The following is a 118,992-nucleotide window of genomic DNA, read 5'->3' as shown; positions in this document are numbered from 1 at the left end:
AAATTAATCTGATTTTTCGGACCAACCTCATCTCAGATCCCTTCTTACACAAAGAGAGACTGGCCTGGTTTGATTTAATTTGCAGGCTTTCCCACAAGGACAAAGTAATCACTCATTTATGACTATCACAATGTCAAAATATATTTCTACACATCAGTGTGTCACATGTTTGTCTGTTTCACTTGTAGTTTTCCCCTCATCTGCCACAGGCAAAAATTCCTATTTGGGGAATTTTTACTTATTTAATTTCTTGCCAATTAACATAAACTGATACAGGGATTAAGAAAAAAAGAAAACATAAACAATTACACAAACACTTAAGTAAACACTTTTCGTTACCTCTCTCCCTTAAGCCAAACACAACAGTCTTGACCTCCCTGTTTTCCCCTGGGTAACACTCAGACCACCCCAATTCCTTGCTTCTCTTCCTTAAACACATCTGAGCAAGGGCACCACGTGCTCCTTTGGTGGGCTGTTTTTTTGCCATGCAGTGGGGTGTTGTGTGGGTGTCAGAGCTGCCGGTGATAGGCCCATGGCACTTCACTGTCTTCTCCCTCATGGGTCGCCTCTGCAGTCCCAGGCATGCACTAACTGGGTGCTTACACATCAATGCCATAAACTCTACAATTTATACCCAACACAGTCCTCCCAAGTAGCAAAGGTAAGGACACCCCCCTCCCCAAATGATGGCAGTAACACAAAGAGATTTGGTAGATCAGACTGCTGCTGAGAATAGTGAATTCTGCATCTTCCCACCAAATGATAACAAACCTCTGAAGGAAATCAGCTGACAAATCCTCTTGCTCAACACCACTGGCCCCTAAACTGCATGAAAAAAACAAACTCCTTTCATGGCAGGAAATCCTCAGGACAGTTTGTCACCAGGATTCAGAAAGATTTAAATAACAGAGCTGCTAACAGTAGATTTTGAGTGGTGAATGATACAGCCAGAAAAGCTGGTCAGTGAGCATTTCTGTGGGCTGATAGATGCAAACCCTATTTTAAGGTTATCAGGCAAACGTGGGTTCTAATGCTTTCAGGCTAAAGATGCAGGCTCTTCCAAGGAGGAGGACTCTAGAACTCTTTTTAGGAGTTCTACATTAAAACAATTTCTTATGATTTAGGAAAAGGTCAAACTCCTGCCCACAGTTCCAAACATTTAATTTCTAAAATTGGCCACATGAAAATTCCCTAGGTCAGACCTGCCAGTTTTCAGCATGCTGTTTCAGCCTTCAAACTGAACTAAAAGATCCTAATTTAAGTCTCTCTTTTAATGCTAATATATGTATTTTGGAACATCCTTTGTGGGACACTACCAGTTCCTCTAGTCCCATACCTTCACACTCCCTGCCCATCAGGCATGTTTTCCTGCTAGTGCAAGACATACTGTAATCTAAGGGACCAAAAACCTTGTAGGGTGTTGCTCAGGTTGTCCCACCCCCATGCTTCAGTTCCAATAAAATTTAAATGATACTTCCTTCCTTTGTAAAGTGTTTTGAGATTTATTGATTAAAACTCCTAAGTGTAAGCCAGGTGTCATACTGTTTTCAAATTCTATTGCTGCTCCCTTCTGTGGAGAAGAGCTGACGGTTTGTTATTAATAGAGCAGGAAGTGGGGATTAAACTTTGCTCTCTAATTACAAACAAAAGCTACAAGAGCTCTGTAGCTTCTGGGTAAACCTAGGAATGAACAACTGTTTCTAAGGAAAGTGAATCCCAGAAGTAGAAACCCAGATTGATGTCTCACAGGGAGCTGAATTAAAACAAGGTCAGGCTTGGCAGCCTGCCTCCTCTTCACCTTGTGAGTATTCTCCAAGGGATGGATCTGGAACATAACTGTTTTGACACAGGGTTTCCTGTTGCAAATGCTCTGTGCAGGCTCCACATCAAGCAACTGGGATTTTTTTTTATATGTGCCTAAGCCACATCTCCAAGTGGCGTAAATTGCCACAGCACTATGAGAGTCTTCTGGATCAAAAGAAATCCAGCTGTCAGTTTTTATTAGCTGAGGATTCAACCCTGCCTAAAAATCACTCAGAGCAGAAACCATTTCTGAGGCTAGGAAGGTAGTTTCACATATGCAGACAAAATAGGACAGCCGTCTTTTCAAAGCCCAGATTACCTCTGCAATTGCACAGAAAGCTTTGCAGAGGTAGCCTTTGTGTCTACTGGTTGTCTCCATGAAGTCACATGGAAAAAGTTTTGAGTTGTGTAAACAAAAGCTCTGCATGTTTAGTGGCCCTCTGATTTGCTTTAAACTCCTCATAGAAATTTTGCATTCATTTTCCAGAATAGCCCAGTGAGATTCATCCTGGCACAAGGGTTCCTAGTGGCTAGGATTGATGTCATTAGGGTCAGCTACCCAGTTGTGCAGCATCAAGGCATGCGGGAGTCCTGATCCACCTGTGAGCTACCAGACTATCATAAACCAAATATGATATTACAGCAACAACCAAATAGATTAATTATAGATGCACCAGTGCCTTCTAGCATGGTACAGAAGGTCATGAGCTACCACTGGCCATGCTGGTACATCCAGATAGCACGGCAATCGCCTCCCCTGCCATGAAAGACCCAGGCCTGAAAGCAGCGTAACTGTTCACACAGAGCTGCATTCTAGCTAATAATCCCTGCTTAACTACAAAAATGTAGCACTATGCTAACACAGCTCTGCTGCTTCCAGTTTTGGAGCTGGTTTCGTTGGCATTATCTGAGGACTCACTGCCCCACACACTATTGTGTGATGTGAACAAGCCTTTAGAGTTATACAGCTGGGTATTTGTTCTGGAAATGCTTGTACGCTCACCCACTCGGCACACAAACAATGCAATGTGATTTTTTTCTAAGTGGTCATAATTAACAAAGAATAACCCATATAATCATACAGCACTGCTCAACATCATTGGAGAAATACACAGGAAAAGAATTACCGCTCTACTGCTTTTGAATAGCACAAAAAAGTAAATAATCTTACCACAAGAATTCAGTGAACAAAACAAAGCCTAAATTCATCAACAGCATCACCTCCCTGCCTTTAAAGTTCAAGTACTGTTTAAGAAATGCTTTATGGTATGAGCAGCCTTTTCAATTGCTGCACGCTCACTGTGCTGTGAATTGGAGATGTGACAGACACAGTGTTCTGTAAAGGTCTAAACTCACCAAAGCATGTTCATTTATTGTAACATCAGTGGTGGCAGTAGCTATGCCACTGTGGTGCAGGCCCAGAAATCCAGGTCTAAGAAAGAGCTACCGCATAAAAATAAACAGGACTTTCATCTAGTTATTTAGCAGGGAATAAAAGCAATTAAAGAGATACTGAGGAAACCAGTCATGGAAAATTTAGGTCATGCTATTTAAATTCAGTTTTATGGTTATGTTCCTTCTTTAGTGTGTTTCTTGCCCTATGCTTTACTGTTGTTTCCAATGGTGATGGCAGCTACACAAGCATCAAGGTCTTGTGAGTGCTCTTCTGAATGTCAATGCCCAATTTACCTTTCAATGTTCCAGTAAATCCAGATGCCCCAATAAAGATATCATCACTACCTGTAAAGTAAGCAGCAAGAAATAAAATGAACTATAAGGAGCCACTCAGCCTAGGTCCATTACACGAGTTCTATAAAGTCCAAAAATTTAAAAAACAAAACATAAATTTAGTGCCAGCATATTTCAAACAAATATAAAACAAAAAAAAGAGCCTTGCCATTGCAAACCTGTTTTTCTATTACTAGTACATCTGTGTGCATAAGATTTTTTGTTTGATTTCAGTGGATCAGCTTGTTGGATAACTTTTTTTGCCTTGAAATTCTAGACTCTTTTAAGGAAGATACTTTAACCTCAATTCTAAGAAGCAGGGAAAAGGAGCTTAAGCACTGTCTAGCACTATAGCTGTGGTTCCTGGATCACTATTGGTTTGCAAAGCCATTAAAGACCTGCAGCTGCCCTGCAGAACCACATTGTCTTTCTCAAATTTTCAGCTGAAAATGCATGGCATTCTGCAGCCATTTCTTCATGGCTGACAGCGCTCTATTGCCCCACAAGCCTGGGAACTGGTAGTCTAGGCTAGATAAGATTTTAAAGGAAAGATAATGACAATTTATTTTTGCATTCTACTAAGCCAGTTAATATACTATATAATAAATTATTAATTTTGGTTATTCATTTGTACCTCATTTCTTTAACATCCTCTCTACATACTCTATGAAGGCAGTTATGTGTGACTGAAAAGTCAGTTTTATATTGTGCTGCTTTTGAGTGACAGAAGGGCTGTGTGAAGGGGTATGCTTTACACCAGACTTTAGGGCCAACATTTTCCACTGCTGAAGTCCCAGACTATGTGCTTTAGCTGCCCCCACTCAGGCATCCAAACAAGCATCTGGGGATTTAATGAAAGAGGGTGGCTGCTCACCAGATGTCCATGGACATATAATTGACCTAGGCTATATGGATATCATTGTAGAATTTGGCAAAACATCAACTGGGAAATTAGTAGTTAAACCGCAGAAAATGAGGCTTGGTATAAGGATTTCTCTGTAGATAGAAAACTATTTAAAAGAGAAATTATAACAGAATGGACTGAAAAGGATTAGACTGGTAAAGCCCAAATACTAGAATTTCTGAAGAATCAGACTTGGAACCAATCTTGTTAAATATTTCTATGAATGACTCTGGCACGAACTGTAAGAACATGCAAGTAAAACTTGCTGATAATGTAAAGCTGGGAGGCACCATCAATATACAGGAGGAACCGAGTGCCCTACAGGAGGAATGGCATTCCTCTGGGGACTTGAATCATAGTAATAGGATGCAAGAGCAAGTGCCTAGGGACCGAGAACAAGAATTTCTCCTCTAATCAGTTAGAAGAAACACAGGAAGAGAAAGGCCAAAGTATATTACAGTAGCATGTATGGATATCAATGTGTTGCAGCTACGAAACAGGAAATGTGAGCTCAGGATGTGTTGGGCAAAAGAATTACAGCAAAGGCTGGGTGTATGAGTGGCACTCTACACGGCTGCCTGAGACCCTCCCCTGGGTACTGCATGCAGCCCTGGTCACCCATATTCATTATAGATCAGGTGCAGGCAGAGGAATTACTGAGGGTAGGAAACCTGTCATAGCAGAGGAGGCTGAAGCTGTGGTTATATTTTTATACCTTTGACCTCCAAAGATCCTGGAGCAGGCTACAAATGTGTTTTTATGCCCACATGGCATAGCACACTGCACACAGAAATATTAGTTCAGATATGATTGGTAGTAGGGCTACACACAGAGTTCCTGTCCACCCTCTGGAGCCTCCACCTTCTTGTTCTTCCCCCCAGGCTGCTTCTCTCCATCACGCTGACACAAACATTTCTGCAGTCACCTGGGAACCTGGGAACAGAGTCAGAAAATAGATCCACCAGAAGAGCAATGCAGCAAACAATAAAAAGGTCATTTTTCAAGATCAAGTCTCTAGACAGAGAAATACAACTGGACTTCTTCAAAATCTGAGATTTACTTAGTCAATGGGGACTTTGGAATCTTGGTGAAATTGCATGTTCATTGTAGAGGCCAGCCTTCACAAAGGTGCCCTCAACGGGGTTGCAGGAAGAATGCTGAGAAGAGACAAAGTTACTCACTACACACCGTTAGTGCTGTGAAGAAAAATTTGTTACCTAAGGAGCAAGACTGAGCAGGAATTAATGAAAATAGTGGCCATGGATTCCCAGCAGTCAGGGAATTAGAAGCTGGTTTCTATCTGTGGAGGCAGGCGAAGTTCTGGAAGAGCCTTCCAGTGGGGAACAATTTAACTGGTTTTAAAAGGAGGTTTGCCCCTTAGGGACTGTACAAGACAGATTTGCAATCATTGGAAGTGTCCAGGAAGGTCCCTTCCAGTGACCTGGCACATGCTGAACCAAAAGTTAAATATCCTCCTACAACAATCTCTGTCACAGAATACAGTAAATGTGTGGCAAAGCACACCGTATTTCTCTACACAAATAAAAAATTTTGGCCATTTCTCTCCACTTTCTATCTTTGCAATACAGAAATTTTTGCCACTGTCCTTTATCAGCACTTTTCATTCAAATATCTCAAGACAGATGAACCATACAATGTGCAAGACAAGAGAACAAGGCTTGAGAGATTTCCTTTCTTCTTGGAAGGAACAAGTCCTAAAGTAAGGGGGAGAAGGGCATATCCTAAGCTTTCATGCTGAACTGTTGCACTGCATTAATTCCCATAGCATTCTTCACTTTAATATTAAAGTTTTCCATCCTGGGCGGATTGACTGCAAGGGTTTTAAATACACAGAAAAGAGGGGCTGGCCATTATGGCTAAAAAGAAATGGTTGTAATAAGGATGGCTGATCCTAAACAGAGCAAAAATCAACTCAAAATTATAAATGAGGAATAAAACAAGCTTTTCTTCTGCACCACCCTGAAGCTGCAGCATAAAGTTGGGATGATGGAGAGGTTTCCTTTAGTGCGTGCCTATCTAAGAAGCACAGCATGGCCTGGGTGCATGTCACAAGTACGGGGGTCCCACTGTCTGCAAACCTGCAATGACACCTACTGGTAACCAGTCAAAGATGTTCCTGCTCACAAACCGTGAACCTGCTTGCTTCCAAACTTAGGAGACATTTATTTTTTTATCCCAGCTTTCCATCATTAAGGTTCCCCACAGTGGTTTTGTACATCCTAGCGCAGGAAGCAGGGCTCTGTTCATCCTGGCTTATTTGCAAACGACTCATTTACCATGTCTGCCTTCTGTTGTGAGCTGAGCAACCCATGCTGGAACACATCACTGTGTGCGCCTAACGTGTGCGGGCATTGGGACTGCCTGTCACCTCGGGCCAGGTCAGCCAGGTATGTATGGCATAGACCTCTCATGGGCCACTCCTATACTTCCACACTAGCAATTCTCTTAGTCTACAGGACAGAGGTTGCCCTTAAAGTGCAGTCCTTGGCACCCAGCACCTAATTAACCGCTCTCTGAAGGCCTTAGAAGGCGACCCTCTTTATCTGCAGTTGTCAGCGATAACACCTAGAAGATCACCCACGAACTTGTGACAGGAAGCAAGCACCACTTCAAATAAAACAGTCCCACTGCAGACAGCAAGGGAAACCAACAGCATTTGGTTTAGTCTTGTTTTAGAACCTCACACTGGAAAGTTTCAGAGCCAGTGATAGTACATTTCCTTTAAAAACCTTTGCTTCTTCACCTTAAAATGAAGACTTTGACAAAATACATCCAACAAATCCGTAGAGGACTGAGGGTATGCTGAGCACTTCACAAACCAAAGGAGGGCAGGAGATGTGACCAAACTGTGGAAAGTCTCAATCCTCAGCTCAGAGCTAGCATTAGGCTTTCTAAGTTTGAAGAAATAACATGGAGAGAAAGGCAACAGTGGGGAGGGAGAAACTGCATATATTCTGAAAGCTGGATGGGTTTTAATATGTATTCTGTCAGTTTACTGGAGTACCGCAGAATGATTAATGCTTGTACAGGGTGCCATAAATTTCAGGAAAAATACAAGCAAAGTAATTAGACTCAGGAATCCCGTATGAGATTTTCTTACTGAATTCCTCGGATTTGTCCCAAATTTTAATTTGTCTACTTTGTCTTTTTCTAACATATTTCCGGGTGACACTACAGCCATGCATAAATAGTGAAAGTACCCTAAATTATTCTGAGACTGTAACAGTTGATTGAAATTATTCATTTGCATTAAAGAAAATCCACAGTGAGAATGTTCTGTATTTGTAAATAGGTAAAGTGTTGGACAGACAGACTATCTGTTGGCATCCCTGAAGTGTACACAGCCTACATTAATCTCATTAACTTTGGATATCTACAGACTAGACAAAAATATCTGAGGGTTAGTTTTCCAACTTCTCTCTACAACTAAGAAAAATGAGTGCTTTGAAGGGCGCATTTCATCTCACCCTAGACATCTGGAAATATCTTTGCCAGGGTGAGATGAATTGTGCCTCAGAGAAGAACCTATTTTTCCCTTATATGGAGACATCATATATATCAACCTTATAAAATACATATTAAAACCTTGTATAAAAGATCCTATAAGGAGAGTCTGGACAACTATCTGGTGTGGCAAATACCTGGCAAGTATCTAGTGTGGAGAGATGAAATATTTCCCCTCATGTTAAAAGAGAGACATTCCTGAACAGCCTTTGCTGTACATAGCATGAATTTCTGCTGCGAAGGTATAATAAGAGGCCTTGTTAATTCCTTTTATGAAGGGGTACAATTTTTTAGTTAAATTTTCAATGGAAGTGGGTATTACATTGTGGTATCTTATGTTCACATTAGCACACATATTTTAAGGCTTACCCTTACCTCTTTGATTAACACAAGTGGGACAAATAGCACCCATAGTAACAGATGATTCAAGACTGTGCACCCAAAGCCCCCAGTATCTCTTACGGTGGCACAAAACTGCTCAGCCAACGGTGTACCGTACCAATGAGTTGTCGGTGGCAGTGCCAGTGCCTGATGAGGGAAACAACTACTGGAGCCCATTTTATTTACATCCTATTTGTCTTTTTTTTTTCTTCTATCAAATCACCCCATAGTTAAGGGTCTCTCTGGTTTGAGACATCAGGAGCAAAGTCAGCTGCAGGTGTAACTTCCTACAGCAGCTCCTACAGATTTTCCCTTGCATTAAGCATAGTGCTCCTGGGGGCTATGTAACTGCAGTCACTCAGAGGCAATTCCTACTCAGCACAGAAAGCCATCTCAGACTGCAAAGCATCAATTGAGTCCTTAATTTGGGCATAAGTAGCATTTTTCTCATCCAAAACTTTCTATGGAAAAATAACATGCAGAACACACTATCTTTTTATGTGTCTCCAGGAAACAATTTAGCTTCCAAGTGACTTGTTTGTCCATGGTTATATCAGAGACCTAATATAGTATTTACTTAATTTAGCAAATTTTGAAATCTTCCTTTAATTAGAGCTAAATACAGTCTGTTCTTGAAATTCATTTATTTATACTACTTGGTGTCCCCACTGAAATAATCAAATGAGAACTCTGCCTGCAAATATGTTTTTCCTCCTGCATTTAGAGCTCATGGCATTCCACAACACTTTGAGGCCAAAGCCTGCAACTTAAGAGAACCAGTTCTTTGGCAGGAGTCACTTCTTGTGAAAATATTTTTGGCTCAGAATGACAAGGCTTATGTAGCTCCCCACAGTTCCCTATCACTAAAAAACCCCAAGCTATTATGGAATGAAAAGGAGTCACGAGGCTAAGCCAATGTCCTCTGGATCATTGAAAATCCGAGAAGCCGATCCAATTTAAGAGCCTGTCCTAAGAAAAGATGCATTTTTTTCCCCAAAATCACATTATCATTAGAACTTGCCTAGCCACATAAGACAATAGCCTGATGGGTGAAAAAAATAAAGCTACCTGTTACCTCACCTGCATGAATTGCCAGAATTCAAATGCTTGTTTTCACAGCAACAGTTAGCTTGAAAATGAGCGGTCACCATCAAAAAACACTCAAGATACACAGCGTGATTTGATTAGCTGTACATAAAGACTGGATTAGCAGCCCTACTGAATTAGCAGCTGATGAGCTATTACAGCTGGGGCTGTTGCATCCCCACCGTGTGTAGCACTCGAGCTTGAATTCCCCTCTCCAATAGCCTAGCAGGTGCGAGCTTAAAGGACCAGCCAATTCGGACTACAGCTTAATGTGGGGACAGGGTGTGGGTTAGTATTACAGCCAACTCAGGTACCTGCACAAGCCACTACTGTCACTTCAGGGATTGCTGGATAAATGTGCATGACAGCAGAGCATGACAGGGAGCTAGCTGTGTCAGGGGGCTGAAAAGATAGTCAGTTTAGTCCTCATGCCATTTCAATGAGAGTTGAAGATCTTGAAAGGGTTTTTCCAGAGATCTCCTAGATGTGAATTTAGTGTTCTTGGGGTTTAGGAGACAAATATCTTTCACACAAAACTCATCAGGACAAATGCTGTCAAAGAGTGAAAGCAACTGGGTGAGGAAGAAGCTTGATTATTTATAAAACTGCTGCAGAGGTGTTTCTCTTTGGATCGGTTCCTGAAGCATGTAAGCTGGGGGATGCCCAGTTACCATCCCTGTGCATGACTGGGATAACCAGGAGATGCAATCTCATGAATTTACACACGGTACCAGCATTCTTACACATACACAAAGGCTGCAGAGAAAATGAGTATGTTTCTTATTGCACAATGCCCTGGAATGTGCCCTGGAACATCCAAAGAAACTCTGCAGAAGTCTTATTAGAGGCAATACAGCAAAGCATCCTGAGGCACACCATGAGAACAAACAAGGAAAGCCTGGGAAGTGATTCAGGACAATTGGACATTACTTGGCAAAGGCCAGTACTTCACAGATGGCAGCATGTGCCTCCAACTTTTTCCAGGTATTTTGTCCCCTGAAGTCCCAAACCCAAGCATTATTCTTTTCTTTTGTTATAGACAGAAGGACGATGCTCCTGGATGCTGCCATATACAAAGATATACAGTTTCTGGACTTTTGCAGAGTGCAAGACTTGACGCAGAGAAACCTAACATGCAAAAGTCCCCTTTCCTCCACCTTTTGTAATTATTTATACCTCTATAAAGAAAGGCAAAACAAAGGAAAATTCACCAATACAGCACTGTGGCATTTTACAGCCTTTTAGTGATGTAAGTAGCAACACAAAGATTGGGAAAACAGAATCAAAGCTGCTGGATGCCAATATGCAACTAATATGTTTTCATTTGCTACTTCTGGTTTTATTAATATAACAGAAGAAGTTCAGGGGATCAGACCTGAATCAAACACTTCACACCAAGAAGATTCAGATTTTTTTTCTAAAATCTTGTTATTTTCAGGCATACAATAGAAACCAAATGTCTCCATCAGGATTAGGCCATAAGCCACCCACAAAAATAAGCATTGCCAAATATAAACTGTCCCAACTCTTTCTTCTGTCAGCAAACAAAACACCATCAGCTTTTTTATACAGACAGTAACCAGCTTTGCAATTAACTAAAGCAAAAATTCAACAACCAATTTGCATTATGTTCCATGCACATGGAGTGTTTATCAAGCCAGCAGAAAGGTAGGAACAGTGAATTCTCTCCAAGGAACAATGCATGGCAGGTTGAATTGCATTGCTTGTTGATATATAAAGAAGAACCACAATAAAAGAGCAATGCAGTCCGAAGGGCTAACCATTTCCATTTTACTCTGAGAAGCTATTAGTATGAATTAGAAATTGTTAGTCACCCCAATGTGTGGGTGCAGGACACAGCGAATAATCAAGATCACTGTCAGTGAGAGCTTTTCTAAATCCATAAACAAATTTATTAAAAAGTTTGCTCCTTACCCAACACTGGAACTACAGTGCAAAGAATAACTGCTTTGTGTGTAATTGACTGATACCACCCCTGGGCAAGACACGGTGATTTATTCTCCTTTTAAGCTGCTACCTGCTGAAGCCAGGATTTGTCTTGATCCCTGTCTCAGGACACATCAAACAGTGTTGGTGTTCATATAATAGAAAATGATGGTTAAAATCCCAGAAAACAACTATAAATATGGAGGAAACCCCATCTGATATCGTCACAACTGGCTACTCTGTCAAAGGTAGGTCAGCCAATACAGGAAATGACAGCTCAGGGTCAAAATCTCTTTACTTTTGAACATTTCCAAATGTGATGCATTAGGACTTAGCTTATTATGGACAGATTTAAACTGCAGGCTAAGACTGAAGCACAGTTTTACGTTTGGAACAAACTGTTGGATTAGAAGTGTTTCAATTATTTCTAGCCATCTGTTCTGTGGGTATTTTTGCTGTGTATTTTTATGTGGAATCAGGACCAATTTAAGATTATGACACATAGCTAGCTTTGTGGATCTGCATATTAAGGACATATTGCTATTGCTTGGAGAATTCCTTGTTCACCCAATTTAAAAAAAATCCAACATGAAGTAAATCAACATAGAGTTCAGAAAATTTTAATTCCAAAGGATAAGATCATGTAACCTTAACTTTTCTGTCTGTTATTTACAGTGGGTAGGCAGAATTCTTGCAGTTGTGCTTTTTGACAGCCTTCATATATTTAGTCAGAAATCTTTGTTTCTGGAATCTTTCTGGGTTGTCATGGAAATTATCACCATGTCCCTAAGACTAGGATAACAATTTTATGACAAATTACAGGAGATAGGGAAGGAGAATATTTTGGCATAAGACAATACTTACAAGGAAAAAAAATTCACACAACATTTTTGCACCCTTAAAAGGCATCCAATTAAAGATTACTCTCTAATCCCTGCCCATTCTTTAAAACTAGGCAAGTACAAAATCTAGCAATCTCCAGAAGATATTTTTTTGTATTCAATACAGAGCAGCCCATGCAGTCCAGGGAAGACTGGCCACGCCATCTGAGACTGCTTCCAACCATTCATCCTAAGCATCACACCAAAATCTAAGAACAAAGCAGATCAGAACATAAAAATCTCATTAATGGTTTGTGATATTTTAATGTCTGAATCTTGCAGACTATGTCTGCAATAGATACCCTGTGCATTCACCAGGTCTCTAAACCTTTATAAAATTGTTCCTACATGAAAATCATCTGAATGGTACCCAACACAGATTTTTAACAACGGGGGAAACCCTTGCTACCTAAGGGAAGGGATGTAGAAACTGATTTTAGCAGAGGAGAGAAAAATGCTTTCCCCCCTGTTGCTGTAACATAAACTTTGCAGGGGTGTCCAAGGCATTTGGTAAACAAGAAGAAAGGTCTTCTAGAAGGCAGAGACCTGTTGTTCCATGCTATATTCTAGGCTGTATATGCTGCCCTGCTAGCTCTAAAGAGCCAAATGCAGGAGGATTCATTAAAGGGGCATTTTCTCAAAGAGAGTGATTCCACTTCTGTGAAGGAACTGTGTTCACATGCAACTTCCAAAGCAGAGGAATTCTGCCAGGCATGAAAATTTTTGTCTTGCCGCAGTAACTTAGATCAATACATCGTTTGGGCTGAGAATAGCTTTCAGGGGGTCATTTTGAGTTGCCAGATCTAAAGCAAATTTCTGCTACTCCACAAATCAGGCAAGCTCCAGAAGTCAGAGGACAAAGAGAGCTGAAACCAGCTTTGCCTTCACAGGCCTATCAGATATAAGAATCAAAAGGCTGATCACAGTACGATTAAAGCACAGAGGCTAAAAAGTCTATCTCTTCCTAAGACTTCAACCTAGCTGCCTTTCATGGTTACCTGGATGCACTGACTAGTACTAAAGAATGCAAAATTTCTGCTGCTTTCCATTTAGGGCATAACTAATTGACCTACAAACAAAAATAGAAGTTCTGCAGCTGTCTAGAAAACAAACATACCTAAGATGATTCCTATAAACTGAATTGATATTTGTGATATTTTTAAAGTGAAAAACAAATGGAGGAAAATAAAACTTAGAAAAATGTTGTTGATTATTTTGGCTTTCAGACTATTTTTAAAAATTCCTTTAAGCTTTTTTTTTCCTGTTTTGCAGATAGCACAACACAGCAGTACATGGAATCAAAGTAAAGGTATTTCCACCTTTTGCTGGTTCCATATAGCCAGAGCATAACTTAGCTTTGTGTTACATGCACTGGCACAGGCCACCCAGGGAAGTGGTAGAATCACCATTCCTGAAGATATTTAAAAGATGTGTAATTTGGCACTTAGGGGCACAGTTTAGTGGTGGGCTTAGCAGTGCTGACTTAACAGTTGGACTTGATGATCTTAAGAGTCTTTTCCAACCTAAAAGATTCCATGACTCTATGTCTGAGCTGCTTTTAGCCCAGTTCTTGGAAAACCTATAAACAGACTAGATGAATGAAATGCTGGATTTTTTTTTAAAAAAGCTCTTAGTAATGAGTTGAAGATATTTTTACCATTGTTTTTTCTAATATTGATACACGCAACTATAACTACTTCAAGAATTTGGACTTTCAAAATTTGATTTTCCTTGCTACTTTCTAATTAGAAAAAAACACGTCTTTAGTTTATAAAAGGAAAGATTTTTTACCTTAAAAGAGATTTGGCAAAGTGAGATGGTCCTAAAATAAAACACAAAAAATCCCAGGTGTTTGGAGTTTCTCCTTTCAACACGATTCAATGTGTTCAGGTGGCAATTCCAAACTGTTACCAGTAGAGGGCAGACGCTGACAATAATTTGAGGACACAGCCCTGGAGGCACGGAGAGCTTTTGGCTAATTAAAGTGCTAAAGCTGAGAAAAGGAGTAGGGTGCGTTCTAAGACCATCACTCACTCATGTGTGGGTATGATAAAAGCTCTCCAAACGGCAATCGTTGCAGCTGACATAAAAGAAGGAAGCTCACTGCTGAGGGACAAAACTTCCTACTTGAAAAAGTAAACAAATCCCTTATTTTCTTCCTGTCAGACAGTAACTAATTTCAGTCCAATGATTTATTTCAAAAGAATAAAGAAACTTCCATGTCCAAAAACCACATAGAAAAGTGGCTCAACACAAAACGCCCTAGCCCTGGTAATGGTGCCAGCTCCAGAGAAGCTGCACCGTTGGGGTTAGGGCGGCTTTGAAGATTCGAATGGCTGGTTAAAGGCCCGCACAGAAGGACCAGGGAAAGACAAACAAGCCTCAAAGGCACAACACACACCCCCAGACCCGATAGCATCCTTCAGCCACTTCAAAAGACTGCAGGTCTGTTTGATATTCACTTTTCCTCCTTGAATTTGGAAACATGTAAACAGAGAGCTGGGCCAGCAGCCTTGAGCTGAATGCAGGATCTGCAGAGGGAAGTGGGAGGGGTCCGGGGCACAGCTGGCCCGGCCTGGCTGTTGTCAAACGGGAAGGCCTGTCTGGTGCTGGCCCCTGTAGATCAAACAAAAGATACAGGTCCTTTGAGAATATATGACTATATACATTGGGGAACTTCCTGGCCTCGCACAAGGTTACTGTATAGGATTTCATGCCAGACCTCCTCTGCTAGCTGTCAGGATTTTGTTGCAATTCTTGAGAGTCACCCAGCTTCTCTGAATGACCCCACTCCTGGAATCTGCTGTGCTTGTATACAGTCCTCAGCCTTCATAATACGGAGTATGCTTTAAACAGCCAAAGAAGGAAAACCAAAACCTGTAACCCTAAAGGATGCAAATCCAGGAAGAAAGAAAAAATAACCTGGTGTTTATTATTTTTATATTAGCAAGAATTTTATGAACCATCTCATAGTTGGGTGCCTGACTCACGATACTTAAAAGCCTGAGGATGTCAAACGTATAATTATTTACTACTGGAAAATCAAAGAGAAACACCAATTTCCATAAACCTCAAGCTTCAGAACAAAAGCCAATCTCTGCTTGCACCAAGAGCCTCTTTTTGAAGTAGGTTATTTTAGAAAGGCTCTTTATGGAAATTCCTCTGAAACACCCTATCCTGACGTCTGCTGGACATGGCAAACAGGAATAGATGAGCCACCAGTCAGATGGGTTAGCAGTTCCTCGAGCAGTAAGGTGCCTGCTGAACAAAACGTGGTCAGAAAAACATGTGAATAATTCCTCAAGAGGCTCACTGAAGCCACCCCTGTCAATCCTGTGGTGTCACCACTTTTGCTGTTACTCTGTTAGAAAATAAGGGGGGGGGGGAAACCACTTTGCCTGAGCTTCTGTGAGTTGATATTTCTCCCTGGAGCCCTTCACCAAGAGAAATGTCTTATCATGCCACCGACTCTCTCTGCAGCCCTCACTCAGCCTGACAACCTGCCTTTAAAGTACTTTTTTACAGGTCCCACAGAACTTTTGCAACAGTTCTTGCTCCGCAAAACCATTCCTGTTGCCCTCCCGCCCTTGCTCTGCTCTCCAATCAGATCCCACCTCCTTCCTTCTTACTTAAAATTGAGGTCGCTTTTTGCCCATTTCCTGATACTGACATTGCAGAGCAGGGCAGGGTTTGTAACACCCATCACTGCTACTAGAAAGACTCCAGGGACCAAAAAGCTAAGGAAAAAGCATCTTTGGTTAGTAAAGTTTTTCCACAAATCTTTGAAATTCAGGCAGGATGAGTTTCCAGGCTCATCTCTGAATGCAGCTCTTGTGCAAACAGGGCTCTACTGCGAAAGCAAAGGACAGAAGCAAGAGATCTAAAGGCTCCTGTCTGTATGCTCTCAGGCTTCTTCCCTTTGCTTTACCAGGGCGCCTTACATTAAAAGGAATCTCGCAATTTAAAGGTCGTGTCAGTCTGCAGCTGGCTACGAAAGGCTCACCATGAAAATACTTCAGCAGTGAGTGAGTGACTGGGTGGAGATGGCCTATGCACAGCCCCGCTGCAGCTATTGTTTGGCATTTTGTCTGAATAGGTTGGGAAGCCACTTCCATGAAGAGCTGATCTTTTCTCCTCCTCTGCTACTTACTTCTCCCACTTTCATGTTTTGTACTTCAGAGCTGTGCTGCTTTGCTAGCCAGGGTCAGCACAAGGTCATGACTTGTGACATGAGGTTAATGTAGTTGTTAAGTAACAACATGAGTCTTTTCAATGGCATGAATATTCCACCCCACCTATTCCAGACACACACACGCTTTCTGTCTCCTGGCTGAAGCTTGAACACTTGAACAAGTTGAACACTTGTTTAATGTAAGGGTGATCACGCGAATATCTTGGACAATATGCAGCACAGTTTTTCAGTGATCACATACCCAGCAAAATAAGCTGTTTAATACATAGCATTGAAAGATTTCCAGTCACTTTAAAAAGTTGGGCAAATATTGTGACTGCCTTTTGATAGCTGAAAATGAATTATGAGTATTGCATGTAGTGCTGACACTACATTGTGAACAAGAACAGGAAAGTGCAGGTCGATCCTTATCTCTAAATTTGCTGAAGATCTGCAGTGTTCGTTTACTTTAAGAGAGGCTGCATATGCTTAGGAAACAGCTAAGTGATCTGGGTGAGACTTCTGGAGATGGAGATGTGAAAAACATGGAACTGTATTTCAAGTCTGCAAATTTTTGCAGTCAAAGCACTTCGATGTGAGGGTTATCTTTGGGAGGCTGAGAACAAAGAGGGAGATGAAAGAAGGCTTTAGAAAGCATCAAACCAAGATGCACCAATTTTTTTTTTCTACCCTCTTCTGACAAACCACTAACAAATGCATTATTGGACCCATACCTTAACAGATGTTTCCCATTTCTATTTTCTGTATTTCAGATGAACATACTCCATGTAGTCTGCAATTGTCCAACATAAATGACAGCAGGATACTGGATCAGATATTAGCATCATAATATGGTACAAGGCCCCTGTTTGATAACCACAAGCAAGTGTGAAAGGGGCAATAGGGCTGGAGAAGAGAAATCCTACCAACTGTCTGCTTTGCTAATGACACAGCTTTGTCTGTGTCTCTGAATTTTGAAAGGGGTTTCAGAATAGCTCTTTACCTACCTCCCTTAATCTGATGGGAACCTTTTGATCTCAGCTGGCTCTGACCACTCAGTTTACAAAGTACAATTAAAGACAGATAAAGCCTCTTGAAAACAAATCACTCAAATCAGAAGACCCTAGAAAAGAAGCCAAATGATCTTAAGTCAAAAGCCTGCAATTTTAATGACTAGGATTTTGAATCCAAGATCACCCCAGAAAGAAGAAAGGGATTGAGGCAAGCTATACTTGATGTCTAGCTCTAAATATGAATCAGAGCAGCAAGGCAAAGCAAACCAAACAGTACAACTTCCATCCAAGAAAGAGAAATGAAAATACAAATCTATTAGGTTAACAGACTTCTTTATCTGCAATAATCACACAGCTGCAGACTTGCAAACTCTTACTACTGTGTCAGATTTGTAAACCACCAGGTGTTTCACAACTACATTTCACGCTTTGAAAAACCTATCAAGAAAAGAAAGCAGAACTCATTTCTCCAGAAAAGTGGTTGTCAAAGCATTTCGAAATGGTTATTATTCTCAGAATTGGGAATACAATGGAATTTTGAGCTGCAGTGTAAGTTGCAAAGCTATGGCTTAGTGTTCGTAGCCAACAGTAGCCAGCAGAAATACAGACATTCAGAACTGCATTCCTCTTTGATGCAAGTCCCTCTGGAGGGTGCTGTAGTTAAGAACTGCTGTCTCATAAGGTGACACATCCAAGCAGGGCCATGCTAGGCATTAGAGATCCCCCGGGTGGCAAGGACAGGAAAGGAAATCAAGTTGTGTTGTTTTTTTCCTCACTTCAGTTGTTACCTAATTGATGGGTGCAGTGGTGAAGCTATGGAATGAGTCCCAGAGGACTGGCACCTATCAAGCACCGCCTTACTTTTTTTTCAGCCTTCCAAAGGACTATTCGAGATAAACACAGAAAATAAATACATTAATTTACTATTATGTGTCCAGCCAAAATTGTTATTTCAGAATTTCTTCTGTGTTGCTTGCTCAGTGATAGCTTTATTGTTCTAGATGGGTCTGATGTCTTACAGAAACCAGATGTACCAGGTTTTGCTTTAGACAATTGTCACTAAAGTAGCTTTCAAAGCAACTGTCATGGTTTTATGTGGGTTTCCATGAACCTACAGCAGTTGTCCAGTTATAAACCAGCCTACAAAACATCTGTGAGAGGCCCCAGAGAAGGCAGTTTGGTTCCTATATACCAGAGGTGCGTACACGGCAGCCAAGTTAAACACAGCAGGACAATTAGGGGTCCAAGGGAACAGGGGCTTTTCTTTCCTAAAGATGTAGTGAACCGTTTCTGAGATGGAACGGTCAGAACCAGATATGAGGCAAACTACAGTCAGCACAACGTCTCCTTCTCATTTGCTCTGCAGGAGATTTCCACTTGTCACTTGCAGCTACTCCTTTCTTCCAGCTATGCTAGCTTTCCCCTGTATCCAAGACTCACCAAAGGGCTCAGAGCCCAGGGTGTCTTTCCTCTGAATTCCAGCTTAGAGTGACTAAATAGGGCCTGTATCCACCAGACAAATATTACCTCTAGCCCATGAAATTTTTTTCTTCTCAGTCTTTTCTCCAGTACAGCAATTCTTCTTCACTATTTACATTCTTGATAGAAAGTATGACAGTGCTTATCCCCCCTGCTAATATTTCTGTTGCCAGAGTCTTCCTAAAGACTCACATTGTTGATCTATGATCCCTGCAGATTATCAGCATTGCATGTAACCTGCATGGTATCAAGTGTATCAGTACTTAAAAACAAATGTTAATATGTTTTTCTCAAGTGCTGATTGCTGGGGAAAATATTTATGTCAAGGATCTAAACACCAAGCAAGAAAAGAAATTATTTGCAATGGCCTATATGCATCACACTATGATGAAAAAAATATATAATTAGGTAGAATAGTAAAACTTTAAGAACATAAATGCCTCTGAAGGGACATCTATCCCTAACAGTGCTCTTTGTCTGAACACTGGTGTTACTTTGAACAGCATCTTTCATGTCACCAAACTTTGGAACTAATGCAAAAAAACACTTTTTTTAAAAATAATGAGGAGAAATGAAGAAAGTAAGTAGATTTTCCTCATGTATACTCTTAAGTAAAGACAAAATTTTGTTACTGAAATACATTTCCAAAAGTAATATATGGAGATAAGGGTAACTGGGTAATGTACTGTGCATTGATAGAACCAGACTGAAGAGCTACGGGACAGAGCCCAGTACAAAAACATGCCAGCAGAGGGAACTCACACTTCGAACATCCCAGCGCCGGTGTGCACTGTAATGCTCCTGCGGGCTGGTTAGATAGCACTGAACAGCAGGGGACCTTCAAGAATAAGCGAAGTACTGAAATGAATGAAAAAATGCCCGTAGCTGCTTACCACTCTCTTGTTGCTTCATTAGGAGCAGCTGTGAGTAATGCACCAAGAAAAAGAACATAAATCAAACTTTGAAAAAGTTGCCACAGACAGTGATTTATAGGTTGTGTCCAAAAAGCTGCTCTTTAACCCTTGGTCTTCTAGGACAAGCAGAAGGTCATAACTATTACAAAACAGCTAGACTGAAGAAACTATCATAAAAGTATTTGTTAGGCTTCTGTAGTTAAAATGTTACCGCTAAGGGAGTACAAGACCAAGAATAACCAATATCAGTATATGTGCTCATACCAATACAGGCTTGGAAAATAAATAACAGAATATAAGCATGCTTTACCTGCATATGCTTGCATGCATTAACTGGTATGAAAAACCCAAAAAATCCCTTTGCTGAAGCAGTGACACCACTATGAAACCTGGGGTTTGAGTAGGGCTCATTCTCCGTGAGACCATAGCTTCCACTACAAGGGCAGACACTGAGCTAAGAGTAGCCAGGATATTCAGCAAAAAGACAGCCAAAAAAAGACAGCCATTCTGCAGGGAAAAGGGAAATAAAGCACTGAGAATTTTTTTTCTTTGTTATTATGCAGGCAGCTTGAGAGCAGAGAACAAAAAGAAAAGATCATGCTTCAACCATCAGACGATCTACACATTTAAGACCAAATTTGACTTTAGTTACCTCATCTAGAGTAATCTCACCTTAATTTCTGTAGTCTGACCATACATGGTAAGAGCTTGAGGACTCTTTTTCTAACTTAGCTTGCTGTTATATAAGAACAGGTATCTAACCTGCTCCTTAACTTACTACCCTGACTTCCTCGCAATGTTGTTTTAGTCAAGCAGAGAACATACCAGTTGCAGATGTACTGCTGTACTGAACAGTTTAGCAAATTCTAATATAAAAATAGCAGAACCTTGCTGAACATCCAGTACTGGAAAGAAGAGCAGGAAAGTACATTGGTATCAGCATTTTTGATTGTGTATAGACAACTAAGCATAATTAATACAGCTGTCCCTTCTTTTTATTTTATTATTATCTTATTTGAACCAAAATACTACTTAGATTCCTCCTCTCCAACATTGCTTTCCCTTTGGATTGTAAATCATGATAGGTGCACACTGCTCTGTGCTTAGATACACAGAAGCAACATCTTGACACCAAAAATCCCCAGAAAAATGAGTTTCCTTAAGATGTGTTCACAAGATAGCCTTTTAAGAAGTGCAATTTCATAATCAATATTTAATAATACAAAATCACTGAATACCAAGTTGCCTTTTACGTAGTGTTGAACCCTAAGCACCAAATTAACTTCTACTGTAACATCACTACTGCAACTTAGAATCGTATCAGAGATAAATATAGCATGCCTGCCTTTGACTTGGGGCCTTATCTGGCAAACTCTAAGAAATTCCACACATAAGCCTTCCTCTCCCCAGCAGCAAATTAAATGATTCAGAAAACTTCCTTTTTTGTAGAAAGCAAGAAAACTGCTGGACCAATTTTCACAATTATCAAAAGAATAAGGAAATATACAATCTGATGTAAGTAAGAATAAAGGCAGCACCATGAGTTCTATTGAACACAAACTTCCTTTGTAGTGCTATAGTGACTAAATTTCTAAGCGCCTCAGTTTCTAAACTGGCAATATGAATTGTAAACTGGGGGACTGTCAGGAGGCAAATCTGCAAATTAATATCTGCAAACTACTTTTTGATGATTAGGTAGAAAGAAATTAAGAAGGACCAAGTATTATGAGTAAAGAAGGCAAACTTGCTAGTGGACTCATCCGCAGAGGGGAACTTCCATGGCAGATGAAGAATGCAGTAAGACCAGAAAACAAAAAATGTCATGCGAGCTGCAAAACTGAAAGGAAGGCATCTTCAACCACGGGATGGAATTGCTGTATCAGTGAGGTGGAACAGCCAGTTGAAAATATTGTTCCTGGTAATCTGATTTTTGAGATATATTTCAGGCCTACAGTTGAAGAAATTCTTCTTAACTAGCTAAACTCTAGTATACAGATAAATAATTTGGATGTTTCTCACTCAAGCAGGGATGCAGCACTTATGGGTTTGGCCTTTTTGGGGGGGGGGGGGTATACAAGGATCATTACTGTGACCATTGAATTTCTGAAAAATGTAAAAAGGATAGTACTAGAAATGAGCACTGACTTCTGGTCTTGATAGTTGAATAGATTTAATATCAGTTCCCTATATGTCAGAAAACACACTAGAACATATATTAGATGGTATTCTCAGAGCAGGTGGTTCTTAAATACACCTCTGAGGAGAACCAACAGTGTAGCTATCGCATGTCTTATGAATTCAGAGCAGGGCTCCAGATTTCAAACAAGTGGCAAGTCTGCAGAATTACATTTTGCCAGAAAAATTCCTAAAGTACACATTACAGAAGCATGTAGATCTTAACAACTAGGTCTGCCAAAACCAGCCTGGTAACAGCTGCAAGTTGTGGCAGAATTATTTTTAAAAATAAAGTATTCCTAGGAAAGGTTTATTCTATTTTCACAGCTGTATTATTGTTTTGTGACATCTTAGGTTTCTACTCTAGAGTTCATCTAAAAAGGAGAAGTGATCTACAAGTACAAAGATTATGGAAAGCTCCACAGTCAGGGTTGCAGTGGCTTTCCCAAGCTAGCATCTGGGACATAACCACTGAAACTGTGTGTGCTGACCATAAGCTCTCCTTCTCACATTACCTCCAGTGGCACTGCAACAAGCAGAAAAAAACAGCTAGAGTTGCAGGTCCCCTGGGATGGTCTGCAGAGTTCCTAACTGTCAGCTAAAAAAATGTAACCTCATGATTTGGGTACAGAGTAGCTTGGTCTAGGAATGTGAGAAATAATTCATACCAGATGCCACAATGGTATTTTCAGAAAAGTCCGATTAATGGTATAATTGTACTTTAAGCAGCTATGTTGCTTATTTCTCTGATCTTTTTCTCAGTGCTGTAGCAGAATGAATTCTTGTGGATTAGCTTGTTAACAGGTAATCCTATTTAGTGGGTATCTTTGCTGCAAGGCAGTCTTGGCTTCCCACCCATTCAGTTAGGAATGTTTATATTTAGCTATTTTCTGGAAACTGAGCTCCAGCTGCAGCACGTAGCAATTACTTTGGATGGATCTTGTTTTTCCTCAGGACATGTCTTTTTCTTGGTGTAGACTGAACAGTCTCACTAGAAATATGTCACTTTGCCTGAACAGAGTTTTGAAGAACAAGCGTGTTTAACTATATGGGTCCAGATCTGTGTTAGATCTTGATGAGACTTGCAGCCATCCCACATTCTTCTTTGCAGTCTTTTTGGGTGTATATTGCTGTTATTAAAAATTGATTGCTGTAAATATCAAAGGTATTCTAGGGCAATTTTAGTAACTAAAAGCTCCAGGGGGAAAAGAAATTCCAAGGTGTCTCGGTACATTTTGCTTTGCTAACATTCTGATGTTGAGATGCCTCTTCACTCTCTTGTAGGATGGTGCTATAGGCTATCAAATAAATTGACACTGAATCTTTTCTTCCATTCCAGAAGTGGGTGCAAATCAGGCAACAATACAGGAATCCCTATGGAGATATTTTCTACGTGCATATTTAAATTGCTTTGGCACCTGCCGTACTGAACGGCTTGCAGCAAGCTCTTGGTAGAGAACTAATGAATGTAACCTGCCAGTTTTTATGAGCTTTAGGATCTTCATTTTTATTCTTTAACATTCTTTGCATAGCTATCGAAGTATATTGTCCCACTGATGATGGCTAGTTTGACACATAGAATTTGATGCAGTAATTTCTTGAATCCAGGTGTAGGTTGCACCTGTACAGCTGGATGAAATACAAATGAAAATAGACACTTTGAAAGACAGTGCTCTTGAGAAGTATTTGAAAGATGCTGTGGTGTCATGAACCGAGGGGATCTCTGGTATAGTTCTCCAAATGTAGATGTCTCCTAGCAAAGAACATTGTATGGCCAAGCAGAATACAAACAGCCTTTGTCCTACAAGTAATTTACTGAAGCAGACAGTACACCTTAGAAGGCTGAGAGGGGACTGGCCTTATAGTTACCCAAAGAGCACTCGCTAGCAGACAGTTCAAAATGCAAGGTGATTAAAATCCCCAAATTCATATCTACTGAGTATTTTACATTTATGCTGGAGAAATAAAGGTGCTCTGTCTATTACCTTGAAATAATGAACAAGACCTGAATGTACTCCAGCAATACCACACTGTGCTGTATATTCCATAACCCAGACATACTCATTGCTGCTGCTACTAAACCCTTGTGGCAGGGAGTTTATGTACACAAGAAATAGTGCTGCAGACTTCCTGTGACTCCTGCTTCTCCAGGAAGACTGTGGCAAGCTGCTGCAGTCTCACTTGGGATTTTAAGGGGAAGAGTTTCCTGTTAGGGACAGGATAATACCCCTTGACATACGCAGCCTTTTCCTCTGACCCAACCGTCCAAGAAGCAGTGTTCATAAACAGAGACAGCAGAAAGTCAGCATTTGCTTTTCAACGGTCAACAGAACAAAAGTGGCTAGAGGTTAAGTTCTAAGCCCTGCAGAAACACATTATTTAGTTAATACTCTGTATCAGAGAGCAGCAGTACCTCCAAGGCACAAAATTATACAGGTAGTATTCCTGAACTGGATCAAGTCTACTTAGTATCTGCTATCAGTTTTAACTAAGAGAACAGTGTTGCAATTATGGGCTATAAAGTAAATTGACCATCATACTTTATAAAAATAGTTGCTAGAAACTTGATGGTACCTTACCTCTTTTCTTCAAGAAGTTAACAAGGGAGTCAAGGCATCTGGGCTAAGGATCACAAAAGATCAAATCCAATCCTGTAAAATAATAATGGAAAATTCATTGGGACCTGAAATTGACCTGATTAAATGTTATTTTATCTATTGCTACAATATCTTTCTTGATAGGTGTTATATTTCTGATGTCTCATTTAAAATACTGCAACAGAAGCATTATGATAAAAAGAAATCTGTGCTGGTTACAAAGCAAAGGCAGCATTTCAACAGTACAATTTCAAAATTATTAAATAACCATCAATATTATTCACAACAGTAAATCAGGAAAGCAATTTGTTTCATGTACCTTGGGGTTTTTATCTTGTATTATCACATCTGTTCCACTGTAAAAAGCCAGACGGGTTGTTGCCCTCCTAAGAAAAGCCAGATGCCCTCTTTGTATCTGCCAATACACACTTTTCTATAAGCAGAGAATCAATCTGTTTACCTCTAATGAAAATGTTCTACAGATCCATCAAATAAAGTACTGCAACTTTGTTAATAACTGACCGTTGTTAACAAAACACCACAAGGAAAGATAATGTAAAATAGTCTTAAATCTGTACTAACACATACAAGATTCTTATGCTATATTTCTTAATATTATGTTTGCTCCCATTTATAAATTTCAAACAGTGGGACTCTGACTACTTCCTAAAAATATACAGTATGCAATGCCTATGTAGCAATAATTTGCAGCAAACATAACGAACAAAAGTACTATAAAATCTGGCAGAATGAACACAAAAAAAGTGCATAGGGCCTTGGCTTTACCAGAATCCACTGTCTTCATGCATGCGGACTTCCATTGCTCTGCTTTGCACAAAAGGGAGATTCCAGGCCATTTAATCATAAATTCCTGGGATGACTCTCTCTCCTTGTTTGTGGGATTTGTTTTTTAATTGTGTTTACATTCTTGTGTGTGGGTTGGGAATTTAGGTTTGTTTGTGATGAAACATCAAAGTTGAGTCCCAAATTAATACTGTGCAGTCATATATTCTTTGCACCTTCCCACAAGAGGATGATAGAAACACACACAGTTACCAAGTTTTATGTAACATTAATGGGATTAAATTAATCTGTAAACCTTTGTGTGATGTTTTGCTTCTCCATTCAATTTTCCTGGTGTTATTTTCCCTGTCATTTGCTTATTGATTTTCTATTTTCTTTTCCAGATTATATATAAAAAAAAGCTTTCTAAAATATTCATGTGAAATAAAAAAATATATACTCATATTCTGTAAACATGCAAGTATATTTAGTTGATATACCTAATTCTGTTTGTCAGAAAGTGGCACTTTAATCCTGACATGCCTTGCACAGGTTCTCCACATAGCATCACAGCAATTACTGTATTTACAATTATAATTTATACAATGTGTATAAATTACACCATCACATGCAGGAAATTATCAGCAGTTTGAGCAGATAAAAGCTTGAACTGAGATTGCCATATTTTGTCAGAGTCTTCTCAGTTATCAAAAGCTAGACAAGTAAGTTAGCAGAACCGCTAGTAAATAAAAAGTCCTTGATTTCTGCAGAACTTGTATGTTTCAAAATCAATAGAGTGAAGACCAACAGACTGTGGGCTTTGCAAGACGTGCCAGTGGAGACAGCAGACTGAGATTCTCATCAACATAAGGTTAACTGAAGTTATAATTTGAGTGTTACTCAAGAAACTGTTTCTCTCATAAATGTTGCAATGTTTTTCAGGCAAAAAGTTTACATCTGAAACTGCATAAGCTGCTATTCAGATTTACACAGCACATTTACTGGTAGCACAACAATCCAGTGGAGCAATCCATTTATGCTTTGCAGACTGAACATTCAGCTGTGGTTTGGGATCCTTCTTTACCAGAATCAGTTTCATATTTAGCCACTTTGCTCTTTTAACTGTTTGCTTCTGTACTAGTAAGGAAGAATATAATCAGCCATAACATCCAAAGTATAAACTAGATTGGGGAACTGATCTATCTGACTTAAAAAATACATGCATCTATTCTAAATGAGTTTATATATTTTAAATAAAATATATTTGTAGAGATTTTCACCTGTTTTATTTTCCAGATGGATCAGTATCCTGATCTGGTTCACAGGTCAGCCACACAAACAGCTGCAGACACAGCTAAGGGTTGGTGTACTGCATTGCAAGGGCACAAACAAGGAGCAGGTAGGAACCAGTAATACAGCAAAGGCTTCATGTCATCAAGCCACAGCTTTGTTTATGATGTGGCTGCTTTTGCCTGGACTAGGAAAGAAATGAATTTCAATTCCTCACATTTGTGTTTGCTCTGCAGAAAAGACCTATATCCACAAAGTCCATTTAGTAACCATGACTCAATGTGATTCCTTTATTGCAAAGCCAAACCAAAATTCCAGCACACTTATACAATAAACTTTCACCATATCTTAATTATATATGGGCACACTGTCCACTCAGAAAAACAGGTCATCGTACATGATAAAAATCTCCAGCGAGTGCTAACTAGACAGAATTCCTAAAGATTTGCATCCATTTGAAATTTCCCTGGGGGTTGTCTTCCTAATACCCCAAGTTCACCCACACATTTCCTGTCCTCACCGACTGAGCTGCAGGCTGTGCAAAGGAGAGATTGCTTCTGTGCTAAGGTGTAAACCTCTCCTCTCAGGAGTGCTCCAGCTCCATAGAGCTTAGCTTAAGCCTTTGCCTGTTTATATATAAACCAGTGTTCAATATAAATGAGCTCTGGCTTAATGAGTACAGGCTCTGGTGTGAGGTTGGCTGACAGTGCAGACACTAGCGTTCATGTCTGAGCTGGCAATGCACTTCCAGCCATTGCACAGCTCCGGCCTGCTGCTAACTGCTGTTCCTTCCCTAAATGCGAGCTTAATTGCACAGAATCTCAGACCAGTCAACCGCTTTATTGCTAAAATATTTTCTGTTCATAACAATGTGAGGATGCTATCCATCCTTCTCAGCCATCTCAGCCTTGGTGCTTCATAGGAAATCCTATGAAACAGTTAATTTAGTCTAACAAAAATAGATGGTTTTGTAAATCTAGATCTCATCCAAGCCCTACAAAAATACCTTACACTTCATATCCTCTGCTAACACGGATCTCGTTGAGCAAAGATGCATCGCTGGCGTGCCTTGGTTCCATTACATTTCCAACAATGATCTAAATGAAAGGAAGAAAGGGCCTTGTTGCATTTTCTGTGCATGATGCATCTCCTATGGTCTCACCTTGACAACACAAAGGTCTTCTCACACACTTATATAGCTCACAGCCCCTCACTGAAAGACTTCAATAGACAAAAATAGGAAACAGAAAGATTTAGTGAAGTAGCAAAAACCCAAAAAGATTACATAGGAAATTTAACACAGGATTGGTAAATTGAGCCAAATCAGTCCACGTCTGAAATAAAAGATGATCTCTTCTCTCCATACCAACATTTCTTGAATAGTCTTACTTGAATAACACAGAACCCTAGCCCTGCTAAAGCAGAGAAGGTGTTTTCAGGGCATTGAAAGCACTTACTCCTCTCTCCACTGAGGTCTACTTCAGCAACTATGGGACATGCCTAAATGGTCAAATGCAGACAGGTGTGTGCTAGTTCCACCTGCACTGCATATTACCTGTGTTAATGTACAAAGATCCTTCCTAACAGATCCTCCTGTAAAACTATGGTGTAATGGGGTTTATTTTCGTTGTTGGCAGAACTGTCATTTATTACTTCATGACCCTCTTGACTGCAGTAAGAGTATTTCCAAGGCTGCATGATGAACCAGAGACAGAAATTATAACCCAGAAAATACTATGGGCTGAGTTTTGGGGAGTTAGGTTTTGTGGCCTGAAACAGTTCTAGTTCACTTCACGGACCAGAACATGATCTGGCACAAAGAAAGGCACAATTGAGGAAAGTCTCTGTTCCTTCGGGAGGAATTCCTAGCTTGGATGTAGTGCTAACATAGCTTGACAACTTTTAGACCCCACCTGGTTTGAAGCACTAGAGTTACAGGGAGCTGCCTAAATACCAACAGTGGAAGCTGGACCTGCTTCCAGGTCATAGTAACAGCACAGAGATGAAACTAGAGCTCTGCTGCTTCCAGCGCCATCCCTCCCTGGCTCCTACCAGCCATGGGGCAGCACCAAGTGCCCCGCAGCACCAGGGCTTCCACCCTGCCACGGCACCTCACAGCCCGCTCACTCATTTCCTAGGCTTTTACGATTTGCCTTGCCAACAAATTAAATGCAAGTTGAATACTTTTGAATTGCAGTATTTCTGTTTATTGCTCAGAAGAGCGGGCAGAATGCAAATGCAAAAAAATAATTTCCCCTCAAATTCTCTTTTTTTTCAGCTGGGTAAAGCACGGTTTGCTGTTTGCACTCAGGACAGCAACAGGTTTTGCTCTTTATTCTATTTTACAGGGGTTTTTTTGGTAAGGCAGATGCTTAAGGACACTGGTAGGAGAGGAAACATCCCCGGGGGTGAGCCGAATCACCTCAGAAAGCCACCGGGGATCGCCCTTGAAAGGGGAGACCGCTCCCCACAGGGCCGAGGTACCCGGGATGAGCTGCCGGGGCCTTTCCCGGAGGTGACCCCCAGCACCACCCGCCCTCCGCGGCTGCCTCACCCGCGCACCGCGACCCCGGCAGCGGGGCACAGCCGCCCCGGCCGCCCGCCGCTCGCTGAGGGTACCCCGCCAGCGCTCCGCCGGCCTCGGGGGCGGGCAGGCCCCTGGGGCGAGCGGGAGGCCCCGGCGCAGGCGGCCGAGGACGGGGACGTGCCCCGGGCCGCCGCGGCGCCCTCTGGCAGGGCGGGAGCAGAGCTGCTGGGCGTGTGGGCGGCCCGGGGAGGAGGAGGGGAACGCGGCGGCGGTGAGGGGAGGGCAGGGCCGAGCCGAGCCGGGCGGGCGGGCGACACCTGGGCGGCTGCGCTGCCTCCTCCTCTCACGTAGGTTTCGACTTTCTTCCCCGCCCGGAAACTTGGTGGAGGAGCCGCGCTTGCCGCCGTCGCAGGCCGAGTTGGTGCTGGGCTTCCCTCGGTCCCTCCCTCCCCTTCTCGGGGGCGAGCGAGCCCTCTTCCCGCCCTCCAGGTGAGCGGCGCGGGGGGCGCGGGGGGCGCCGGGTTCCCGCCGCCAGGTTCCCGCCGCGGCTGAGGCGCCCGCCGCCGGGCTGAGGGGCGGGAGGCCGCGGGGGGTCGCGGATCAGCTGTGGCAGCGGCCGAGGGCGGCAGCTGCTGCTGCCCCGGCGCCCGGCTCCCTCAGCTGAGGGTTGCTCAGCCATAACCGAGCGGGGCCGGGGAGCGTTTCGTTCGCGCTGGGCAGCCGGCTGGGCTGGGGCTGGGCAGCGCAGGTGATGGCTGCCTGCCCGCCCGCCCCACGGGTTTCACTCCTCAAAGGTCGGTCTGGCGGGCGAGCAGCGCTCGGCCTGGGCAAGACACCCCCAACTCGGCGTTTTGGCCACTGGCGTGGGTCGGAGGGAGCTTGCAGGGCACGGTTTCTTTGCTAGGAGATGGGAGAGGTACTAAGCAGGCAAGTTTCTGGTGCTGCGCTGGTCATTAATGCAGGAAAAGCCTATAAATAGCAGTTGAGATAACAGGCAAAGGAGAGCAACATGACAGCGTGGACGTTTTGGAAATGCCTTAAAGGTAAGAAATACAGGTGACGTTAAATAGGAGGTAATGCTCTGGAGACGTCTGTGAGAGGCTTGGAAAGACTTGTTTAAGGGATACTATATAACCAGAATACTTTTTATTTAATTTAGAAGTTTTTCTTGAGGGGTTTGAAGTAGGATGAAGCTGCGTGCTGGTAAAGGGACAATCCCACTGTTTGCGGCTTGGTTGCGTGCACTTGACATCTCCCTGCTTCTGACGTTGGCCTCGTTATCTGATTGAGAGCGACCAGAACGGGTAGCAGCCAGCTGATGCCAGCATAGGAGGTGGCAGGGAGAGCGGGACTGCCCCTTTCGGTGGCAGTGCAGGCTTAGTTTGCTTTAAGCCATGCTTGAAACAACACTTTTCCATCCCTTGAGCGATTTCTTTGGTCCTACGTTACCTTGGTAAAGTAAGAAAAGCAGAATGAGTATTTCTCTGTTGCTTACCAAACCAAAAAGGGTCATGTTTTCACTTTCTGCTCCAATTTTTTAACCAAGGTGAAAGGACCAGGACTCTGTAAAGGCTCCATAGAAAAAGCTATTCCAGCTCAAGTGCAGATAGTAAGGGGTAGGGAAGGTCTCTGCTGTGTGAAGGTTATGTTGGGGCAGGGTCATAGCATACAAGCCTATGGAGATAATAGGCAGCCCAGGGAAGTTTCTGTCACTGTCACACAGCTCCAGAGATGTCCTGTCTAATCCTTTAGCCTCCAGAGACTCTAGAGCAGCCCTAGGTTTGGGTGGTGTGGTGTAGTTTAAAGGACTGTAGTTATCCTCCTGCAGCAATGCCAGTTGTGTACTGTGCCTTTGAGGGACGGCGCTGACGTTTGTCCTTGATGCCTGAACCCTAGAGCTCTTTTGGCAGTTCTCCAGCAAAGAGAAAGCAGACTGTGCACATGGCTCCTTCAGAACAAAACTTCTTTCTCATAAGTTACACACTCAAACTCTTCTCTTACATTTGTAACTAAGCAGATGTAGTGTGTCTGCTGCTGAAAAGGACTAAGGCCCCTCCCCCAAAGAGATTTGCTCCCTAAACCAGCTCATGAAGTCAGAACAGCACCAGTGCTTGTGCAGGGAAGAACAAAGGGGTCATATGGCTGAGGATGGAGCAGAAAAATGATAAACAGGAGGCCAACCTTTTCTGGAGTTCACTAGCTGTTGGAAAACTCCACTGTGCTGTAAATCCACACCCTCCTTCACCTTATTTATCTGCTCTAGTAGGCAAGCTTTATGTATATGTATATACATATACATATGTATATGTAACTCATTTAAATAACGGAGATGCACTAGCATAAAACCCCGGTGAAAAGGAGAGAAGGACCTGCGGTGTGCAGCAAAAAGCAACCTCGTCTGTTGAAAGACAAGTTTCTTTTAAAGTTTCTAACCAAATGAATAGTGAGGGAAATGAGTAAGAGTTAAGAAACAAACCCAGCCATATGGCCTGGGGAATGAGAGCTGTAAAAGTTGGAAGAAACAGCACCAGCCAGAAGGGACCTGACAGCTAAATGACCTCCAAAAAAAAGCCGTGAGGTTCAAAGATACCTGATGAAACCAGCTGAAGATTATTCTGGGTGATGTTAGTGCTACCTGAATGGTGATTCCAGTAACTTCCATTAGAAATTGTAATTAATGGTTTTGTAAACCGTGGTAATGCTGTACTTCCCTAAGTATGGTTAATAGACAAATTTACACATGTTTATGAGAATGTCAAGTCTTAGACTTAATAGTATAATAACAGTAAACTTAAAAGAATAAATATAACTGCAGAATAAAATATCTGTAGTTCACAAAGCACCCCTGCCGTATTTTGTTACTCTTCCTTATGCATTACCATATATTTCTTGTTTTCTGCATTAAAAAAATAATCCTGCTGCAACTGCTGCATTGATTACACTTTGAAAATTAAGCTGCATCATTTCATTCTGATCGCGTATATCTTACCAGAGTAGTTGCAGCTGTTGTCTTACTCACAGGCCTGAGTATGTTTTCCTGGTTTAATACAAAACCCTCTTGTTTGTCTTTTTCTTCTCAGCTTACTTTAGTGGTGCTGTTCATACAGTTGTTAGGAATTGTATTTGACAGTCCTTCATCAGTTTATGCTCCCTGCTTTATAACACATAAAATGTTGCTCTTGGCTTAGAAATTTCTTGACACGAATTGAGTTAGAAGATATAAAAGTATTTGGCAATTTTTTTGATACTTTGGATAAGACATTGCCCATAAGCCAGTATCTCAGGAACCATCTAAAGCGTTAGAGGGGATTTAGATGAACACAAGTAGTAGGAATTACCATGCTGGTCCAGGAAAAAGCACTCAAGGCTGGAAGGCGGGAAATGGAATAAAGCTGGAGGAATTTAGAGAGAAAATCAGCAGCTTACAGGCAAAGACTGGTTTTATGTATATACCATGGTTCCCTGAGTTTAGAGGGTCTCTGTGCAAATTTTATTTGCAGACTATAGTGTTCCTTATTTGGAATATTCTGGAAGGGATTATGCATTTTAAAAAAACAGTGTTGTCTAGCTTTGACTACTCTTTGCCTGGGCCGTAACTCATGCAAGTTTTGTAGACAGCTGCAGCACACTCTTTAAAAGCTGATTTTCTGACAGTTAAAAAGGGGTTGAGATAAAACTTGACCTGCTGCTCGGAGAGTTCAAGGGGCTCACCTGTGACACTAGTTGTGCTGCAGTTGTTGAAAGTCCAGTAAGTCATGATCAGCCCTATTTGTAAAGTTCTCAGACTTAACCTTCCATGCCTAGACTAATAAATAATAGATAAATTCTTCTCACCTTGTAAGTGCTATTGCAGGACTCTAAATAGAAAATACATAGATAAAGCAGTCCCTGCCCTGTGAGCCTTAGATCTGAGGATATCCTCTTTTACGTGATCTCAATTGGTAATGAACAAAAATTGCTGCATGATTATTTCAAGTAGGATATATAAAAATAAACATAATGGGTCTTCTGGGCCTTTTTGTACTTGGGATAAAAAAAAAAGTTCCCTGTGAGGTTAACACCTGGGGCTACTTGACTACTTTACTTGTAATCTCAACAGGCTGAAAACTGAACGGAGGAAGGAGATTGCCTCCCCATTCCCACCTGTTCTGGGACTTAAACTCGTTCACGGGTGGCCAAGGAAGAATGTGGCTGCTGCAGTGATTTGTGATAGTGGAAGGACTTTGGTCTGTTGTTACAGCTCTTTTAACTGGTGAGACAGCCACGCCTATTTTAAAACTATTTTTAGAACAAGGGAAAATATAATTATCAATTTATGTACACTTTAAATATGTGTCCAATAAGATAACAATGATTCTAAAAAATGTGTTTCTGATACCAGCTTGGACACAGCTTTAGATCAGGGTAAGGGGTGGAGGGGGAAGCCTTTTCTTTCTACCTAGCTGTAAAGGTGGTTTAAAGTCAACAAGATACACCAGCAGAAATTGGAGGATGAAAAGGCATCTTAAATTAATTACACGTGCAACTGTATTTAAGCTTATGAACCAGGAGTACAGATGTCCTAAGCAGCAGAATGTGTCTCAAGTTTTTTTAAAAATTGAACCATAATACTGTTCTGCAAATCTCTAGGGGAATGTAATTCTTAATCTGGAGTTTAAAAAAAAAATAAAATATTTTTAATTCTACTGTAGTGCTTATTTACTTACAAGCTGCCATTTGTGGTAAAAGGCATTTCAGCTACTGGTTGCAGCAGCAGCTCTGCCTGCCCACAGGCACTGGCGGGAGTTTAAGCTGTCTTCAAACTTTGCTGCATGCCACCCTAAGGAGCTGCAGTTTGAGAAGATGTGGTCTAGGGAATTAAGTGTTTTTTCAGTTTAAATTAAGATAACCTGTTTTCTTTCTTTCCCCTTTACCATGATCTGATGGTAGGATGGAATGTAAAGGGGAATTTTCTTAATTATCTTTTGATTCAGCCTTTTTAGTTTGTGGGAACAAGCTTGGGCTAGAAAATAACTTTGCACTGGTTTTAATAAAATGCCCTCTTACCCCATGAAAGGAAGTCTGGGGTGTTGTGTGCCGAGCAGGGCAATGTGCCCTGCTGTTGCTGATGGCATAAAGCTCAGGCAGGGGCAGTTGGAACTGTTGAGAAAAAAGAACCAGGACTGGGGGGAATTTGGTGGTCCCACTAGAATAGTACTTTCAGCAATGTCACCTTTGTTGCTGATCATTGGGTTTATTTTGCAGAGTTTAGATTGCATGTGCTTATTGATACAAAGGGATGCTGTCATAGATTGTGCCAAATTATTTAACTTAACAGAGCAGCATAAAGAAAAAGAGAGTGCTACTGTACCTGAGACCAAAATTTGACTTGGTGTGCATGCTAAAAAGTTCTGTGCTACTTTATCCTGCAGTAAAGCCCTAATCTGATGTTTCTGATGTTAACAACTGTAACGGTCTGTTGACAGGAAATATTTCATCACCACATGCAAAATTCTGTTTTCATGCTGCTGGATTGCTTATGGTAAAGTTATGTAGAAAACAGTATTTGCAGAAACATTGTTTGGTTTGTTGGGTGGTTTTTTTTTTAACTAACCAGGAAAACAAAGATTTCATTCTTAAGGTTGAGAATAGCCAAAATTAATTTCTTTAAACTGAAATGCGTTTCATTTAAAGTAACACTTGATAGAGTGTGATAGAGATTAAAGCTTTGTAGGACATTTTTCATGATACAGGCAAGGCTTAGAGCTGTAGAAATACCATACGTCTACCAAAAAGTGTCTCTTTCTTTCCCCCTTTTTACTTTACTTTTAAATGTATATGATGATGGCTGCCATGGTAAGGATATTCAAACAATAACTTTTAAAAACATACAGTTATATAATGCACAGTCTACTTCTTCCCTTGTATGCTTCAGAAATTCAGAAATTTTCAGATAAGAAATCATCTGCTTTTTTCTGACCTGTATCGCAAATATAACACCTAGATCACAAATGGACAATGATGTACAGGTTTTCTTTTGTCAGGCTACTGCAAGAGTAATAACCGTCAGGGCTGGCTGGTTGTGAAGGCTTATATCCAAGACAAGCCTCTGCACATTATATGCTTATTTCAGATTCTGTAAACCATGGTGCTGTTTTCTTTCTGTAAACAAGGAATTTACAGGCAGACACACAGAAAAAGATGTGGTAAGAGCTCGTGATATTCATATATAGTCAATAGATAGATGATCTTTACCTCCTGTCCTCAAAAGCAAACCCAAGTTACTTTGTAAAGTAAGTGCGCTACCAGATATTTAGATGAACCTAAATCTTAACATCAAATCTCCTAATCCCTCTTTGTTTTCATTTTTGGCTTTTTGTTTTAATTGCAAGAGAAGCTTTGGTTATTAATTATAGATTAGGCCTTTTATCCTTAAATTATAGCATTGGATTCCTTCTTTCTTTGTCTATAGAAAACTTGTCCCACAAACTTCAAACTGATTTTTAGGCATGGAATTGCAGATAGCTGCTGAATTAAAAATGTAGGTGAGGTAAGGGTGGAGGTAGGGGTATTTAATTTCCTAGAGAGTGATGATTAGACACAATAGAAAAAAATAAAGAACACACAAAGAAAATCCACACGTGCTGCCAGTGGTGGAACTTCCATAGGAGTCTTTGAGTCAAATTCTGCAAAGCAGCAGATTGAGTGGTACAACAGAAGAATTCATGCAAGTGTAAAGCAAGTAGCTTGCATGTTTATACGGAAGGCAGGTTGTAGAAAGGATGGTGGATATAGCGAAAGCATCTAGCAGAGGTGAGAAAGCAGGAAGCAATGTAAATAAAACATCTTTTTCTGCAGTACTTGTCTTCACTTCTATTTGATGGCATTTCATTTATCCATTTTTCAGAGCAGTATGTTAAAATAGTGACTGTTTAATCCCCTTGGAAGAAATGTGTAGGTGGAAAACATTTTATACCACTACTTAATTCCTGAAGAAGAATGGAGGAAATTTATTGGTTCTTGTTACCCAGATAATATTAATTGCATGATAACACCAGAATCTCCTGCTCTGTAGAAAGAATTGGGATTGTTGAAATTAGATTTGTGTAGTCCTGCTACTTTAGCATGCTGTGTCCCTGGTGAGACAGTTACTGTTCTGTGGTGTCATTAACTGAGCTGAGAAGCAAATGTTAAGAGCATATGGTAGTGAGAGAAATTAATTGGAAGTGCCAGCTTCTTAATTTTTCATGTCATTTTTGCTTCCTCCTAAAATTAGGTGTATGTTTGCAATTTAAGCTGTTGATTGCCAGTAAGATTTTTAAAATAAGTAACAGAAAGCTAAGAGGTCTTTTCTTATGTTGAACTTGCAAATATACCAACAAAACGTTTTTTTTTTTAAAAAAGTCTATCTTGAAGTGTGTTATGCTAAAAATGGAAATCGGTTTACCATACTGGAGAGCTGATATTGCAAATGTTGCTCAGGAGAAAACTCCTTGGGATAGTCTTGTTCCAGTGAACCCAACCTTTTAGTACATCTCTCAGAATTTAGTTTCCTGGAATAATAAGTCTTTTCTAGTTTACAGGTTAATGATTCTGATTATAATTAATGAAAATACAATTGGTTTTCTGTTTTCTGGCTTGGAAAACAGATACTTGCCCTGAAGTTCAAGCAGATTAAATAAAAAATTGTCCAATGAGCACAGAAACACCAGGGAGTTAGAATACAATTTAATTTCGAATTTATGGTTAAAGAATGGGCATAAATGATGGGGACAATAGAAACTTTTTAAATTGTTTATCTTCCTTTATATTGAGTACAGTAAATCAGCTTTGCTTTAGAATTTCTCAGTTGAGGTGTTCATATATGGGCTTTTGCAGGTGGCTTTTTAAAAACCCTTTGGCTTGAAGGCTAGGTTAATTAGTGAAAGGGTTACTTCTTATTTACCTGTATAAATATACCATTTACAGAAGCTTTGACTTCTTACTTTCACGTTCAGTGGCCTGATCTTCAGCAATATCAGAAAATAATAGAGATAGGTAATAGGACATTGTATCACCACCTGAAACTATTCTTGGGTTTGGTATTGTGGTTTTTGTAAAAGTTGACCTACTTTAAGTATTGCTTATAAAAATCCCCTGATATTTCAACACTATTTTCTGTGGCACTAGTGTAAACTAAGGATAGTTTACTCATGGTTGTGAAACACTGCAGCAGCGCACACTGGCAGTGTTCAACCAGGACAGTAGTGCATTTCGTATAAAACCTGTGCCATTTCATGTACCTGAAATCCTCAGTCAAAGTGGTGATGAAATTCAGAAAAAAAACATGTTACAGAACACTTCTCTCTGTCACTGGAATGAAAAAGAAATTGCCATTCTATGAAACACAAAACTTCTTAACTGAGTGAAAACTATTTGAAGAAAGTTTAGCAAAAGTTCTGCCACTTTTTCATAACTTTATTACTAGAGCACCAGCTTTGCTGTGTTAGAATCCATCTGGGACCTGCTTTTCTGTAAGCAGATGGCTTTGGGGTTAGTAGCCTGCTGGTGTGTGCCCTCAGTCATCTTAATCCAGAATGTGCTGGCTTTGTTTTGTCCACCCCAAAAAAATTAATTAATTGTTTAGCCTTTAGTTGGAATGTTGCATTTCCAGTCTCCCAGGGAAATGTAGTTATAAATATAATAACTGGCTTAATTATTGCAGTGAACTATTACATAGCAGTATATGTGGGGCACGCGCTCTGCCATCTCAAAGCCAACTTTCATATTGGGGTTTTGGGTAACACAGTCTATATCAACATATAAGTGCTAACCTACAGGTGCATAAAAGCATAAACCTGTTGTATTTCCAAAATATTTTCCAAAGTACAAGTATTTTTTTATTATTAAGAACTAATTATTCGGCAGATATTTTTTTGTTAATTATCTTTTAACTAAAGCAGTATGAAACATTCCTCTAGTCAACCTAATCTGTTAGAAAAAAATTTACCCTTCTGTTTTGTGTTCTTACTGCAGACTGGCTGCATGTTTCTTTATTTTGCAATATGGAATGTGCTCTGGCTCACTTGCCATATTTGTGGTTTTATAAATCAGTTAGTTAATAGTAACAGTCTTGATTTTCGGTTTGGTTTGGGTTTGATTTTTTTTTTTTTCTTCCTTTTTTTTTTTTCCCCAGGATCTTCCTATGTGATCTTAGGTAGGCCACTTGAGATCATATTCAGAGACATACTAAAGTGGTAAATTCCCAGACCCAGCCTTTGTGGGTCTGTGTTTTAGCCTCTGGTGATGTAATTTCTCAGCCTTTAAATGGGAGTAGCAACAATTTTATATACCTCAAAGAGATGCCATTAAGGTAAATATGTGCATGACTGAAAGTGACTTGTATCAAATGTTAGAAATGTATAAGCACAGGCCTGGACTGAATTGTGCCATAAATTGTGCTCCACACTAACAGTGGCAGAGTGAAATGCCTTAAAAACAAGGAGCAAGCATTGTGTTTAGAAATGCTGAGACTTCACAAGGTAAGATTGGAAGGAGGGATGTTGCTCCTGGGGTAGCCAGGTACCACAGCTACAGTTCCTTTTCAGTTGCTGTAGTGCAAGTGGAGGCACAGTGTTGAAAAGATTTCTTAGATAATAATTATGCTTTTTTTTTAAAGGAATTTTTAAAAAAGCTATAGAAGTATCTCATCAGCTCTGTTTATGAGTCTATGGTGCTTTAGAGAACTGAACAGAGTTTGTCCATCAGGAATGGTGTTGGGTGGTTTGCTGTCGGTATGTTTCTTGGCATACTCCCTACTAGAGCTATTAACAGTGTTGTAGGTGTGCAGGGTGGGTGTATATCTGAGGCTCTGTGCCCTAGCAGAGTTAAAACAAGAATAGGCAATGTGCTAATATTGTCAGGAATAGTCTTGCTTTGGCAGGAAAATAGATTAGACTACCTGATAAGTCTTCCTTTAAAAATAAAAAGTCTATTCTTTGAGTCGGTGTTACAGTACGACAAATCCTACTTTAAAAAAAAGCCAAGAGTATTTTTATTTTTATTTTTAGATACAGTAAAGATAAAGGTGATCCCAATGAATTTTTTTCTCTAGCCCACACAGGGTACGAAATGGGGAGATATAAAGATATTTTTGCTAGTTTATTTTTTTCAGTTCTTTGTCATGTATAGGAATGGGGTGTATTACTTTCTAAATAATTCAGACTCCAGAGGCATTCCTTGCATTGTACTTTTAGAACAGCAGAGTTCATTAGAGCAGCAACATATGTATACATCAGTCTTTAATATTTTGATGTAGTCAGTAAGTAGTACCTTGGGACCAAGCTAGATCCTTATTTTATGATTCCCTCCTATCATGTGTATTATGTGGAAGCTAAGACACTTATGAGGCCTAGGGAGAGATCCCAGTGCTATGGAGAAGGGCAGGAGCAGGGAACGTGCCACTTAGCTGGAAGGAGGCTAGAGAGGAGGATCGCTATGACAAGAGCAACACAAGAACGAAAGGGGTGGTTGTGCTTGCTCAGACCTTCAGAGGTTAGAACGAGTAACAGATTTGATAGAAACTGCAAAAGATTGAGTATAGGTCAAACTTCACCTCCAAAGCCAGAATCCTAGGGTCTCTAAATGGACTCTGTGAAATTGGTCTAAGCAAGCTGAGAGGAACCATGCCTGTTTTGTTGAAACAGTGCATTTTCTAGACACTTAAAATCCATCTTGTTGCACTGAAGTAGTAGTCTTTGCTGAATAAGATGTTAGCAATTTTCCTCTTACAGAACATCTGCTTTCTGACTGAATCACTGAAGAAGCGGCAGGCTTGTTGGAGCCTGCTGTCCTCCCTGCTGCTCACGAACTCCTGCCTTGCCTCAGGGTGTGGGCTGGGTTTCATCTCGGAGGTGTCAGGCTTAGGTTCCCTGGTGTCTGCAGGAGCGTCATCCTTATTGAAAGGACAGCAGCGTAAAAGTAAACTTTACCTTGGCACTTTTGAATGAAATCTTCTCCCTTGTTTTCGAGGATCTAGAAGTGAGGGGGCATAACAGCTTTGAGTTACAGGAAAGAAAAAAGCAGCAAGATTGTAGTGATACTTTTATCTTCCACAAGTTTAGAAATTACTCATAAATGGGATTCATCTTGTATAACCTTTAATCACAGAGAGCAGAGAATGAATTTGGTAAATAATCTGAAAAACCCCCATATAAGAGCCATTTATCAGCAAAATTACCGTGGGGTTTGTTTTTGCTGAGAAAGTAGATTTGTTTAATCACCTGCCAAAGTTTTATGCAAATACAACCTGAAGCACAAGTATCGCTTATTTGTAGATGTTTGCCTTGGAAGCTTGATGCTTTGTTAACTGCTGGTGCTGAGCTGATTGATTAGAATTGGTAGGTGACGTCAAGTGATTGTCTGATGTTGAAATGTTTGCTTTTTGCTGGTAAGATAATTCAAGATCAAATGAAGACTTTTTGTGAGGCAAACAGTAGGGATGCCTGTTTCAGATGGAGGTAAGCACCAAAGAATAGGGGTATTTCTAAGAAAGCAGGCATGAATAAATCTGGTTTGCTTGTCTGCTGTCTGTGAACTGTGCTTCTCGCTTTTGGGGAGCTCCAAGTCAGTCACGCAAGAGTTAAGAAGTAAATGCAAACAGAAGAGCTAGGTATATACATCCAACCTAAGTGCTTTCCTCAAGGGTAAGATGCTTTCTGGCACTGCAGCAGCAGGAGAAGCAAACAACTCATGCCCTGTACCCACCTGGAACTGTGACAGTAATATTTTAGTCTTTTTGAAGTTTCTATGGCTAGGTAAAAATTCGCCTGTAAAATGGCTTGATTCTGTTTGTGATATGTTATCCTTTTAATTAAATAGCTGACTTACGCTTGACAATTAATTGGAGTGATGTATGATTTTTATTAGAAACCCATGACTAATTTTTTCTTGCCTTTCTTGCTATCTTATTGTTCTTGCCTACCCTCCTCCAAAGTTGCTGCTGTGTGCCAGCCATGTCCTCCAGGCACTGGTGCAGACCAGTGTTCACTCTTGCTTAGGCTTTTACCTGTTCCAGATAAAGCAATTGTTTTCAGATGTTTTCCAAGCCGTCTCTCAGAAATTTTCCATTTCATCATAGTTCTGCAATTTTTTTATTGTAAAAGATTCTGGGATTTTTACATAAACTTTTTAAAATAAACCCCAAAATTCCCCAAGAAAGCCTCACCACCACCACAACAACCTCTCCCCCACTGCATAATACAGCATGAACTTCATCTAGTACCACATTTCCTTCTTCATTAAAATAACTGCCAGATTAAAAAATCCTTCCTGCAGTAGTCTCTGTACCTGTGGAGTAATGTGCTAGCAAACTCAAGTGAATTTTATATTTAATTACAAAAGGCAAGATTAAAAATGGAATGACTGAAGATATCTGTATTAAAATCAGTAGAGTGGCAGCTGCAAAGAACTCAAGTTTGTCCCTTATCTTATTCTCCCTAACTGTAAGAAGCTCAAGATTTCCTGTAATGTTACAACGAAATGTGACAATTCTTTACCTTTTTTTCTACTTAGGAAGCTTTAGTCTTTTTATAGGAAATTTGTTTCCATGGGTGAACTTAGGCATGGATGAGTGGGGAGCAAGGCATTGTTCGTTAAAACAAACTTTTTTGAAGGGATTGGGCTTAAAAGGAAGGAAATGTGGTTTAGACTTAAGTTTCTTTTGAAATTTCTTCCTCTTCTTTTTCCTCATCCCTCCTCAAAACAAACTAAAAATCCAAACAACCAGAAGTCCCCAAACTGATGTTTCACCATACGTATCATTCAAGTATTCGGTATAACCTGGAAAGCCAGAGAGAAAAATTGTCAGTTTAAAAATCACTGTCGTGGTTATCTTTTCTTTTCCTTCCCTTCCCTCTCTGGATTATTCTCCCTCAAGAGCACACAGCTTTTGTCTAAGCTTTTCTAGTTCATATATTTGGCAGGGTTTTATTCAGTCTGTGTCACTGCTGTGTGTAAAGTAATGTAAGCTTCAGTACATCCATGTGCTTAAAAGGTTTTGCTGAATGAGGTCCTTGCATTCTCTGATCCCCGGGTTGATCATTCACAGGGTTTCTCTGGAAGGAAGAGCCCTAAGGGCGGGGTAGGTGGGGGTGAAGATTTGTGGGGGAGGACTTAAGGCAGGAATACAATTTAATTTTTAATTGGCTATATCTAGAGTGGACATTTGGCTGAAAATCTCTTTTTCTCCCTTTCGTTAGAGGTTCTCAGGCAGACAGTGACTACGTGACAAGTTCCCTTGCACTGGGCTGAAAGTGCCTGATGCTGGCTATCATGGCTGATCCCGTAGGAGAGGAACATGTGTCCCAAGTCAGTGAACTCTGCTGTGAGTGTGGTCAGTTCCACCTCTTGTTGGACAATCATCTCTACAACTTCCAGGATGAAGTGGACGATGAACTCATCTGCCATATCTGCCTTCAGCCTCTGCTCCAACCTATGGACACTCCCTGTGGACATACATACTGTTTCAAGTGCCTTGAAAACTTCATGCAGGAGTATAACTTTTGTCCCATGGATCGGAAAAAGCTCTCTTTCCAGCAGTGCCACAAGTCCAGCCTTCTAGTTCGAAACCTGTTGGATAAGCTGATTGTCTTCTGTCCTTTCAAGGCAGAGTGTCAGCAGACAATGCAGCGCTGTGAACTAGAAGCTCATCTGCAGAACAGGTGCATTTCCTTTTACATGCTATTATTGCTGCTTGTATAATGACATCTGTCTGTTGTGCTTCTGACCAGAAAGATCCATTCTGAGAACAGTTCTTAAACTGGGGCAAGATGGGACACCAGAAATGACAGAGGGTGAGGCCAGCAAGGTGGGTGGGTGAAGACAGTTTAATTGTGTGTGTGTTAGGGAAGCCAGCTCACATGTGTCACAGAGGCGAAGGGTGAGGTGCTTGCCTGCTTGCATGCAAGTTGTCCACAGACACAAAACCTATTGAATATATATAAATTTGTGTGCTGTGATCTGGGGCACCTGACTCTGAAAATTATTACAAACATGCTTATTCTTGTTTCACTTGTGCAGCGAAAACAGACGGGCACAAAGTCAACACTCTGGAAGCAAGGGATTGTGCAGGGTTGCCAGTTTAATTGGTCCAATTAAGATGAGCAATACCTAAGTCTTTGATCCAAATAATGTAAGTCCCTCCAAGCTGCACATTATGCAGTTGCTGAATCACCTACTTATAATTCCATTATCTTCTCTCAGTCTCCTGCTGAGAAGGAGAAGCAATTGAAAAATACTATTTTTTTTCCTTTTTTTCCCCCTTGTGCAGAGGAAGGGAGACTTTTTTTTTTCCCTTGCACTTGTCAGCAGAGATTTGTTTTGGTGCCTCCACTGCTGGTTGTGTTGTTGGCAGGCAGAATATTGTAGCTTCAAAAGAAATGCAGGTGACAAAGAGCTCTTGCCATGGCGCTTGAAAAACACTTGTTCCTACCTAGTTAATGATTGCAGGAAAGGGAGCTAAGTACAAGTCCTACTGCAGGCAGAAGTAGACCTTCGTTGGCAGTGTGTATTTTGTCAGTGGGCAATGAGAAATGCAACAGACTTGTTTCCCTTCAGCCATGTTGTAGCTTTTTATGGCAATGACATGTTTTAAAAATAGGTCAGCCAGCGTGCAGGGAACGGTTCCATTTAGGATACCTTTGCAGTTCCAGCCAGGGGTGTATCCATGCAGTTCTTGCGTGTCTTTGGTACTCATGAGCTGAGAGCTTGTTTTAGAGACGGGGGAAGCGATGGAAGATGCTTGTGTGCCCCTTAAACTGTGAAAGTTTATAATCTTGTTTTTCTTCATCTAGTTCTTTGTACTGCTTGCTTGTTCCCAGGCAGGGTTGAACGCTTAGACTGCAGGGAGAGGGCTGCACAGCTGTGGGGCTGGTGTGTAGCTGGGGCCATGGCCCATAGCAGGGCTGGGCCTTCCTCTCTGCTCTGTGACAAATCTACTCTGGTATCAGTAAACTTATGTCACTTGCTAATCCCTCTGGCACAGGAGTTAAACACAACAGAGGGAGGCACCCTTGAATGTTTATGTTAGAGGCATTCTGGAAATGGTATCGTTCTCTTATATATTTCATAGTTCTTTGTATCTTTCTTGGAGAAGGTGTGTTCTAAAAATTGAGGCTATTTTACCTCGGCTCTGAGCACAGTTAGACAGAAAAATGGAAAATAAAAAGAAAAAATTTACACTGGGATTTGAGTGTTCCTGTTTTTTAGTTTTAACTGAGATTAACTGAGAGCAGGAGACTTAAGGAAATAAGAAGCATCTAGAAACTTGTTTTCTTGGAGGACTTCTCTGCCCTCTGCAAAATGAATTTGTTTCTTGACATCTTAAGAGGGACATGTGCATTGGTGGATCAGTCAGCTTCTGTCTTTAAGTTTCAGGGTCATCTTACTGACTAGGAGTAAACCACAGGAAGTAATACTGCGATGAGACTTGTTCAGCCAGAATGTAAATAGTTGAGTTTAATTTGAAAAGTGACTCTGGTAAACACCCAATACTACTTATGTCTCTGCAAGTGATGCTTTTGCATGCATGACCCTTCTCACCTGCCACCTTTTTTATAAGTGCTCTGGGTAAAAGAGCTTGGTTTTCCTCACTCGTTTTTGCTGAGATAGGCTGGCTGTGGTGTAGCTGCATACAGAGCGCATTTTGTTGAATACAGGATTACTTCCTGAACCTTCCTGTGAGGAGCAGTCACTGGGATTATAACCTCCATATTGCTCCTGACTTGGTAGAGCCCTCACCTGTGTGGAGTGCTGTCTGAGGATCAGGTCTCATTTAGCAACAAAAACAACAAAAAAGCTCAAGCCTGGCTTGCTGCTCTTGCTGTTACTCGTTTGTTAAAAACAAAGCCTAATTCAAGGCTGAGTTTGAAACTTGAGACGCTTGCTTTGCATAAAGATAAGTTCATAGTCATCCCTAAAAGGTCAGAGCTAAGTATTTGCTTATATTTCAAGAGGTATTGTTTTCTTCATTGTTTGCCAAGTAAATATTTAGCAAGGGAGACTCCCATTCCTATTACATTCTCCTTTTTAAAATAATTTGCTTAATAATTTTGAAAGTAATAAAGTAACAAGCCCATTCTTAAGTTGATACTAGTAGAAACTGAAGGTCAAATGAGAATAAATTTTAGCATCTGTGATACGAGCTTTGCAGCTGGTAACATCTTGAATATGCTTCTTCACATACTTTTGTCAGTCAGAGCTTGCATGTGCTGAGTTAACTGCGCAGGCAGAGACAAGCCACTTACAGTGACTGACAATCTCTTGCTAGGTGTCCTGGTTTCAAGAAATACAAATCTGAACTACAGCAGAAAAAGAATTCCATTTCCAAAGGAAAGGAAGATCTCTCTACCAAGGTGGAGACAAACACGCCCAAGGATCCAGAGGTACCAAGTGGAGGATCGTCACTTGTGGCAGAAAGCTCTGCAGCTGCCGTGGTATCACTAGGGACTGCAGAGCCTGGACTGGTTAATCCAGCTTTTGAGGAGACTGAAGAAGGTGAGAGTTTGATACAGAAATGTAATTATGTAATTACTTTTTATAATATAAAAATGAGGTAATTATCTTGGACAGTTCCATTTTTAAAGTGTCCCCAACATTCTTAGATATCCTCAACCCTATTCAGCCATTAGCAGCCATCAGAGCAATCTCTTTCCTCAGCTTGTCCTTGAGCAGAAGCGAGATGCGTTAATGTGCATCAGGTGTGGCAGGGTCTGCTCACAAACGCAAAATTGTCTGTACAGACAATTCAGAGAATCTGTTAGACTGCAGTGAATATCTGCAGTATTCTTTGCAGAAACAAAAGCAGTCCCTGTCAATGTGAACATGGAGCACGTAAAGCACTTGCAGAAGCCAAATAATTAGTAATTAGGAAATGTTCCAGCTTCTTCTTAATCTTGTTAAGAAGTTAAAGTTAAATATGCAGTCAGTTTCCTGGAGTGGTCAGTACCTCCCTAATGATGTGCTGCAAGTGTGTTTTTATAGCATAACTTAGTTTTTGGATTAATAGTCAGTTATGAAAGCCTTGCAGATAAAAGCCTAGCCATCTCCACTTCAGCAGAGGACTGCTTGTCTCAACCCCTGTTAGAAGGCAGTGGCATGGAAATCTCTGTGCCTTGTTTCAAAGTGAGTCTCAGTTTCCAGTGTGCAGGTGCTGGAGCTGGCAACTGCTGCTCCTGTGCCAGAGTTAATACACGGGTCAGTTTACTTCTCTGCTGACTTTTTCCTGAAGTACAGTTGGGGCTGGTTTTGCATCTCTTGTGTGACAATTGCCTTTCACCCTAACATGCAGTGTGCTTGGCTTCATTAGTGTTGGCCTGCCTAAATGTTGCAGTGCTGGTAGATTTAATATGACTTGCTAAGAACTTTCATCTTCAAAGTGTCTGAGAAGCGTTGCTTAGTCTTCAGGATGCTGTGAAATAGGTAAACATTACTCCTGTTTACAGGGGGGATGGGAAAAAAGGAGGAAAGGAAATTAGAGGAGGGAAGTTGCAGTGAGCTGCCTGTGGTAAAGTCACCCCAGTGGCAGACCAGTAATTACAGCTCAGTAGTCCCCTTCTCTAATGAGCATTGTGGAAATTGGCATTTGTTATGTGTGTGCTTCTAGTAGGCCAGCTGTCACAGTAGAAAAAGAAATCTCTAAAAGGTAAGTGAAACATACCGAGTGCCCTTTAATAAAACTCCAGACATAATAATGCAAGAGTTTAAATCTGCTATAAGCTAGGAGAAGATGGGAAACGTTCTGAAGAAACTATAAAGAAACAGAGACTTTAAAAGCTTTAAATCTGACCTATTCTTTCCTCTCCTGATAGCTGCTTTCCCTCCAGATGCTACTTTGAACACAACCTGCCAGCATTACAAATCTTGTGGTGCTATGTAAAGGAAAATTATATTAATGTGTTGTTTTTCCTCTTCAATTTCCACAATCAGACCTCCCCCAGAGAACTAGTCTTGTGGCTGAAACAACCACAATTGAAATTCACCGAGAAGACCCGGAGGAAGAGCTGGGGATGAGGATAGTTGGAGGTAAAGACACCCCACTAGGAAACATTGTTGTTCAGGAAGTCTTGCGGGATTCTGTTGTTGCTGCAGATGGAAGAATAGCACCTGGGGACCATATACTCGAGGTACGTAAAACCCCACTGGTAGTCCCATTGCTTCTCTTGACTTGAGGTGAGGGCTGGGGGGGCAGAGTTGCCTAGAAAAACTGAAATCTCTACAGCTGGGGGTTTTAAAGCACTGATCAGACATTGTGTGTCTGCTGGGTCTGAGAAGCAGACTTTTGAGGTTCCTTCCAGTCATACTCATCGTTACTTCGTATATTTGGTAGCTTTTTGAAATTTAGACCATTTTGGGCAAAGTAAAAAGATTTCAATCTGATAAATTTCACCCAGTAGCACCATTTCTCTCCAAAGGACTCTGCTCTAGTTAGGAAGTCTTATAATTGCTTGCTCTACTGTGTTGCTTAAGCTGCATGTTCTCAATGGGCAGGTCCAAAGTTTAAGACCTTACGACTTGAAGTAAGCATCAGATATGTAATGTGAGTAAGAAAGAGTACCAACCTCATGCTGTGCTGACCCACGGCCAGATGTAGTTTCCAGGTTAAGCATACTGGATAGCAGTGGGATACTCAAGGCGACAAGCTTGTATGCAGCAGTAAAGCCTACATGCAGCGAGAACTGTTAGCACCTCCCGGCTATAGCTTCCCAATCATTTGACAAGCCATAGAGACCTAATTATCCGTTGGACTGTGGACTTCAGTAAGGACTGGCAGCCCCACGTGCACAAGCAGCTGATACAATCCCCACGTTGGTTTCTTAGACCAATAGAGTAACTTCTGTTTTATCCAGTTGAATTGTACATATCTCAGTCTTGGCTGGGCTGTAAATAGGACAGGCCCCACACTTACTAGCCCTATTAACATCCAAAAAAAGACTGCTCAGAGTCTTAAGTGACAGCAGACAAAGTGAAAAGTAGTTTCTCCGTTATCCTGGTAAAAGCATGATTAGACTGATGATTCCAGGAGCTTGTAGACTATGGACCACTCTTCAACTTAAAAGTGAGGATGGGTAGTCTCAGTCTGAGTCTTCTTCTCCAAGTGTGTATTGAATGCTGGAGGTTAAGGGAAAGCAGTTCTGCATTGCCACGGGATGGATGTAATGATTTAATATTTTGCAGTTTCAGATTTGTTAGTTATGTGAGTTGTCCTGCGTTTTCCCTGTCCTCACCTATTCACCGTCAATTATGATCTGATTTAATCTACTTTCTTCTGCATTCCTTAGGAAACTCTGCTCTCTTACATGCATCAGAAGCAGCTGCTTCAGTCACAGCATTGCACAGGGAGTTGTACATCCTGTATCCAAGTTTGTGATGATCCGCATTGTGGACAGTGCCTAAATTATGTAGGTTCTGATTAGTGACTCTGTTTTGTTTGTCTCTCTAGGTGAATGGCGTCAACATCAGCAGTGTGACTCACTGTCAAGCTGTCTCCTTCCTGCGCCACCCAGGTCCTGTTCTTCACCTCATGGTCCTGCAGGAGAAGGGTTTTTCCAATAAGACTGTGCAGCAGGATTCTACTTCTGCTGCAAATAGGGAAGTGATCCACGTTACCTTGATAAAGAGAGACCGATCTGAACCTTTGGGAATCAAACTGATCAGGAAGACGGATGAGGCAGGGATTTTTATTCTAGATCTGTTAGAGGGAGGTTTGGCTGCCAAAAATGGAAAGCTGAGTCGGAATGACAGAGTCCTGTCAATAAATGGCCAGGATTTGAGGCAAGGAACACCTGAGGCTGCTGCGCAGATAATCCAGGTAATTTATGATGTGTTGAGGTTGTATGGTTAATGACTCCGCAGCTGTCTGTGTTGATGGCAGGGCTCCTGTTCTGACCCAAGGACTAACAGAATGCGCTAGAGCAAACTGCATTCCCTGAAATACCTCTTTGGGAAAGTGACTTCCCTGCAGATGTGTGGGAAGCACTGCTTCCAAATGAAGACAGACATGAAGAGTTGGAACCCACTGTGGGTCTTTTCTGACAAATATAAAGCGAGTCGGTTGCTTATGGCACTTTAGATCAGTTAAGGCACTTGGATCTCCTTTGTGGTGTGGTGTGTGGAGATTTTCTTGCAGAGTGAATATTTGCATGCACTGTGTAGATGCACGTAACAGAGACAAGGAGAGATTAGAACAGCCTCTCATGCTTCAGACAGTCAAACTGGTGGTGTTTGTTGGGAGATGTGATAGGCTGGCAGCACAGAACGGAACCCTTTTGACTAATTTGAAGCCCTCTCCCCATTTTACCTGTGTTTGGGAAAGGAGTCTAGAAAACAACATGAGGCACCTCAGGCTAAAAATATTTTAAACATTAAATGGGTAGATGAGAGGTGGTCTTTTCCTGCGCAATAGGAATGCACTCCTGTTGCAGCATGCCAAATGTTTTGGTGAAAGGAGCGGGCAAGGAATTTTGGTTAAGGATTACTACATGTGCAGCAGATATCATGTAGATCAGTTTCAATTCTTTATCTCTCTAGGCAATGACCTTCAGTTTCTGTTTTTATCTAAAGATCATGACACAATAAATCTCATCACATACTGTTTATATCCTGGAAAGGATCTGAGGTCAGCAGTGGGGGAGAGCCAGTTCTTTTCCTGGTAATCAGCAGAGGAGTAGAGTAGCATGGGAGAAAAGAGCGAAATTTCCAGTAGCAAGATCCTTTTTTATGTTATAGATGTGATTCCATTCTGTGGCCTCTTAGAATCTTGTTTGCATTCCACAAATGCAAATACAACTCCCATAGGAGGAACTCTTTCTTGATCCCACTGCAACCAGTAACCAAAGTCTCAGAACTGGCTTCATTAGGTTTGGTATTGAATTCCTTTTGAAGCGACATTTGTGTAAAACTCTGAGAGCCTTCCAAACATTATCTCATCTGAGGACTAATTAAAATTGTTGCTTAAATGTAATTTTAATTTTGCTTGCAAACCATTTGCAGAAAAAGAGTCCTTCTACCTGTTAAATACCACTTACAGTACATGTGGCTGTGCATATATATATATATCTATATCTATATCTGTATGTAGTCTGGTACTCCTGGCTGAAGTAAAGAGCAAATCCCCATCTTAGGACGTGATATTTACAATGTATTTTCTGAAGACATGGATGCGTGCTGACATGTCTGGAAAAAAATTGCTCTATCTGAAGTGACTTTGGAGGCAAGAGGCTTTCTGTTTCAGAAAACAAAACTCTCCTGTACTAGGAGAGAAAAGAGAAAAAAGAAAAGAAACTAACTGCAAAACAGTTGATGCAGTCCCTCTTCTGAGGACAGGGAATTCACTGCTGCCAGGGTGCTGTGGCGCCAGGGTGCTGTGGCACCAGGGAAACAGGATCCCATGTTGAGAAGTGAGAGTGGCAACTATACTTCTCTCATCTACTGCAGGAAATGTCCCAAGTAAGCACATACGCCTTACCCCAGTGGAGTCCTTCACAATAAGGTTTTGTCCAATTATCTGGAAGAACAAACCAAATTAGAAGAGCAGTAACAATAGTGACTACTTTCCCTGTAGTTCTGCCAAGGCCAAACATACAGCTGGTTAAGTGTTTAATTGGCAGCAGTCTTAGACAAAAGGTCATGCCTTCAGGTATTCTGGGAAAAAAATGGGTGGGAGATGTTGAACAATAGACGTGGTACATAAGCTAGGAGGGGAAGAGCTTTAACAAGTTTCTTTATGATAAAAGAAAAAGCATCCAGTGCTTGGTATCATGGTCATCCATTGTGTGGACCAGTCAGTGTTCTAGTTCTGTTGTATCACAACACAATATGCTATTTTAGTTTTTTCTACTGAAGTGGAGGAATTAATCATCCCTTTCCACTTTCTCTTGTTTGGCATTTGTGGAGGAGAGAGGCATGAGTGAAGCCTGCCTCTGCTCCTGTTCTTTCTGACATTTGCTAATTCCTTTTTTCTTTTTACCATGGGATTCTGTGGCTCTTCACAAAAAACCATTCCATCGCATTGCGTAGCCCTGTTTCAGACCCTTTGCAGACAGCGATGCCAACCCTTCTGTCTCCCTAAGAAAATGGCAGGGGCCTTCTGTAATTTCTAATTTATTTTTCTATCTGTTTTATTTACACTCTTCTTGTTTCTCCTGGAAGACCACTGAATCAAGAGTGAACTTTGTGATCTTGAGGCAGCCAGGTGTACAGCTGTCAGACCCAGTAGAAGATGGCAGCACATCAAATAATAGCAGCAGCAGCAGTAGCAATGGAGGAAGCCCGGTGCACCACCGAAGACGACTAGAACAGAATCACTATAGACGAAAATCTAACTACCAGAAGGTAAGTTTTGTAATTAATGGCAAAAGTACTCGTTATTCTTGGTCTAGCAGATTTATTCTGTTTGTTCTGTGATGGTAATTTATCATGTAAGATGGATCAGTAGCCCCATTTCTTCTTGGGCTATCGAAAAGCAGCAGGTTTGTGGCTTTTGTCACTGGAGAATGGAACATTACTGGGAAACACAGTTTTTAGGGAAAAAACATGTCAAAATGTCTCTAATGTTTATGCAGAACCAGTGTTTAATCCCTTCTTGTCTGGAAAGTGCAATGGGAAATTTACCATCCATGAGACTCTTGGGACTTGCCTCTTGACGTCCTTCAAGCACAACAGGTTCAGGGTATTGCACAAGGACACTAAGTTATGCTTCTGGTTTGGAGCTAGAGGGCTTTATGGGGCAGAAGTAGAAACTACACAAATTACACAGTAATGCTTCTGTGACTTTCAGTGTTCATCTGCCATCCGTTTGCATATTATAAGAAACAGTATGAACAAGAGGAGAATCACCAGCTTGTTGTACCAAGAGAGACTTGCTCTGTGTTTAGAACTTCTGTTTGAGTGAGAAAACTTGCTACAACTGTTTAGACCTCTGTGTTTAAATGTCTCTGGAGTTTACTAAGTAGCTGTCAGAAATGGCTGGAGTGTGGTCCCTTGATTTAAATGCTTGAATATCATTGATGTATTGTTTCTACAGCACGCACTATAACATGTGCTTTCACTGCAACCTAAACATTTAGTAGTAGTCAGAGAGAGGTTGATTGCTTGATATGAATGGCTTTGGAATGCGTTTGTAGCTTGTTCTTCAGTGCAAAATTGTTCTCCTCGGAGTAAGCATCTCTCTACAGCAAAAGAATGTGGGATCATTAGCCGAGCAGTGCCTTGGTTGTGGTTGTTGGAAATACAGGGTAGTATTTCTACCCAGAGCAAGTACGTGAGAAGCTGACTTCGCCATCTGGCAACACTGCTGAAATGTTCTGGATTAAAGATACAATATGTTCTGTTATTTTCTTCCAGATCTGGACTTCTCATTTAATTGCATTAATGAAGATGCATTTTATACTGTGATTCCTTTGTAGGATTTACCTCAGGGATATGTAAGTCATGAAAAGACAGTTGCAATAAAAAAAGAACCAAAGGAATCCTTAGGAATAACGATTGGAGGTGGAAGGGATAACAAAAACAAACTCCCTATATATGTAACAAGTGTGCAGCCCATTGGATGCCTCTTCAGGGATGGGAGAATCAAGCGAGGTAAGGAGGATCTCAGACCCTTTATCCTTGAAGAACTGGGTTGGGTTTTTTGGTGTTTTTTTTTGGGGGGCGGGGTATGTGTTGGTGATTCAGTGAAAGTTGGACTTGGGCACTAAAGTGAGACTGGAAGCTTGGTTCCATATGAGACCTTGAGTCAGAAATGGGCTTCATAGCGAAAGGTCTGTAATAATCCTGTCTTTAATCAACAGGAGATGTACTTTTGAGCATAAATGGCATTGATTTGACTCATTTGAACTACTATGAAGCTGTCTCGGCACTGAAATCTAATGCAGCTTCCCACTCAGTTGTACTGAAAGCCTTGGAAGTCCTCTCACTGAACTCGTCAGAGCCACCTCTGGACATCAAGGAGCAAGGATTCAGTTGGTCTCCCCTCTGGATCACATGGCTTGGATTGCCTAGGTATGTTAGGTGACTGTACAGAGATTTGTTCAATCACAGAGTTGACTTTCACTAAAATACTAGAAATTAATTGCTTTGTTGGTTGACTTAGAAGCATTACTGGTATTTTCATTTAGCACTAAGGCAGCAGAAAGCCTTATTTGTCAACAAGCTCACAGTATAATGAATGCATAAGAAATTTCCACTGCTTTTTATGGTGTGACCCATCGTCCCCCCGCTTCTGTTGGACAGTAACTGTATATCAGAAGTTCCTGAAAGCCTTTTTTTCCTAAGAGAACTAACACAAAAAATCAGAAGTATAGGTTCTAGCATTTGAGGCACTAAATTGACATATAATCAACACAGATATAGTCCCTGCTAAAATATCATTAATGAAATCGCTCTGTGGCTCTTTCTGGGTGGCATTACAGAAACCAACAGATACTTGTGCTGTTTTGTTTCTAATCTGATCACCTCAGCTGTGGGCAGGCATTCTTTCAGTCTAAGGCTTTTTGGTTGTCATAATTGTATTATCTTTAGCATGAAGCAGAAATGATTCTGAATAGTTGAGTTTTCTCACTGTGGAGCTTTGGACCATAGACTTAGCACAGATTTTAGAAGCAACACGGTAAGTTCCAGGTAACGGGGTTTTCTTTCTCCTTCCTGGAGAGGTGAACCTCTGGTTTGCTCATTTCTGCAGTTTCATCAAAATACATTCAGCTGTGAAAGGTCGAGCCTGTTGTAGTTCCAGCTGACTGGAGGAGGATCATGTAGGAAATGCATGTGGAACAGTAAAGCCAAACCCTTCTGTGGGAAGCCCAGATTATTTACAGCCTTGTTTCTTGAGGCAGCTAAAAGAAGAAATACTAGCAAAGCCTCTGTTACGTTACCCTTGTGTTACTTAGCAGCCTGTAAATGCTAAACAAAACAGCCCAAGGAAGGTAGCTTTTGTGTCTTGGGTGACTAACTTGGCTTGTATTCAGCACCATCCTGCTGGTTTCCTCTGCTCTCCCAGGGAAGCAGCCTGTTTGTTCTGTGCAGGCCTAGTATGAACTAGCCCTGAGCTGCCCCTGGATAGCCCAAACCTGAGTGCAAACCCTTCAGTCTTTCTTGCTCCAGCCTGAATTCCGGCATTTGAATTTGTCTGCCATTCTTCTGTGGGTGTGAGGGTGGTTAGGAGGCACAAAGCAAGGTTATTTCATTTCAGGATCTGACAAAATCTCCCTTCTTGTTTCCAGTAATAAAAATGGCTGTAATTGTTGTGCTTCCTCACTCGTTTTCCCATCCGCTCACAGTAAGACCTGGTACCAGCTAGCTGGTTGTCCGTAGGATGAACAATTTCCCTAAAGCCACTAAGAATCTGCCTTGCGGCTAGGCAAGGTATTTCTATTTGACATTGTGGCTGGCACAATCAAGTTATTCTTAATTATTGCTTGAGAATCTGAGAATCTGTAAATTGAAGTGGCAGCCTTGTTTGTCACCTGTTTAGGTTGCCTCTGCGCTAGCATTTTCGTTTGGCTTGGGAATGCGCACTTGAAGCGAGGATCCCAGTTGTCCTCCTCTCCTGTATTTTGGCTGACATTGCTGAGGGGTTTTTGGCCCCCCGCAAACTGCGTTCTGTTTGGATGGGACTCAACCAGAAGTGCTGCAGAGGAATGTCTGTTGTGCTCTGGCACGAACAGACCCTGTGTGTACCACGCTAGCAATAGGTTACAGAAAATCCCCTGAAATGTACCAAAACTAGACCTTGTCTCCTCAGCACCAGGTCGGTTTCTTTTGGGCTGCCCTGCTAAAGTAGATGTACTCTCAGTATGCTAAAACATTTTGCAGTACGGTGTGGAAGTTTAAAGATTATTGCTGATAGCTTGTGCGATTTTGGTTTATTCAGCTTTTTTTCCCAGTTACTACTCTATCCAACAGAAACGTCCTTTCCTCCTTAGAGGAAACCCAAATATTCCTTTCTAGTTTGAAGCCCAGCTTTAATTTCAAGTCCTAGCTTTCAGCATAAAGCTCAAGGCTAGGGAAATGTATTCAGTCGTTGCAACACTTGAGCCCACAGTGTTTTAATTCTGGCCGTGATTCTTGTATCTGTGGTTTTCTGTTTATGTCAAATACTGTCTGTCATCACTGCTCCCTTGGTGATGTGCTCTTTCTGAAATGTGGAGCCCCTGTAGCCCACCCTGCAGAACATGGGTTATATGCCAGGCTACTGTTGCAGAAGCATTTTAGGAGAGGTGACAGCCCTGGTCCTGTGTCTTTCTTGGGGCCCTGGGTAACAGAGGGAATAACATGAGCACCTTGGTCACATTCTTCCTAAGAGAAAACCACTCTGTGCTCCTAAGGCTACCTGCACACTGCAGCGCTTGGTGTGTAAGCTTGGAGCATCTTCCACTTGTGACCACGGCCAGTGCTGCACACTCCCAGTGAAGATACAAACACCTCCCTAAGGGGGATGGTGGTGTAATATTTTTCCATCTAACCTCAGGCAACTAGTACTGGCTGTACTGAACCAGGTGGCTGCTATATTTCTTGCATTTTTTGGTTTGTAATACAACTGCGGGTAGCTCTGCTGTCCTTGTAAACTTACTCCGTCTCTGTTCTTTGCTGTGTTATTAATTGGTGGCAAGTGAGTGTTCCAAGTTAATTGTATGCTACTACTCATTGCTACTGAATGTTTATCATCATCACTGTCTATGTCATAGGAGACAGAACAGGAACTTTACTTGATTTCTTTATAGCATTATGTTAAACCAAGACCAGCTACTGATAGTATGAAATACCATCTCAATGCTGGTTTGGAGGGGGTGTGTCCCCTAATTCATTGCATGCTGAATCCTAAAGATACTAGAAATACCAAAATTACAGATTACTTTATCTTTTCTCTGGTAAAGCTATGACTCTTGAAAACAGTAACCGTGCACTATGTGGCTTAGAGATAATTCTCAGAGGGTGGCAAAGCAGTTTTCCTCCTGCCCTTTTCCTTGAGGTGTATCTGAACTCAAGTCTCCATGACGTCTGAGCTCTCTCTGCAGCAACTGTTAGGTGTTCCCTGCCATGGCCCCGCTGGAGCGGCACGCTCCACAAACTCTGAAAGGGATGCAGAACTGCAAACTCAGCAGGGTGTTTGTCAGAATAAAACTTGCACCTTTACTTTCTGTAAAATCTAAAATTCTTTTTTCACAGTCATTTTCCATTACAGTAAATTACTGTTTCTCTTCCTAAAAACCCTTTTTCATATGGAAAACTGATTTCTAGCCTTTTTAAACTCTTGGAGAATGTCTAATGCTTTTGTTTATGTTCTATGCTGACATAGTGCTGCTTACCACTCTTGCTTTCTGTGCTGTTTATTTACGCTAGTTGTCACATACCTTTCTCATGGTGTGTTTTTTACACTTGTGTGGTATCAGTAGAAAAAAAACATGGAGGCATCAGTAAGCTGGAGCTGGGTCTGCCCACATTTATGTATGAAGAACTTGTACAAAAGTAAAGTAAATTACAGTTTGAAAGTAGATAATTGGATCTTTCTCCTAGTAAGAAGTTAACTGAGGCTTTTGAAATCTGAAACTCATCTGCAAACTGCTCCAGTAAAGCCCTTACGGCAAAAACGTTTATTAGGAAAAGTTTAGCTGCTGGAATACCTCAGTGGGGTGATGATCGGCGGCAGTTTCACACAGTGTAGCTCTGGCAGTGCCTCTGTGCCAGAATGTAACCTGACTGTGAGCCAGAGTACACGAGATGCTTGCCTGCGCTCCTGCCACACCTTTTCAGACGCCTCGCAAAGGCTTTGCATGCCTTTTGTGCTACAAACTCAAGGAGCAAGTGCTCTTAGCACTTACAGGCCCCGTTCTCCACGGCAGCCCTCGCGCTGCAGCATACCCCAGGCTGACTTGGAAGACATACCTCAGTGACCAGCATTCAAAACCAGTGGTCTGTGAACTCGCTCTGAGGTATCCAGTATCTTGCCTGTGCATAGCAATCCTGGGTGTAGGTCCTGCAGGAAAAACCTTCCATATTCTGATTTGGTAGTCAGTAGAAGAAGGGCTGCCATACCTCGTGCGTTTGCTTTCCATCAGTGATACGCAGCTGCTGAATGCCTTCATTGTATCAAGCATGTAGTATACAGATGGAATAAAAATAGCTCGATTCTCATTAATTGCATGGGTGTAGCTGCTGTTGATGATTAATTTGGCTTTGTCACCGGTACTGTGCATGTTCATTAGTAGAATTCATGAAGTTACTCACGAATCTTTCGGGTCACAAACTCCTTTAGAGAACAGTAATTTTCTGTTAACTCTTAAACTAGCACTGACAATGCCAAGAGAAGATTTCTAAAGGACTGGTACCTTCACCTTTGAGAATTATCCCTGTAATGTGCCCTGCGAAGAGGTTGCCTCAGATCCTTAAAAAGAAGATACAAGGCTGTTACACAGCTGTGCTTTTCACAAGAGAAAACATAAATTTCTGGTCAGGCAGTTTTCCTTGAAACGTACTCGTAAGCTTCCTCTGGTTTTGACTGTGCCTGTCTCCACAGCTATCTTCACTGCTGTCAAGATATTGTCCTTAGTAAAGGTAACCTGGAAAGCTGGGGCTTCAGCATTGTTGGAGGCTTTGAGGAAAGCAAAGGAAACCAGCCATTCTTCATCAAAACCATCGTGCCTGGGACTCCAGCCTTCCGAGACAGGAAACTGAAGTACGTGTGAGCTACCCTGCCGGTCACTGGTGTTTGTATCAGAAATGCTATCAGTACAAGGGACTGACGGTCTCTTACCCTTTTAACTAGCTGGGCTAAGTTAATGACTTCTTACACACTCATTTGTGTAGTTAACACTGTTACCAAAGCTGTAACAAGCTAAGTCCTGTATTAATGAGTGTTTTGGTTTCTCTATAAAGGTGCAGCTAAAAGGAATTAACAGTTAAATTTTAAAAGGCTGTAAAGCTTTTAATTGAGTGATTAGATAAAAGCAGAAAGGGGATATTTGAGATGAATCTTGGAGGTGCCAGAGTATAAAATTAGGATTAGGAAAAGTATGTCAATGAAAGCAACAAAAGCCCTCCTGTGCAGGAAACTTAAATCCAGTTTTGCTGACCTGTTGGTTGGTAATCACAGCAAGTGGAGGAGTGACAGTAAACAGCGGGCCTGGATAATCCCACAGAGCTCTCTTACAGTGTTATCTCTGGGAACCAAGAGAGCTGTACAGCAAGGCTGCTGTCCTAGTAGGGGGCATAGTTTGGGCATCGGGAGCTGGGCTTTGCTCCCCTGATAATGGTGTGTAGGCCTCTAGCTGGGGCAGAGCCTGGGTGGGAGGACTGGGGCCAGCCGGGTTCCTGTGCGGGTGCCAGGACGGCAGTGTGCTTTCCCCATCGGATGTGAGGAAGGTAGCTGCCTGGTTTCACACCTCACAGCAGAACAGGACAACCACTCAGAAGATGGCTTGGTGGGCCATAGAGGTAGGCAGATCAAGCGGGACTTTAAAACCTTTATGTGTTGAACTACAACGTGACAGCATGCTTTGGCCTCGTGAGCACTCACCTTAGTGGCTGCTAGCTGTAGGAGTGACCTTGATGACAAGTACGTTTATCAGTGCAAATTTGTTTCCTGTAACTTTTCCCTCTGCTGACTGGCCAGCTGGTCACGCTGCTGGTGACCTTCACTGCCACCGCTCGAAGCACCAGCAGTGTCCTCCCTTTCCCTTGCCCTCTGACTCAGGACGGAAAAAGTTGCTTCAACAAGGAGCTGACGATCTTGGCTCAGGGTGGGCTAGACCTTAGGGGTCCTAGGGTGTGTGTTAACGATGATCAAGTCCTGACAAGCGTGTTTCCTGCTTTCTGATTAGGTGTGGAGATGAAATAGTGGCAGTAAATGGAGTGCCAGCGATCGGAATGAGCAACTCGGAACTAATCCCAATGCTGAAGGAGCAAAGGAACAAAGTCACGCTGACTGTGGTGTCCTGGCCGGGAAGCCTCGTGTGAAAGCTCAAGCAAAGCCCACGCCCGTTTCAGGTATCAGAGGGCCACCACACAAAGCTGAGCACGTGACAGACAAACCGAGGGAATGCTGAGCTCTTGCTACATAGCGTATTGCCATGGAAGACTTCTAGCTTCCTTTCCTCCAGAAAACATTTCTTCACTGTGCTGAGGTTATCAACAAATCTGATTCTTGGATTTAAAGTAACAGTTGATCCGAACAGTTGTTGTAACTTCCTGGGCTCATTAAAGCTCTCGAGGACTGGTGTTGCAGAGTAAGCTCTTTTCCCAGTGGTGTTTCTCTACAAATTGTGTTTGAGGCACTTCCCTCAATTTCAGAGCTCTGCTTTCCATTTAATATTTTGAACAGATTAAACCACATATGACTGTCTGGTTTTCCCTGCTAGTTTAATACAGTTCTGCTGCTGATCTCTGCCTGCCATTCTTGGACACGAGTTATTTTATACATGCTTTTAAAAAGCCACTAATAAAACTGTAAGGATGGGGACCCAATTAAGCAGTTCCTATAGCCCCCAGTCTTGCTATTTATAGGTTACTGAAATGTAATAAATGTATTTATACATCAAAACCCCAAAGGTAACTCCCCTAGCAGGCAGCTGAAGAGCCGCGAGGTTAGTGGCTAGTGTGGTGGAGCTGTGTTTACCTGTATGAAGGTCCCGTCGCCAGGCAGGTGTGAGTCCTGATGGAGGATCCTGCCAACTAGTCACGAGCGGGCGATTCGGCTGGCTTAAAGAAACCAGTCAAAGGTAGCGGCAGGAGTGATTTCACTGAAATACGATGTTGTAAAAGTGCAACTTTAACAAAGTTCCAAGGGCAAGGTTCACTCTTACTGCACAAAGGATATAAGCTTCCCTGGTTTTATGACTTGATGAAATGACCAGCTTTTCCCACAGAAAGTAGATGATTAAGTAAACAGGCCATTACAAGAAACCTCAGTAAGCTCAGAGGGTGGTTGGCTGCCTCAGCCGCATTGTACCAACTGTATGAAACAAGCTCCCTCCTGAAGGACAGCGTGCCCCATTGGCTTCAGTTCAAATCTGCTGTGTAGTTAAACTTTAGAATAAAAAAACCTGAAGCCAAGGCAGGTTGGTCTGACCTGTGGCATCTTGCTGTTTCCACCTGCACCCTCTACATAAAGCAATTCCCTCCTGTTACAGAAAGTGGTTAACCAGCAGTAGAAACAACAGATCTTTCTCAAACCAGGTTGCATTGAGAGATCTTTCCTCTCTTGCTGGTTCCGCTGCACCTTTTCTGGGGCCAGCTCAGATCTTAAGAATCAAAGGAGCTTCTCTCCCCTGTAAAAATGCTACCTGGAATGAACGTTTAATTCCCTGTTGCAGTCAACTGACTGCAGGTAAGTGCCCATCGTTGTCTTAAGCAGTGCTTTTCTTAGGGCTGGCTACATTGTAATTAGCAGTTACTGCAGAGCAGAATTGTTCCTTGCTAGATGACTTTGCTGTTTACACACAGCGTGACTTCACTTCCTTTGGCTGCTCGATTAAGGCCGTGTATAGCAGGGGCTGTTATCGGAGCCTGCTCCACAGAAACAGCTCAGGATCCAGTTGTCACAAAAGCGTCCCTGGTGCCCGGGGTGGCCTTTGTTTGGCTGATACATACTGCTGTGGACTTTGACAGCAGCAGCAGTGCTGGGCTCTGGGGCCTTTTTTCCCCTCGTTGTTCCTACTGAATGCAGAGAGCAAAATGATTCAAAAGTCAGAAGAGCACCTGTGGAAAACTCATCACTTGACCTCTGTCCAACACAAAGGAAGAGAAAAATCTGAAGCTGTTTTTGTCTCTTTTGAACTGATGTGCAGAATCTGTGCCTGGTATGGAACAGTAAATATTTATGTAGATAGGCATCGCCCTCTCTCTACCGAGTAGTGCCAAATGCCACTTGTATAAAGTGCAGCAGGAAAAAGCCATGCAGTGGGTGGGCAGACGGTTTCAGTGAGGAGGATACTGCAGGAAGCAGCATAATTGACTCCATCTCCTTTCAAGGTGCCTTCAAACTTTACCGATGTCCTCGTAATTTAAGTACTGTTTCCAAGATCAGCTTGTTAATAGAAGTTGAATTTGTTTTGATGCCTTTATAAATTATTGTAATATTGCTGAAAAACATGTGTTATAGGTGGTGGTTTTTTTTCAACCCTTCTCTCCGGTGTATCAGCTGACACCCCCAGAACAGGTTGCTTCAACAACAGACACTTCTCCAAGAAACTGAGCTTGGGAGGCAGGAAATAATATAACGGTCTTCTGCTTCTCTCGGAAAGGAGCTGGATTACCCTGACGTATACTATGGCTGTGACTGGGAAAAAACCTGAACAGAAGTCCATCTGACGTACCCTTCCCCATCTGCAAGGCTGGCCGCAGCCCACTAGTGCCTGTGGGGCTCAGAAGTGCCTGGGCTGAAAAGCTAACCCAGGGACTAAATAAAGCTTTATTTAATGAGGCTTAACTCCCTGGTTCGGCGTGCTGCACAGCTCAGCAACTGCGAGGCAATGCTGGGGCTGCTGCTGTTGCTCCCAGAGGAGCCAGGGTGGGGGCTGGGTTAGGTTTTGTTGTGATTTCTCCTACTGTAGCGCCAAACATCCCTGACTGGAAAGGCAGCGTCTCATGGTCTGGGAGAAAGACATCACTACCATTAACTCTATGCTGCACAACTGTAACGAAGTTAGTCAGTTAGCCTCCCTTCTCCTTAATGCTGTGCCTATTTTATACTGTCAGGAGCTGAACCGCCTGCCAGCGGTTCCCCGGGACACCTCACACCTCCTCTTCGTGTTAAGCTGGCTGGCACTTGTGTAATAAGAGTTGTGCAAGTGTTTGGCTGTGAAGTTCACCCTCCCGGCAATCCTCAGGCGTTCTGCGCTCAGGAACACACAGGCCCATTTCTCATCTCATTTTGCTCCAGTACAAGGACTGATGCTACCGGCCCAAGAACTGACCTCTTTTCTGAGAATTATTAGAGCCACCACGCAGTATCCCCGTGGAACACAACCACGAAGCCTGCAGTTGTTACGCGATGCAAGTGACGATTATTTCCAAAGCCCCACCTTTAGACTAATACATTAAAGGCAAACATTTCTATTTCATTAAACTAAACCCATTTCAAACCATTTCCCTTAAATTCACAGCTGCTTCTGGCAGCGTAGGCTTGCTAACACCAGTGAAGGCCTGCAGTCCCTGCCTCTGTAAAAACATTCAGCACACAAGAGGAAGTCGCAGCACCGACTCATCCACCCAGGAGTCTCTGTCCCCTCCCCCACACTGCCATCGGTAAGCCCCGGTGCAGAGGGGTGCAGACTGGATGTGGTCATCATTAATTATGCCAACTCACAGGTCGAGTCGCTTCTGTCACTGCCACAAACAGCACGAGACTGGGGGACTGGACACGGAACAGCTCTGCCCACCCCTGGAGAAGCAGCACGTACCCCTTACCGTGCAAAAATGGCAGAAATGCTGCTGACTGGGGCCAAACCCTGGCCTTACCTTAGCGTAAAACTACTGCCAGCATTTTCCCCAGATTCAAGATGGGTGAAAACCAGCTCAGACTGGTCTGGGGGGCACTGCCTGGCCTTCCCTTTGGTGCTAGCTGCCCTAGCAATTTCAGAGTTCATGTTCTGGGGGGGAGAAAAAAAATTACCAGATTGCATCATTACAGAACAGACGCTCTTCACAGAGGCACAGGCAAGGATACCTGCCCCCCCCCCCCCCCCCCCCCCCGCCGGACACTCCCGCGTTGTGCAAGGGAGCCTGCGCTCCAGAGGGCATGTGGGCACATCTGCAACGCACCGCAGGCACGTGTACTTCCAGGGGCACGTACCAAGCACTCTTGATTCCTTCCCACCGGTTTTGGTCTCTCCTCCGCCCGTGCCATGCCACAACGAGATAAAACTTGAGTTCAACCCAAGTTCCTGAAAGCCAGCAGGCAATCCGAGCCGAGACCCACCACCCTGACCCCAGGAAAAACACGCCAGGTTTCCCCTCCCTCCACCCGCTCCATGCCAGGAGCTGGGATTCCTGCAGCTCTTCCCGCAGCGAGGCACCACTGCCCCCGTCTGATGGCCCGACAGGGGCTCTACCGGAGCTCTGGCCCGGCTGCAGCGGGAGGGATACTTTGAAGCCTGATTCCAGGCCCTGTCAAAGAACTGTGGTTCCATGCACACACCTCCCCTCTGCACACACATTTCCCACAATCTCAAAGCACGTTGAAAAAGCTACATGAAAAACAAATAAAACAAACTAAAAATGCCGCTCTTCTTTCTTCTCCCCATAGGTGTTGCAGTTAATGACTCATCAAGTGCACTGTCACAGCATATTAACTGTTATCATAGTGCTATACTGGCTCAAGTCTCTAAGGTTGTAAAGCTTCACATGACAGACTTGCAAGATTACAATACAAAAAAATACGTAACATTTCAGAATTGTATTATTTTAGAGCAAAGATTTAAGACAGTTTTAAATAACAAGTCAAAGTAGTAGAAGATACTTAAAAATGAGACACTTGTGGACTCACACAAACAGAAGTGCAGTATCCTAAGTACTAGACATAACAAAACCCCTCAACATTATTTCCCCTGTTCTTCCTGCCCAGAAACATCTCTGTTGCCACCCTCCCCAAACAACACTTACTTCAAACAAACTTTGGAACCTGACTGAATTTATTTTGAGAACTAAGGGGAAGGAATGCATTGCACAGGAGTGTTGGTGATAACCAAATAGAAGTAAGCCAACCCTACGAGGGCAAACTGCTGGATGGGATTTCACGTTATCTACTGTGCTAAGATTATTCAGCTCAACTCTTAGTTAAAAAAAAAAAAAAGTATTTAAATCAAAACTTAATTAAACTCATGCTCTTACTATGGGTCTTCTGTTGATTTCCCATTTACAGGTGTACTATATGATAGAACTATTTTTGCAATGGATAAAAAAAAGAAGCAGCGCCGTGTTTGAAGTCTTTTCACACCCTATGTAAACACACAACAGCCTCTCAAAGCTGTCAGACCAAAGCAGACCTTGCGACCCACCAGTAAAAGCAGTTCTTCCTCACATGCTGCCCGGCTGGCCACAGAAAAATCGGTAGATATTTTTGTAGCTATAAAGAAATTTATTTGGGGGATGAGACTTTTCACTACTAGAAGCCAGACTCTAAGCTGGCTCTGAGGATCTAAATCACACTTTTCTTTGGACAATAAATTTCAAGTCGCACTTACTGTCCTATTTTTCAAAAAGGAATGATCATGACAAAAAATAAACGCTACTACCTAAATGAGTTAGTTTCAGCTGAAGCCATCTTCCATCAGAAACCATAGGATCTGATATGACAAAGTTCTCCCTAGGGATGTTTATGAGTCGAATAGCTCAGTGCTTTGTGTACTAGTACTGCTGTATTTTGTCTCGTATCAAAAAAAAAAAAAAAAAGTTTTAACTCTGTGTGCAGCCTCAGCTTTCAAACCACTGCAACGTGCTTCACTGCTCACCCAGAGTCAGCCTCCCTTGGAAATAAAAAATAATAATAATAATAAAAAAAAAAAATCAAACCCTCAAAACAAAACATCACCAATGCCACGCTGGTTCAAAAGGAGTGAGTTCCCCCTGAGGGCTGACGGTGGGGCCTGGGTTACTCCTTGGCATCCTGCTCCTCTCCCTCCTGGGCACCATCTTCACTGGTCTCCTTCTCCTCTTTGCTACGCTTGTTCTTTTTGTGCTTGTGACGCCGATGACTCTCCCCCTCCTCGCTCTCATGTTGCTTGCTGTGGTGGGGAAGCAAGAGGAGAAGGACGTTACCCCAGAGCTGCACCAGCACAGCTCTGCCAAAGAGACCCAAACACACCGACTCCAGGGGCGCGCGCAGGGAGGGACGCATTGGTCTCGAATAGACAGACAGATCAGAAGTGCCGAGGGCATCGCTGCGCCATTGAAAGGCTTCATCGTGTTTATTTGGGACGATCTGATATCACATGTGGCTGAACCCAGGGCTGGTTATGCAAACTGCTGGAGGTGGCTGCTTTACACCACGCGCTGCATCGGTACGCGGTCCAGGCAGGCGGCAGAGCAGACAGACTGCTGCCAGAGTAATTTTTTGGATAGTTTTTATGAGCAACATCTCTTGTATCTTTGCCACTCCTAAGGCAGCTCTCACAATTCTGACACATCTCAAGCTTCAATGTGAAGCACTGAGGCTGCTGAGAGAAAGAAGAGTCCTAAACCTGCGAGGTGTGTGAAACTTTCACTCTGACTATCTTGGGGAAATCCCCAGACTAGAGGCAAGAAAGGGATCAGCGCAGCTAGGGAAACGTGGATTGCCTAATGGGAGGCAGATCCTGTCTCTACTTCTGCTTACTCATAAATGACCTGGCACTTCACTAGCTTTAAGACTCCCCTATCTCCTCACCCAGAAGCGCTCTCCCGACACAGCTGGCCAGCTGTGGGTGTTCGTACAGCCTTTCTGTGGTGCGGGCCAACTCCCCGCCAGAAGTCACTCTGCCTAGGCTTGCGCCCCTCGGAGCTCTGCGCCGCTGACCGCAGCTGCAGCGCGTCCGTGCAGCCCCCCTGCACAACGCACGCGCCCCCCACCAGCCTCTGTCTCCCACTGGGAAAAGTGGAAAGGTGGGAGCTCTGGGTTCCTCCACACTGGTTCTTGGCTCCCCCCTGGGAGATTTTCTGCTGCTTCCCAAACATGCAATTATTTCTCCTCACAGGCTGAAACCCAAGTGAGGTCTCTAGAGCTGCACGTGGTGTGAAGGTGGCAGAATTAAACCAGCACGGAGTACAGGAAAAAGCAGGAACATTTACCACAGGAAGGCGTACGGTCACACAGCGCAGATGTGCAGCTCCACAAGTGGGGACAGATGTCAGGTGTAGAGACAAATCTTTACCACGGCTAGAATACCAGTTTAGCAGCAGAGACACCTAACTGGCTGAACCACTGAAGCCCGGGCCGAAAAGCTCCTGGCTTCAAGTCATTTTCTGACTTGCTTAATAAATGGTTTCACAGTCATTACAGGGAAAAACAAAAAAGAAAGAAGGAAAAAACAAAGGCTGCTGCCTTTCCTCAACACACCTTCAGCCACCTTGTGGACAGCAACGCGCGGTGGTTTATGACTGAATAATGCAACTGTCCTTTAATATTTAAACAAGCATCAGTGACTTCCTTCAGACCGGTCAATTTGCAGTAAACTGGAAACTACAACGAAACCCTTTCATCCTCCTGCAAATACCTTAAACAGGCTCAAACCTCAAAGTGCCTCAGGCAGGGACTCCGACAGGCACTCGAGTGGCCTTAAACTAAACGTATTCCTCCATTTGCTTCAGCTAACGAAACACTTCCCATCCTTCCACTTTAAGCAAGACAGAGGGCATCTGTGTGTGGTTTAAGGAGCAGAGGAAAAGTCGCCTCATTCCCACCTCATGCATTAGCCCAGTTGGGTACATCGAGCTCTCAAGCAGATTCTGACACTGCTTCGGTGAATTCCATCCTGTTCATGCAGTCAGGCATCTAAAACTCATCTTTAATTCTAAGAAAGCTGAGAAATAATCCTTAAAGCTACTGGCTTGTTAGTCTGGTATCAGCTCAGCTCCCATTTGTTTTGTGTTCAATTTTGATTATGGTCCTGGCTTTTGTTCCCATCACTTTGTGTCCAACCCTTCGGCAACCAGTCCTTTCTTGAAAATTTATTCATCTCCTTAAGGACAGGAACAGCCTTTTACCTCCAGTCACTATGTAGGTGTTTTTCTGACACTAATTTCAAATTAAGAGTAATTACCTACAGAGTTGACATGAATTTCATCTAAAAGAAGGAAGTAAGTTGAAACACACAAAAAAAGAGCAAGTCTGCTTAAGTCATTACCAGGATGTAAACTGACACAGCAACTGAGCACTGCCCGGACCAGAGACCAGAGCTGTTACTTTGCTAGCAGAATGTTCTCACAGGGGATCATCTGGAGCAAACACATTTTCTCCAGAAAAGCTGGGATTTTAGGACATCCTACTCTGCTCCAAAAGCATTTCACCTTTGTCCAGGTTATCATCAACCTCACTATCAGAAGCACTGGGCAGAGCTCCAATCATGCAGCACTCGGCCGCGGGCTCCAAGAAAAAATTTCTGTTTAGAGGCTGAAGGGAGCGCTTCCCATCTGCACAAGAGCCTGGAATACTGAGGGCTGCTGCTTCTGTTACGGGCTGGCACTGGACCTTGTGCGTACCTTAACAGTGGGAGCTGTGCTGTTCTGGTGTGGCGTTTAGCACAGGCCCACCTCTTTGTCGATCAGTGCTGCAACTCTGTTGGCAGTGATTCCACATCCTGCCAGCTGCCTTCCTGAGAACTGACCAGGACGGCCCTCCCTGTCACAGGCAGCTCTGCCTCCTGCCCGGGTACGTGCCCGAGTGCTTTCTCTTGCCAGCGCGTCGCATCTCAGGACATGAGCAGGTCCCAGGAAGCCAGTATGTCCTGGGGTGACAGTCTCGTCTGCAGCCAAGGTGTGTTCCCATCAACAACCCCATTCAACCCCCCACAGCTCTCACCGTCTTGAAGACTTATGCTTGCTGCTCTCCTCTTTGTCTCTGTGCCTGCGCTCTCGGTGACGATCCTCTCGCTCCCTGCTGCGATCGCGACTCCGGCGGTAGTCACGCTCAAAGTCGTAGCTGCGCTCTCGGCTGTAGTAGCGGTATCGTTCATCATCACTTAAAAGAAAGGAGAAGTGAGGCAGAGGGACACACTGCTCATGGACCTGAAAGTCAGGAGCCACGTTTACAGGACGTAGAACCCCATCCTCCCAACAGGCTGAGGTATGGCTGGTGCTCCTGAAGAAGCCTGGAACAATAAGCTGCTGCTGCTCATCGAACCCCAGATGAAACACAATCCCAGTTTCTAACCACAGCGAAACAACTTTCTCCACTTGCCTGTTACACGGCTCATGAGCCCAAGCAGTTGAATGCCGTGGCTTTCTCCTGGCCTCTCAAGACAAAGGGTTTACAGAATTTACTCTCTGGATTTACCAAGGGAGTACCTTAGCAGCAGGCATGTGGCCAGTGTCTCCGGGCTTTTGCCCTCACAATCCTTCTGGAACACGTCCGAGACATCCACCTACCTTGTTCAAAACCAACAGAAACACGCTCCTTGTATCATTCTGCCTCCCCTGGTGCTGGATTTTAACTCTCAACACTGTTGTCCCAGATTACCTGTAGTTCTTTCGTCAGCAAGTCAGACTATGGGACTATTTTCTTCCCCAAGTTCAAAAACTCCAGTTGTGAGTAAGGCTGACAAAGTCTTTCTGCCTACATCTAACTATCTGCTCAAGGCACCTCATTTAATCCACATACAGGAGTGGGCACGATGTACCCCAAATCCTGATCCATCTGACACTCCCCTCTACATCTCATAGCCCCTATTCAACTTCCAAAAGCCAAAATCTAAAGGGTTAACAAGCCACTGTCGGAAATCATATTCAGACTCTCAGAAAAAGTAAGTCTGAAATACTGTCTTAACACCCATGGAAAGAAGCTAGACAAGTAAATGTCCAGTGTCTGTGAGTGCTCCAAAGGACTCCGCTTGCCCTGCTTTGGCAAGCATGATCTCAGAGATCAGCGTGCTCGAAATCACTCAGAAATGCTAACAGTGTGCTCCGGAGTGCTGATCACAGGGCTTGGCTGCAGCAAGAACCTGCTCAGGAAGTGGGGGAGTCTCAGCTCTTCAAACTGTAAATAATTTGCCTTCTGTTCTGTTCCTCCCCCTTCCACCCAGAGCACCCACAAGCTTGTAAGATAAAAACAGAGGGGAGGAAAAAAAAAAAAAAAAAGAAAAAAAAAAGAAAAGGTTAGGAAAACGTTGCCCTGTTTGCTCACCCCCTGGGCTGGGAAGTTCCCCACGAATGCGCGTTCTGATCGTGTTTTGAATGACTATTGGTATGTCTGAGCCTGAAGCCTGCAAAACACTGACGCTGCCTTTGACAGGACCAAAAAGTGATGGGTTTAGAAGGAGCCCTTGCAGCCCAGCCTTCACCTTATCTCCCTAGGTCAACACTGGGAGGCTGGAAGCACTTCCCAAGTGCTCCCAGCAGTGCTGTCACCGGAGGTCACATCAGTTCCCAGGAAGGTGGCTGTCTGCCTGGTTCAGGTTTTCCATGTCAGGGCTGACTCCTGGTAAATGGCACCTCTTGCCCTGCAAGCCTCTACCGAGCCGAGCAAAGCACGGGTGCTTGGTCCTTTGATCTGACAGTTACACTTAGAAGACAAGAAGCAGCAGCTTCACCGGCCAATGGCTCACACTGAGCTGTGAAATGCCCAGTGAACAGAGAGGGGCTATGTCATTCACTGGCCTCACCTTGCAGGTGGGAGAGCAAGCGTAACTGGTTCTGCTGGATTAAAACAAAAAAACAGACACGGGAAATCAGCCAGTGACACTGGCTCCTTGTTTGTCCTCTAGTTATTGATCCAAATTATCTCTTTGCCAGTCGTTTCAGAAAATTATACTGGTAGGATCTATAATCCCATCCCTTGACCAAACACCTTCCTGCAGTCCAAGGCAAGGCCAGAGTTCCCCACACGGCAGCTGCAAGCAGAAGCTGCTGGAAACCAGCACTCACTTGTTGTATTCACTAGTGGTCGGAGTGCGGTCTCTGTCTCTCTCTCTCTCCCTCTCACGCTCACGCTCCCGCTCCCTCTCGCGCCTGGAGCCCGAGTATTCCCAATGGCTGCTGCTGGAGCTGCTTGTGCCTTTGTCCACCGTCGTCACCCAGGGTGTGTGGGATGTGGAGATGGGCGGGTAGCTGATGAAACCTGAATCTGCAGCGAGAAAGCAGAATTCTTGTTCATTTGGAGTATTAACAGCATCCTCTCCGTCCCTTCCTTAACATACAGGTGAATCCAAGGAGACAACAGTGGCCCAGCTCCCCCCTGTCCTCTCACTTTTCGCTTTCAGCCGTTTCCTAAACATGTGAACCCCTCTTCCCCGAGGAAGACAAGCAAGACCAGATATTTACAGATGTTGCTGCCAAATCCCCCCGGTGCCTTACACAGGGCATTACTGCAAGGGCTACGTGCTCCCCCAGCTCTTGCTCTCTACAGGTCCTGCTACACAGGGCATGCTATAAGGCCTCCACCCAAGGAAGCTTCAATCCATCCCTCCCAGACATCCTGGCTTAGAGGGCAAAGGTGCCTGCGGTGCTGAGCCAGCTGAGTTTAAGCAGCCCTAGGCTCCTGGCCACCTTTACAAGGTCTCACTTCTCACCAGGGACTTTCTCGCCTAAGGTGGCACCTGGAGAGGGCCAGGGGCACCAGCTAACAAAGGATGCCGCCTGATGAGCCCAGAGCCACCAGCACTTCCCCATCCAGATGCTGGCCTGCCGGGGCCTGCTCAGCTGGACCAGTGAGGGCATACCCCAGAGCAGTACCAGCTGCTGAAAAGGCAGCACTTGAGGTCCCTGTGGCTGAGGATGGCCTCCTGCTGCCCACTCCTCCAACCTCCTCTCCTGCTGCCTCTATCCTGGCTGCTCCTGTAGCAAGGAGGTGCCACTCCAAGTGCTGGTCACTAAGGAAATGGGAGAGAACACTGCGTTGCTGGCAGGGCTGCAGCAGGGAAGGGAATTTGCTGAAATTCTGGCACTGCCTCTTCCATTACAAAACAAAAGGCGACAGATGCCTGCTGGTGCCTGTAGGCAAGGAAGATAATAAAGTGGGGGCGGAGGGCATTCAAAAGAGATGCGAAGCTGAAGGTTGCACTTGTCCCTGAGGGTGGTGGAAAAGAAAGTGTGGGTGAGTTTGAGCAAGTGTGTGTGTAAACTAGCACAAGAACTTGCTGCCGAGGCACACGGGAAAGCTTCCTGTTGCTGGGTTATCTGCACTGAAAACAGCGATCTGAGGCTTAGCACTCATCTACAAAACTGCATTCACCACCGCTGCAAAACAGTCAGCTTTCCAAATGCTTCACGGTGTATTCAAACTCAGCACGTGTTTCTAGTGACTGGGATGGTCTGGGGCACAAGCCAGACCCTAAAGCTCAAGCAAGCACGATGTCCGTCAGCTTAAGGAAAGCCTGAACTACCATATCCCAGCAAAGGGAGACAGAAGCAGTTTGACTGTTATCTTCAGTGCTCACCTGCAGAGTTGTAGCCAAAGGGAGGCGGCTGCCTGTTGTTGTAGCTGGCTGGCTGGCTTTGGGGAGAGAAAAGGACGCAAGTTATGAACATCAGTGACCCCACGCAGACCCATGCAGGTACATCTGTGCTGCAAGTCTATTCGATTTTTTTCTGAAGGTCTGCGGAACATCCTCATGGGAAACCCAGTGAATCTCTTTCACTCTGCAGTGAAAGCTATCGGAAATGCATACAGGTGCAGTTGCTTTGTCACAGCTTCTGAAACTGCTGTAATTTAATTGCTTGCCCTGCTTTACCCCTCCCTTCCGTAAATCAGGCAGTGCTTACGAAGTACCTGCAGAACCTTTATAGAAACAGGAAGCAACATATATGCTATCAGCTACTCTGCATTAAACCTAAACACACACTTACATTTTATTGACTCCTTCCTGTGTCATGAATGTAACAAATCAAGGCAAATGTACAGAGGATTCCCTACAAGCTCTGTTCTTGCGCCCCCCACCCCAATCCGAGACCAGACCAAGAACTACTAGCACTAATTTTAGACCTATTGCTCTCCCTTCCTCGCTACGGAGGAGCAGTGCCGATGGCGCAGCCCAGGTGTGGTCTTACCCATCCAAGGTTGGAATGAGGAGAGCTGGTGGTGGTGCCAGAGGAGGCGGGAACAACCCTAGACACAGAAGCATAAGTCATCACAAAGATCTCACAGCTTGCCATGAGGGAACAAGACTTCATTGCTGTTTACAGTTAAAAGCAGTTAAAGCACCTTTTTACTCTAAACGAGGCCCTGAGTAATTTCCCTTCAGGGTTGTGTCTCCTACCGAAATTAAACCCCTACAGCTATGACAGTTCTGTAGGGGTACAGAATGAAAAATAAAAGGAAGAACTACCTTCGGTTGGATTTGATGATCTTAAAGGTCTTTTCCAACCTAAACAACTCTATGATTCTATTTTGGCTTATTAATCTTAAACATAAGATTCATTAAGGAGTAAAGATTAATCATTAACAGTCCTGTGGAAGACAGAAAAAGTCTGGTTCTTGGGATGCAGACACACTGCAACTACAGCAAAGGTTTTACTGCTCCATTGATTGAAATGAGTAACTTTGTCTTTTACAAAGCACGTAACATGGAATTCACCTGATTCTGTTTAACAAAAGCCAATTTTCTGAGGACATATACATTTAAAAATCGTAAGACAACACAGCATCAATGATGCAGAGAGGGCTGTCTGAAAGGTCTGACGCTTTAAAAATGGCAGCATCTTCAAGAAAGCAAAATTAAGCAGAAGTTCATGAAGGCCACTCCCAGAAGCGATGCAAGCATTGGAAACCAAAGCCCCCAACCCTGACCAATCTGAATGTGAAAAGGATGCACTGACTGCCCCTAAGAGAACTTCCTAAACTCCTACCGGTAACTATAAGCAGCCATTATTTCTATAGGCAGTTATCAATACCTACAAGAATAAGTTAACCACCCACTGGCTTGACTGTTTATTACTAAACAAAAAAATAAAAAAAATGAGCAAACTGTACCAATACAAAGGCTAGGAATCACCCAAACTAGCTGCAGTCATTTACGCTGGTTCCTTTTCAAGGCAATGAGGTTGAGTCAGCGTTGTCAAGACCCGTGGGACAGCTCAGCACCTCTTACCGTGAACACCTAAACGGGTCGGGGAACCCCTTCCTGGCAGTGTCTCACTGCAAAAAGAGGTAGCCTGAAGCCTCCGGCTCAGCTAGTGAAGATCTATGCTGCAAACAAGTTGGAGGACACATCTCACTCCTAAGATGCTTTTTCCCCCCTCCTTTTCCTAAGATCTTCCGATAAAATGCAATGCCTAGAGCATTTCAATCACACCTGTTCACCAAGCACAAGTACTTCAAAGTACTACTGTTAAAAGCACCTAACTCTAATGGTGGTGGATCATCATCATTATCATAATTAGCAGGTATTATCCCTCATCTCCCTTTCCAACCCAGTTACCTGAAGTGGAAGTTCTGTTTTGCCCACCTTGCTCCTCCCAAACAACTTTAATCTAAATGTACTTGGCTAGCAACTGGGTGCTGCAACGTCTACAATTAAGACCAGTTTGCATCCACTTTCACCACAATCTAGTTCTTCTAAACCCAAGCTTACTACAAGCAGGTTTCTTCTATTACAAGAACGAAAACCAGCTCTACAATATTATTTTACAGAGAACTACAAAAAGTGACATTTTAACAAGTACAGGCATTTTCTCAGTCTGAGGGACGGCCCAGCTAGGGTAGGTTTTCTGTATCTCCACTTGGGAAGCTCAGGGCAGAACATGAACACAAAAGCACGGACGCAAAAGCTGCGAATCAAGCCCAACGCGTCTGACACAGTGAGGACAAGCACATCCAGTACTAAGTGCTTTGGGTGCAGGGCTTTTGCAAGCACATGAATCAGTGCACAGCGTAACGCGGAGGCAGTGGCCTGACTGCATATACGCAGTCACCATCAGCCTTGGCTTTTCAGACATACGGCACCTGGTCAGAACGACTGCTCCAAATGGTCTGCTATACAAACAGCTAAATTTGTTTTCCCTATACTAGGCAAAATTGCCAGTAGAATAAAAAAGAAAATTACAGCTAAAAGAAACTCATATAGTAGCTCTGAATCAGTGGGCTTCTTAACTTACGCACAAGATTTGTTGTTACTTTTCTTTATTAGTATTCACCACCTCTACTGCACACCAGGGAGCAAAGGCTGCTGATGGAAACGGCATTTGTTCTGCTCAGGCTCACACTCCAAATTCCTACACAAAGCACTAATTTGTCACTCGGGCTTTTGCTGTGCTAATGCCATAGCAAGAACTAAACCATTTCAGGCTTTTGCCGCCTGAAGTTTTCGACTTTCTAGATTGGTCTTCAGAGACAAAACGAGATCGCATTAAGAAGCCCTACAGATTATTATTTAGGTCCAGAATATAAGATAAAGAGCTGGAGTTCAATGCTGCATTGGAGTTTATCAGCCTTAAATTAACTGTGCTCTAAAATGGGTCTTGGTGCCATCCTATCTTGTGTTACTTAACCCAAACGCTCAGATAGGGCCATCGGTGTGTTCAGAATCACTGTTATTAAGAGCAAGCGAACACCTACCTGGAATAGGACCAGGCGGTGGCAGACCTATGGAAATAAACAAGCAAGCAAAACAAGTGAGGCCAACCGGTAAAGCATGTCATCTCTGTACATTAAGCTAACCCAAAAGCATACTTCTGAATCAATCTCACATATTTGAGCAAACAGACCAGCAGAAAAATTGGTCTTACTAAGCAGTAACTAGCCTACAAACTGTATAATTTTCTCAAATTATTAACTCTTTACCTTAATATTCTATTTTTAGATCATGCTGCTTTCTCATACTGGAGAATTCCTTGTTCCAAGTGTCAACACACAATTCATTTGGCCTTCACAACAACTGAAGGAGCTGGAGAGGAGGACCTGCTGCAGGTGCCAGTGTGTCCTTTTGCTTGTTTGTTGTTGGTTAGGGGGTTTTTTTTTAATTTTTTTTTTTTAAAAAAAAGTCAGTCATAACTGCATAGAGAAATCAGACACCCTGGTCAACAACCAAGAGTGAACAATTAATCTTGATTTTGCCAATCATATTAATGGAAGGCAGTACAAAAAACTATCATGGTCCAGTGAGTACTGCAGTAATAATCCTCCTCCAATTAAAAGCCTTGACCATATTTTTTTTATTCTTCATCATCTGCATGTGGAGCACGTGCAAAATACAGGAGTTACTGCACGATGTGCTCCTGGTGGCTTCTCAGAAGTCTGGCTGCTACCGAAGGGACCAGGGGAGCCCAGAGCGTGGCCTTCGCTTCTGCTTCAATGCACTATTTAAGCCAGAAGCACGAGGGGCACAGACGTGACTCATGTTGGATCAGAAGATGCGCAGGCTTAGCAGGAGGTGAAGACAAAAAAGTGTCTTAGGCCACGGCTGGTATGTCCATAAATTGCACTGAAAAGGGTCAACAGAAAAACGACCCTATGCCCCCTGGAAAAGGCTACAGGAGCGCACATGTATGTGCCCTTTTTGGCTGCAAAATTTATTCTCTCCACCAGTACTGCCCTGTTTTACCTGGTGCCCCATAGAGTACTACTGGCCTCTGTGCTCTGTGGAAACCAAGTTCCTACATGCGTAGCAGGGACAGTGAAACTGCTCTGTAACATGGTGCTTGAGACAACAAAGCAGAATAAAAAATTAAGACATTTTACCTCTGCTATCTCAGTAGGTTTCAGGACACAGTCTGTAACTGCAGGGCAAAGGGCGCTCCTGCAGACACAGAACCTACCTCCACGTGCCTCTCCAAGTGCCAAGTGCTCCTGGCACAATACAAACCCACCTGGTCATTGGCAAGAACACACAAACTTGCCAGTGCTGAGGCCTGACCATGCCCAATGGGTTTATAGCCCACGGTAACGACCTCATTTACATTAGTTAAATTTTGCTTTTAACATGAAGCACCGCTCTGATGTCTGCACTGGACACTAGACTCTAGGAGAGTAAGAATCACCCTGCAGTGGCTGTTGGTACAATAAAATGCACAGAAACAGACACAGAAAGATACACAACTTGGTATTTTATGGCACAAACCAACCAAGAACTGGCCTGGACTGGGAGGACAATTGTCTAAGCTGCTGTTGCAGAACTGCCAGTTCCAGCATCACCCTTGAAACATCTGGAACTGGTCACAGCCAGACACAATCCTGAACTAAACAGCCTGCTGATCTCACGCAGGAGAGCAATTCCTAACTCCGTATCTTCCTCCACAGATAAACAGGAACCCATTTCTTGACATTTATCAATAAAGCAAATGGATGTGTAGCACCCAAAGGCTCTCTCGTGGAAACAAAGCCTATGCTTTTTTTTTCAAGGAACAGCAATGATTTTTTAAGTATTCAAGGGCAAATGTGAAATAGGCTGATGGAGACACTAAACAAAGATCAACCAGTTCTAAGGACCTGTTACCCAAACGCTCAACTGTCCCACCGCAGTTAACAGTTAAACCTTTAATTTGCTCCAAGCTTGCGACGTCCTAACCTGCAGCCTCCGACTGCCACGCATTGCTGTGTGAACACCTACCTGGAGGATGCAAGGGAGGTGGAACAGAAGTAACTGGTGGAGGAGGGTGGAGAAAGTGTGGTGGAGGTGGCCCAGCGAGCGGGGGAGGCGGTGGGCCTGCTGGTGGCGCAAACGGCTGTTGCTGAGGTGGCTGTTGGGGCTGTGAAGGCTGCTGGGGCTGCTGTGGGGGTTGTGGCTTACTTCCGTGGTCTCCAAGGACCTTAGAAGGCAGAGGAATGAGAAGAGAGCATTGTAACCTCTTTGCTCCTGCAGCTAGGACCTCACGCTGGCAGAAAGGGAGTGCATCACCGAAACGGGCAGCACGGCAGGATCTGGGAAGAGCAGGCTGAGCTACACCCAGGGGACAGCATCTTTTGAGGAGGAAGGAAGGCTGATCAAAGCAATCAGTACGCTTAGCAAGGTATCTTCGCTTACGTGGAAGAGCAGCGAGACCAGATTCTAGCTGTACATCCAACTGTGCAAGACGGCTGACATTTTAGTGTTATAAACACCTTTTGTTTACAGGAACTGCCACCGACACAGGCTTCAGATTAAAACCTGCCATATTTAAGGGCAATGCAGTCGTGTTGCTTTTTTAACCCTATTTATCTTTCCTGAGGGCAGCAAGAGGCCAAATTCTGCTCTAGATTGTGCCCACGTAGGTCAAAGGAAGACCAGATTCACTTCTGTCTCACAGAAGCAGGTCACGTACTACTGCTGAAGGAATGATTCATATGGAGAAGCCCTGGAAATACAGGTGACAATGCTTGTAAGTGGGAGGAACGTTTTCCAGCACATTCTTTCTCTTCCGCAAACTTTTTAGAGCACTGTTGGCAAAATTTGGGAAATTGACCACTAAAAAAAAAAAACCCACAACCCAGACAACAAAACACATGTAAAAACAAAACCAGGAACTGAGTCTAGACAGGGGAAAGGTTCTGTATTTGGGGATTTTTGGTGACTTAGGAGTGTTGGCAGGAGGAAGGTGATTAAGAGGAGTTCTCAGCAGATGGTCCTCAAACCCTACCTAGCACCTTCCTCCCTAGAAGCCAACCAGGACATGATGATGATACAGTGAACATGCAAGATCAGAGCCGAGTCCAGTTTTAACCCCCAGGCTTTTATTGCTTGTAAGGACCAAGATCCTGTAACACAGGCCCACCCTACGTCTGAAGCGTGGGCTGCGTCCGGTGATGCTTAGACTAAATGTTACTTCAAACTAAAAAGAAACACAAGCCCCAAGGAGAAGTCCTCCACTGCAGAACTGGAGATTCCAGCCTGACAGTGGAGGGTCCACATAAGAGCCTCCCAGCTACGCACCCTGAGGTATACTTCGGGGGAGCTGATGAGAAAAGGAGCTTGGGCCTTTACCATTCAGGTGGCAAGGCTGGTATTTAAAGGACAATCCCTCATTCCTCACAAGACAAAGCTTTTAACACAGAGGCTAATTCAACCTGCAGAAGGCAAGAACACATGCATACACCTCGATGGCGTTGACCTACTGCTTTCCAGACAGACACTGTGACATGGGAGGTCAGGAATGCACAGACAGACTGCTCAGGGTTCACCAGGAGCGCAATAAAGTCAGAAATTTTTCAAGATGGTGCAAAACATTTACCTGAATTGGGTTTTCCTCAGAGGCATGCTTATCACGTCGTCTTCCTTCTACTCTCCTAATTGTGCCTGCCTGGCCACCGATCACATCAATTGTCCCACCCAGCTTCCTGGTACAAAGCAGATGCATCTTTTTAGGCTCAAAGACATCTGAAGGAGCAGTTTCCCCCACTATTAGACAAACTTCTCTTATACATTCTTTCCCACCAGAGAAGAATCTCTAGAGGCAGCACTCAAACTGGACAAGCAGTGAAAGAAAAGTCCCTTTTCACTTTTGAGCAATCTGAACTCTGCCAGCAGGGGTGAGTTCGGTCCCTCTGAACACCCAGAAACATGATCCAAAGAACCACCACATACACAGATTGCTGAAATCCTTTACTCGTTCTCCAGATGTGAGCCTTATTCCCAGATAAGGCTCAGAGAAAGCGGAGAACATTTCTGTGAAGCCTTTAATATTATCAGCCCAGATTTTTCCTACTTTCTGTCCATTATTCCAAGTGTTGTTGATATCAGCGCATTTATTTACAAATTGGATTCTCAGACCCTTTCCAGCCCATACCTCTGTGATCTATATTAAAGTCAAGTTTTGCCACTGCCTTCAATGAAATCAAGGCTAGATCCTTGAAGAAATGTAGCCAAGAAGCAGTGCTGTCTATGCACCAGTGGAAATCAGTCACAGAACGTACAGTTTTCCACATTCTTTTATCTCCGTACCCAGGACACTCTTAGGGGAAGAACATTTTTATAAAGACTTGCTGTAAGTTCATCACAAGTAAAGGTTTGTGAGAGGGGGAAGCACCTGCAACTGAAGTTTAAGAATGCCTCATCCTATATGCATGCAGCAATTGATTTGTGTAATTAGTATGGCCTTAGGCATGTTTTCTGCAGTTAGGACAGAAAAAAAGTCGCTTTTCCAAGCTAGTCAGAATTTTCTATCTCTGTGGGAAATTCAGACAAAGTAGATAAAAATGCTGGCTAGTTGGTGAGATTTTTTTTCACTGAAATGTCTTCATTTCAGAAAACTGCAAGTTTTCTCACTGAAATCTATTCACTTTGTTTAAAAAAAACACAAACCCCAAATGCCTCATTGCTGAGCCCATGGCTTTGATGTTGCTGCAGCATACCAAGCTAGTCATTCTGGTTGTGACCAAAAGCTCTGCTGCAGGAACAGAATCTTGTGTGTCAGTACTTTCAAACCCAGACTTTAATAAAAGTTAAAATGGACAAAAGCGCTGTATAGCTACAATAGCATCAGCTTATTTTGCAGTGGTGTAGATTTCCAAAAATCTCATGAGATACGCATAACAGCTGGAAACAAACCTGACTGATTTGGTGGCACTACGAAGGGGGACAGAAATGCCACCAATGTGCTTAAATGCAAACAGACTAAGCAGAACTTTAAAGGTTATACTTGAAGCATATAGTTGGTTCTATTCTCAGACAAAGTGCAAAGTCGGAATGTGAGACTGATTTCTGCAAGACAGGTGTGCAAAAGATGTAATGTGAATAAAGCAACAGAAACACCCAGGTCCCAAAGCTCTGGCTCTTCTGGTTTCACATGGCTTTGTTTTCCTGAAGCTTTTGATAAAAAACCCCAACCACCTCATAAGGTCAAAGTGGTTTTCCCAGCAGAGGCTGCCAAGCAAAATGACTCAATTGTTTTGCTTTGTCCAGCCTTGTGGATCCTCTCTCTCATTGGAGAAAATAACTAATTAGCATGCATCAAGCAGCGTAGCATACACGTTCAGAAACCAATAGCTCCTCTTATCAGCTGCCAAACATGTAATCCACTTCCACTTAAGAAGGCAAAGATTAATATCGTGGGAGTAAGAATAAGCCAAGTAAGCACAAGCAGCTAGCAACGCCAGCCCTCAAAGCTGAGGTATCTGCCTTGGCTTTTTCTACTCCCAGAGATGAGTCCCTTCACCTGGGATATTGGTTTCCCTCCCCGCGCAGCTTTATGGAACGGATTTACCAAGGAGAGGTATATGGATAGGTAAGGGTTGCACAACCCGTAGAGGAGCAACTGCTGGAGACAACAGTTAATGAGCGACCACAGTAGCTTCCTGTAAAGTTCCAAATTTGCTTCTGGTTCAGGCTTGAGGAGGTTCAGATATGGCCCAGGTGGATCCCTGCTACCCCTGTGAAGAACACAGTGCACCCAGGCTTTGTTTCTGCATCGTCTCTTACCTATTAGGAGGAGGCCCAGCCTTCATGCGTCCTCCCACCAGAGCCAAGAAGTCTGTTTTGAATTCTGTTTTGATGATGTTGTTTTCCACTTCTTTTTCAGCATTTCCTGTTCTTCCTTGCTGAACCTATGGAAGACAAAATATAACACGTAGGTGTAATGCCCTTACCTTCAGCTGAATGTAGCAATGTAGAGATTAACTGTTAGCAAAGGAAAAGGGCTCCCTTGAGGAACAATCACAGGGCTCTTGCAAAGCAGTAGCCTATTATCAGCCAAGGCAGTGGACACTTCTGTAAACTAGCTGGATATTCCAGCCTCAGCCTGCTGTCCACTGCCTCCTGCTAGAAGTCCAAAATTTAATAATCTGATAATCCTTCTTCATGCAATCCTTAAATCAAAACTGGAAATAGTAATACTTGTTGAATTGACTCTTTGGCTGAAGTTCTGATGAACAGTTGTTGGCCACACAACTGCTGCAGTCAACAGCAACAACCAAAACAGCCGTGTATGCCCAGCTCCCCTCTCTACATCTCTCACATCCACAGGGTCTTCCAACCAGACCCCCCTTTAGCTGGGTAGCCTCGAAGTCAACTGGAAATTCACTCAAGTCTTGCTACTGTAGTAGTTCAAACACGCCAGGCAGGTAGCACTGTTCATTCCATAGAGGAAAGATTGTTAGCAGGGAGATTTAACCTTTCAAGATACACTTTTGTATTTCTCATCAGTGAAAGGAACACAGAAGAGTGAGGTTTTAAGGTATCTCCTGTTCTTACACTCTCATCTCTGCAATTACAAAAACAAGCCCCAGTTTTACTGTAGCCATACGCAGGAGTAACACGTCACCTACCGTGATCTTATTTTCAGTGCTGATGGGAGGAGCAGGATCCAGTCCAAGCTGAAGCCGTCGCTGCTTTTCACAATAACCCTTCCATGTTTCTTCATTAAATCCGTAATTAAAGTAATCAGAAAGATCAGCACCTGACAAGGGGAGTAGAAGTTAACAGGGATTCTAGCAAATTTTCGTTCTCAGACTGTCCTTTAACTGTTTAAGAAAAGAATCTTCCAGATACCACAGCTCACTCTCCAATTTGTTCTGTCAGAAAGCCACTGCATGTCACAGCGGAGACGGCTGCATCTTTTGGGGGGAGGAGGACTAGAACCTGAGCAGCAGTGGGACCCTTTGGGACACAAAATACAGCAAGTATGCAGGCTATTAGAAGAGAAGCTTGCAACCACTTATTTGCTAACCGTTTTTATTCAGACCAGTTTCTTGCATTTGTTCAAATGAGTTGAGTGCTGGAGAGAGCACAGGAATGACAGTTCCAGCTACCACCACAAAAATGGGAAAGTGCCACAGCAGGTTTTTCTTGGCAGAGCTAAGCTAAGACGTTCTGCTGCTGACCATCGCTGCCTTTGCTGTTTTGAGAAAAGATTTTGGGATTCACCCATCTTGTGACAGGGCTAAAGTGGAAGTTTTTTTATTAAGGCACATAGTACACAAGTTCAGTCACGATCATAACTACAGCCTTCCGAGACTGTTATCTTACTTTGACAGTCTTCTGTGAAATGTGCCAATTCAGCAGGAGCACTTCTGAGTAAGAGAGGTGGCCACAAACTGCTTGCCAAGAAAACCTAGCTGCAGAGGGACAAACGCAGCTGCGGCTATCTCTGTAAGGCACACCTCACAACAGGAAGCATTGCAAAGCCCCTCCTAGCCCTGCTGAGGTGTCCCACAAACACCCCCCGCACAAAGGCGCTCCCAGACAGACCAATTCTAAAACAAGCAGCTGATATAAAAGGGCTAAGCGGAACACTCTGACCGTGCTGAGCCTGGATCTATAGAGCGAGGGTGAAGTTTATCTTTCAAGCAGGCCACCCTTCCTGTTGTACCACACAAATATGCAAACTACACCGACACAGACTCAGCAGCATGACATCTACATATCTGTTCTATCAGCCCTCTAACAGTTCTTCCACACTATTTTGTCTTCCTCTCCCTCTCTTAAAGAGATACCAACTTGTTGAACAATTAACTGTAAAGGATATAAACCTGAGAGGCTGCTGAGTAAGAAGCTACTTGCCATCCAAAATAAACTTAAGAGGCCACACTCCTTTGCAGACATCTTCCCTCTATTTGTACTTCAACAGTGTTTTAAGGCTAGGCCGGCTTCATTTTGGTCCAGGGATGTCAGCAGGACCACGCCGACTTCCATGCTTTCTCTCTGAACTTCTAACTTATTTTCTTCCTAGCCCCCCCTTTCTCACCTCACAACCCATGGGACATGCCCTGCAGAAGAAAGGCTACGCTTTCTGCTGCGTCTGTACTAGCTGCTGTTTGTCACAGAGCGCTTTAGTGCTGGCTTGATACCGCAACGCACCAATGTAGTAATTAGCACTGTTATGTACCCTGATGCCCTTCACTTCAGGTGGGCAAGAGATACCAAACCCAACCACAGACAACCTCATAAAAGCACGGCTTACTTGGCATATCTCTGAAAGACAAAGTACAGTGGCTGTCGGAGAGAAGTTATTTCTGAGAAGAGGCAAGTGGATTTTTTGCCTCACTTAACACTTCATCATAGCATGCTTTATGAGAGTAGCACAGCAAAAATTTGCACCTCTTTGGTTTCTTCATTTACATTTGTATCAAAATTCAGATGAAAACCAGAAATTTATTCGTAGCATCCTACAGCTGCCATGCAAGAGTCGCTTCCAAGTAGAAATCTCCCTAATATTAATCAGGAAGACAAAAGAGACCATGTACAGACTAAAACCTGCTGTGCAAAGTACTATTTGCCTGGACACAGTCTAGACAGTATTGTCCAGAAGAAATAAGCGGGGACTGCTCACTCACAGTTATGCACCTAGGGGCAGAATCTAGCCAAGAACTAGGCACTGCAGCTTTTCTAAAAGAAAAAATCCTAGCCTTTCTTGTCAGAGTAGACAGTGTTTTCCTTCTTTTTATTCAATCACCTGCAGCAGGAGAATTCAACACAAAAAGATGGCTTTGCCACCATGACATGCTCAGGTGGCAATTCCCACCACTGCCACCCTCTGCAGAAGTGTGGACACCCCCAGGACACAAATAAGAAGGGGATGGCTCTGAGCTTGGCCATGGTGAGAAGAGACCACATATCACCAACGGCCAAAGCGTGATCCTGCTCCACTGACTTTAAGGCCAACAAACATCATCATGTTGGTATCAGTGTAGTATTTCTGGAACTAGGGAAATTCAATTAATAGCATAAATGCAGCCCAATTTTAGGCAGAAGCACGGCTTGATCAATCAGTAAATGTCACTGACTAGACAGGCATCAGAGGCTGAGCAATACACATTGTTCTGACTTCCCTGGTCCTTGGCAGCAACAGACAGAAATTACACGTAAAATTAAAGAGACAGAACTAAAACTGCAGAAAATATTTACCACAAGAAACTGTGAGGCCCCACCTGGTTTCCTCCACGGTTTGTCTTCAAATGAATCTAAATCCACTTCTATAACAGGCAATCCATTTATATTCCCCGCGGCATCTAAGTCAATACCTTTGGGCTGCAACTTGGCTTTGGAGAGAGAGAAACCGTTACTACTATTAATGCAATGCCTTTAATCCACTAATTTACTGAGCAAATTACTCCAGTCAAAAATAAAACTACTCTGAATTCATTGCTGGCTTTATAGCACGTAGGTCACCACAATCAACTTTTATTAAAAATTGCTTCAGTCACTCTATAAATAAACAGCCAGGGTATACAGCACTTGCAGTTGAGCAGCAGAAAAGCAAATTCAACCCAGAATGGTACCACAGACAAACAGAGTAAATTACTAGAGCATGCATGAAATTTACCCCAAATAAAAAAAATAAAAATAAGAATTAAAAAAAAAAAAAAAGAGATGTTTCTCCCCAGGCAAAAATATTTATTTTTCCCTCCCAAGATACACATATTTTCTCACAAGAAGAGATTCTTTCAGGATCAGCCTTAAGTGGACCATGTACTAACTGCAGCCAGCAAAAATCTGTTGGGTACAGAACCTTCCAGGAGAATTTGTTCTTATTTTCTCCATCAGACGACAAGTCATTTGTATAAAGAAATTAATGGAAGGAAGCATATGAAGCCCATGAAAGGACAGTATCATAAATGAGGAAGGACAGAATCGAAGTCTTCAATAGACAGTATAAACCAAACCGGAATGGTGGGGATAATTTCAGATGCAGAAATACGCTTATCTGATACTCAAGGCCAGTTTGTTCCATTTAGTATCTTACACTGCAAGCTGCTCAGTATACTGACCGCAGAGTTAAAGCTTCTCCAGGCAATTTAGAATGTTTGGCCCCAGTGCGACAATGATGTTTAGAAATATTCTGGGGTTTTAACTATAAAAATAACCGAGTTATCTTTTTTTAGTTTAAATAAAATTATAATCAGCTTTTTCAGTGATGGGTAATTAAATAATTCGATTGTATCCTGGACCCTCAGGCTGTCCTAGGAAGACACGTTTAGGAAATGCACTTACTATTCCTAGTCTAAATAAGATGCAATAATTTTATATCCTTCCAAACAGAGACCGAGATTTGCAGCTGCTCCAGCTGTCAGCGCCAGATTAGTGAAATATTGCAAAAGGTAAAGGATAAAAATAACAGCAATACCTGAAGCAGATGCTCCATAGCCTCTACCCGTTTTTAAGTTTAAATTCATAGGAGTTCCCCTATATGGAAAAGAATCACTACATTGGTATTTGAACAAGGTTAAAGTTTTTCATGCAAAATATATTCAAGCCCTGACATCCTTCAGAAGATGCTTAGTTCACTTGGGTTTATTCACGCCTCTCTAGGATTTTTAGTACTACGTCTCAACACCATAGAAGTGAGATGCATTTGCCATGCACGTTTCTCTAAGCCTGCGGAAACCCAGCAAAATCCTGACCGACAACAGAACACAAGAGGATTGTCTTGAACGTGAAGAGAAAGGTTATTTCAAAGACTGGTAGTTACCATTCTGCCCAGGAACGTAGTTAGTATTTAAATGGAGCAACACAGAAATCACAGCTGCACATATATCACAGAATGGGGAGAGAAAGGTAGAAGAAGATGATTTCAAAAAGGATGTCTGCAAAATCTAGTGAGTTACTAATGGATAGAGCATTGCTGTTCAGAGTAATCCATCAGACTGAAACCAGCTCTGCAACAAGAGAAGGAAATCATCCATAAAGTGGAAAAATTAGAATAAGCTGCAAAGGACATGTAAGTCATTTCCTTAAGAGGAAGGCTGCTAGCAGCAAGCAAGAATGCTGTCTTATTTTTATTCAATGCAAATCAGGTAGAATTTTAAGTCAGTGATGTAATTTCCCGATTTGCAAATCCAGCCTCACCATTCTGAATCATGAAAAAAAAAAACAAAACCCACAACAGCTGAAAATCAGTAAGTTCACAGCTTATGCAAATTCTTATCAATACAGATTTTTCTTGAACTTTTCACAGATGGTGAGTTAAACTTAACTTCCCACCTTTGATTTTGCCCAATGCAGCATAGTAATTACTTGGTTAATTTTCCAACAGCAGACCCGTGAATTGTCAAATCTATTTTACAGACGGATTCTCCCAACAAGCAGTTGCAGGACAGTGCTGCCCATCAGTTCTAATCCTATTCCCATGTTCTAAGTGTTGCTCCCATGCCTCCCAGAACACACAGGTCAGCTCTCATCCCCACTTTCAATGCCAATCAACACGCCAGAGCTACCTCAGATCAAAAATCGACACCATAATCAGCAATACATACATGTACGATGGTGCTCCCGTTTTAATGTTGCCAATAGTAACTTTCACGTCATCATCATCGCTGTCGCTATCGCTGTCATCTTCATCATCTTCACCACTTGGAAGGGCCTAGCAACAATAAGAGCACACAGGAGCTCATCAACATGTGAAACTGGTAACTTCCCCAGGACAGCAAGCCAAATAGTACAACGCTTGTATGACGAAGAACAATTAGAAAGAACAATTCTGATATCAAGACATAACTTCCTAGTACACCCCACGGCCATACAAAGTTGTCTCTGGAGGCAAAAACCATGGAAGTTACCAGCCTTCAACATGAACGGACAGTGCCCACAAAGAAACTGCTATGTCCTTGGAAGAAGTGACCCTACATGAGAACCAGGATAACATTTCTGAAGGTGGGGAAGGTTTAGCTTGGTTCTAAGAATTTCATCAAGCCCCACAGTTCTTCTCCCCTACTCATTTTGAAAGAGCTAGGGCTTTTCGACACAACTCCTTCATGGAAGTATACAGTCACAAATAAAAATCACCAAAATACATTCACCAGGCTTCACCCAAGTACCTCGGAGCAAATATTTTCTCACCATGACTTTTGTGGTAGGACCCTGGGCACAGTCAGTGCCCAAGGCCTTAACTTTACATAAGAACTTCAAAGCTGCCGATCTGACTCCAGTGCAGCACCACTGCTGGGGCACCAGAGCCAAGGAACTCTTCTGGATACCCAGCAGCACAGTTCTGCAAGAGGCAGGAGGTGAATCAACACCTCACCATTACAAAAGAGTATGAGGAAAGTGTTCCTAACGTCCTCCATCCTTTTCCACAGCACATGGGTTTGTCGGAACTCTGTGTGAGCCCTCTTGACATACCACAGCAGCAGAAAATAAACCCATCAAAAAGACTAGAGGAAGAGGGGGTGGAGAAACGAGCCTCCTCCTACTCCTTCAGCGCTGAGCCACTAGGTTGTATTCTAAGAGGTCTGAGCCTGAGTCAAAACTGACTCCCAGCACTTCGGGCTTTCTATCCCAGTGTTTCCCATATTCTACTGACCCTCAAGAAGTCAAGACTAAATACTGAGCAGGGATGGTAGCATCATGCTCTGCTCCTTCTCCCAGACCGCAGCATCAGAGGCCCTCACCTGCCTCTACAATGGCATAAGCAATACTTAGATCAGGGTTCACTCCCCACCGCACAAGGTAGGCTGAGAAGAGAAGCCTGTTGCTGCAGGTAGCACTGGGAACTGTCAGTACACACCTACAGTACAAACGTTACATATTAGGCAGTACCAGCATCTTTACACTCACATCTTTTTACCCACGAGTATGGAGAAAAACAAAAATAACTATGTCTACCATTTGCCGTGGAACACGTACATGTTGTGATATCTCTCGGTCTTCATTGCTGACAGGCCGGCTCTCCTGAGGAGCATCTTGCAAAGGGTGAGAAGATTCTGGGTGTCTGGTAAATATGACAGACAAAAGAAAGTGGACAAGCCCAGTCTAGAGGCTCACCTATAAACATTTCTAAAGCATTCATCCAAGTGACTTTCATATAATGGCTTTATTCATGTAGTGTGTTTATTCTGCTGGCAGTTAGCTCACCTACACAACAAAAAATTAATCATCCTTGCTTGGCTTTGCTTTTGTTGGAAAGAACTAGTTCAGCACTTCCCAGGAGCGCCTTACAGACAGCACGGCTGCCTAGCCAAACACCACTCAACAGCTAATACAGGTGGCAGCTTAACAGCTTTCAGCTTTGGTTCAGCACAATCACAATGGATACAAGTTAAGACCATAATAAGCAAAACTTCACCTTGTCCTTAGGGATGCTAATAATTATACATATGCCAAGTAAGCAGCAAGGGTATCCGTCCCACAGAAATTAAGGAAAAAGTTATTTTAGTGTTCCTATAAATAGTTTCAATTAATGAGTAGGTCAAATTCAAAGAAGACAAGACAGATAATTATATCTGCCCTATCTTCTCATTCATTACAAATTAGTCCTAATGCAACAATGGTCAGGTTCAAATTTCCCTCTAATTCAAGAGTTTGTAAAATGTTTATATTACTTATCGCATTAGCCAAGCAAGAAAGTCAAACTGGTATACACATGCTAGAAAAGAGTATGCTAAGTGTTACAAAACAAAAATACAAAGAGAGATAATTTTTTTCTAAGGACACAGGTAAAACCTAGTAGAATTTCAAAATAATTCTGGCTTTCTAAAACAGACAATTAAAACAACCCAGGCCCAGGCCACCCAGTTCTCCACCGGTACTCTGTGGAGACGTTGCTATTAATTTAAAACCCCATGTTGGATAATAAACCTATATAAGATTATCTTCAAGAAGAAACACACGTAACACCTAACAGGATCCAAACACTGGTCAGATTAAAGCCATTTCAGAGGTGGCAGGAAAGGAGACACCGAACAAGCCAAAAGATCACGCTAACACAACTCAGCAAGCAGTTACTGAGCATAAAAACCAGAACAAATGAACAAGACCAATTTGAGCAGTTACTGAAGCTCCCATATTAGAAAAGCCCCGTATACAAAGAAATCCAACAATCAAACCAAGATCAAAAAGAAGGGATGGAGGTTCAGCAGATAACGAAGGAAGCACAGGTCCCATTTTCGCCAAGTTCCTGAGGTGACAGCTGAAGACACCTTCAGTTATAAACAGCAGCCAAGATGTCTAAGGGAAAACCAGCCTCAAAGTATTTCAGATTTGCAGACATAGGCTATTAACGTAAGGACCAAAAGATGCACTACTGGAGAAAATCTCACAGGTGGCTCCAAAACCTTTTGCATTTTGTTTGCCAAATCCAAGCAACCTGTAACATTGACCTCAACCCCAGAATTTTCTTAAAAATCCAAATCACTGAATTAGGGAAGAGTGACAAGTATTACCTTCAGCTTCAAGTCACATGAAGTATCTGTGGGTGTGCATTAAAATTTATGAATTGGAGTTCAAATAAATATTTGCTAAATGACAGTCTTTCGTTCCTAACCTATTTGCTTCCCAGGAATGAACAATCCGACAGGTCTGAAGCAGTCATTTGCATGCAAAAAAAAGTTGCAGCTATTTGATTTCCCCAGAATGCCAACATAACCCTGTGCTTTGCTGGCCTAACAGCATCCTGCACAGGCTGCTGGTATTCTGCATCCTTCAGGGTAAGGAATGTTCATGGATACTGCATCCTGCACTACACTAATTTCTGCTCCACGGGTAGAGACAAATACTCTAGGCAAGCCAGCAATGTATCCCTGGAGCTGCAGCCATTGACAACATCACAAACAAAGAGTCATTTTTCTTAAAACACCCCACAGCTCTTCATTGAGGAAGATTCTCATTGTGCAACAAAGCAGAAAAAAAAGGGGGGGAGAAAAAAAAAAAAAAGAGCTAGTATGACCACTAATGCTTTTCCTTCATGCTTCTTGCAGTTATTGGAGATGGTTGCTAGAAATTCAGATTTTTAATCCTGCTTGTAAAGTAAAATTACATTGAGATGAAAGTGTCAAGAAACAATAAATTTATGCAAGTTAGCAGTAAATCTCTACATACACTAAAAGTTGTTCCTTCTCACAAAGCTCATTTGATGTTTTTAGGTAACGATTTATCAAGTCTGCCTAAAACTTGTTTTTGAACAAGTTCTCATATTCCCTAAGCACAGGATACTTACTACAGAAACAGGACAGTACCCATAACAGTCCTAGAAATTCCAGATACTGAATTCAAGATTACCCTAAAGGACGATATTCAACTGAACTTTTGAAGGTGCTGAGCACACAGAAGTCCAGTGAAGATCAAGTCTTCTGAAAACTGTCTCACGCTGTAAAAAGGCAAACAGATAATATTTCTGCTGAGAGAAAACTCTGCTGGTGCAAAACACACTGCTACAAACACATGGGAGTTAAAATCCAGGACAGACAACACTTTCCACACATAGGAAGCAAAAAAGGTCACTGTGTTGTCCCCAACACTTTTATCTGAAAGTCTTACCCAAACCACATACTTCATAGATCTTGTATAATTTGCTGATTTGATCATGTCAAGATTTTAACGCAGGCTCAAGCTTTTTAGCTTTTCCAGGCTAAAGCAAAGCCAGTTTCATGAAGGCCAGGCCAGCACAAAGGCCAATCTTCAAGGCACCATTTTTCCCAGGGAATTAAACTGGAAAACAGACCTGATTTAAAACTAATCAGGGAAGGGAAAAAGGGTTAAAAATTAGTTTTAAGTCAGATCAGTTGACCAATCCAGTTCACTTTCCAAATCTTAAATGCTGTGCCAGCCCAAGCACAGGGGCTGGGGCTGACCCCATAGGATGGGAAGAGGATAGGCTGCCCTTCCTGGCAGCAGCTTTGGGCTAGAGCATTCATCAAGCTACGCTTAACGTGGCTTGATCTTCTTTGCAGCTTATATTGTTTTAATGAATAAACACTCTGGACTCACCCAGAAATTGGTCCGTCTTCTTGCTTACCAGTGGTGTCATCTGCAAAAACAGTAATAATAACAAAAATGATTCAAGTGAAAGAAAAGAAAAGCTGAATTTAAGCACAAAACGCGTCGCAGCTACAGAAATCCCTAGCAGTGCCAAGTTGCTATAACCCCACCGTTCTTTTTTCAACGAAGTTCCAGTAGAAATGGAGCAAGTTAAAAAAAACCCAACTCAACGAGCAGAACCTATCTGCAGAAGTCAAGTCTCACAGCACTGGCACAGAACCGAACTGAAATGCACATCCCAAGCCTGGGAGCAGGCGCGAAGGAAACACCGCGCAAGGCGCCGCGGGCAGCCGCGAGGGGCTCCGTACCGGTACCGTGGGGGAAGGCACGCAGGAGCGCCCCGCGGCTGGGAAGTCTACGAGGGGAACAAAGACGTTTAAACCAAGCCCCGGGCTCTGCCCCCGTCGCCCCCAGTCCTGGCCGGCCCGGGGGGCATCTGCCCCTCCCAGGTCAGCAACACCGGCGGGACGAGGCGCTGCAATCGCCCCGGCCCCGCGCCGTTACTGCCCCAGGGGCGCCCGCCCCTCCCCCCGCGCGGAGGCGGGACCCCGGGCCCCGCACGCCGGGACAGCCCCGCCGGCCCGGGGGCAGGGTGCTTTGGTGCGCCCCCCACCCCGCGGCCCGGGCGGCGGTACGTACCTCCGTAGAGCCAGTGCTCCTCGTCCTCCTCCGCCTCCAGCGGCGCCGCGCTCGGCACGGCACCGGCCGCCGGCGGCTCCAGCTCGGTGGCCATGGCCGCCCCGCCGCGGGGCCGAGGGGAGCGGGGCGCCCCGAGCTGCCGCGCTGCCCCGCGCCCGCGGCAGGAGGCGGAGGAGTGGCGGCCGGGGCCGCGCTAGGCTCCCGCCGGCGCCTGAGGCGAGGCGCGCATCCGCCGCGGTCGGCACGGGGCGGGGAGTCCGCAGCCGCCGGGCCGCGCCGAGGCCGCCTCGCTTAGCGCGCCGCCATCGCCCTTGCCGTAGCTCCTGCGGGCAGGGGGCCGGGGCCGAGCGGCGGCGGGAGCAGACGCGGAGGCGGGCGAGAGCCCCCGGCTAGGAGCGGAGGCCGCGCCGGGCCGCAGGGCCGCCCGCTCCGCCGTTACAAAAGGCGCCGCGCACCGGTCCCGGCCCCCGCCCCGGCGCAGGGCGGGACAGCGGCGGCGCACGCGCGACGGGCGGGAGGGCGCACGCGCGGCGGCGCCTCGGGCGGGCGGGAAGGCGGGCGCGCGGCCCCCCTCACAGCGGCGGGCGGGCTCCCCGCTGGCCTTGGGGCTGGGGCTGGGCCCGGGCGGGCCGGCGGGCTCAGCCGGGCTGCCAGCGCCGTGGCCCTCGCCGGGGGAGCCGGCGTGGCGCTCCGCGGCTGCAACCTGTGCGGGGCTTGCCTCACGGCTGTCCCCGACCCGAGCCAAGCGCCGGGCGGCGAACTGGAGGGCACGCGTTTCTAAAACGCCAGAATCTTGCAGCCTTCCACAGGTCCGGTAGGACTGGGGCTCCCGAGCGCTTCAGCTCCTGAAGGCAGCTGGCTGAAGAGCATGCACGGGCCTGCCCGGAGCTCCGAGGGCTCGGGGACCCCAGCGGAATTCCCAGAGAGGTTTTTGGAGGCGAGTGGAAGCCCAGAATGCAGCTATTTGTCTGCCGTTCAGAGTCCCAGCTGTTCTGCCACTGTAGCTGTATTCGCAAAGCTGTGAAGGAGGTCAGCATGATGTGGGGGGGATTTACACAGCCCCTTTCTGGCTTTGCAGCTCATAACTGAAATTTAACATTTTACACTGAAGATGTGGCAGCTGATGCTTATTCTTCAGTAGTTCAAAGCTGTCTGGTAGCCTCTGCTTCAGAATAGCTATACCAGTAAGCATCATCCCCTTAGTTTCAAAGCTCTTAATTCCATCTGTACCACGTGGAAACTTACAGCAATGTGATTTTCAGCACTACTCAATGCTACCAAAAATTATAAAGAAACATAAAGCAAATTACCTTTCTGATGCACAAGTGACAAAAAATACTTTATCAAAAAAGTTACCTCCAAAGTGTCTCTCCTCTTTGAGGTTCAGGTGTGGATATGATCCATTCCTCCTTGCTGTCCCTTGCTTTCTGCTACAGGTGAAAAACACTGAACAAACACCCACTGTAGCAACTGCAATAGGAATTGGACAACTGTTCCACAGGACCCCCAAAGTGTATTGCGAGTCAGCTCCTGGTATCCTCCCCTTACACACTGCCACTGGGTTTGCATTAACTCAGAGGTGGAAAATTGCCACTCGTACAAAGAACCTCAGCAGTGGCCAACAACTGTTGTTGCCTCTTAACCAGATTGTACAATAGTTGTTGGGGTGGGTTTTTTTCTAGATGGTCCGAAAACGGCACTTGAACCTTACTAACACTTGAGTATGATTAAAAAAAAATAAAGACCCAATAGAAATTAAATTAGATTTGAAAGGAACTTATTTGTACTTTTTTTGAAATGGCAGATAGGCTAACTGGCTTCTTGGTTTCCAGTTTACAACTTTGTACTTCATGATCTAGCTCAGATCACAATGTGGGCTGACCCTCTGTGGCTACGGGCTTTGCTGTCCAACAGACTGTCATTTTAAGATCAAAATAAATTAAGTCTAATTTAGTCATCCTAAGTCTAATAAAGTCATCCTAAGAAGGATGAAATATTCGGGTATGTAGGAAACTAGTATGGAATTAAGTTCACAAGCTGCCCTGTGCTGCTGAGCTGTACCATATCGCTGTGGTTTCTCTGAAGCCCTTCCCACTATTATTTGGGCACTGAACCATTTTATGCACTCAACTGTAGGGCTATTGTTTGCAGAAAGTCGTAACAGACCATATTCTGCAAGTCACACAGCTTCAAAGCACCTCAGATCGCAACCACCAGGCATGTTGGTGTCTACAATACTGCCAAAATGAGAACTTGGTTTTACTTCTGTTGCCCTGTTCAGACACTTCATTGTCATCAGTGTCCAAGGATATTCCTGTAGGGTTTGTCTGGAAAAGCAGTAATTTCCAATTACTCATTTAGATCTGCACATCACAATTTACACTAAATACAGATCAGTCATTACCGTTTAATACATGCCTTTTAATTTAACTTTAAATTATTTTTAGCCTGAGAGCTACTGTAATTCTTCCTCCCAATTTTATTACATTTTGGATAGCCCATGTGACCTGGAGTGTTCTTAAAATGTGGGTTTTTTTCTAACAGAAATCTCTGGTCATATTTGTTCAGTGAACAGACATATAAATCTATTTCCTGTAGAAATTTTAATTTGCTGTTCAAAAGAAGGCTATTATGGATCATACAGTTTATATAAAGGATGTGAAATAAAATGTGCATATATTAAAAGGACAATCCCCTACACAGACACAGTAATTACAGAAAATGCAGAAAGTTCCATAGTTCAGCCTAGACCCAAATCTGCCCTGTTCACATGTTTACAAAATAAACGGGTGTAAATCAACAAAGTCCAAATAGGTTTGATCTACCAGATAAACTGCAACAAGGAGATTGCTGGTTCAGCTGGATGGAGAAACAATTTAAATCGGGTACAGGACTAAGTAAAAAGGCTTTTAGAAAATTACAAGCAGAATTCAGGCACCAATCTTCAAACTAATCTTTTTAATAAAAACATTTTGGTTAACTTTGCAGATGGAATCAGTCAGTGACAAAGATTTATTTATGGGAGGCATGGAAGCAAGAAGATATATACAAGAAGAGCTGGAGGGCTGGGAGGACCACTGTAATGTAAATACTGAGAAATTCGACATCGTGCCACATGATGAGTTCGGACTGATGGGACTAGTAATAAGAGTGTCTGTTGGAAGCTCCTATAAACTAGGAGTGACTGAAGCTGAAAAGTCCCAAATTTGTCACAGAATGGCTATGAATCAGAAATACAATACAGCCATTAAGGAGACAGATGTGATCCTTTACATGCAATAGATCACATTCTTTTCACAGAAGAGAGGGAACTCTCTGCATTGGAAAATACGGTGCCTTAGTCATGAGCCATTAATTGGAATATCAGATTGTTTCTGGTCACCCCTGTTCAAGGAAAATTAATTCAAACTGGAGCAGATGCAAGTAGGATGATGAGAATCAGAGCACTTTGCTCTTGAGAGGAGACTAACATTTCATTTTGTCTAGCAAATGAAAACTAAATGGTTTAAGTCTCTATAAGCTTAACTAGAAAAATAAATTCAGTTGGAACACTTCAAGTATTTATGCTGAAGAACAATACTGACATAACAGACACATAGCATTATAAATACACTGGCACAGACATTAGAGTAAGCTTCACAAACAAACAGTCCTAAAATTGCCTTCCAATAGTAGAAGTCAGGGCCAAATCCCAAATATTCTTGAAATGAATCTTTGCTAGGAGTCTAGGCAATTGCATCTCATAAAGCCTAACAGAATTAACTTCGTGACTCAGCCCAACACTCCCAGATTTGGCCCAACACCCCAGTAACATTCTCTGAATTTCTCAAACGATACTCAGTAACAGTTGCATGCTTACACAGCATATCAACCCAGATGCTCCTGTAATTTTTCCAAAACAACTGAGGACACCAACTTTCAACAAAAGCATTGCACGTGCCTGTTTCAGGAATGCAGCATTTTTCCCCCAGGGATGAGCCAAAGGCTTTAAGTCCCGCTTTCACAGCTACAAAGCTAGCCTGTTAACACAATCAAAAGGCTGTACTGTCCTATGTTCACAATCCTTTATAGAAGCCAACGATTTATTTCACTCACACGATCTGTACTCAGGTGGGCTCCCTTTGAGGCGCAGCTACAACAGCACTGGAGAAAACCCTCTGCTTTTTGCAGAGGGATGCCGCAGCTAGAGACTCCTACAAGAAGTCCTTACAACATAGGGTCTTCGGTCATAGGTAAGACAACCAGTCAAATTATCTGGAAGACTAAATGTGATGATCATTTTTCAATTTTCTGTTTTAGAAAGCCTTCCTAAGCTTTCCAAGGCTTGCTCTTTAAACAAGCCAAACCATACCTGAAGTCCCAATCAATGCAAGCACCTAATTTGGCCATATCAGAAACGTGTCTCACCTCTAGAAAATCCATCACTACTGCCATTCCAGTTGCAACTGATCAGCACGCTGCTACAGGGAGAGACGCCAAATATTTTTTTCCATAAACACACCGCAGTATTCAGAGGTTTTCATCTTTGAATTTAATTAAAGAAAAACATGTCAAAGTGATCAAGCATGTCTGACTTCCAGCTTCTTTTAACAGCACAAACCAGTGCAGTAAATTTTAGAAAGCGAGCTCAGTTAGAATTTTATTTTAATTAAAAAAAAAGAGAAAACTCTTAAGATGTGAGGTCCAATTTAAAAAGTGGCTGTTCACTTGTAAACAGAATAAAGAACACGAAGTTTCATACAGCTTAAACAAAACCACTTTTCTTAAGCAGTACAAGTAATGTTACAACACCATAACACCAAAAGCAGAAAACAAAAAACGGCAGAAGAATCACATAACATTACTTACTAAAATGATAAATAATTTACACTGAATATTAATAGCTTGACATTTTTATTGCTCCAATGGTAGTGTGTTGACAAGTGAATGCTGTAAACTGTCAAAGTGGGACGATAATGAACATATATTTATGGTTTTGCATATGGAGTTTTGTACCTATCAAGGAAAGCATAGGAACTTTATTTCTCAAGACCACACCAGGTTTAACAAAAATGTTCTCTGTTTCAAAGTCACGTATCTACAACTGAATCCGCACTTCCCTAGACTTGTCTGTGCATGTCTTGGAACGCCTTTTTTTTTTTTTTTCCTGCTCTTATGTTAAGACAACTTCACAGATGCGGGAGGGGAATCAGTAGGCAAAAGCTTTGATGTTCTGCCAGTATTCTTTAAAACTTCAATAACTCCTTAGATACAAAACTTACTAGATACAAACCCAAATATTTCCTAGATAAAACCTAGAAAGGAAAGTTAGTGTCAACATGTTTATATGAAAAACTGAATACTGATTTGGTAGACAGGAACTGCATTTTAATATCTGCTGCAAACTCACACAGTTACTAGTTCCCTTTTCTCCTTACCCTCTCTTCTCTTTTGTTGGAACAGTCAAGGCACTTTCTTTACCACTTCCACTATACTTTGCTAACATTAGTCTCCATCATATTGCTACAAATTCTTTCTCCAATTAACAAGTATCCTCCATAAATAGGTTTACCAACTCATGCTGACTTATTAGTCAAAAATGAAATTTTCAGTCTTGTGAGGTATAATTACCTGCTGGATGTTTTTATATTAAAGCAAAGGATAGCCTAGGCAAAAAAGAACCTGTAGGCAGCACAGAAGTGCACAGGGTTCACAGCAGTACTCAGAGCTGCCTACGGAACCTGTGTCTTTCAGATGCAAATATAATACTGTCTGTTGGGTTTGCATTTTAATGCAAATTTATCTACTTATTAAAGCATGTCGCTTACTGTAAATGGCAGTTTTGGCTCTCATTCTTTACTAGTTGCTTTATGGCCACATATGTCTATTAAAACACAAAGCGAGACCCTTTCATGGTTTGAAGACTATACAATTATTAATTAAGGACAAAGTAAACTGTATAGAATTTACATACTTAAAATGTAAACTTTGAGAACAAATATTCTGTGCTTCAGTGCTGCACAGTGCCCGGGAAAGACCCAGAGGCAGCTAAACTGCAGCAGGCAGAGCAGCCTATGGCGCTGGACGTGGCCAGGCCAACGGGAAGGGAACAAAGGGATGAGATGAAGGTGGGAAAACAAAGCTGCCAGCTTGTTCTGCCTTGGATCTCTGCTCATACCGCAGCACAGGGTGGCCAGGGAGCAGCCCAGAGGTACTGGGGGCTCCTGTAGCTCTGGGCGTTCTCTCAGCTTGGCACGGCACTTCATACAAAGAAAACAAATCAGGTTGTGAAATTCTGAACTGAATACGATGAAGTCAGCACAGACTGAAGAGGATTTCTTTTAGCAGCAAGACTGAAGACCGCTCAGCATTCACTGCTGGCAGTTACTGGAATTCTCATTCAGACTGCCTATTCTCTCAGTTGGAAAAGAACATTTTGAAAATATAGTCACATAAAGAAGAAAATAAGAACCTGCTGAGAATTCTCAAGTTTCTTACATGAAAAAAGAAAACTAACAAAGTTCTGGCGTAACAGTAAAGAAACTTCCATTTTTCTGTTAATTAAGCTAAGCTCCCTTCATTTACTCCAGAAACTTATTTGTAAGGGAAATATATAGAATTGCGTGTGCTGTTTCAGTTTTGGTTTACACTGCCTCTTTCTGCCATTAAGTATTGTCTCTGCTTCCAGTTAACACTCATCCTAAAAAAATAAATTGGAGAGAACACTTTGCTTGGTTCTGTGGTAGAAATCTGAGTTGCAAGGGTAGCTAACGTTAAATTCAAACACCACAGCAGTTTTTTATTCGTTACATTACAAATGCAATTACACAGTTAGTTGTCACCAATCTACCAGTCACATGAAACATCTGCACTAAGGATACAGATTTCAGAACCCGAAGCATCAGTCTGTGATTGGAACTACTGGAAGTGCTGGATTCTGACACTTCTCAGCTGTACAGTAAGAATAGCATGAAATTTGATTTGAAGTAACATCTTGCATACAACTGGCCTTCTGTAAACACTGCATACAAGAAACCTGGCCTACTACAGTTATTAGAATGCAATGGTGTTACAAATACTGTATTTTAATACAATATTGCATACTGAAAAGATGCAAATACATTCAGAGGAATTCCCAAGTCACCCTGAAACTAAAAAGCAACTTGAGATGATGTTATGTCACAAGGAGTCAAGTTGCTGCAAAGAAATGGCTGGACACTTACAACTATATTCATCACACCTTGCAGATATTCAGTCATCTGCTGCTTTTTTTCCTGATTTCTTATTTCTAGTTAGGAAAGGGAGGGAACTTGCATCAATTTTCCTTTGTTTGCTATTATCAAGTGGTCTTGCTCAGGCCAGCCATTACACGAACTTTTTCTACAATGCTCTCCCTTCCTGGGATCAGGCAAACAGGGAAGAATCCAAAAATACTGATGAATTCCATGTAGCATTTGTGGTTCTTCAGACTGTGCTGGAATGCCAAAACAAATGCATGGACCCTTTCAACTTATCCACTTCCTTCCATCAGCATATTTTGAAACACTACTCTCACTTGAATAAATTTTTTTTCCACTGGAAAGGATGCCACATCACTTAACTGTTAAAACATTGAAGTGCTATCACGCTGCAAAATAACACAAGGGTTACTTCAGCTTTGATTTGGCTGTTCCAAATTTTTCCCCTCAGTAATGAAGGTCTCCAATTACAAAACATTTTTTTCCTTACTTAAAAACAAAACTTGACATCCACATATCCCTAACTTAAAACAAGGCTTTAGGATATTTTAATAATAGCAGCCACCATCTACCCCACAAATGTAACTTTTTCAAAGGTGAACAGTATTTAAGCTTCCTATGTCAGGTGCTACAAACAACACCTGCAATACTTAAAAAAAAAAAAAAAGACAAATGCTATGCATTTTTCATCCATTTACTAAACAAAGTGCAACTGAGCCCTACACGTCTGATAGTATGTACAAACTTATTATGGCTTTACCATAAAACCAGCATGTGAATGCGTCTATACAATCAGAGGAATACTAGCAAATGTAACAAATAAAACTATGTCGGACTGTTGGCAATAGAATAAAAGCTATATTACATTCTGTAAACCTTGGCATACCACACTTTACATTATGCAAAGAGTCAATATTTACAAATCCATAGTGGGTAAAATAATTAACCCCCTAATATAAATGATGATTTTGCAAAGTGCAGGACAAAACCAGTGCTGTTGATTTCAAGTCCTATGCAAGCAAGTTATACTAAAATCATTACTACTAGACGCTTACCTGGACATTTCTACTGAGGGTTTATAGGATTGCAACATTTAGAATGAAATATAGTATGACATGGCATTAGGATGCATGTTTGAGGACAGCAAATATAGAAATTAATAAGGCAGCATGCTCAGAACAAGTTTAAGCAGCACTGATGTTAGATCCCTAGTGGCAACTATATCAGTTATTGTTAATGTTAAAATTCAGAGTGCAACACAGAAGCCTCATTTAACATAAAAAAAATGTGCAAATTGTTCTCTTCTTAACAAAAGAAAGTAACATAGCAAGGAAGATATTCTACTGAAGAACATATTTAAGTCACAGCAAAGTAGACCATCTTCTTTCCAAAATCATCTACAAGGCACTAAGGGTAGAAAATGACAGGTAACATGAAAGACCAAATGCTGTTCCTCAGTCAGGTCGAAATATGGGATATTTTGGTAAGAACTCTATTAATATTACCTGTTGAAGAAGGGAAAAAGACAAGAACAGAACACAGTAACCAAAAAGTTAAAACCTTCAGCACAATTACAATGCAACATTAGCTAGTACATAAAAGAAAACATATCTGGGATATTCTGTAAGGAGGGAATGTTTCCCTGAGTACCAAAGCAGAGATTTCAGTAATTTCAAAATATAGGCCTTCTGGACACCTGACTTTTTGGGGGTAACTATCTCTTTTCAAGCCTACACAATCTTCATGGCTATACCTGAAAGTGAGTGGGGGGGCTGTAGGACCACAGAAATATTTCAACTTCTGCTCTCCTAAATGGACTGTTGTCTTGGTTAAAACTTTATGAAATTCAGAGCTGGCAAAAAATTAGAAAAAAAAAAAAGGGGGGGGGGGGGGGAAGAAAAAAGATCCAGACAAAACCCACACTACTACAAAAATGCAATATTTCAGCAGAAATAACTAGAATCAGAGTAATTATGAATACCAATGGAAAAGGTGGATAGCTTTAAAGAACTATGGACTGCTGTAGGAATCACACCAATGCACAAAGTCCCAGTGGGTCTCCCTCACCACAAATTACAGACCAAAACAAGTGTAACTGCAGTGCCAATGTAGAATTGCTACAAAGAAAAAACACATTTAGTGGTGACAATTTCAAAGGCACAAGATATGCCATGGCTGCTCTTCTTAAAAGTGGCCTTGACAGGTGTACGTCAAACAGAACTGCATGTTTTTCTGAGAGATTTTTTCGGGTAAGTGACAGTCTAATAAGTGTTTTATCTACAAAATCATAGTTCCATTGAATGTCAAATAAGTAACAGAAGTAATACTTACATATTCCATCATATTGCTAGTTTCGCATTTCCTTTTACTCAGCTTCCAGTGCAAACCAAGCTAAAAAAATAATTATCAAAGGATTAATGCATACCATAGCATCGTTTTGATGAACGTAACAAGCATTAGCAATATCAAATTATTATGATCTGGAATACTTCAGACACAGGTTTAAGATCAGTATAAAGTACAGAATTATAACAAAAGTACGGAATTATAACAAGACTGTAAAATTCCTACATGCCAATTATGCAAAAAAGCTTACTCTTCTTAAAGCTGAAAAAAAGAGCACACTAACTTTTCTTACCTTATGATATAGTCTGTTATTTTCCCATTCTAATAACTTCTGAATTGATCTTCTAGTCTAAAAAGTAAGTCAAAACTGTATTATAAATAGTTCAGCAGCCAGCCTCATCCAGAAGAATCTTACTATTGCATTTCTGGCTTAAGATTAATTTAAAATAGAAAAAGTAGAACCAAGCAAAAGAGAAATTATAAATGGAAGTCCTACCACTTCAACTCCCCACTCCTCAACATCAGATCATCTTCAGAAAAAAAAACAAAAACCCACCCATGGGTTTTTTGTTAACTTAGGACTGCAGCTTTCCCAGAATTCATTTGCTAAGTAAGAGAGGCTTTTGAATTTCATATTTTTACCCATAGCCAAGCCAACAAAACAGAACGTCCCACATTCTCTTGGCCAAATACTGCCCTCACTACAGGTGGTCTACTGACAACACAATTAACATACATGTAATTTCCAGATTTTGGTAACGTAATTGTTATCTGAATCCTGAAAAAATCTCAGCACCACAGAATTCTGGCTCACAACACTGCCTATATTGTCAACTCTCGGATACTAAAGTGTGTATGACCTTCACATTCTGCTCCTTCCACAACCATGGGAGAGGAGAAGATTTTTGCAGTTTCAGTGAGTTTTTAAGGTCATAAGACCACCACTGTGATGGTCTACTTAGTTTCTCCATGATGTGCCACAGAATTCCACCCACCCATTTCTTTGCTAAAGCTAATAATGGTAGGTGAGCTATACCATCTCATTAAAAAAAAAAAGATACAATGCTATCCAATCCTGAGTCACAGACTTCACAGTGGAGAATCCACACTTCTTTGCAAGTTCTTCCAGTGACAAAGCTACCCCTAGAATTAAAAGGTGCATGTTGTTTCCCATGTCAGCTGTCTTAAGTTTCATATTGCAGCCTTTGGATCTCACAATGCCTTCTGTTGCGAGATGAGCATACGGGGACTGCCTGGGCTGGAGTTAATTTTCTTCACAGCAGCTTGTATGGGGCCATGTTTTAGATCTATGACTAAAATAGTATTGATACCCCATCAGTGTTTTAGCTATTACTGAACAACATTGAGCAAAGGGGTATTCCATGCCATGTAGTGTCATGCTTGGCAATAAAACAGGGGGCTGTTCTTTCCAAAGTAGTCCACTGCGCAGAGACAGGCTGCGCATCACTCTGCTGGTGGGAAGTGACAAGTGATTTGCCTTTGCATCACTTGGGTTTTCTTCCCTTTTTGTCCTTTGTTTATTAAACTGTCCTTATCTCAACATGTGAGTTTTTCTTACTGTGTTTGTGATTCTCTTCCCCATCCTGCCTTGGGGGGTGGGGGGAAGTAAGCAAGTGGCTGGTGGGTGCTCAGCAGCTGGCTGGGTTCAATCCACCACAAAAGAAAATTAAGAACTATCTTATGCTTGTGATTGCTAAAGTGATGAAATCGCTCTAATATATAGACACACATATACCCACAGAAGTAACATGATCTTCCCTACTCCTACTTGGTACACATTATTTGTAGCCTTGAGAATTACATCAACACTACAACATCATCATAAATGAGCATTTATTTAGATTTTCACTAGCACAGGAACATTAAATATAATTTAAAAATGCAAATATTCCCTCTGTATATCTCAACCGTACTCCTCTGCAATCAGGATGTTTGTAAAGGCAGTTAAAATGAGCTAAAACAAGTCCTGTAACTTTTTAGTGACATGAGCTTCAGCAATTAGCAGTTAAACAAGTTAACATATTATGCCTTCAGCACATTTTTTTTTTTAAACCAAAAAAACTCAGTGTCAGTCAGTGTAACTTATTTTCTTAAGCAAGTTGGAAAGTTTGGCAAAACACTTCTGTTTTATTTTCTCTGAAAAAGCAATGCCTATGCCTTGACTTTGCTTTTGGTTTGTTTTATTAAAGATCATAAACTCTCAAAAGCCAGAAGTTACTTGTTAACAGATTTTTAGTTAAGATCTTTTCCTACAATTAAATTGACAAGTGTGAGGGTTTTTTCCTAGTGCACCTACGTACTATTTACATTTGTGGATAGTAAGATTTTATGGCTACCAGTCTTACAAACTGTGTAGCCACAAAGAATATCATTACATTATACCTATTTATGCATTTCCTAAATATTTACTGCTGTGATAAATCAATTCTAAATGTAAACCATAGAGGTAATTAGGATCATGTTTACCTGATATTGCTAAAGTGCTTTTCAAAAAGTGTTTTATTACTGTGGACCTGATTACAAGAACTGTCAACATTCTGTAATGGTTTTTTTGAGGGGGGAGGGGGGTGTCTTTAAACTTCCCAAATAGAAAACAAATTTGTGTTTGCTCTTAATAGCAACAGCACAGTAAAATATGTCAAAAACCACAGCTCTAAAACGTTATGGGTATCTATTGCATACAAAAAAAGTGATTTTTAATTTTAAAAAATATTCTGGCATGTGTGTGTGAAAAGTAATTTTCACTCCAGGTCAGGCTGTCTTTGAAGGTCAACGTCCAGTTCTGCACTCATTTAATTAAATTTTTGGCCTTTAGAAATCCTGGGAATTTAGGTTATCATATACTCCATTGTGTTCTTTCAACTGAGATGGGATTACCTATTCCTAAAGCTATTAATTCAGCTGGTAATTTGGTATCAATTACTCCATTAACAAACATATTTTTTCTATTTTCTAAGGAACGGAAAACAGAATAACCTTTTGAATGCAAGTAAGACAAAAAAAGGGTTTTGAAATGGGGATTATACTATTAAACATTATTTAGTGTTACCAGCAATTGCAAAATAAAGAGAGTAAGAAGAATGAAACATGTACTTACTCTTTTGTTAAGACAGACTACAGGCCACAGGCTGCAGCCCAGCGTGCAGCAGCAGCACAGACAGCCGCAAAGCAGCCATTTTACATTGACAGGGAGATTTTTTCTTAAGCAGGCATTCACACGACTGATGCTGGTCTTGAATTCTTCTGGGGCAACCTGCAACAGAAGTGCAGAACTTCAGTAGAACGCAATTACAGGTGTGTTTTCTCAGCAATTGCCTCTACAGGTTAAAATGTAAATGAAACATAATACCATTACACAATATGATCCCATCTTCTAAAACATTGGTCACCCAGTGAACATGAAAAGTCACTTTCTTGTAACACAATTCATTTATGTGCATGCCTCCCAAGAACTTGCATTAAAAATCTAAGCACTGCTTAGAAGAACAGACTTATCCTTATCTATTGCACCATTAATAAATCAATTGTCCCGATAACATAGTGGCCCCAAACAAAACTGGAAGTGGGATAACAGTGTGCAACATATGGATTGGCTACACTGACAAAAAGACAGATACCTGTTTCTAAGGGAATGAGGCGCAGCTTCATAGTAAAAACACTTAACATATCACTTGGGAAAGGATAATATTGTCCAAACTCACTTCAAACTAATTCAACTTCAAACTAATTCAAGTCTACACTGTGCCTGGGTGAAGGTGGACCTCTGTCCACAAATACATTCCTATTGATATGAGGCCACAACTTCACTTGTGGCTGCTTCCTAAAATAGGGAAGCCCGGAAAGACACATACTGGATCACATTCAAGGCAAAGAAATGCATCTTTTACAGGGTTACGAATAAAGCCTAGCTGTTGAAAAACACTAATTTAAATCAAGGCACATTCAGCAGAGCTTACTCAAAATACTATTTTCTATATATTGCCACTGCAGAGTCACAGTGGGAAACTACATTTTATATCCGAAATAAGCTCCCTTCTCTGATAGCAGCATGTTTCTTACAGACAGTGAGAGCACTTACCTATTTACCTACCCCAAATCCCTCATCTCTCTACAGAATCTAAATAACTTATATCTGACAAGTCAAATATGGATTCATGGTATTGACTCAAACATGGCACTCTTAACTGTAACACAATTCAGCATTTGAACAGACAGCACAATAATCAGATCCAACATCAATAGACTTGAACAGTAGGCACAACTCAAGAAAAGAAAAAAGCATTTCCCAACTACTTGCCATGTTGAAGAAAAAAAAACCCTGGAATTAATCTGTATACAAAGCTGTGCAACTACTACATAATCCTTCCAACCAAGGAAGCTCAAATTTCATTTGATTCTGCAAACAAGGGCAACAACAACAAAAGCATTAATTTAATGACAAAGACCCCTTTCACCAAAGGAGCAAAACTATGGGACAGGAAATGGAGAGGACCCGATTCTGCTACCTCCACCCATTCACAAGAGCCAAATTCATTAAAACACTGCAGGAAAAGGGAGTAAATAAATACAACATCTGTTTCCTGTCCATTCAGATCACCATGCAGTATAGAGTCAGAGGTCATCTGCGTTTGTACACAAGCCAGGCCTACAGTTAGTAATGTAAGAACATAATTTAACATTGTGATTATTTTATAGCAGGAATTTATAAGTACACAGAAAGTATTTATTTTGCAATTATACAAGCTCTCCCCCCCTTATTAAATAGACTGTCTTGTAATTCTTTTTACATATATAAATGGAGCAAGTAAATAAATTCTGTAGACTGACTGGAACAACAACATTTAAATATATTTCAAAACAGACGTAAAAAAAATAGAAAGAAAATGGCAAAAAGAAACAGAGATCCCACATACTAGGGCATTTTCAATGAAAAAAAATAATCACATTATAATATAGAAAACTAGCCTGTACTTGCAGGTATCTGAAACAGAAGGTTTTACAGGTCTCTTTGCCAACGCCAGTTCTGGTATTTGGGATATAACAAATATCAGATGCACATGAGCTAGACCATTTCATCTTCAATGTGGGAGAACGTTTTGTAGTAAAGTACAACTGGGCTGGTTGTATGTGGTAGAAGTAACACTGAACAGCTTCTGCAGTCAGAATTGTTTCAAAGTAAACTGAGACTGTGTACGTTAACAAATGAGCATTCTCAATGCTTAAGGAAGTTTACATGTTCCTGGTGTTTAGATATATACAAACAACACTTTCTTTGACAAGTGTTTTTTGTACATTTGTACTTGTATCATTTATTTTAAAGATAAAAATAAGTAGTTTTTTTTCTTGATTCCATTAGTACTTTTGGAATGAACCCCACTAAGAAAAGAGAATGTTCCCTTTTCCATTAGACACAAAGTTTACCAAAACTTGACAACACACCCCAATCCCAAACTACAGCTGTACAAACCTACCAAGGACAACGGAATTGCACAGTCTAGCATTTGGTTTAACATGAATAAACATTATCATCAGTGACAACATCCAACATGAAAAGAAGACAACCAGATTCTTACATCACAGCTGGCAGAAAAGTTTGGGACCTAGTAAGGAAGTACTAGGATGGTGAGGTTCCCTATTTCTGTGCTGCTTTTAAGGGAGTCACTGTTCACATCAGGTTAACAGTTTGAAGCTAGTTTGTAAGAACAATGTTGAAGAGCTCTCCTTCCTGTAGAGTACTGCAAATGGCTAAACTAGACACCAACTTTGGATGCCACCAAGAAAATGAGAAAATTTCAACTTCAGAAATTTTGGTATGATGCTTACTTTAATATAGTATTACAACAGCACCACCACTACCTGCTAATGCACCAAATACTTTCATGTGGAGGTGGATCTCTTAGCCATTTAAGATGGTCTTGGCTAACCCAAACTACTGGATATATTTCTCCCTTTAGGAAATGTAATCACAATAAATATTTGTCAGTTAATGACACATCTTCATTTGAAATTAAAGGAACTGGTGACCAAGGTAAGCCTCATTCTGTGACAAAAAGAAGCAAAGGACACTTTTAGTTGCTCTGTTTACAGCTCATTAACAGTTAAGCATCATTACACAGCGACAAAGGACAAATAAATAAAATAACTGTAGTAGTTTAATAAAAAATGGTATCCAAATGAAACAGTCACCAAAGAATTGTGTTGATTTTCTGGCATAATTTTAAATCTTGCCTTTCTTGCAGGTAGCGATATTTAAAGGTTAATATGAAATGACTAATGCATTTCAAACAGAGCATTAACAAGCACCTCCTGTGCAAAGCAAGCTCCCTACAGAAGTCTAGTTTTGAGTAATTTCGGAAGGTCTTTTGGAGAGTTTCTGTTTGGGTCTTGAAAAGAATAAGTACATAGCTCCTGGCTGTGCAGTACACCTTGTAAAGAGAGATTAGTTCCTTTTAGGTCTTTGAGGGGGAAAAAAACCCAAAAAACATAAAAGGAAAGGAGGGGGTGTCATAATATTTTACAACAGGATGCAAGAGAATCTACAAACACAGGAAGAGAGCAAGTAAAGCCCAGCAGGCCTGATCTTTCTCCTTCAATCATCATGATCACAAACCCTATCAATCACATGTTGCAATGGGATCACAATACCAAGACCACACTTTATGGCTTACGTTTCCCTGCATTGCACAGTAATCTCTGTGTAGGACCCTCACTGTTTAACACCAGGGCAGGAAACTCCACTTTCTTCCTTAAGGTTCACTGCCTCCATCATTTTCTTGTCACCTGGAGCAGTATGTATTACTGTGCTGTGCATCACGAACTGTATTGTGTTAAAAGCTTTTAAATGCTTGTTTTAAAAGAATTAATAATCCTATAAAACTGTAGCGCACACAAATTTAGCCAGAATTTCAATTTAGGCCAAAGTCCAATCACATTATTAAAAGTTAAATACTGCCTCTGTATTAAGTGTAGTCAAATCTTTCCTGAAAATACTCTGTCAAAAAAAAAATGCACTGTTTGAAAGCCTACCTCAGTGTTTATACACCAGCTCAAGCTTGCATCTCATCCTGTAAGATAAATATTTAAGTCAATCTGAGTTAGCTAGGCCCAACAGCTGACCTAACTGGTACTTTCCTTTATTGTTTTATTGTCTGTTTTACCCTCAAACATACTCATTCACCTCTCCCAAACACAGCAACAAACATGTCTCAATTAAATATTTAAGATGTAATTATATGCATCTTCGTTCTAGGCTGATTTACAGTAACTATCCAGGTACTGTGAAAACTAGGAGACAAAGAGGTAGGGAAGACGGGTGAAGGAGGAGGTGTATTTCAGATTTTCCGAAAAGAAAATTAGTGGAGGATTTACTACCATCATTATGTAGACGAGCAAATTGAGGGTCAGGAAGTTTAAGTAAATTCCTAAGACTACACAGTAGCATAAATCCAGAATGCTAGTACTTCTGGGAGAAAGGTGCAGCTAAATAGTTTGATCTATTTAGGATTTTTATTGTGCATTGGACAGATTTTTATCCTATGTTTAAAAATCTAGATCTTCATCTATATTTATTAAAAAGAAAAACAATTCTATTGAGAAATCTATCAACCCCACCTAATGGCTTCATCTTTAACACTCCATTAGCGGATGAGATGTATTCTTAATATCAATTCACAGTGGATAACAAAGCCATTAAACAATGTTACACAGACAGTCTTAATGAACTATGATATTGCCTTATACTAGCTGTGTACTAATGCAAGATCAGAGTAAACATTTTAATCACAAATTGTTAATATAAACAGTCACTATGTTATTCATAAATTGTGATTTCATAAAAAGTAAAAATTTGTATTTTAAGACCGGTAAAAGACCTTAAAGTGGTGTATGAATTGACTACAATGCTTATAATTGTGAATTATTTATGAGGATATTTGAAGGAAACCTTACTGGAAAAAACCTGAGTTTTCATTTTAAATAGGGGTAACGGTGATTGAGTGCCACAACCAGAGGAAGAAGCAGATTATTTACTTCTTGTATTTCATGGAAGTACTCAAAAAAACCCACCTGACAACCCTAAACCACAACCGTGGTTTTTAATGTCTTTCATGGCAGAATGTGGCAAGCAGTAAGAAAAATGTATTTACTACCTTATTTGAGTGGCATTTTCCCCTGACAAAAGGAAACTAATTTATTGTCAAGGTCCTCTTCCTCAGAAAGCCCCTCAAACCCATATGTAAGAAAAAGACAACAGGATATCAAGATTCTCAACAGAAGCAGCATACCTAATGCAGTAAATCCTTGCTCATGTGATTTATTTTGTCACTGATCAGATCTATAGAATAAGAAGGGTAAATACCAAGTTCCTCTCTTTGCTAAATTAAGTCCAAGCAGTCAACCGAACTTTAAATTAAACTTCTGTTCACTCTGTTTAACAAGAGGAGGACAAGAAAGTGGAAAATGTGACAGTCATTGATGTTCATATTAAAAAGTACACGTTTGGAGGGTTGGGTTTGTTTTCTTTCTTTAATATACAAAATCATATTTGAGAGAGACAGAAAAACATGAAATTATATAATCAAGTTTTAACATTTCCTGCTAGGTATTTTCTGTAGGCTTATTTGTAACAAAGTACAACTTGACAAAAAGAATATAAAAAATGTTATTTCCAAAAAGTATTCATGCTGTGGCTTTTCGGTGATCAGAAAGAGCTTTGCAGAAAAGAATAACCCTGGACATGCAAGGTAGTGAGATACAAGTAGCATTATCACCTGGCCCTCCCATCAGACACTATGGAATCAGTATAACTTTTCCTTCTGAGATTCTGAGGCAAGGCCAGAGTTCCCAGGCTGTTTTTCAACAACCAAAACCTTAAAAAAAAAAGCTACCTGCTTTTCAATTGTTCTGCTGTCAAGAAAAGCTGGTCGTATTCAACAGGAGTATTTAATTCATTATACTCTGTGGTGAAAATGAAGGAGGAAAAACTCCTGATGGATTTTGTAGAACCAAGAGACACCATCCAGCTGCATTTCAGTATAGTGTTAATAAGGCTCAACAGCTACCGTAAGAGGCTGCAGAGTAGTATGTATAAGTGGTAGTAGTAAGTAAGTATGGCATGACATTAGAGAAAGTAGCAAGAGCCAAATAAACCTTCTCCTCTCAAATTCTGGAAAAGAAACACTAGGGGGATATAAAATGAAACAAAGAAAAGCACTAAACAGCAGGAAAAAAAATCCAAGATAAAAAGAATTCAAAATTTTAAAGTCTAAAAATACCTCCAAAACCAGTTATGAAAAGAATGTAAACCCATAACTAAGAATTTTGTTAAAAGATTTCATTAATTAATAGCTACAAATGAATATTTATTAAACTTACATTTCGTAAGATGCCAGGACTCCAGAGAAAGGAAGAGACTTGTCACCACTAATTTTCAAAACTAGACAATTATTATAATTCTGAAAATGTACTAAAACCCTACTCAATTTGTAGATTTAACACTATAATATGTTGTTCCTTAAAGCTTCAGATAAAACAGATTCTCTTCTAGAGATCTGCCTATATATGAACTCAAGGCTTGACAAACATATTAAAATGAGAGGTCTAGTATTTGAAATAATTTAATTCACACAGGAGGCAGCACAAACTCCAGATAGCTATAAAACAAGGTTAAGTGAGTCTTGCTTTCATGCAGCTTGCCTGCATGAAAACAGCATATGATGCCGTCTTGAGCTTTCCTGTGGTTAGAATGTCAATGATAGTGAGCACTGCAAATAATTTTATCTTCTTTCAAAGTACACCATAGGAACGCTAATCAACCGGCTAGTTCACACAGACAGTTAATTCAACAACCTTCAGTGCAGCGTGCACGGTGGATTCATGAGCACGTATTTATAACACAGAAACCACTGGATCTTTCCATTTAAAAGAACAGTTTAATCTCACACTTACCTTCCCTGTCAGAACAGAAGGAAATTCTGTATCAAACTTGTTGCTCAAGCCAAACCTTGAAAACAAAAGAGACAAACAAAATATATTCCACCTAACTTATTTTGTTTCCCTTAATAAAAAAAAAAAATTAATAGATTTTTTACTTTAAAAAAACCCAAAAAAGCTATTAATGTCTTCTGGCCTTAAATTTATGTGACTTCATGAGTTTTCCATGTAAGTTTATATAAGGTCATGTTATATATATATAAATATCATATATATATATATATCATTTATATATAAGACAGAGAAATACAGCTTGTTGCCATACTTCAATACCTTCAAGTTGCTAAAAGCTCAAAAATTCTTTTACAATTGGTTGGCAGCAAGTTTCAGTCTTTGCTTTAAAAAAAACCTCCAGCTATTAAAATCCAGTTTTATTAGCTTCAATAATCCTTTTACTGCTATTTTTCTTACACATGCAATTTATTCACATGCAACAGATAAAACTAGTTATAAGGAACCCATTCATCATAATCTCAGAAATTTAACTTTTAACCATATAGTTCTTAAAAAATTGCTTTGGTTTATTTCATGCAAAACACGTAAAAGCCTACACAAAGAAGTTTTAAAACAACTATGATCTTCAAGAAAATGAAGTCTTTGATAACACTGTGCCTGTTCTCCATTGAAATGTTCTGAGTTTTGAGCAAGAGGTAGGTCTTCACTGTAACCCATGAAGCCCCCCAGGAGCTAGACTTCGCTTGTAAATCTGTGTTACCACTACCTCCAAAGTACTGAACCAACTGAAACTTCCAAAAAACTAGTGTTGTAGATTAGCAGGATACCAACAGTGCAAGCTGACTTGACTTGTATTTTATTTAAAGCATGTAAGTAGTCAAGAAGTTAACTAAGCTGTGATGCTAAACCTGCTAGCTTACACAGAACAAGAACTCTGATCTTCCATCCCTTCTACCTTAATTGAAATCTTTAAACTTTGTGATTCAGTAATTTAACAAAACACAACAGCAGCTGGCTCTCAGCTACAACCTTTATGTTTGAACAGAGGTTAGTAAGTTTCTAAAGTTAAATACACTGTACATCAAGTTCACCGTCAGCTCTGCTAAACTATCTCCTGAGTATATTCATTCAAAAAAAGAAAAAACCCAAAAGGATCACAGCCAAAAAGAGGAGCACAAATACATTTGCTATTGTAATATTTATTGTAGAAACAAACCTTCTGGAAAGAAGGGTATTTGCTTTGAATCAAACTGACACCTGAAGTACTCCTTACTGGTCACTTGTACAAATGCTAGTATGGCCGAAACGTCACCAGTCCCTCACACTACGACAGACATACATACCCACCCAGCTGCACAGCGTAGTAATTCAGATATCCATACTTGGCAATGTAACTTGTTTAGAAGCATCAAACATAAAATAAACCTCAAAGAAAAGAGAAGCTTAATAAAAGAACCTGTGTTGTCTTTAGAAATCCAGTAAGCTTATTAAAATGTTTATCAATGCTAGTGAAGTCCAATCAAGTTCTTCAATGTCTAATTTAAGTCAGAGCCTTGGACTCTTGTAAAGAGCAGCATACTGGAGCACTAGTTGTGCAAAACATTAAAAAAATGAACCCAAGGAGCAGATCTTAATTGAAGTGTTTCTCAACCTTTGCCTCTTAAGCTACTCAAGAACTATAACCAATTGCTACCTATTTCCGTTTGTTTCATTCAACATATTTTCACTAAAGAGTTTCTAGAAGTGAACATGCATGAACTGAACATCAGCCTAGCATGGGCTACTGTGTGTTCAAGTGAACTGGAAAGCCATGATGTTAAACTTGCATTATGAAAATAAACAGTAAAAATAAGATTTTAGGCAAGCACAAATGTTAATATAAGCACATTTCCATTCTCTGTGAATGTAACCTGGCAAGTTAGCCTCCACATTTTAAAGCTTTTCTTTTCAAGCTGAAATCTTCCAAGTTTTGTTATACTATAAATTTCTTTTTAAGGAAGCCTGAAGAGCAGTGAGGTAGCCTTTTCAATCTTCAAAAAAAATCCAGAGAAGATTAAGGATGTGAAGCACATACACAAGCTTGTTTTTAGGCTTGTGTATATTACTGTGTATATCAGCAATGAAACCACCTGAAACAATCACAAAGTTCTAACATAGACAACATAATAAATGAACTACAGAGAAGTTCAGGTAATACTGCAGAATTATTCATTCTAGCCATATAACAGACTAATTCCACTAAACCATGCCAAAGGTCCACCTAGCCCAGAACACTGACTCTTACAGTACCCAGCAGCAGATGCCTAGGAAACAGCAAAATAAAAAAAAAAATGAAAATGCAAACGTGTACTAGCATTTCCCCAGAATACTCTGCTGACCTTCAACAATTTGTAGTTCAAAAAATTCCTAAACCATAGGTAGCATCTTTTATCTCATTGCTCACATATATTAATTAAAATTCCCATTGCACCACCAGTTTCTGTAAAGAAGAACATAAAGTAGTGCTTTCTAATTTAGATCTATTAGGAATAAAGACCATAATATATTTTATTACATTACATTTGAAGGTTGATAATGTTATGAAACATATTTAAAACACAAAGCTTATACATCAGTTGCCAAAACATTCCAGTAATAACACATCCAAGAAACCTCAGTTACAGCAATGTATCTCTTTTATACAGACATGTGCAAAAGGCTAAAAGAATGTAAAAAATTTTGACCATACTGAAAATACGGCTATGCTACATTAAAATATGTTTAGTCAGCATCACCAAGGGCCTTTAGCACAGTTTTAGTAAAGCGTCTTTACAAGTTTTACAGACTATCCTTGTGATTACTTACCTCATAGTTCAGAAACATTAAACTCCTATTAGATGGGGTGGGGGATAATTCAAGAACCAAATAAATTATTAATTTTTTTTAGAAATGTTAAAGCAGAACATTACACAGTTCTACAGCTTGGCAAGCAACTTTGTAGAAGTACTGAAGTGTTATTAGAATATTTATTGTAAAAAAGTTAAGACCTAAAATCCTGATTAAGAGATAAGGAACTTCACAGACCTTCTACAACAGACCAATGATCCAGCATGATTTGGCCTGTGAAGCCTTCTAAAATTCAGTATATTTAAAAACTGCTACATAAAATAAATTCCAGTGTCTGTCCTTTAACTCATTTAAAACATCATTTGGTGGTGACTTATTTCTGGGCTAGTTCTCTGGCTGCTCAGTGAAAGCTGCCCAAAGCCTAACGTTATGAAGTTTAGGTAAGTCACCCATATACTTTGTAGCAACTTTGTGGCTGGATGACAGGTATCTCTAAAAGCAAGGCAACGTTTTCTATAGGGAACACCACTGGAATAGAACTAGGATGGCCTCACTTTCTAGTTCTTCCATCTCTCCTTCCCTGTTTTAATGTGTGGCATCAGAGAAGTCCCATGATCTCATTTTCCCCTATTTGTAGAGTGAAGAGAATGCAACTTCTTGTAAGGAGCCATAATAAGATATATCCAAAAATCCCTCAAATTAAAGACTGAAACACCCTGAATCATCAGTCGCAAACCCTACCTGCAACAAATATTACATAGTAAAATTCCTTCTATTAGTTTACAAAGTGTAAGAAAATAAGTATTCCTGTCCCAGAACTGAAACATGAGAAAGTGTTTCCCAAAAATCTTTTGATCTAGAACAGACACATTAACAGGTGCTTGACTTTTTTTTTTCTTCTTAAATAACACTTCATTCTCATTTATCCCACTACTGTATTTATAGATAGTAATCAGTCTTACTAGACTACACAAGCTAAACCTGTTTAGTCAAATCTCATACAATAGGCTCTCCGACCTCCTTTTCAGCATGACTCCCTTCCCCACACCTAATCCAGGTTATGTTTAACCTATCTTGAACAGACCAACTCAGATCCTACATACTAATCTTTATGAAGTATCTAAGCTTTGCCTAGCATTAGGGAATAAAGAAGACATTCAAGATCCCGAAGCTGAAATCTCCTTGAATGCTTAATGTTTCTCTTCCTAGTCTAGGACCTTTTACTATGAAGCCAACCAAAATACTGAAGAGCATCCTTACCCATGGACATTTTGGAAAACTAAGTTTTTGATAACTCGTGGAAGACTGAAGTCATTTGCTATTTTAAATATGTGGAATTTTCCATTTTAAATACACAGAAGGTGGAGTAGTATCAGACAATAATCAAATGTCATTTTATCACAATTGAGAGCACCTGGCTCTTCCCTGCTTTCCCTAATTGGTGACAATATACTTTTCATTAGCACCTCGATTGTGGATCCCTGGGGCACTCCTACAGAAAACATAATGGAATAACAAAAGTTAACTTGTATCCAAAACGAGGAGGTTTGCAGACTTAAGCAAGAATCAGTAGCTGCACACTAAGGGCAAAAATATGCTTAATGACTATTTCATTACCTCATTATTATCCATCCACATAGACTTAATTATATGGAAAAATTACATCAGATAAATGAAAACCAAGTTAGACTTTGTTTACTGCTCTGTTTTTGAAAGTTATTGCTGTTGCTTTGGCAGGCATATGACTCAGTTCACTAAAAATGTTTATGTTGAGATATTTGGATATACCAACCAGAATCACACTGACTATACAAAAAGCAGCGAACAATGAGTTTATAACTCATTACAATGGAATTTTAGAAGCAAAGAAAAGGTACTTACTAGGTCCTAGTAATTTCTCTGTGCTAAAATTCAAAAGCTTTTTGAAAACAATAAATATGACTAATAGTTAATTTTTTCAAAGGAAGGCTCTTCTAGAGCAAAAGAACATTGAACAAGATGAACATAAATTTTGTTAACCACTTTCACATACATTCCCTCTCTCTCTTTAAGCAAAATAAAACAAATACACTTTACATGATCACTCTTACCATGCACAGGGGTAAAAGGGTTAGCAAAACAGTAAAAAAGCAAGATCCTGCTAAAAACCCTCAGACGATTCTTGGAATTTGTATTTAGTACTGCTGGATACTGCAGTAGAATTCTTGTTAGGGTCAGCAGCTCACTGACAAGGTCATAAGAATAAAAACTCTCATGCAAGAAACTACACATAGTTTGAATTTACTAACTTGGGAGTTTTATAAGAGGACTGTACATGAAAAGCGGGACCAGAAGATGACCCTGGAATTAGAGATTTATCCCTTCTCTATATACCAAAAGTATCCAAGAAGGCCAGTAGCAGATGACGAATAGAAGACACCTGAAACAAAAATCCAAGGAAAACAGTGGCTTTTTAAAAATAACTGGGTTTTGTTTGTTTTGGTTTTTTTTTTTTTTTAATAGAGCATCTGCCTTGTCAGGACTGAAATTTTTACCAGCAATATTGTAGAGAGGTTCAGAAAACAAACACAAGTTTTACTCGATGATGTATCTCATTTCAGTAACTAGAGCAGGCTGCTTCTGAAGCCAAGTAATTTCAAAAGCAGCAGCTTCTGTGTTATCAAAAAGTGACAGAATTTCAGAGCCGATACATACTAACCAGAAACTGTTCAGGAAGCAAAACATTTCCCATTTAATAAGGAAGTTAGGCTTACATATTATAGTGTCCAGGGTTTATTTGTATTTTACTGATAACATCCACTAACTGGTTTTATTAACTTAAGGATATTTACAAATATGTGATGAACTGATGAAAGTTGCCTTCTACTATTCAGGTAGGTATACTTGTCACAAGAAGAAAGCTGGGAAGAGTGGAAGAAAGGGAGAATAAGGTGGATGGGAATTCACTTCAGGTAGTTACAAGGGCACATATGCTAGCTCATGATTTCCACATCACTTACAAGTATTGCTTTCTTTTGATGTAGACATCACCAGTTGACAGATTTCTTGGAGACACTCCTTCCCATCCCTAAAAGATGCTGGAGCCAAGAAGGAACTTTAAGGAACATCACTAATACAAAAGCGTAACAGCAGACAAAGCAAGTGTGTAACATTTTTTTCCAGTTTAGTGCTTAAAACCAGGTAACTAAGAAGATGGGCATAAGGTATCCTGATGGTTTTGCTTGTGTTACACCCCTCCTTTAGGCAGGCCACATGCTATTTGGGGACAGGACAAAGAAATTCCATCAACACAAGCAAGTACACTGCCGTGCAGCAGAGCAACTACCCACTGGCACTAGCTCAACGCAAACCTGAATTAGACTTACATGACGGACAAGTATCAAATCCGACATTAGTTCTCTTAGGATGAGAGAGCCTTCCCCACCCAGAGTTTTTGCTGCAGACAGCTAGATCACACTGCACCTATTTACAGAGAGAAATGTGCATTCTTTTATGCAATCCAAAGACAGACCCAAAGCAACACAAGCTTGGTGGACCTCCGCAATGCAAAAAATTCAATACCTGCCTCCTTGCCATTAAAATGAATGTAACAACCAACAACTTGTTACGGATGTACTTTGTTATATTAATTCCTCCACTGGCAGGAGTAAGAACACTGGGAAAGTCCCTACGAGTAACTTACACGTCAGGTCAGGCAGCTTGCTCATCTTCTGTTCCAACTGTTTAAAAGAGTTGCAAACATTCTGGGCCATGTTGCGTCCTAATGATATAAACACAACCTATGCCAAACTCCCAACTAAGTTTGGAGCAGCTAGACCACAGCACTGCCATGTGCCTCCTCTGCAGTGCAGTGGGGGGCTCCAGGGCTCCGCTGAGCCCGGAGAGGGTCACAGTGGGCCCGCCGGCCCAGGCTGCCCACCCCCGCGCCGCCGCGGGCTGGCTCACGGGCTCTGGGGGGGCAGCAGGAGCCCCGGGGCTGTCAGGGTGGCTAGCTGCTGCCTCTGCGCCCAGCCGCCGAACTTCAGCTGCTCGTTCGTGACGGTGGGTTGCCTCGAACGAGTAGAAAAGACGAAGCTTCCCGTTCGAACACGTTAAAAAGAAAAATCCTGTCACAAAAGCGGTAACGGGGGTGGGGGTGGGGGCAGAGGGGGAGCAGGGCTGCGGATGCCGGTACCGCGGACAGGTCGCGTCCTGTCGGGATAAAAAAAGGATGGGGCGCAACCCTCCTGTCCCCCTGACCCCTCCCGGCACCGGCAAGCCGTGCCCCGGGCAGCACGGTGCCGCCGGCAGCTCGGCGCTCCCGCCCGGCCCCCCCTCGGCCGCCCCGCCACGCCGCACCGGCCTGTCACGCTGCCCCGTGCTCGCCGCCTGCCCCCCAACTCCTTACACAGTGATGTGCCCGGCGCCCCGTACCGCTACGGGATCCGGCGCATCGCGGGGCCGGGGCAGCTCCTGACTCCGCACCACAGGCTCGGACTCCTCCTCCTCCTCCTCCTCCTCCTCCAGCTCATAGATAGTGTCGAAGTCCGCCATATTGGGGAGTAGTACACTCATCTCAAGCCCTCCCCCCGCGCCGCCTGCCCGCGCGCTTGCGCACTGCGCGCTGGGGCGGGGCCCGGTGCGCCCCCTGCGGCGGCAGGACGGCGCGCAGGCGCAGTGGAGGCCGCGCCGTACGCGCCCATGTGGGGGGGTTTCTGAGGCTGCTGAGGGGAGCGCGTTCCGCCGGGTGGCGGGATGCTGCCCCAGTGTCGCCTGGTGGGGCTGAGGGTCAGCGCCGGGCTGCCCGCAGCGGGAGGTGCCCGCTGAGGGACCGCGGGTCTCGCACACCGCTGCTGAGGTCTCTGGGGAGGCAGTGCCCGCCTCAGGTGCGCGCGGCTTTTCCCGCCGCACGGCGGGGGTCCTCCCCCTCCCCGCGCCGCGGCTGCTGAGGGAACGAGGGGGTATCCAGCCCGCCTGTGGCGCGGCAGGTGGTGCTCCTTTCGGTTGCGCCCCTTTTTCAGGTGTTTTTCAGTGGCGTTTTTAGTAAAAACTGCCGACTAGATATTTCCTTCTCTTCCCCTCTCATTTTTCATCGTTTGCTACCTTAGCTTTGGCTCCCGCTACTCGCCGGGGCGACTGAGGTGAGGGGGGGGGGCGGGAGTGATTTTCCCGGTGAGGCTGGTGGCTGTTGCATTTTCCCGAAGCTTTGAGATGGTTAACCGGGTTTCTCGGTCGGGTTGGAGATTTGAGTTACGTGCAGGGTAATAAGGTGGGAAGAAGGAAGACAATCCACATAGTAGTACCAAAACTGAGGAAGAAAAATCTTTCAGAATAGTTGAGAGCAGAGGAATGCCCCCCTGCCCCCTCTGGGCACACAGGTGTAAACCGTTAGTGAGGTATGTTTAAGCACTTTGTTAGTGGCCTACTGCAAATGGAAAGTAAGCCCAAAAAGTGGTGTTGGTGTAATTGCAGTATAGGAATCAAATAAAATTCGCAGAGGGCTGGTGGGTTGTGTGGTTTGTTTTTTTGTTTGTGGTGGGGGTTTTGGGTGTGGGGTTTTTTTATTTGGTTTTGGTTTTTTGTTTT

The 118,992-nt window shown here is 42.2% G+C and overlaps 3 protein-coding genes across 6 annotated transcripts; 1 reads left to right on the top strand and 2 right to left on the bottom strand.

The window, feature by feature from the left end:
- Nucleotides 1-29,489: 29,489 nt before the first annotated feature.
- LOC101910578 (ligand of Numb protein X 2-like) lies at nt 29,490-59,441 on the top strand. Its single transcript, XM_005235681.4, has 10 exons — nt 29,490-29,693; nt 42,422-42,883; nt 45,490-45,716; nt 47,148-47,344; nt 48,661-49,029; nt 51,369-51,551; nt 52,625-52,799; nt 53,009-53,219; nt 57,730-57,888; nt 59,033-59,441. The coding sequence occupies exons 2-10, from the start codon at nt 42,483-42,485 to the stop codon at nt 59,166-59,168; spliced, it is 2,058 nt and encodes a 685-aa protein (XP_005235738.2). The 5' UTR covers nt 29,490-29,693; nt 42,422-42,482; the 3' UTR covers nt 59,169-59,441.
- A 4,146-nt stretch (nt 59,442-63,587) lies between these two features.
- On the bottom strand, nt 63,588-91,557 carry LOC101912799 (pre-mRNA 3'-end-processing factor FIP1-like). Of its 3 annotated transcripts, none has more exons than XM_055818013.1 (16): nt 91,073-91,557; nt 90,383-90,422; nt 87,284-87,389; nt 85,936-86,042; nt 84,807-84,865; nt 83,611-83,721; nt 81,010-81,140; nt 80,165-80,289; nt 77,979-78,084; nt 76,382-76,580; nt 74,392-74,418; nt 71,886-71,943; nt 71,276-71,331; nt 69,765-69,963; nt 67,705-67,863; nt 63,588-64,933 (listed from the first exon to the last, which is right to left on the bottom strand). In XM_055818013.1, exons 1-16 carry the CDS (start codon nt 91,164-91,166, stop codon nt 64,801-64,803), a joined length of 1,710 nt encoding a protein of 569 aa, XP_055673988.1. In that variant the 5' UTR covers nt 91,167-91,557; the 3' UTR covers nt 63,588-64,800. The 3 variants fall into 3 exon arrangements, with proteins under 3 accessions (XP_055673988.1, XP_055673989.1, XP_055673990.1); XM_055818014.1 differs by having other exon boundaries at nt 87,305-87,389; nt 91,073-91,556; XM_055818015.1 differs by lacking the exon at nt 74,392-74,418.
- A 4,023-nt stretch (nt 91,558-95,580) lies between these two features.
- On the bottom strand, nt 95,581-118,008 carry CHIC1 (cysteine rich hydrophobic domain 1). 2 transcript variants are annotated; one of them, XM_055818021.1, is made up of 6 exons: nt 117,815-118,008; nt 110,602-110,656; nt 103,754-103,909; nt 100,928-100,984; nt 100,621-100,680; nt 95,581-99,794 (listed from the first exon to the last, which is right to left on the bottom strand). In XM_055818021.1, the coding sequence occupies exons 1-6, from the start codon at nt 117,979-117,981 to the stop codon at nt 99,744-99,746; spliced, it is 546 nt and encodes a 181-aa protein (XP_055673996.1). In that variant the 5' UTR covers nt 117,982-118,008; the 3' UTR covers nt 95,581-99,743. The 2 variants fall into 2 exon arrangements, with proteins under 2 accessions (XP_055673996.1, XP_055673997.1); XM_055818022.1 differs by lacking the exon at nt 100,928-100,984.
- Nucleotides 118,009-118,992: the final 984 nt, after the last annotated feature.

Source organism: Falco peregrinus, chromosome 13 (assembly GCF_023634155.1).
Source record: "Falco peregrinus isolate bFalPer1 chromosome 13, bFalPer1.pri, whole genome shotgun sequence".
In the NCBI taxonomy this organism is placed as follows: Eukaryota; Metazoa; Chordata; class Aves; order Falconiformes; family Falconidae; genus Falco; species Falco peregrinus.
This window is presented reverse-complemented; position numbering and strand designations above follow the sequence as displayed.

Excerpts from the sequence above, each read along its gene's own strand:
- LOC101910578 (XM_005235681.4), top strand. The coding sequence starts at position 42,483 with ATGCTGGCTATCATGGCTGATCCCGTAGGAGAGGAACATGTGTCCCAA. Across the intron at positions 47,345-48,660 it reads CTGGGGACCATATACTCGAG|GTGAATGGCGTCAACATCAG; the intron begins GTACGTAAAACC and ends TTGTCTCTCTAG. Across the intron at positions 52,800-53,008 it reads GGATGGGAGAATCAAGCGAG|GAGATGTACTTTTGAGCATA; the intron begins GTAAGGAGGATC and ends TTTAATCAACAG.
- LOC101912799 (XM_055818013.1), bottom strand. The coding sequence starts at position 91,166 with ATGGCCACCGAGCTGGAGCCGCCGGCGGCCGGTGCCGTGCCGAGCGCG. Across the intron at positions 81,141-83,610 it reads CAAACCGTGGAGGAAACCAG|GTGCTGATCTTTCTGATTAC; the intron begins GTGGGGCCTCAC and ends TCCCCTTGTCAG. Across the intron at positions 80,290-81,009 it reads GCACTGAAAATAAGATCACG|GTTCAGCAAGGAAGAACAGG; the intron begins GTAGGTGACGTG and ends TGTCTTCCATAG.
- CHIC1 (XM_055818021.1), bottom strand. The coding sequence starts at position 117,981 with ATGAGTGTACTACTCCCCAATATGGCGGACTTCGACACTATCTATGAG. Across the intron at positions 100,985-103,753 it reads TAGTCTGTCTTAACAAAAGA|ACTAGAAGATCAATTCAGAA; the intron begins GTAAGTACATGT and ends CTTACTTTTTAG. Across the intron at positions 100,681-100,927 it reads ATAACAGACTATATCATAAG|CTTGGTTTGCACTGGAAGCT; the intron begins GTAAGAAAAGTT and ends TTATTTTTTTAG.